Raw genomic sequence first — 144179 nt, 5'->3', positions numbered from 1 at the left:
AACACGGCCAAACAGGTGAAGAGAAAAGATCACTCCCGGCGAAAAACTAGAGGGAGCATTCGGCAACGTTCAATTGAACAATAAAGCACTCGATTTCACAGCTGATAACAACGGCTCAGGCGTCCTTTGAGTTCTTTTTTCTTTGTCTCCGTGTTGTCGTCTTCTCCGCTTTTAGAGGGGTGTGTACCACAAGGCGCACTCAGTACAAAGGCCTTCAAAGGGTGGAGTGAGTCCATAACTCTCACAGGATGATCCGCAGCAGGTACCCTCCGGACAGTCTGAGCAAGCCTGTCCAACCTTGCACACATCTTGGCTCCGCACATTACTACTGCAAAATGTACGAAGATATGTGCGAGACTATCAATTCAAACACCTCAAACGATTAGTTACCGCCTCACAGCCCAAAGGAGCCCTGTGACGGCACCGATGGTGGGAGCACCTCTCAATAATGAACAAAAATAGCAGCTATGCATCTTATATCATACGCAGCTGTTTGACTGCTACACAGCTGGTTAGGTCTAAAAAGACCTTGAATACAGTGGGCAGCTAACACTTAGTAAAACTTGGGGCGAATTATGGCTACATACAATTTTATTCAGCTGAAACTATCTTTCAATTTCGAAAAGTTTTTAATTTTATGGAAATATTCTATGGTCACTCCGAAGAAATTAGCCTGAAAATAAAAACCGAAGGACATTCGAGAACAATGCAGAAGCACAATGTGTATCTTTCAGCGATTTGTTCTGTACGTTTTTTTTTTGACAGACCTTTGTTTTTTAGCTTCAGTATAACGTGTACCAGTTATTATGAACCAACTCGTCCGATCTGAAGCAATTCAATGCAGTTCTTAAATTCTATCAATAAGAGCATTTGATCTTCAATGAATAATTTGGGGTAGTTGGTTTCTGGAGCTATAAAACATCGTAACGCAGCGCGAAAACGATCAGTCAAGAAGAGGACACACACAGGACGAGCACTCGACATCAATTGAATTTTTTAACACTAATAAAGAATACAAAGAAACAGCGCGCGCGCAAATACTGGCGAAGTAATCATAACTGGCGATGTTATCAGCATCTGGTGACATACCAAACGTTTTTTTTCATAGAATGGGCATGGTAGACCAAAAACTGGGAGTTAGTTTGCTTCCGGCAATCCAATAAATGAGGTCTCGTACGCATAAAGCGGTCATTTATTCATCGCAAAATAACCGGCAAACCTAATATAGCGTCTAAACTCGATGACGACACGTCACATGCGACAAAAAAGTTGGCTCAGAGGGTAAATGTTCTGTACTATGTCTGGACTTAATGCAAGCAAATCAACGGTGAAATGCAAACTGATAGCAATCCTCTAGTCACAGTGTCATTGAACCGTTGGACAGTTTCTGCAGCGTTATTAATACCGAAAGGCATGCGCACGTACCCAAGAATTTCTAAAATCACAATGATTCCAGTTGGGGAATATCCTTCGGTTTAACAGGAATCAGATGGTAGCGCCTAAAAAAATATTGCCACGGCATTGATGTGGGCTAGTTGGTTACGGTGGTGAAACATTTTTACTTAGCTCCCGAGAGAACAGGACAGAAGAAGAAAACAGGCTGTTACTTTTACCCAACTTCGTAATGCTGATGTTTCTCTATTCGAAAGGAGAATATAACTTACGTGCGTTATTCTGAAATATGTGCTATACTGAAATTCGTAGTTCTGAAATATGTTTACTTTGAAAATATAGGCAGTGTTGTTGGGATCTTTAAAATATTTGTAAATTTGAAAAATTCGTTTATATGCATGGGTTCGTAGTAACGAGATTTCGCTGTATCACATGGTAAGTTACCAGCTCGGCCATTTTTCAGCGGGTCAGCAATAGCAGTACAATGATGGGTGTCCTGTCTGACGGCAAGAGGAACTTTGCGGTCAAAGACAGGGTGGGAGCTCTTCGAGTGGGATGACTTCATCAAAGCTCTTGTGACCGCCGAGAGTAATTCCCTCGTAACTATATATATAATAAGCGCAGACAGGTCCGCTGTAGATTCGATTGGGGGCTTTCAGTTCCTAATGGCGCTAACCATACTTTCAGTTTTGTGTTTTTTTTTTTTCTGTTTTGTCGCCAGGCTCTTGCCGCGCCCGGCACTCTTGTCCGCTTTTGAAGCAAAGTGCGTGCTCCCTCCTCTTTCATTTGTTTGCCGCACAGGCTATCTTATTTGATCGAGAGTTTGTCGTCCTGTCGTCGCCAAACCAGAATGTTCACCTCTCATCTCCAGTGTTCTGAATATCATTTGACGGTTCTAGAAATTATCTCACGGAAATATAAGTGATCCCATGAATGCCCGCATAAAGGCATACGATTAGCCACCGCTGATCTGTGCAGGCTACTGTGTTGACCGATTCTTTGACGTCTGTGTATTCTTTCAGTTCTTAGCGGAGCACGACTTCGCTCTAATAATGTTTGTTTTTTGAAGAAACATGCGCCTTCTTTAGCTAGAGAAGAATATGAACTAACAACGTGTAGTAACGTAGAGAGTCTGTCCCTGAGACTGGGTAGGATGTATCAGCCAAAGAATATGTGCCGGGGGATTAATAATAATGAAAATACTACGGACTTCAAGGATGGTTGATTCAACCATATGCCTACAAGTCAACCGAAAGTCAATTCAAAGCACTTCCCACAGCAGGCTTCCTGTCGCACGGCGGCACCCTAGCGATGCGGTTCCCTAACCACTTCGTCTAAATCGCGCAGATTCTACGCGGCCTACCACTTCAATCCTGCACTGGAATCACCGTAATGCCGCTGCCTGAGAGCGACGACGAAAGAAATGCAACGACGAGCCACGTGTTCACGACTGCCGCACAGATCACCCGAGATTATCAACGCCAACAGCCATCGTCGATACGGACGGATCTCGGCGCATGCGTCCAGCCATGGTCGCGCCTCCGGGATGCAGCTAAAAGTTCGCCACTCACGGGCGCGGCGGCCACAGAGCACGGTGGCACCCTAGCGATGCCGTTCCTTAACCACTTCGTCTTCATCGCGCAGGGAAGGAAACGTTTTGGTAAATGTATCCGCTCAAGTGACCGCTGTTTCTTGGTGGTGCCGTGCCCCCGGCTGTGTGACTTGACGTATGACTGCGCATTGTTTATCAGCAGGCTGGTGTGGCTGGGAGGCGACGTGGAGACCAATCCCGGACCTGGAATTACTCAAATTATGAAACAACTGAAAGAAATTTCAACGGATATAAAGGAAATCAAGGAAAAGAGACTAGTCGATATCGACAACAAACTAGCTGCTCTAGGCGCACTCGAAGAAAAACTTATTTCCTGCCAAGACCACATTTTTTCCATGAGTAGCACAATCCAAACGCTTGAACAACGCATTGAGGAGCTTGAGAGCTTTTGTTCAAATAAAAGTGAATTTCATGCGCTGCTGAGTACGAGGTCGCGGGATCGATTCCCGGCCGCGGCGGCCGCTTTTCTGATGGAGGCATTGTCTTACCAAACTTGATCTCGACCTCGATTTTCCTGTGGATAGAATCCTGGCCTGAGTGCGCCGACGAAGAGCTTTTCGTGAAACTCGCAAAAAATGCCATAGAGCTTGCACTGATTTTCGCATTGATCAAGCCACAGGCCGCCCCCGATGTTGACACGCCACCTTCTGGAGCCTGGCCTACCTAACCTGTAAACATTTATGAATGAATTACGGTGAGTAAAAAAGATACCAACACAGATTCGTCGTTCTCCCGCGGGGCAACGAAAAAAAATTTGTCGGTGATAGTAACAACCAAATTGCGGTTTATTGACCAAGGGGCCGGTGTCTTTTCCGTGGTTTTCAGCACTTTATCTCACCCCACTGCAGTGATTCTGGCTAGTCAGTGATAGGTGACAGATAGGATGTTCAGAAAAAAAAATTGCACATATTGCTTTCGCAGCTCACTGAGATTAGTCTGTCTTAATTTTTGCCCAACCGGCCTAATCGATACCACTTACTGACTAGCCAGGATCACTGTAGGGTAGGGGGAGGGGGGTGGGGGGGGGGCAAGATTAAGTACAAAAGCCACTCCCCTCTTTGTCTTTGACCGCCTTTTGTTATGTTTACAAAAAGCACGTTCAGGGAATGACTATCGGTATTATCGAAAGCCTTTCTCACCGCAACGTCAAATGCACGGTGGCTCGCCCCGACAGATCGCTACTTGTCATTCTTAAGTTTTAGAAATTCCTCCCAATTTATTTTTCGGCGCAACCTATACCAGGTGTGTCGATTACGTGCACGCTAGACTTGCCTAAAATTGAAAGCCAGCCCTGTGGAAGGCCTTGTGAAAAATGTAGGCCTTGGCCCCTGCCGAGGGGAAGAAGAAGAAGAAAAAGACCCACATTTGGCGCAAAACGATTATAGGAGGACGAGCTGTGCAACTGTACCTTGGAAAGAACAACGTGGCTGAAGGCATGTCCAACAAGACAACGACGGTGGATCCGCGCTATGCTGGAAAGCGCTTCGATAGGGAATCCTCTAGTTCCGAGGACACTACAGCTGGTCCAAGGCAGGAAAGCTACACTCACACACGATCCGAGAGGTAAGCACCTCATCCCACTTCACTAAGGAAGGCACTTTACTAGCACAATAGGCCTTAAATTTTCACGTGCCTGCAGTGAAATGTTCCCTCACGGGAGTGCTGTCCAAAGTACTGCTTTGTGCGAATGATACCTCCTCTAAAATTGGGATTGATTGATTGAAGACACGTTTATTCCATTTTCTTGCGCTTGCGCGCTGCTATGGGTAGATGGATCGGTAGGGGATTGGTAGGGAAGCGGAAAGTGGGAAAGGATAATGCCGCCATTCACTGCGTCAGCGGCCTGGACGCAACACTATGGTCGCCTGGAGTCATAGCCACCGTACTGTCCTGCGCGTCGCCACAAAGCCGGTCGCCAACGACTGGTGCTGCGGGGTCCAACAGAAAAAGCAGCAGGGCGCGCCATAAGCTAGTAGCGTACCCAGCAGGAGCTTTTGGTGGCGGACAGGACCAGGACTTGAGAGACGTGGGCCAGGGTCCAAGTTGCACGTTGGTGAGGGCACGGTACCGAGGAATACTGTAGCGGGGGCAGTCCCACACTAGATGTTGTAGGTCTGCCCTGGTATGGCAAGTGCTGCAGGTGCTCGGGACACTGGGAGCGGCCCCACGGCGATGAAAACGGTGGAGCAAAAACGTGATCATCCGACGGATTCAGACGGCAACACTAAAATTGGGACCTTCCGATTTGGACACATGATTTACACCGTAGCGTGCGAAATCACAACTTTGTGCCACTCCTTGTGTAACATGTCCGCATTCCTAGAATGAGCTCGTTCAAAGGTGCATTCTGTACTTATTAAAATCTGTTCAGCCAGTTAAAAATTACTTCGAATCCGTGTGTCCTACTTTGGACACGCTGTTCATCGTCTCGCATAGAAAGATGCCTCCCACTGATTTCAGTGGAAGGCCACTGCGATTTCTAACCGGAATGTATTGGTGGCGACAGCGCCGCGCTCCTAGGGTGCATGCACCGCTGAGCGGCCCGGGAGAATGCACACTGTGGGCGTGCTTCCTTCCTTTTTCGCGCCGTCTGTGAGCATGAAAAGCACAGACAAGAGTGGTATGCTGTAGTTCGGTTCCTCAGCGTTCAATCTATTGCATGCAAGCGACAATAGGTTTTTATTACTACGCCGAAAAAGCGGCGACCCACCGGGAATATGAGAAAAGCCGAAATACGACAATAAGCTTGTACGCCGTGGCTCGTAGCGAACTCGATCTTTCCCGACAATGGCTCTGAGCCTTCAATAAACGCATAAATAGAAACAAATAGGGAAGCCTCGATCTCTGGAATTTAGTTTACAGCGACAATTTCAGTCGCTTTCATTGGTAGCATGACGTATTCTTGAATTTGTGGGGTGCCCTGAAACGGTAACACCACTTAACTGCCCCGACATTTTTTCTAAGAGCTTATGATGTTTTCGTGTGTTCGAAAGGCAACATAGAATTACTGAATTTTAACCAGCGCAGAGCTATAAATGCAACCGGATATTTTGCGCGCAGCTGTAGTTCAATCTAATTTTAGCGACTCTGAAGGCAGGTTTGATGAATAACGGTGTCGGGTCACTTTAAGGCTTTGATAGCAAGTGAACTTGCGAATTAAGTTGCTAACGCTCGCAGTACAATCAGCATCTCCTGTTTACTTGACTTTTGCGAGGTGACAAGCAGGTTCACAGTACGTGTGTGCACCAAGCTTTTGGGACCTCACAGGGAGCCCAGAATTTCGGTTATGGCTGCACTGTTGATCATTTGCGTTCCTTTTAAAATCTAACAGGTGCGCGAGATGTGTTTGCATTCTTGCGTAATGTCACTTACGAACCATAAAGATGGCAAATGAAGTTGCCCTTTTGCAGATGTAGTATTTCTGCTTACGACATAGTGCAACGGGTTCCCGGTGCCCGCTTTGTGTTGTAAACTGAACCTCGCTTTGGTCTTGGCATTTAATTCTTGAGGATTGGTTAAAAAAAGGCACGGATAAAAGTTTTGTGTGCTTTTCGTTTTTTTTTTTTCCTTTGTGAATGGGTTGGGGGTGCTGCCAACGTTCCGAACACGAACGCATATAACGCGAAAAGCCAAACGTTGGCTATCACTATTACTTGCAATTGAATGTACGCTAGGTGTCGTGTTCCGTGGCGGTGAAAAAGCAGTACTTCAACAGGTAGACACCAGTATTTTTAACCACCCTTTTGGCACGAGATTGTCCAGGAATTGTGGCTCGCCTTTTCCAAAATGGTATTTAAAGCGATCATCGCGGGGAAAAAAATCCCGCGAGTCGTAGCCCACACCTTCCACACATGTGGGCAACAACGTGGATTATATTACGCGATTTTTCCTTCTTTAAAACTTACGTCCACCTTAAGGGGTAAAGACCTGACCATAATAGGCATTTGATTATGCTGAGTGAAACACATTTTTGGACAAGGTGGCTCATGTTGTGATTTGAAAATGGAGTATTTAACAATGCAACACGAAATCCCACAGGACAGACCCAAACTCACAACTGCTTCATTTTACCCAGAAATCCCCCTGAAATACTCTTGCGAAATCACAGAAACGTATTTTAAATAATACATCCAGTTCACAACACAGTATTAGGAACGACTGTCAAAAAATGGTATTTTTTAAAAAAGTACGGGAAGAATTCCATCACGCAGGCGCTTGCGTGTGTGAAATACGTCCCTGTTAATGTATGGGCTATATAGCGCACGGGTCGTGTGCAGTGTAATTGTTTTTGTTTCTTTATTCTTGCTAAAAGGACAGAGCGCCATTTTACAAGGGTGCGGTAAATGTACGGGTATGCGTGCGTGTCGCTCTTATCCGTTTCATGTAGTAAACTTTTATCCTTTAAATAATCACCACGCCACCTTCCAAAAGCACCCTTGACTTTCCCGAAACGGCTAACGACTGCACTCATCAATAAGAAAAGTTCAATGTGTCGAAACAATGTTTATAACACGTTTCACGCTCAAGCAATGAGAAGGGCGACGATGTTTCGTGGAGCTAAACTATCGCGTTATCCGCCAACGGCTGCTGAATATTGCGTTTCTGGACAAAATCCGCAAGCAGAGGTAACTATGCCACTGCTTAGTGCAAACAAGTGCACATATTCATTATTTATCGTGTGCAGCACGCGTCTTGCACCGCGCGCAACGTGAACGAGCAGACTACGCGAGAGCGCCATCCCCACTAGGAGAGGTTCGTCCCACCGCCGCCAGGGGCCGACTCTGTTCGATCTCGGGGCGAATAGGGTCATACCAAGCAAAACAAGATCTCTCGGTTCATCGCACTCGACGCCAGACATGCCTACTTCTCTAGACTGTTGAGTTTCCCGCGGGAAGCAGTGGCGGGAAGCGCCATGCGCCTCGCGGCTCAACCACAGAAGAAGACGAAGAGGGCGGCAGCGGGGGCATGCGCGTGAGCACGCAGTAAAGAAAGAAGAGAACGACCAGGAGGTGTTCGATCTGGTAACGCGGGTGTCGGTCTCTTCGCTGTCGCAACATAGACTATACCTACAGAGGCTCAGTTTGCACAGTGGTTACTATGGATATTTGCTTATTAATATTGCATGAGGCATTTCGGCAAACTTTCGCCCGCCCTGATCATTTTAACGCGGCTCTGCAAACATATTGATTGATTTGATTGATTGATTGATTGATTGATTGATTGGTTGGTTGATTGATTGATTGATTGATTGATTGATTGATTGATTGATTGATTGATTGATTGATTGATTGATTGATTGATTGATTGATTGATTGATTGATTGATTGATTGATTGATTGATTGATTGTGGGCTCTTAACGTACCGACTCAACCCAGGCGATGAGGCACGCCGCAGTGCGGGGCTCCGAAATAATTTCACCACCTGGGGATCTTTAACGTGCGCCGAAACCTCGAACGCACTGGCGTTTTTGCTTTGCGCCAACTGCCGTTCCTTTGACGTGCTTGCGACCTCCGCAACTGCTTATACGTGTTCAAAATTGAATCCAGTGCGGGCTGCATACGGGAAGGAACGTAAATGGCGGTGAGAAAAAACCGATGCTGGTAGGCAACAAAACGAGCGACAGGCGGCCAAAGAGAGCATACGTGACCACCGATACGGTTAGACCGCTAAGCACGGCTTCAACCATGTACGAGGGACCGCCGAGAAACATTGCATTGCTTACTTCTTGCGCTCGGGCCGAGCCCTGGGATGCACCAATGCAACTTTTTAGTATTTTTATTTGCACGTGCGGTACGATACCATCCACTACCGTATTTGCACGATTCTAACGCGCCACCGATTGCGACGATCAGGTAAGTTTAGTTATAAAAATCCTGAAAAATAATTGGAAGCCGATAATCCCACACAGATGGAAAAGGCATGAAAACACTAACCTGGCAGAAGACTTTTTATTTGACGCACGCAACTGAGGCGCGATATCTATTCTGCTTAATGAACATGCTTACCCGGCACCTCGTGGCAGTAAAACTAAAGCGGTTAACATTGAAAGTCGATTTCGGTTTTGACCCCGATTGTAATGCTCAGGAAAATTTTCAAACTACTTTTAGGAAAAACTTGCGCGACAGAATCATGCAAAAACGCTATACTGGAACCATAAAACGCACTCGCCCAAAAAAAAAAAAACACATAAGCCCCCTTTTGGGGTTACAAGAGGTATTCAAAGTGTGCTTTGCTTCAATAACAAGATATAAACAACCGTGGTACATTTAATTTACTTATTCACATATCTCAACTATGCGTGAATCAGCGCTAGTGCCCGTTGATTCCCGGGTGGGACAAGATACAAATAGGGATGACACAATACCAATAGGTAATTGCACACAACTCGAAGTTTTCGCCTCCTGCCACTACGTGGGCTCCTGGCGGCATGTGGTTATAGAATAGGGGGGAAGAACAACTGGTGTGGGAGGGGCAAAAATGATAGGTAAAACACGGGCTCAAACTGGAAGCGTGTGGGTATATAAGAATCCGTGCTCTGTCCAAACAGATGACGTGCGAGCAACGCAAAGGCGAAAAAACTTAATTAAAGCAACCAAACCCTCGCGGTATTCACCGTGTCAGTTGCGGGATCGGAGGGCAAGAGCGTGACGGGCTAGAAGTGAGACGGAAAAGGTAATAAAGTTTACAAGAAAAGAGTAAATCGCGAAATAACAAACCCGTATTTTATTTCTTGTGCACGCTCTGTGACAGAGCATTAGGTCGCGGAGAAAAATTGGAGAAAAAAAATGGGCCTCGTATCTGCTCCTTCCTTAGCAAATGTCGACAAAAGACGATAATCTTTGTTGACATTTGCCAAGTAAATCCCTCACTTCCCTTCCCCGCTCACATCTCATGCTGTTCCTCTTCCGTCTCGCTCCTTCCAAGGTAAACACGCTAAAGGTTTGCTCAAGTAAATTTAAATTTACCGCGTTCCACTGCTCCAGGCCGGGTGCCTCTATGCTAGCGCCGCCATACGGCAGAGACGAGCGTCAATCGAGCCGCCCCACTTCAACTTTTAGAGAACCACGTTGTTCTACTCCACGTGCGTTTCAAGCAGAGCGTGGAACCTATATAGTGGAATCTCTCGTGACTGTTGCCGTTAGATTTCTCAAAATGCCACCAGAAGCTATAGTGGCGCGGGCGACAGCAGGCGACAGAGTGAATTGTTTTCTTCTGCAGGATGTAGTCTTTCATTTCGCAAAAATCAAGCATCTATGATTATTTTTTTACAAAGAAACGCTGCAAATATCCTTCATGTATTTTTTTTGTGCCTTATATTCGCGTAATGTCTTGTTCTTCGTCAACGATGTCGACAAGTATGAGCAATTAAAACCGGACTTAGACGTTTAGATTTGGCTGTGAGTATATAAAGCTTCATTTCACCTTGTTTCGTTTCACCTTGGCCGGCTGGCTGTATCGAGTCACAGAGAAACGGACGGACAGACAGACAGACAGACAGACAGACAGACAGACAGACAGACAGACAGACAGACAGACAGACAGACAGACAGACAGACAGACAGACAGACAGAGAGACAGGCAGACAGGCAGACCAAAATTTCTAGGTTTAAGTAGCCCAAGAAAGACTATCGTCTTTAGAAAACAGAAGAGATGGAATAGGCAGGAAGGAAAAGTAGCTACCTGGCCGGGATGGCTTCTATTTGGATGCTGTTTTGAGCGAATCAAGGAGATACACGGCCAACTGCTTTCCCTTTCCTTTTCTCTCGTAAAAAGAGCCTAACTGAGCTTCTTCGCCATAATGGGAATATACTCCCTCCTGAAATTTCAAGACTCTAGGTCCGATATGTTGTGCTGGTTGTTGATATCAGTCATTTTTCACTTTACTAAGGAAGCAATTTTGAAAATTCCACTCATAGATTTACTCTTTTGTTTGGACAGAATCCTGAAATTATTCTTTGGGTGTTTTTGTGGGTAAAACTTTAAAAGATCGAACACAATATGCATATATGAATGGGCTGTACACTAATTGAGAAATTCGTACGAACGTAATTTTCCCAAACCTAAATTAGCACTACTGAGGGTTGCTTAGGCAACATCCCTTAAAGCAGATGCTTAACATCCTAACAGGTTAGCCATACCAGCCGTAAGCTATTTTGATATCTCAACGTGCCTGTGACACAACGAGAAATTCGTAAAAAACTAGTTTAGCCCCTTCCTACTCCTTACGGTTTTATTTCTTTAGAAAATCCAGCCATACCGACTAAACGCATTACGTTGGTAACGTGCTCCCCAAATTTCGAGCCTCTATGTCTAGCAGTTGGCTAGGCGTGAATACCGCCTCTTCAGCCTCTTCAGGTGTGTAACTTCAAAATATTCGCCTCACCCCTTTAGTGGCATCTAACAAAGAACTCAATTTTTTTGGCTATTTGTATGAGCAACGCTCTTTGAAAAACCCATTTAATATATTGATAGCTTAAATATTGATTGAACTATGGGTAAAAACACGCAATACATCCCGGAACGCAGCTTCGGACAACACGAGTTCTTTAGGGCGAAACCCTGAAACAAACATTTGGACATTTTTGCTGCGTTCATCATTACTAAGACTAAGCAAGATGGCAAGTTGGGCTAGTTGGTGCAGATTAAGATTCATGGTGAAAAAACAGCGCAAGGAACACGGGGACAAAAAGAAGAGCGGACGACGCACAGCGCTGATCGTTCTGCGTCGTCCACTCAGCACTGTGCGTCGTCCAGTCTTCTTTTTGTCCCCGTGTTCCTTGCCCTGTTTTTTCACCGTGAATCTTACTATGACTACTTGCATATTTCAAATGCCGAGCGACATAACCGTAAATATGCAAAAATACATCCCCCATTTCCTGTATTTAATGAGGAATTTCCAAAAATCGTCCTATTTAGTGCACCCTGAGGCCATCCCGAAAACGTACTCACGAAATTTCAAGTGTCCAGGTGCAGCACTTTTCTTTGGGCTATGATAGATCAGTCGGTCGATCGGTCGGTCGGTTGGTCAGTGGGTAGGTGACTAATCTTTATAGGTATGAATCAGTTTATTTAGAGCTCTTTGCCCTTAGCTCACCTTGAGCGATGAAGAAATGATTATCATCATCAAACATACCAATTCTTTCGCTGGCTTCAGCACGCCATTACTCGCGCAAAACATGTCCGAAATAGCAGTTTTTAGCGTGCATTGAAGGTACCGGTTGTTCAACGCACCAATATAAGAGGCTCGTTTTATTCACATAGAGCAAAAAAGGCTATTTCTAGCAACTCCAAAATGCGGGACGTCACCTTCATCACATGTGCTGTCATAAACATTGCTTACTATGGTTTGTACCTGTTTGTGTACCTCACCTACAGTCTTTTTCCCTCCCATGTTTGTAATAACGAAAGACACTTACACGCATGGGGCTGAACAACACGCTTGCTTCGTTTGAAAGCGTAAGCTTTTCCATGCGGACTCCACGAGAAAACCCGTTTGTCATCCTGTAACGCTTAGTGTGTCACACTTTGTGGGTACAAGAAAATGCAATAATAAAAAGACCAAGGGACTTCATCTTTTCGCATAAGACCCTTGTATTACCTCTGCAAAAATGCCTCCACAGCAATGCTTTTGTGTAGAAAAACTGACACTAAAATAGGGCTAGATATTGCAACGAGAGAACGATTAAGCGAACAGTAGTACATTACCCTATGAGGCAGAAATTTGGAGACTTACTAAGAGGGTTGAACTTAAATTGAGGACGACTCAGCGAGAAATGGAACGGAAGATGATAGGTGTAACATCAAGGGACAAGAAGGAAGCGGAGTGGGTAAGGGAACAAATGCGTGTTAAGGACACATTATTAAAAATGAAGAAGAAATGGACGTGGACAGGACATGTAATGCGAAGGCAAGACAACCGTTGGTCATTAAGGGTAACAGAGTGGATTCCTACAGAAGGCAAGCGAGGCCGGGGACGGCAGAAAGTTAGATGGGCCGATCAGATCAAGAAGTTTGCGGGGATAAATTGGTCGTAGTTAGCACAGGAACAGGATAACTGGAGATAAATGGGGGAGGCCTTTTCCCTGCAGTGGGCGTAGATAGGCTGGTGATATTGATGATGATGATGATGGTGGTGGTGGTGGTACATGGCCCTGTGGTTCAATCCCCGATGACGACGAATCTGTGGGTGGGCGCAGCCTTCGCGGGTTCTCTCAGGGCCGCTTTGTAAACAATGTAAATATATCAGTCGTCACATTGAACCATGGTTCGCGTCATTTGGCCTGCCACCACGTAGCAATATGTAGGGGTCGAAATAATATACATGGAGTCTTTTCAACGTGCTTGATAAAAAAGGTCGTGAGGAAAATTACGCTAGGATTCCAGACTGCTTATATTGTCTTTAAGAAATTCTTTAACGGCAATGTACTGGATTTTACTGGTGCAGGTGACATTTAATGGCTTGGCGTATAGCGCTTCAAGGCTGCCCTTGGTGCAATGGAGGAATTTATTAAACGGGTCCTGGAGCCTCCCTACACTAGTTTCAAGCTATTTAAATTGCCCCTGGAGAAACGTCTTGCCAGCAACTTATTTGTATGTGATAGTGAAGACGACCTTGAACTGGACTGGTCTATAGCAGAGTGGCCTCCGCATATAGTTGACAGTTCCCACTTTGCAGTTTCTGCAGATTTTGAAATTATGGTGCTGCCAAGAAACGTTAGCCAACAATATTAGTGGCTTTCAATGCATTGCGGTTGTTTGACAGTTTTCTGGATAGACAATTATGTATTATTAACGTGATCACGATTTTGAACCTGGAGCTTCCCGCATAGAATATGCAAGCCATTTACAACAAGAAGCCCTTCGCGTTTCCCCCCATCGCAACGAGGAAAAACAAAAAAAACTGTATAACTTTCTTAAAAATCACGACTATTCAACTCATGTAAAACGGGCAGTCGTGATACTTATAGGAACAATGCCTTTTGCGCTGTTTTATACCTTATTTTGTGTTTACGTAATATACATGAAAGCGTGCGTTTCGCTATGCATTCATTGCTAACAACCCTGAGCCGTTCTGCATAGATGTTCACAATACCTATCCTAAACTAAGCGAGAACAAAGGAAGGGAACTGAAACTGACCGCCTAAGGAGCACCTGCACCTCATTGAAGCAGGCAGCAGTAAATTATTTCGAACTCATAGAACGCAACGTCGATCTTAACACAACTGAAGTCATGTAGGAGCACAGGTAACTCCTGGCGATAGCACACAAGTTCAGTGCGTGAGCGAGAGGCTGAGCCACATAAAAAAGCATATCGCGCATTGTCAAAGAAGCGCAAGGCTAAAAAAGCATTGCCAACTTTTTTATCGTTTGAGTGGAATTTTATTCAGGTCATTAAACATAACCGCGAGGGAACGACTTACTACTCTGCCACTAAGTACTGTGTTTTCTCGAAACTTTCAACAACCTCAAGTGTGGACGGATAAAGCGCGAATTTTAGACGAAGGGCGAAGGGGGGATAACAGGGACAAGCGCCCCCTCCCCCTTCGTCTTTAGTTGAAATTTTGCTGTTTACACGTCTACGATGGACTACCAACTTGTTGAGAAGTCCGCCTTAAACTCAACTCCACAGGTAGCTGAATAATATAACGCTACAATTGAGAAACAAGCAAACAGGTGCCCTTTCTGCTCTTCTTGCAGTATTCCCAAGGACATAAACTGCAAGAAAAAGCAAATGTCACTGTACCGGTCTCTCGAGACCGCCAGCCGCGCGCGGAGGAGCGCCAGAAGCCAGGGCCCCGAATGCAAGACCGGAAGGCCTTTGGCTCGGTGGCGAAAGAGACCCGTCAACGAGCTGGCTACAAAAGCAGCGTCCCTAACTTCTCGCTACCACACCGCTGACAATTACCTGCAGGACACAGACGAGTACTCGGTCCACAGACGAATGGACCTCAAGGCAACACAGCAAAGACCGATGTACGATGTGCCTACATTCGGATTGCCCAGCACTGAGAAACAATCCACTGCAAAGGGTGTCGAAGGTGGCCACCCTGACGTAACTCTAAAACCTTCACCCAATTTTTCCACCCTCAAGCCGGCCAGCAAAGGCAGCAGCTCCCAAATGCGTTACACTCAGAGCGTTGGTTTCTCGAGAGTGGAGGATGCCCGTACTGATCCTACTGACGATAGTGACCGGGTTGAACATGTTGCGACTCGGAAAGTTCCAAGACTTGCTACCCCTGGCTCCACGTTCAGTTTCACTCTTCCCGAATATGAGCTTTCTTCGCACACCTATTCTTCATCGGGGAGCATCATCATCACGGAGATAGGACAACAACCCGGCCAGACGAATCGGACTACTGTCGTACGCCGTGCACACGACAATTCACCAAAGCCTTCTCCCACGGGTATGCATGCCAGAATCCCGGCTTTGTCGCGAGGAAACGCTCAGGGGGGTGGATCCTCTAGAACTGATCATATCCTACAAACATCGCTCAAGTCACGTGAGAGCATATCAGAAACCTGTGACACTTGTCCAGAAAGTGATTCGTCTTGTTCGTCCTTATCAACGACCAGCTCTAGCCAATCCGAGAACCACCTGAAGTCTTTTCATCCGGTTAAGTCGGTTCCGCCAGCGACGATGCCGTCGCGGCAGACAACCGCTTCACGGATTACCGAGGCAGGGCCATCCAAGATCCGCTCAATGTTTTCCACAGGAAGCCAAACCAATGTTTTGAGCCCTCATCCGCAAGCGACAACCCAACAGCATTTCGCCAGGCGGTACCCCAAGCGGGATTTCAGTGAACCGAAGCGAATGCACAATCGAGGTAAGCAACTGGCCTTTTTTGTGAAATAATTGTATAGGGGGTTTATAGTGACCTAAACCAGCACCGTAAAAAATACGTCAGCCGCTTATAGCTTTTTTTGTAACTCCGAATGTTTAGCATCCTTTTTAACGGTTCTTGGGCCGTTCTAGCTTATCCCAAGTAATTCAGCACTAAGACAAGAGTGTTTGGTATAAATCCGTGTGCAAGCCGTGGAATGTTCTACCATTTGCAGAGCTTCATACAGGATGTTTAAACTTGTTCGACCAGTTTTAGGAGAAATACCCAGGGTCTAGTCTGTCCTGGACCGGGACGAATTTTTCTTCAACTGCGAATTTTTCGAGGAAGTTGTATAGCTTTGCTTTGTAGCCGTACGGATGCATTTCAGTTATGTGTTTAAACTTGAGTGTAAAATCTGCGCATTTAATTTTGCTACCTCTCGCGGCTTACGTTTGTTTAATTTTATTATCTCAGCAATAGAATACCTTTTGGATTCAAGTTGTGCGCGCTAAATTGATGCCTTATGGAAGATCCGAGATCCATTGTGTAAGCAGCAAAGAATGCATTAATCTCGACCACAATATGCAGCGTCGTACAAAGAGAAGGTTTCCGGAATGTTTGAACGGTTGCGAGCAGTACACGCAACTGACGCTGATTCTATCTACTACCCCTTAAATAAGGGAAAAATATAAATGAATAGCTGACACAGCCCTCTAGTCCTTCAAAATAGATGCTGTCTTTTTTTATTTGCGTTACACACATTGTTTCTCTCCTCTCCGCACTCAATCGACCTTGAGCGCTTCAGGCGTAACAGGTAAAACTTTCAAATATACTGCAACATGTCTACATTTTTTTATTGCGACTTCGTAAATCACGACGCGTTCAATCCAGTCACCCGCACTTGCTCACGACTCTGTAGGCTTGGTTGACCAGCGTCAGCACCTCATCTTTTTCATGTTTGTTCCGTTGTGTTTGAAGTACTGCATGTCCAGTCGCCGGAGAGTACTTTACACGCCAAGATTGATTGGTATCGCATCAACTGCTTGTCACGAAGCCACTTTCACTACGTTCTCGTGTTCTATTTTGTCTCGAAGGGTATCATATCCTTTCATGACCGGGATTTTGGGAACCTGTGGCTTTCCAGTGAGCATAAAGATGAAAGAGCAGTGTTGGTTGGGCATCGTTTAAACTGATGCTTTAAAACTCAACAGGAAGGCCAATATCTGTAGTTGTGGCATTATAAAGGTCCTAGAAGCGTAAAATACGAAACATTTTATGAAGCTACCGATTCAGTTACATATGTCTGCTTTTCCGAATAGGGAAAGGCAAGCACTCAAACGGCGAAGGATCCTTGCTCCTCAATATACTATGTCAACATGTAGTGAGCCAGTGCTACGATTACGCATTTCCATTTGTTGGATAAAAAAGCATACCGCTCAATACTTATCAGCAGAGAAACTTATTAAGTACTTATGACGCAAGCCAAACTTAACAGCGACCGTTTCTGCAAAATTTGGCAGCTACAGAGCGGAAATTTCCGGAGTTTTGCGGTTTTTCTCTTACAGATGGCACAAGACGTACATCCATCATTGACAACTATCGGCGGAATAGGCCGCCGTGGGTTTCGAAAATTGTTGGCATTCTCTAGAAGTTGATCATGGTCACCTCTGGCAATTATTTTTTTATTTATTCCCAGATTACACGGGGTATGATTGATCGCGCAACACGCAATCCACAATTTCTTCATTGTACTCAATATCTCTTGCTTGTTTTATGAAGGAAGATTTACTTGTCACATCAAGCGTGAAAAGGGACTGCATTTCTTTGTTATCGGCGTCAATACGAACGACAGCCAAATTGCCGCTGCTGTTAAGAGAAATAAATAAAGAAAGACGGAAATAAATAAATAAATAAATAAATAAATAAATAACCATAAATAAGTAAATAAATGAATAAATAAAAACAAATAAATAGATAGATAAATAACAACTAAATAAATAAATAAAACATTTGGGTTTGTGAGGCCTTAAACCCCGGTATGCATAGAAGACAAGGAGGTGTTTAGCCTTTCACATGGGTGGCGGGTTTCGATAGAATAGTCATTCGTTGTGTTCATGTATAGAAAGAAAATTATGGGTGTAAGTTAGAGGCTCAGATAGGCTGCAATACCCGTTGAGGGAGATGCATTATGAATTCCATAAAATAAAGACACGAAAGTTGTCGACTTAGCGCAGTTGTAACGCACTTATTGGAGAACAAATCCCCCACAAACCAAAACGTTTTTCATTTATTTATTTCATCTTTATAGTGGTGGCCATTCGTTTACCATGCGTGTTGACACACGTAAACCTCGAAGGTTCCAGGGAGGTGGGAGCCCGGTTAAGGAACAAAGTGGCGTCTTGTTGCTACCGACGAAATAAAGCAAAATCACGCACGTACACAGAGCAGTGGACCCTGTACAGTGCATGCGGGCCTGTGCATGTTAACCTCAAAGTTGGCATTTCCTGGTTTGAAGCCAAAACGCTACTTGGCTAGCTAAGCAAAAGACGCGACTATCTGCCGTCCACCAAAGGCGTCCACAAATGGCCAAAACTACCGCATAAGAAGTAGTCTATCAAAATTTTCTGTCATGCCGAAAGTGCATAGGCCGCAAGAAATTCAATGTACAAGCTGACGCGTACAGTGCGGCTGAAACGTTTCATGGCGGAAAGATAGAGAAAAGGCCTTTCTCTCTTATTGTCATAAAATAACTTGGTCACAGTTAAATGTTAAGTTTTTTGTTCGAATTATTTGATGTCTAGAAGCCTTTGGCTTGCCCTAGAAAAGACTGTAAATCATCTAACCAAGACTCATGGCAGAGAAATGAAACCGAAGGGCGGGAGTTGCAAGGCAAGTCACATAAGCGCTACTATACGCCGACACCACGCTGAGCACGGCTTTTATAGTTCTTCAGATATGAACAAAAAGGCGCAACGAAGATGCATTAAACACAATGTTGCAACGCTCCTATCGTGGCTCTATAGTAAATAGCGCCTGAAATTAAAACAGATAAACGCACTGGCTGCTAGTTTAAACCTGAGGTATAACAACATGGCGTAGTTGAGCGCTGCCTCGCCCTTGATTCCCTAGATGGCGCAAGCTGGTCTAAGGCGCGTAATTGGACTCTGATTTATAGCCCCGCCCCGAGTAATATGAGTGACGCTGCTATCAGTGCTATAAAGTCATCGCTCGAATTTAAATATCCCGCAGGCCTCCTCATTTTTTTTTTATTTTCACTTTCAACATGAGATACAAAAACTTCGAAATAAACAATTTTGGTCCCATAGCCTGGCTGGCTAATGTCGGGACCAATATTTACACATGAGCATAATTCAGCAAACGGTACCAACAGTGACAAACGGAACAGGTACAAATACATATACTGGATCACGCAATGCATTTTTGGGGACAAAGAAAAGCGCAAATTATTTATCAATCTACACCACTATCCCCTAAAATAAAACGCTGCATGCCCGCAGGAAAGTTGTGTGCTGCTTTCGCATCTGCCGATATAGCATTCCAAATAAGAGCACCATGAAATTCTATTAGCCGCCCAACGTATACATATTTTGCAACAGGTAAATTAAACCTATTGCTCGTCGCAGCTTTTGTTACGAGCTCCGGTAACTTAGATTGCTTAGTGGTGGAGGGTCATCATGTTTTACTCTTTCTGTTTATTATAACCGCAAAGCTTATTACGTGAACAGAGTCTAGCGGAACTCATGTGTTAGAACAGCGGTTTTCTGGATTTATGCCTATTTGAAAATGTAATAATTTTTATTGCCCTCTTTTGAGAGCGGCTGAAAGGTTTCAAGTATGCTTTGCCTGTGCTGCCCTACGATCCTATACATTAGCTCAGGTGGCTATACACAAATGTTAAATACGCAAATGTACGCATTTAAATGTACGCAAGGTGGCTGCGCTAAAACACTCACGGGCTTTTAGCAACGTGTGGAAGCCATACGCTACCTTCGAGCATGTCTTATCCATATGATATTTCCAGCTGATATCTGAATCAAAAAGGACACCTAACTATTCAAACGTGGTTACTCTCTGCAACAGCCTAGACTCTAACTTTAAATTAAAGCTACCAAAATCGTGATGAATCCTTTTGGAGTGGGAAACCATATATTGACTTTTGTCTGTAATATTATATCGGTGGTTTTGTTTAAGCAATAATTAAATCCATTTTGTTTAAACGCAACCTAACCTAACCCAACCATTGTATAAACCATTTTGTTTAAACCTAACCCAACCTAACGTAACCTAACCTAACCTAACCTAAACAGGGGTCCCACCTGCAGTGTTCTTCACTGTGGGACCCCTGCCTGTGTACTAATGCTGTTATTTCACCTATTCGTATAATAAACTGAAACTGAAACTGAACTATCTGAAGGTCCTAATTGATTTCGGATTCGATCGGATTTAGGCAGTCTCCAACAAAAACTAGTACCTGTGTCGCACGTACAGTAGGGCTTCCAAGTAAAAGTCATTGACATAGAGTGAAAAAGACTAGGTCCAATAACTGAGCCCTGTGATACTCCTGCGACCATTGACTCAGTAGAGGAAGCAAAACAATCTATCACCACTCGTTTATGTCGGTCGGAAAAGTAGCAGATAAGAAGCTGATGAATTCTCCCTCTAAACCTAATCATGAACGTTAGTTAACATTATGTTGTGGTTGACCGAATCGAAGGTGTTCTTTATGTCTACGAAAAGCAAGACGGCTAGCTTCTTATCGTTTAGAGGCTTATTAACTTGTTGGATTAATACCAGAACCGTAGAAGACGTGGATCTGTGCGACCGGAAACCATGCGGCATGGTTTCGGCAAATTACACTATGTTTGGAAGTCAATGATGTAATTTGCGCAGAGAGTATCTTTTCAGATATTGTATTAATCTAATTTAGCACAGATATTTGCCTGTAGTTTGATGGACTTGAACTGTCACCATCTTTGTATACAGGGATGACTTTGCCCAACTTAAGTTCATTTGGGTGCATGCCACAGTATTGCCAGGGGCGAAACGTATGTGCAGCAGGTGGACTGCCAAAATGTCATTATTATTTTTTATCGATTAAGTGCAATAGTGTCAAGCCCGGCCGTTTCACTACCATCGAAATTCCTCTCACTCATAACAGATGTTCCAGTTCATTTTCAAGCATACCAAAGCTATCGGAAACTCGACTAGAAGGGCGCCTGTGACGCGACGTGTCACGAAACTGGGCAGCCAAAGACCGCCCGACATCTGCAAAATACTTGTTAAAACTATCCACCGTGTCCTGTATTATGACATGACGTAACACGCGTTTATTGTAATCTAAACCAATTGCATCCTTGCCGATCTCCCAGGCTCTTTTAGCGTTGCCCTGAGCTACTTCGACGAGCTTAGTGAAGCATTCTTTTTTCCGCCGCTTCCTCATGATGGAAACTAACTTGAAGATTAAGTTGTTTTAGCTATTATTTATTGTATATACCTATGCTGCTTCCGTTTGTGGAACCACCAGTCGTTTTGTTTGGGTTTCTCCAAAATAGCTGGTGTCACCCAAGGGCAGAGTAGGTATATATATTTATTATTGGTTGTAGTAATGCTTAATCAGACAACATTTTTAGCGAGCGTATGAAATTCCCACACTCAGTATTACATAATCATTATACATAGCGCGGACATCGATTTGACTTATTTTGTCTTGTAATAACTTGTGATCGGTCTTTGCAGCAACTTCCCCCTGGATGGTTTAGCATTAGTGGTTCACTTTTAAACACAACGAAAATAGGCTTGTGGTCAGCTACCGGAAGAGGAAGCACGCTGCAAACAGATCATTGTCAACGTTGCAAAGGGCGGGGTCAATGAGGGGGCTTGACGTATTAGTGATACGCGTTGGCTTAGGTATTACATTACGCATATGAAACACTTTTAGGAGAACTGTCCCGGACAACTACTGTATGCTTGCAGTACACGCGGAAAGTTCCTATTAGCACAAACTCGTTCTTTCACAAACATTTTGACTGAAGAACCGGGCTGGCGATACACGACACCAATGGTTGGCCCTCTTTCAATCTTGATAAACAGTGTTTCTACATTTTCACTTGACACAGACGCGTCATACATAATAATACTGCACGCAATATCATCCCGCACAAACACGGCAACTCCGCCTCCCCCCCCCACCCCCCTCCGAGCACCCAAGTTCTGTGGTTGCGATAACAGCCTGAATCAGTGCATACTGACTGTTTCATTAGCTTTCAACCATGTTTCACTTACGGAAATAATGTACAAAACAGTCTATAAGAGGTACAGGCAACCAGACTTTAAATTCTTGCGCAAACTTCCCGGATTGCAAAGAAAAACGAAAAATGTGGCGCTGTTTTCTTTTTTGAAATCGGTAAGATTAAGCATATGGAGAAATAAGCTGTACTAGGTACGAGGGCTTACACAATTTTCTCGAGATAACATTCAGGCTGCATGTGCACAACCGTTGAGTTTTCCGCTTTCCGTATCACAATGCGGGGCTGGGATGTCCATGCGAATTTCCATTTTTTTGCTGCTTGCGCCTCACGAGCCTTGCTGAACATTATCTTTTTTTCTCCGCAGAGGTGTTCATTGACGTAGATTGGATGTGCGCCCATCAAAGACGGGTGACTCGTGTTTAGTCTTGTTTTTTAGCTTGAGACAGGAAACTATGACCGCATGTTCTGGTAGCGCATTCTACTACTACACTTGGCTTATTCTTGTCTATCGATGGGACACGATGAGCTACACCAATGTCCCCCTCATTCAACTCGAGTCCTAGACAATTGGCCCATTTACCCACTGTCTCCTTTAGGTTTTCACCTTCGGTGCTTGGTAATCCCAGCATTTCCACGTTCGTATTTCTTCCGTACTGCTTGAGTTCAATTGTCACCCTCTTTGCATCCGCCAGTTGCGTTGACATCTCTCGGTTTTGTCTCGCAAGCTCTTTGTTTTGGCCCTTCACCTCCGTTAGCTCCCGTCGAACTTACTGAGCACCTTTTTTAAACTCTTCAAAGGTCGCGCTCATGAACTCTACAGATTCGCACGGTTTACCGACCTCGGCTTTTATTTCTGAGATGGTCTCCTCAATCTTTCCAACCTGAACTTTAATGCCGACTGTGATTGTGTCGAGCTTAGTGGCTAGTTCAGATATGACCTTGACGACTTCCTTGATACTATTAGGAACCTTCTCGGCCAGCGCCTTCACTAAACCATTAACACTGCCAGGACGTGTGCCTGCCATGCCGTTAGCGAAGTCTGTATCTAACGTAGCAGCACAGTAATATACAGCGATGCAATACTTAGCAAAAAACAGTACACTGGCAAGCACTTCTTGTAGCGGCAATATCGGCAATTACATAATGGGCAACAAAAAGTAAAACAAACCTCAAAAACAGACGAGCGCCATTACTCCGTGCCCTTACGTTACCGCTGCCACTGCCAAAGTCCTTCGGGCACTCCGCTGCCTTTGGGCACTGCGCTTATTGTATGATGATCTCATTATAGTGTTCAGGTCTCCGCTAGCAGTGTAATTTCGGTTGTGGTACATATATGCGTCCGCAAAATAAATTGACCGTACCACCTACCGACTCTCCCTTCCGTATTCTCCCACACGATGTGCTATCTCTGTGTCCTTGTTCCCGTTCTGTGTCCTTGTTTCCAAGGGAACAAGGACACAGAGACAGGACAGGGCACGATTATGACCTAACTTTGACTCTAATACAGACGGTCGCGTTGTGGCATCTCATTGACGGCGCTTAACTTGCTGTGCACCGTTTATACGCAGATTATACCGAAAGACACAAGTCCAACAAGTCATTACGCACCAGCTCTCCGGCGCTCCTGGGAGGAAACAGATCTTCAACTGGGCTGGCTTGGGATGCCAGCGTCGAGGGGAGTCGAATGAATCAGCAAAGCCGTCAAAACCGGGCGTCCCGTCGCGCAAGTTCCTTACCCACGGTTACCAGGCAGAAACTTGAACAGGAGGCGTCTGCTGTCACGGTTACCCCAGCTGAAATGAACGGGACACCAAGTCCCCGCGCCCTGTCAAGGGAAGACACTAAACGCAAGGTCGGAAAAATTATAGACACCACCCAACGTCTAGACAAAACGATGTCTACAGAAGTTATCATCGTCAGGAGCAGCTCTGAAGTACGGTCATCCAACCCTCTGAACGAGCTGAACGATCACCGAAAGCCCACTCACTTGGTCTCCGTACGTTCCCTGCCTTCCCTGCTAATGCAAGATATTTATCATGCGTAGCACTGACATCCCAGTTTACAGCATCACATAACTGTTTAACCCTAAGGTCCACTACAAGCATTTCTTTAGTTTTCACTACTAAGAAAACGCTTTTATAAAGGACGTATTGGTTTTTGCAATCGGTATTATACCATGCTTGCGTGTGGGTAAATTAAATGCCGGCCTAACATGCCTAATATATATAAATATTAGCATATTAAATAACATAAAGCAGATGTGTGGCGCAGATATGTCGCAGAAGTATGATAGTCTCAGGCTATGGTAAACAATGAAATTCATGCACCTCGCTCCCTACAATTGATATCTTGGCCATGCACAAATGTAGTTGCCGAAAACGTATACAGCGGCAGTCAATGTCCCCCGCATAACAATAGCTGCGGCGTTTACACGAAGACTGCACTTTGGTGTCATCATCGGAGCTGTCTCTACACGCTCTTACGCCATCGAAGCTGCGGATGAATACCAACGTCGTAATACAGTCGCGCAAAAGTTTCCTCATTTCTTGCAAAATATTGGGAAGATAGGTGTCATGCTACAACCCTACAATAATTTAAACACCCAGTATGTGTGGCAAAAGCAGCTTACAACATTCGCAACCCTTTTCAGCATCACAATAAACACACGTATCTGCTTCAAGAACATCTTTTATCTCCAATAAATTAGAAAAAAACATAAACCGACGCATCAAGAAAACCACAGAGGAGCCGTAAAGGGGTGTGAACTCCTTACCACCCGCACAAAGCACTCGAGTACTCGCATGTTCAGCCTTTAATTGCTGGTTCCTTGTACTTCGTCGTGTACGGCAATTCGCTTTTTTATCTTCACGAGATGCGCCCTGCCCACTTTCACTTTATCCGAAGCTCATTTAGCTAACCTGCCCGACGTGGTGGCTCAGTGGCTAAGGCATTGAGCTGCTGATCACGAGGTGGCGGGTTCGATTCCCGGCCGCGGCGGCCGCTTTTCTGATGGAGGCGAAAAGCAAAAACGCCTGTTTGTACGAGATTTCGGCGCACATAAAAGATATCCAGGTGGTCAAAATTATTCCAGAGCCCTCCACTATGACGCGCCCCATCGCCTGCGTTGCGTCAGTGCGTTAAACCCTACAATCAATCAATCAATCATTTAGCTAACCTCAAGGCTTTCCTTCAGATTGTGACTCATGGTGAAAGATTAAACGGACCTTGCCTCACTGCCCATTCACCTGCACATTCTACAAGAAAACGGCTCATAGCTTCGTCGTCTTCGTGGTACACAGCTATGCCAAAGATGTTTGGAGGCGCTCGAGGCAAGAGTCACCATATTGTCGGGTCACATATCACATGTCACCGTCACATGTCACCGTATTGTCGGGTCTCATATTGGGTGCTTTTTAAGTGGTCCTGGTGGGCCATATATTGGGGCAGGGGGCAGCGGTATTGGCTTGTTTTCGGCTCAGTGGCGCGGCATCGGGCCTACGCAGTGCAAGTGCCTGAAGCGATTTTTGGTTTGGTTAACCTGTTTTAGTTTGGTTAACCTTCTTTTCCCATACGTCGCACCAATTAGATATGCAATTCTGACTGTCACTGAGGGTAATTTAGTTATCAGTTGAATCAACAGCTCTGTACACAAAATATTGGAAGCAAATAGACGAATGCCAACGCTTTCATGGACGCAAGAAGTTATGTCATTGATACATACCAGAAATAATAAGGGCTTCAGAACACTTTTTTGAGGAACCACGGAATTAACAGATTCAAGATCTAAAATGTGATCATCCACATTAACAAACACTTGCTATGTTCCCGATATGACGCAATCTACTTTATTAGTACATATAGAGCGTTGGGTTAATTCGGTTATAAAGAAGACCTGAATGGGATACCCTGTCAAACGCTTTGCTAAGAACAATGATTACGGCATCACCTTGGCCCGACTTGTCAAGAACTGAAGAAAAAGAATGCACAATAGAAACTGGTTGAGTGGCAGTAGATAGGCCCTTACGGAAACCATGCTGTACTGGTGCTAAAATAATCCGGGAATTTCAAAAGTCAACTGAGTAGTTTGAAACAATATGCTCCGTCAGTTTCCTGCGTGAGCAGAGAAGCGAAATTTGGCGATAGTTCGTAACTACGACCCGATCCCCAGCTCCAAAAATAGGCACTGTACGTAAAATACACCACTTAGCGGAGACAATACATTCAGACAACATTCGGCGAAATATAGAAACGAGAAATGTAGCTATGGATTCGGCGTACCAGTAGACAAATATCTTTGGATTCCTATAAGGACTTGGAGTAGATTTCGGATTAAGATTAAGTGACAACAAAGTAGTTCCCTCGTAACTGATGAAGTAATGATGAAGAAGAAACAAATTTAGTGGCAGTCACCTGCTTATCGGTTATGATTTGGTTACCTATTTTTATGCAATTGATGTCATGACTTCCTCTCGCATTCAGGTGACGCCAGAACTTTGAAGGATTAGTTTTACTAAAATTGGACAGGGTGGTGTAATAGAAAAATTGCTTAGTTACACGAATTTTATTCGCTAGTATTTCACTGAGTATTCTGAATAACGAATTGGTTACATTACGTTTTTTAGCCTTTTAAACTTGCGTATTAAAACATTAATACCGCCATTGATCCATGGGTTTGAGCGGCGCACATTTTTCGTTTTCACTGGAATGAAACAATTAACGCAGAAATGGCAAATGGCTTGAAACATATCCCATCGTTATTGGCTAAGTTGTCAAGTTCATCATCATCATCATCACCAGCCCATCTACGCCCACTGCAGGGCAGAGGTCTCTCCCATTAATCTCTAATTACCCCGGTCCTGTGCTAACTGCGATCAGTTTATCCCCGCAAACTTCTTGATCTCATCTGCCCATCTAACTTTCTACCGCCCCCTGAAACGCTTGCCTTCTCTAGGGATCCACTCTGTTACCCTTACTGACCAACGGTTATATTGCCTTCGCATTACATGTCCTGCCCACGTCCATTTCTTTGTCGTAATTGCTACTTAATTTTCTTAACAGGCGTTTATTCCCTGACCCACTCCGATTTCTTCTTGTCCCTTAATTTGACACCCATCATCTTCTGCTCCATTGTTCGCTGAGTCGTTCTCAATTTAAGTTGAACCCTCTTAGTGAGCCTCCAAGTTCTGCCCCGTAGGTGAGTACGGGTAAGATGCAGCTGTCATACACTTTCTTCTTCAGGGACAATGGTACGCGGCTATTCATTATCTGAGAATGTCTGCCGTATGCCCTCCACCCCATTCTTATCCTTCTGAGTATCTCTGCCTCATGGTTGGGATCCGGGGTCACAACTTGGCCTAAGTAGATATATTCGCTTACCACTTCCACTTCCTCGCCTTCTATCTCAAACCGCTGTGCTGTCCCTATCGAGGTTATTGATCACTGCGTTGGTTTTCTGCATAATAATTTTCAGGCCCACGGTTCTACTCTGTTTGTCCAGTGGGGAAAGCATGCTTTGCCATTCGTCCCCCGAGTTACTTAGCAAGGCAACGTCATCAGCAAATCTGAGGTCACTGAGGTATTCTCCATTAACCCTTACTCCCCCACCTGTTCAAATCCAATGTTCTGAATACTTCTTGTAAACATGCTGTGAATAACATTGGGGAGGTTGTTGCTCCTTGTCTGACGCCCTTCCTTATAAGTATTTTACTGCTCTCCTTATGGAGGATGATGGTAGCTGTGGACTCATTGTAGATATCATCTAGTATCCTTACATAATGCTCATCTACCCCCTGCTTCCGTAAGGACTGATTGACTGGTGAGGTTTCGACCGAGTCAAATGCTTTCTCATAATCTATGAAGGCAATATATTGTGGTTAGTATACTAGCGCACTTCCCTATCACCTAATTGGTCGTGTGAGTATGGTTCATTGTTGAAAAGCCTTTACGGAACCCTGCTTGTTCTTTATGTTGACTGAAATCTTAGGTTGCACAAATTCTGTTAGCGATTACCTTGGTAAGTACCTTGTAGACGACTGACAGTAAGCTGATCGGTCTGCAATTTTTCAAGCACTTCATGTCAGGATGAAGTTCGCGTTCTTCCAAGATTCCGGTACAATTGCGGTCATTAGTCGTTGCGTATACAGGTTTGCCAGTTTTTCAAGTACAATTTCTCCTCGCCATCCTTCAAGAGGTAAAGTTCATATTCTAAATAATCCCGAACACTTTCATCCTTAGCCGTACTAGAGTCGTTCACAGTTTTTCTTTCGGAATCAGACGCTAACCGTTTACACAATCGACACGTAAAAATAACAACTTTTACGACGGATAAACCGTCTTCCACTGCTACTTCTACATGAGGCGAAGTGGCACTCTAAACCACAAGGTATAGCATCGAGGAAAAAGTTACCTGGGTTCGCATAGGGATAATTGGTCGCAGTACATCGGGCCAGTGTAGTTTTTGGATCGCTGCAAATGAATGAAACATTTTATTTTGTCCTTGTAACCGACGTAGGAAAGTTGCCACCTACAAACTTTCCTAGATTTGATGCTATCGAGTAGATCTCTGACAGTGCAAGCTTTCTAGCAATGAACATTTCACTGTATATCAGCCACCATCGCTTCTATTTATGGCAATTGCATGACGGCATTCTCTAGTAGAGTTTGAACACTTTATTTCTTACGTCACCTAAATTTATTATCGACCCACGAACCCATCCCTCCATCAGGTAGTCGTCTCCTTCCAGTTACGGCTTCGTCTCTCAGTAGCATCTCTCTTATCTGTAGAGTCCCCCGTTAGTTCGCCTCATGAGAAGCCCAGACCAGCTCCAATCCCTCTTTTTGCATTTGCGCTCGGTGACCACTCTGTTAGGTTACTAATGCATGATCACTGTTTCTGTCCTGCTCCTTCCCAATGCACGTTCAGCTCATTTTTAAGTTACCCTAACAACGCAAGTTTCTGCCCCCTAGTCATTACCAAAGCACGAAACGGCTGTATTTTCTCAATTGACCGCCGTACCCTACTGTGCCTTGCCTACCGCTTGGTGATTACAAATCAGCCAGCAGCATTTGTACGAATGATATCCTTATTTGTGTTTGAACAGCACAGGCAAACTGTCCAAGAGGTATTTATCCACTCCTTTGAGTGTAATAAATAATTACGCTCAATTTAAAGATTTCTTGTATTCCTTTTCAACAATAATTTGGGTTTACCTTAACTTACACTTTACGATAGAAAGATTTGACTGAGGTTCATATTCCTATGATTGCAGGAGTTACTAGGCTTACCGAACAAGGCGGCTTAATCTGCGAACCTTTCATGCGTCACAGATATGGGCCAGCTCCTCGTACTCCGACGACTTCCAATTAAGCCTTTTTCGTACCCCTGCATACTGGCTCCAAATTAATTCGCGGATATTTCGCCGATGGTGTTGTGTTGGCTTAAGCCCTGTCTGGCCATTCCTGGTGAAGAGCTCACTCTTCTTACCAAAGACTGTTAAGCCCGCTCATTCGTCTTTATCTGTAGACGAAAAGCTTTGTTAAGTTCGTTTCCACTTCCGCAACTGTAAACACTTCTAAATCTTTGACCGGTCTCACTGAATCAGACGTTTTAGGAAAACAGCTGTTAATCCTGTTCAAAAGAAGTGCTTGTTCAACAAGAAACCACTTCACCTGACTTCAGACAAACGTTTTCTGGCTGTTAGTGGTTTCAATGTTCAGTGTCGAAAGGAAAAGCAAATCCTTTCTTTTTAGGGCACATGTTTATATCAAGTAGTAACTGCGATGGCTAACATGGTTAACCTAAACAGTACAGTTGGCAGTAAACGTGGACGGTCTTCGAAATTTGCTGTTTTAGTTCTATTCTCGTAAACAAACTCTATTGCTAACCCTGCTGTTTGTATTTTTAGCGAAGGTGAAAGCTCCCTTAAAAACAGTGGAACGTTCTGTTTTCTATAAAAATTAGCCAAGTTTTTTTCTCATTATTCGCACTAGTCAGCGGCCAATCAGGAATGCATGATCCTCGCTGGATCTCAACCAGCAAGAGACAAAAGTATAATAACGCTTATTGTCACACTTCTGCGTGAAAATCATCAGAATGAAATGAATTCCTTCAATTGATCAATGTAGGAATCAACACAATTGACGTGCCTTAGCCGCAGTGTTGAATTTAGAAGGCGCAACTTTTGGTCTTTGCTTGCTCTGATGTGTTTTCAGATAGCAGAAGCGTCCGCAAATCGGCAGCGATTACTCCTCAACGACGCTCAACCACGCCGACCATCACCTACTGAGTTAAAGACGATCCCGCCGCCAATGTCCTCTTCTACAGATGTAAGTGAAAGGAACACATGCATCAGTCGTTTAACTCTGCTGAAATGTACGGAAGCACGGCAATATGTACGGAAGTTAAACGAAGCATGTAATGCATTATTTGCCGGTGGAATGGCTTGGCACAAGGCACTTTTTTGTTTTTTCGTGTTTTCATCTCGGCTAGAAGGCCTTTTATTGAGAGGCTATCCACGTTCATTTTTGCTCCGTCGCGACAACCCGCCGCCCCTTCTGACGCTATGTTGAACAACTGCTTCCGAGCAAGTACATCCCTAAAGCTTGAGCCAACATCAAGCGACGCATGTCTCCTGCTTCTTGCGCTGTAATGCACCTTGATCAGAACAAGCCATCCTCGTGCGACCAACCGTGCGTAGCATGGAACAATGGGGAACCGGGCACAGGAGGAGCGGTCTTCGACATGCTGTCGAATTTCAATTTAGCATCGCGAGAGATCAGCCGTTTCTTTTTGCTGCGTTTGCCCAATACATCTAAGGCCAATTATTCTTCCACGGTTGCAGCTCTCTTCTTTTGTACATCGTTTAGTCACTCATAGAGCCGTCTTTGACACTGAATGCACTACTGCAACGACATTGAAGCTCCACTGAGGTGCCTGTACCCAATTGTGTGACGGTCTGGGGAATGCTGATGTGCATAAACTGCACGCCACGCTCAGTTTGGCATAAGGCCACTCCCTACACTTCAGGTGTAAGGAGTTCGAGAACTCTTGGTGACAATCACTGCCACCTGTGCCCAATCCTGATAAAAATAGGCATGGAGTTTTAATACCGCCCCATTGTGTTTTAGTGAGTTAATGGAAAGCCAACTAGAACCCCTATTTTACCGACTGTGGTGGTTAAGAAATCAATAAACTTTTAGTGGGTTTTTCTGCGTGCTAGTTCTAGCAACCTCACTGAAATTTGCTTCTTTGCTTTCTGCCAGATTCAAATTACGCACAAAAATATTCGTATTTCATGAGAGGGAAAACACACACACACTATCTTGAAATAGGCAGGTGTTGAAATTAGTCCAACTTAAGGGAAGGAGACTGCAGTGCGCGCTTTTTTTTTTGCGAAATTTATTTTATTGTGTCCCGACATGCTACAGATCAGTACAACGGGTGAAAAAGCAGGAGTTACCGTCGACTCTGCCACGACCATGAAAACTAACACATTGGCTGCGCCCAAAGGATATCCGTTTTTAAACAATCTCGGACAAGGCGTGAGCCTGTACTTTCACATCACCAGTAGATTTCACCTAGCAGCAGCAGGCTAGGTGAAAGCTACCCAATACAGGCGATGTGAAACCACGTAATCACTCGCGTGAAGTCAGTTCACCTGTTTCCTTACTCTCTAGTAGTGCTTTGTGTTTAACAGCTTGTCTTTTTGGGTGTGATCAAATGCCGGGATGTTTTTTTTTTCTAATTTGGCGGCTCATGTTATATTCGAACATGAGCTTCGTCAGGTACGACGAAAAAAGCTGATTACCACGGGGTGACCGGTAAATTTCCTCACTATTTTATAAAACTCTCCGCTTAGCAGTGTGAATATGTAGTCGGGTGCATAAGGGCATAATAATGAGTATTGAAGGGTGGCCGCGATACGAGGCATCTTCTTTTCGTGACGTGGCAGTTTTCTTCGTGCAACGAAATTGTTTTAAACAAGATGTCGCGTCCTAAGAAACTTGAGCATTGAACACATCCCCCGAACGTTTGTGGCACTTCTTTATTGCTTAACGAACCCTACGTTGCCTCCTGACAGTCACTCTTTGGAAATCTAAAATCCCAAACATCGCCATGTAAATATCTTAAAATACGAAGAACCGTATAGTCACACTAGGTCCAAAAATACAGCATGTCACAGGCTGTTATGGACCGGGAGTTAAAGCTAAACCATAAAATAATGGTGCGAATGAGTATTGTTATCCTCATTATCACTGCATACCGAGTCTTTATTCTGCGACTTAATGTCAGTAATGTGGTGTTCTGACTGTACGACACATCGCAAGTCCACAGCTAAAAAACCTGTGACCGCCTACAGAACCATTTAATTATAAATCTTTTACCCGACGAGACGGAATTTCGCTAAACCTTTGATTTCATATCGCCGAGTCACCCTATAGCATGAAACCGTTATCTTTCTTGGCGGGAGATTAGGTGCGCAAACTGGACACAAGAGAAACGGCGAGACGTAGAGTAAAGTAATTTATGTAGTGCCCTCGGGCCTTTAAGACTGCAAACAAATGTCATGAAATAAGTCGTTTTCGGAGTCACGTTGCTGTTGAAGATGCGTCACTCGCCTCACGGTCGGTAGCTGCAAACTTTCGGAATGGCAGCGGGCAGCGGAATCAGGTGTGCTTCTCAGGGAATGGGAGTGGGGGCCAAGAAATGTCGATACTGGTGTTCAGCAAAAGGAGTGACAGTCAAGAAACGCCGCTGCTAAAGCGAGCATAGGCGACCGCTGAGAGGGTTAAAGGCACGCTTGGGACGGTGAACTAGGAACATGCGAGGAACGCTGCGTTCTAAACTACTGAAGCCGGAGAAAGCCGTGAGGAGTGGTCCGACCGTCTAATTTGCGAAGGGGAAGAACGAGATTCTTGCTCATTATTAATGGTCCACAAATGGATCTTCATTTTTAGAGCGAAAGCTGTATACGCTACATCTTTCACTGTCATTCATCCCGTCACAATGACCTTGGGCCACCGTCGCGCACGCTGCGCCTACCTTTCTTATCGACTAGGCGAGGGTAAATTGGCTGCTTCGCCTACACCTTATACCGCAGCGGCTACTGGGTAATGTGTCGGTGCGGTTCAGGGCAAATGAACCGCCTGACTTGGTGACTGTACTGACTGATGCCACAGAGTTTCATACTAATATACGCTAGAGGGGACGCTGGCGCTAGTGTCTATGCGAGCTGCCTAATGGCGGCTTCAACCACCCAGGAAGCGGCCATTGCTAAAGGATGCGTGATTATTGAACTTGTCTTGACCCAGCCTTAATCTTGTCTTGACTCCAAATACTTTTTTTTTTCGAAACACAAAAGCTATAACTAATGTTTATTAGTGTATAATTTATTAATCGCGAAAACAAACTGTGAAAACGAACTGTTCTCCCTGTTAATTTTATATTGGGGTTTAGAAGAATTCTTCCATCAGACGGGAAGATATTTGTGAAGTGTTGACACGGCTGAGCTTAGCGGAGCTGACGATTAGGCCGACTAGGCGGCGAAGCGTTTTTTTTTTGCGTACAAGTCGGCGATGGCGTGTGGTTGAAGCAGGGCGGCTGTACTGTATTCCACAAGTTCGCAGGGTCACGGGTGGTGACAGCGATTGTGCGTGCGCCTTGTTCACGCCAATAATTATGGGCAGCTGCTTACCGGCAGAAAAGGACAGCCTAGAAGATGATGGTTGCATTGGCGGAATCTTTCTGTGCATGCGACCTACCCTCGCTTGTTGCGCCGCTTTCTACCGTGATAAGGTGCTGACCACGATTACCTTGGTGGCGACCGACCTGCCGGACGAAGCTCCCGCGATATAGTTTTGTGATGAGAAATTAGACGGCTGTACAGATATACTTACTCTTGGTAAAGTTATTTTTTATTTGGCTTATCCGCTATCGCGCTCGTGTTGTTCTACGAGCGTCGTCATGACCTGGACTAGAATAGAACAGCGTGCCCCAACCGCCTACCTTGTGCAGTATCTCGAATTCGCGTCCGCTTTGAGAGATGCCGTAGAGCATGACTAGTTCTAGTGTAGGGTCTACGCGGCGATGCTACTGCTTTCCGCAGCAACTTCATTCCAGCCGAGCAGTATATGATAATTGCAGCCACTGGAATCGGGGGCTAACAGCAAATCTGCCCCGGAACGAGCCCTCAACGCTTTCGACGCCGAAACCGAAACTAATGGCGCACAAAAATCCGATGCCAAGTGCTCATAACAATAGCCAAGCCTCTTAAGCCAAGTTCGAAAACCACGAGTACACAATCAGCCCCACGATGGTTGAACGACTGCCGCGCCAGTGTCCCCTCTAGCGCATATTAGTATGAAACTCTGTGACTGACACATGAAACCGCTTTGCTGACTGAGTTTACAACTACGAAGACAAGAGACACACACGATTTACCATCACTAAAGCGCGCTGCTTTTCAGGCTGCTTTGACAGTGCTTGATCCCTGAGTCTTACCATCGATGGCGCGCCCGCTAGGCTGTCTGTGAGTGCCCTTGAGCACATGCCAAAGGTTGAATGCCATAATTTAGTAGTAAACAATAGCTAGACGGCAGGCTTCGAAATCTCATGCTGATGCAAACGTTCACGAAAAAAAAAACTAGCAGTGGCTTAGCTCGGCTATGCCAGGTTATACGTAGGCGTGAGCTAAGGTTCAGCTGGTTATTCTTATCTTTCCTGGTTGTTTAGGATTAGCGGATTATCATCTGCTAAAACGATTTCCAATCCAATCCAACTCAGTCCAGTCCCATCCAGTGCACTCGTGGCTGCGGCGGCTCCGGCGCGCCAGCTGTGCGCTGTGAGACGTCACTGCTCCTCCCGCATGCGCAGCACGGCTCTCCAGGAGCCACGCGAAACTGCTCAACCTCGGCCAGTGTAGCTCACACTACAAAATGTGTGCTTATAGTTTTAGCTTTCGCTCGTTTTAGGTAGAGTATAAAACGTAAGCCATTTTTCAAGAGAAAACAGTTAAGTGCCCCATTGCGGAAAAAGCGCAGCGTTGTTTTTGTTGTCGTTAAGTACAAAAATTGCGCAAAAATTTGCATTGAAATTGAACTCAGGTCTCCGAAGTAAGCGGGAGTGCGTAACCTACACGCCGCCTCACCACGTGTCCACCAGTGAAACAATAGTTAGCCCAAGGCGTGCCACACTAAAGCCACATCCCGTTACAGGCGAAACGTTATGACACGTGAGTAGAGCACACCACTACCGGGGATGACTGTGAATCTGGGGAGTCTGGGGCGGGAAGCGCTACCAGTCTGCCCGTTGTTGCAACGTTGTCATCCTACCGCTGACAACCTGTTGCTGCGTACGTGAAGGCCGACCCGAGCCGAGCTCCGTCGCCTCCGACATACGTGTGGTAGCATGGTGTGATGCGAGCGGCCAGCCGGTGTTGCAGCCGTGAAGATGTTCAGAAGCCGTAGGCAAAAGGTAACTTGTTTACTTCGTAGCGAGAGATGAGCCGAAGCCAAATAACAATGCCCCGACGGGCGAGGTTACAGTACAGAACTCGGACAGAGTGACAGCATTGATTCACTGCTCAAACAGGAATGAACTATAGTGCTTGGGGGCGGTCGTATGTATACCCAAAGCGATAACGGTCGAAACAAGCGTTCTCTCTAGATTGTGCACCCGACACGAACGGCAGAGTTCGTGTCGGAGTTCGTGAGCAGTCGGTAGTAGCGGCACACACTGAGTTCGAGAGAGGAGAGAGAGAAGGTCTCTACAGCGGACGCGGGGCTTGTGTCCTTGGGGCAGGTCTCTACGTGTTGCGTCGGCACGCCATCGAAGGTTGATCGCGCCGATAGATAGGCGCCAGGGATCCAGACAAGTTGAGACGCGCAAGCGTGAGTCACCTACAGGGGGTGGGGGGGGGGGGGGGGGGCTGCTTGAAAGGCACACGTAGTGGAGGCTTCGCCGCACAGCCGAGGAGTGTTGAAACAAAGCCCAGCGGCGGACTCATTCGTAACACTGTCGAAGTTTTTGCGACAAATGTGACGAAACAAAAGCGAAAAAACGCTAACACGGTCTGCCAGCAGGGAAGGCTCTAATAGGAGTCGCCAAGAGGAGCCGCAATTCTTTCGCCTTAGAAACACGTAAGCACATTTCGGCTACTCGTTGAATTTTTGTTTGGATGGTTCCTATGCGCCGCTGTTCCCCTAATGCTTCGAAACACTGCCTCCTATGGAGCAGGTCACCTCTTTCGGGGCGACGCCCGGAAGATCAAGTGAAGGGGTACAAGGTTGGCAAGCGAGTGACAGGGAATATGTACGGCGCCACCCACTTAGCAAACGTATGCTGCATCCTACTCCAGATCCAAGGCTCTGGCTCAATGGCCACTCGGACTTCGGGGATGCAAATGATATAGTCTACTCTGTACCCGCTGTCTGCCATGGTCAGTGGTGCAACCGAACGTTGGATTTGTATTGAGACTACAATTTCATTTAGCATAAAATGCAACAAATTCCCTTTCTCTGCATAGTAGCGCTAACGGTAGCCACTCCCGGCCCTTTGTGCAGAGGGAGATTCCGATAGAGCACTGGCGGGGTGCGAGGAATTCACGGTTTGGGACAGAGGAGGCCATGATGTTCGCGACAACAATGCGCGCTTAAGTTTGTGCGTGCGAAAAAAGACAGAGTCTCTCTACGGAGGCAGGCATTGATCGTATTCAGTGAATAAATGTTTTTCCGCAGGTTATCCTTTCCCCGAACCTGCCAACGGAAGACAGTCGCGGAGTGTCCTTCTCCACAGTTGCCGAGTGCCCGGGACGGCAAGAAAGGCATGGACCCCTGTGGTCTGCTGCTAACGACAACTGGCCGGTGAGTTATCCTTTTCTCATTACTTACTTCTGCTTCAGAAGCAGTCTGCTGCGTGTGAAAAAGTTTCCGAGCGTACTGTTCACAGTTTTAAAAAGGCCAGGAACACATCGACATTCATGAATCAGTCGGAAAATAACCATTACGGAATACCAAATACTTCACGTTCAGCTCTAGCTGCATTGACATATGTGTTGAATACTTATCAACTACAGCTACGGGATGGCGGTAGTTGAATTAAAATTGAAATTTGTTTATTGCGAAGATTCCACAAGTACAAAATACAAACAACGACGTCTGGGACCTTAGCCTTCGGCTACCTGGCCCCTTCAAAGCTCTTCTCGCTCTCGTTGATTTTTTCACCCTAAAATATAATTTTCTAAGCCTAATTTGGCAACCATACTTTGCTCGTCTTCTCAGTACTCACTGAAGAACACACTGAAATCCACAAATCAACAAAACTGTTCCTCAAGCCCTTGTATCTCTGACTTCTCTACAGAAAGTTTTAAACCCTGTACACAGGAGGCAGAAATGTTTGGGACTGACCTTGTCTCCTTGCCGCTCGCCATTCTTGAAGAACTTTTTTTTTTCCTTTTAAAGAATTACGCGCCCCATCAATTCTTTTGTTCGGTCTGCACAAGCCACCTATACGTTTTTCTATATATTCACTGACCTCTCGGTGCTACTTGTAACCCAACGGTGTCACAAAATCAAGTCCTTGTTGTGTCAATGAGCACCCTGTAAACAGGGTTTTATTCTATAACTTCTCTGTATTACATAGTTTATCGCAGGGATGTAATTTATCCTTTTTAATCCTTCGGGGCAATTAGCTCTTATCTCCAAACTCATATGTAAGCGGTGTTGCTTAGACGGTTACCTATTACATTGGTCAGCCATGCGGTGCGTAGAGTATGTGCAGCAGATGTAATACACGCAGGAATACGTTTTTGATGCATTCCGGCATTCTGAATGAACTTAAACTTATTGATATTTGAAGCACACGAATACAATAATACGCGCGTTTGCTTTCCTCCGGCTGATTTTTGGCACATTTTAATGTCTCCCCATTGGGGGTTTCTGTACTGTTTTTATTCAGAGGGAACACTGCCGCCGCGGCTGCCAAGTGGCGCCAACCGTTCATTTTGAAACGGCCGTGCATGAGGCACGAAGGAATTCCTCGAAAGAATGCACTTTTATTTTGCGCTCTTTCAACTTGTGTAAGGCTAAGTATACATGTGAGAACAAAAACGCTTCACTTGAATATCTTCTGCAGCATTATTGATAAAATAAGGATCCTAAATTCTAGTCGACGTTTCACAAACACAGCACGAACTGCAGGAGCCGCCGCTGGCCGAGACGGTCACCGGTGCCCTGGCAAGTCGCCTCTGGCAGCCTTGGACTCTGTGTTCAGCCGCAGGCTTCATGATTCTCATTCCTCTGGCATTTGCTGTAATACCCACGCTTGGGATCAGCTTTGGCGGCGGGAACCAATCCTCCCGCGAGTGGCAAGACTACAAGGCCACGCCAAATGGTGAACGTGTCGTCTCAGCCATGAAGAGGTTCGGGCTGCAGGCAAGTCTTCATGCAGAACCCGAAAACATTCCTCCTTTCGTGAGACAGCACCCTTCCGGGAAAAGGCAATTCCCGGAAAAAGACTGCCTGGCGAGTCATCAAGTTGAATAACAGCTCCCGCTCCAGCCCCCCCCCCCCCCCTTTCCCTATCGGTATTTCCGCGGTTTATGAGATCCGGGCTGCATGGTTTCTGGTACCGTGCGTTCGTCGTACGAAGATTATAGGCTACTTGTGAGAATGCTGCACGGATACCAGAAAAGAAAAGAACATGGTTCCTCATACACCGCAAATGATACTCACGTTCCATGCTTGATTTTAGCACACGTTTTAAGCCCAAATGTTGCCAAAATTCTTATGCCCCTAACCAAACACTCGATCTACCCTGTTACTTTCCAGAAACTCTGCTATTTACAAATATATTGGGCGATCTAAGCGTTCGTGGCCCAAAACCACCTCTCCTGTCCAGGCCATTTTGCCAACTCGCAACCTTTCAAGACACAACTAAGGTCCCGAAGTCACAACCTTTTTGTAGCGGCACCTACGGAGGCCCCGGGCGAACGCTAACTTTTTATGATGAGCGCCCTCCATGTAATGAATGAACGTTGGTACCGGAATCTCGGACTAATTTGGCGAAATTCCTTCTTGGCTCACCATAAGAGAAAGATTATTCTCACCTTCAGATTGATGGGTACGCCATGCCCTCGACGCCCAGGAAAGAAACTCCCGTTGGCCAGCTAATACGCGCAGCCAGCGACTAATACTGGCTGGAGATTTCAACTTGCCACAAATAAATTGGGCATCACTTGCCTCACTTAGCATTAGTTCCTACCAACGGGCAGATAGCGAACTTCTTCTCGATTTGGCTTTCTGTCATGACCTAACGCAAATCGTAAAAGACAACACATGGGTAACAGAAGTTGCACAATCTGAACTAGATTTAGTATTTCTTGACGGCCGATTCGCGGGTTATGATGTTGTACTAGAAAACGGAGTGTCTGACCATAAACTTGTCTCTGTTCTACTGAAGACTGATGTACAACAACCAAAAGTTAAAAAAACTGTTGCATATGTTCCGGACTTTCAAAATGCAGATTACACGAGTATTATTGATTACCTAGCCTTTCACATGGATAGTTTTTGTTCGGGGGATGACGTCGACACTTTATGGTCAAGGTTAAAAAATATAGCGTTGCACTGCGTCAGGGCGTTTGTGCCTTTACGGAAGAAAGTAAGAAACAAACAAAACCCATGGATTATTCGTCAGCTCATACAACTTAAGCGTAAAATAAGGCGTCTAAGAAGAAAACTACTAAGGAGTCGTCAAAAGATAACTGAGCTTTCTTCGTTACTACAAACCCAACTTAAAGAAGCTAAACAAAAATATTATGAAAACACCCTAACAAATTTTATGAAATCTTGTCCTCAACAGTTTTGGCATTATCAATCACAGACTGACAAAGCACAGAAAAATATTGTTGCTAACAACGAGGTAATATCTGACTATGCGACAATGGCGTCTTGTTACAAAAAAATACTTCCAATCTGTGTACTCACAAGAATCGAAGCTCAACGGCTGCGCATCCACATTAAGCTTTTCATGTATGTCAGACATACCTGAGGTCGAGATAAGCTACGAAGTTATCGTATCACTTCTACTAAACATCAATAATAAAAAGTCTTGGGCTGGATGGCATACCCAACTGCATTCTTGCAGAGATATGCAGAGTGGGTTGCTCGGTATCTCGAAATCGTTTTTTCCGCATCGCTTTCCCAATCTTCGGTGCCGAATCTTCGGTCCCAATCTTCGGTGTCAAGTGATCGCCACAAAATTGAAAACTATAGGCCAATTTCACTAACCTGCGTGTGTTGTAAGCTTTTTGAACATATAATATCAAAATCCATTGCTACGTATCTCGAAAACACTGGTGCGTTGTTCCAACATCAACATGGCTTCCGTCCAAAGCTTTCGACGATCACACGACTTACCGAGGTAATAAATTACTTTTCTCTAGGCCTAAATATTAAAAAGCAAATTGATGCAACACTTTTAGATATGTCAAAAGCATTTTACAGAGTACCCGATGATCGCCTAATCCACAAATTAATAGAATAGAATAGAATTAAAATAGAACTGCGTTGTAGTAAAGTGGATAACCACTTATCTTTCAGGAAGGACTCAATTTGTACAGGTACATGGCATCAAGTCTCGCGAGCTAGAAGTTACCTCTGGGGTCCCGCAGGGGTCAGTTCTGGGTCCCATTCTTTTTCTAGCGTATATAAATGATATTGCTTCTGACATAGTTGAGACAATTACTGTACGTCTTTTTGCAGACTGTCTAATATACCGGGAAATTAATTATAGCAACGACCACGCGCAACCTAGCAAAGGTCTAGCATCGATTGAAAAGTGGTGTGAACGTTGGAAAATGAAACTAAACAAAAAAAACGGTTGCTTTACGTGTTACTAACAAAAACACAAATGTCCATAATTTCCCCTATACACTAAAAACTGGCGAGATAAGCATAGTCAACGCAGTGAAATATTTGGGTGTGACTATTAACAATAACCTAAGTTGGGCTTCTAATATAGCTAATGTTTGTTCAGCTGCCGAAAAAAAGCTTTGGTTTCTGCGTAGAAAACTCAAAATGGCACCCGCATCGGTGAAGCTATCTGCCTATCTAACCATTGTAAGGCCAACATTAAAATACGCTTGCATCATCTTTGATCCGCATCATAAAGGTTTAATTGATAAGCTTGAAAAAGTGCAAAAAAAGGCGGCTCGGTTTATATTATCACGTTACTCACGCACTGACTCTGTCTCAGATATGCTTGAAATTCTTAACTTGCCAACACCAGCAGATCGCCGCACTCATGAGCACCTCAAGTTTTTGTTTCAACTTACCCAGAATTCCTTTAAAATACAAACAACCCAATACCTAATTCCGAGACAAGGTAGAGACATGCGAAATACAAATAGCCGCGCTTTCAGGGTACCAAAACTCCGCATCAACACGTACGCATATCCTTTTCCACGTACAATACGTCACTGGAACGCATTACGAGAATCTTTCGTTCTATCGCGGACTGCTTCGGAATATGAGAACCACCTTTTTGCGGGCCCAAGTACCAAGTACAAATGAACCTAACCTACGTTGTTAGCAGTGCTGAATGAATGTTTGCACACGTATGTGTGTATATGTATATGTATAGATTTCTTTATTGTACTCATCAGCTTGTCTGTATTTTAGTGCGTTTGTTTGGCATTATTTGTTTCCGTTGTCTGTGCAATTATATAGGCATGCACGATTATGCGTATCCTTTTGTGCGTGCTTATGCACGCTTATATGTTATTACAAGAATTTTGTAACCCCACCCTGTATCGGCCTCACCGGCCAACAGTATGAGTAAATAAATAAGTATGGACTTTTTTCGCAATCACTAATTGTACCATGCGGCAGTTCTAAGATGTGATGGAACTCTAAACAGACTGCCGCGCACCAAATACACTGTAGCTGATAGTACGGCACTGGCAACGCTGGCTGCTCCAGTTAGTACAGAAATTATATTACCCAGTGCTCAGCTCCAAAGTCGCAGGCCGAAACGTGCAAAAAGGGGTAAAAATAAGCCGGCACTTTGTAAAACTCCGCGATTATTTTTTTTGGCAATCAGATCGAAAAAGTTGAACTTTTTAGCAGCACTTAGGCTGGTCAGTACTGGCATTATTTAGCATTAACTTTTATTTTGCACAAACGGAACCATTTCTTATATTATTGCGGAGCATCTCGTCCTTTCAGCAGAAGCTATTTTTGTGTGGCACCTGCGATTCAATAAACCATTGCGAACATCAAGCCTAGACAGACCACAACTTAGCCACACGCGTCCACTCGTCACCCAGGTAACCAGATAGATGAAGAACTCCCACGTCACACTCTTCTTCCCTCTGCAGGACGTGTACGTAGAAGACGCCGAAGTTGCCACAACCTGCAACAGAACATCTCTCAAGCCGGCCGACAACACATCTGCGCTTAGGGAAGTTAGTGTTTACGGCGCACTTTACAAGACTGAAGTTGAACCCAGGCCACAATTCCGACCAATTTTCTGCGTTTTTGACACGGAGTGAGTCACGTCATGAACTGTTTTCTGTGCTGTTCTGTGTTGTTTAATTACGAACAATGCATTGATATCAATCATTAATGGCTTAGATTTATCCTACAGTGCGTTTAAAATAAATCAAATGCGCTTATATAAATCAGTAGTCATGGTGAAGGGGAGTTAAAGACCGTCAAAGGAAAGGGAGAAGTTTTTTTTTTAACTCATAAACCGACAAAAATTCCGATGATGCTCAGGGACAACGATGAAGGCCTCTTTGTGCCTGACAGCACAAGCTCTGTAACAAGCAGCTGCTACGCGAGGTCACAGAATCCGCAGAGAAAGAAAATATCAGGCCACGGTCGTCTTAATCGTAAGGAGACTCTTAGCGGAAACATTCGTTCAAGTGCGCCAATTCAATGGGAAAGTTTACAATTTGTTCCTAACTGATATTTTGGGCGCTTTTGCATTCCCGAATATAAACCAATAGACACTAGCTCCTAGCAGTTCTGGGCATTCCTTTTTCACTGTTTGGCATATACTAGAACTCTCTACTTTCATGCTGCAACATTTTATAGCTACTATGTATTGATCTCGATTAATACTCGGAATTCACCAGGTAGGTTGTGTAATATAAATATATCTCTCGGCAAAAACACAGCCGATGCGCTGCCGCTTAGGTTACTATTGTAATGCTATTCTATAGGATATTATTGTGCAGACGTTTTTGATCACTGAGGCGTACCGTTCATGCAGTTAGCGTGTTTATATTCAAATATCACTAAGGCTAAAAATTATTCCCCCAATCGTGCTTTTTTTTTGCGTTACACTTGTTTTTATGTAATGGTGCTACTTTACTGAAAGGGAATGTACGTTTTACGTGTTGCTGTCATTGGAGTTGACTAGGATGCGTCTGTACAGTAGTCAGGTCTTATATTTCGCAACATTACACAATAAACCCTATTGCGCTCATAAATATGTGCCCAAAATATTTTGACGAATGTTCGTCCTGAATAGGTCACCTGGTCTCGCTAAATATTTACACATAGTCAATTTTTTACCCTATTTTTTACACTATTTTTCACCCTATTTCTTTACCCTAATTTTTTACCCTATTACTCAATTTTTCTTCCAGTCCGCTTTTTTTTCGTTAGTGACAAAAGCTTTCCCGTTATAGGAAGACACATTTTGTACCAGCACAATAACTGCACCGATAGCAATCACTTTCCGAGGTAAATAACAACGCTCGTTTATTGCAAACCGAACGGATGTTCCCTCAAGCTAGCTGTAACAAACGCACGTTATCGAGTGCAATGCATCAATACAGCGCTATCCACAATAGACGAGATCATTCCTGAAGATAATATGGTAGAACGTACGGCGCACACAAAAACAGCATTACTGCCATTAACATATCTCAAAACTTGACATCTACGCCTTCGGGCACGCTACCTCTTACTTCTCTGAATCTCAACGACAAGTTCCGCTTGGCGTTGTCTTCAAATGCAGTCGTGGGAGGGGACAACTTCACTTTCTTAATGCTATCAATCTTCTCCAGGTACCTTCACCCGGGACGACCCTATACACCTTTCCATATCGCGACTTCCTTCTGTTCAGCCATCCTCTTCAACAGCCTCTCACTAGATCGATTTATTCCGAACGGTAACGGTATGAAAGGCGGCTTTCGAAAGCCCCTTGACGCCGAGTTCTTCGAGAACATATCAGCCTCTCGTCTCAACAGAAGACTCAACCACCGAGGTCGGCAAATTCCGTTGTACGTGACGTTCGGGGGCCGTCGAAGTGACAGTGCAGACTTCGTACGCATGTTCCGAGACACTGCGTGGCGAAAATCCATGGTCGAAGGAATCGCCAACGACACCATCGCAATCCAGAGACCAAAGTATGACGTAAGTAGGCTTTGTAAAGGTGTGGCTCGCGACTTTCAAACAAGCGTAAGAACTGCTTATGCTTGAGTTCATCAGCATACGGTGCCTCCGGAACTCTATAGATAAACTCTATAGACTTCAGCCAACTACAGGCTGAATAATTAAATGCCTTGCGGCTTTCGGCTTAGAAGTATGTGCTTGAGAAGTGTACCAAAGGTTGCACTTATAATATATGGGCACGCTCATTACTGAGTGAGCGCGTTTACGCTAATAGCGTTTATTTGGCGCTAACAAGGACTACGAAGAAAAGAGAGAAGGAAAAGACGCGAGCAACATCGCAGGCGCTCTTTGCACTTAGAACACCCACAAGTTTACATCACCGCAGTCATTACGACAACAAAATTGTACGAAAGACGAATACCCCCTGATGGCGAGAACATTATTCAAGTTTAATATATCACGATAAGTTATCGGGTGGTTTAATGCGCCGAAGCTGCGCCTGGGCTTTGAGGCGCGCCGTGGTGGTGGGCTCTGGAATAATTCGGCCACCTGGATGTAAGTTTAACGTGCGGCGAAACCTCGACACACAGCCGTACTTCAGTTCGCCTCCGTCGAAAAAGCAGCCACCGCGGCAGGAATCGAACCCGAGGATAACATAATCATGACAGACCTAGCATAACACAACAAGAATTGCTTGGCTTGAAATAAAATGCAATGCTTTCGCATTCACACACGTAATCCCTCTTATGCGTCCCTCAGAATGTTTCTTCTTCTCGCAGCATTTCACTGTCATGTGCAATCAGGTGGGGCGTTGGAGTTATGTCAGGTGGACGTAGGAGCGTCAAAGGTGTTTACTGCAATCACATTTCAACGTTTTCGTTATATAAGTTCTGACCCGCGGAGAACAAAGAGAAAAGCCCTCGTGGTGTTTTTGGGTACGCAATCAATAGTTATCATTGATTGAATTTATTTATTTATTTAAATACCGTAAGAGCCCAGAAGGCATTACATAAGGGGGGATACATACAGGAGGTTACAACATCATCAGTAAAACAGCATGTCACATACTGATACTAGTAATCAAAATGGCCAATAGCACAAGCAACATTACTAATAACACCGTAAGTAATAAACACTAAGCAGTCCGCCATAACAGGAAACAGACTGCAAGAGATAGCAATAAACATTCACTACGCATACATTACAGATTAAATGTCGATGGTGGCTACAAATTGTTGTCGACTTTAGGGTAAGTTAGTAATCAAGATTGAAAAAGCGAGGCTTCTGCAATAGCGACGATGTTTGAGGGTAGTGCGTTCCACTCGTTTATGGATAACAAAAGTGGTGAAAATTGATATTTCTTAGTACGTGAGTGTATGGGATCCACCTTATGCGCATTATCGACGCGAGCAGAAACATAGGCAGCCGGCTTAATGAATGTTCGAAAAAATGACGAGTCACTTTGATATAAACTGTGGAAAAAAATGAATGAATGAATGAATGAATGAATGAATGAATGAATGAATGAATGAATCAATCAATTAATCAATCAACGAATCAATCAATGATTCAATCAATCAATCAATCAAAAACTCTCCAAACCTCTAAACGCTTCTTTCTGGCGCCCCTCCATTCTTGCAAAAGCATTAATTTTCCCCTATGAACCGTAGGATGTTTGATAACGCACGCAACTCAATCCCGTGCACGTGGTGCCTGCAGGGAGTGAACCTGGACTGGAACCACCCTGGTGACAGTTGCGACCTCCTTCAGCAGCCGCACATGCTGCACGTGCTCGTCGAGAGCCTCAGCACGAGCCGGGTGAAGGTGATGCTCACCGTGCCCCCACTGAAACGCTACGCCGCCCTGTACGACCTCGAGCCGCTCCTCGACAGCGTCTCGCACGTGATCGTGGCCACGCACAAACTGCGCCTTCGAGGAGCGCTGGGCTGCAGCGGCGCCAGAGCGTACGCTTCGCCGGCCTTTCGGGAGATTCGGGCGTCCTACGATGCCGCGCACAGACGGAAGTTCGCCTACAGCATGTCGGTAAACTGTGGTGAATTTTGTTGAAGTAAAAATTGACGAATACCACGCATGTGCGGGAACCGATGTGAAGCGAAGCTGCAAGTGCATGCTGTTCAGAATTGGTCCCTCACAATGATTTTCCTTCGAAATACCGTCCATCCAGCTTATAAAGGACACATCGGGATATGGAAATCAGTGCTTTATATCTGTTTTTCGTTCTATCTGCACATAAGATATGGCCTGTATTCAATAGCGAGGCGCGCATGCAGGCAACCATGTGAATACGCCGTCACTGGTTACGTCGGGCTCCGCGAGATGGTGGTACTTACCCGTGTCCGTGCTAAGCGCATGATATGCGTTGGACATTCCAAGCTTTAGCCCGCCGAACGTAAATTAATGCCTCTACTCAAATGTGAGTGCGATAAACAACAACTCTGTTGGCACCAACGTTTAGAATCGGGTTTTAACAGAATAGACGACGCACGCCGGTGTTATTTTTGTTCTTTGGCGTGCGGCCGCAGTGGCATAAGCCGCGCCATGTTTGTGGCGCTTCGGCCATGTCCGTGGCCATTTCCGTGTTGCCAAATGAAGAAATTGACAGCCAAACTTTTCAATGAATACCGGCTATACGTATACAAATGGTAACGGGAAACGAAGTATTTTTGTGCGTTTTAGCCGGGATTTTGTTAAAACAGGGTTCGCTATAAGGGGGCTATACTGTATTTCTCTACACATACAAACGAGACCTGCTGCGGTCGCAAGGCCTCGAGAGGTTGTTTGAATCGGCCGGCAGCCGAAGCACCGTCGATGGTGCTTCCGTCGGCACCGCAAAACCGCATAAGGCACTTTGACACTGGCTGAGTTCGAAGATTAGAAGGGCACTACCAGCTGTATCCTGGGTTGGTGCCTGGAGCTTGCGGGGACCAGGGTTCTTACAGCGGCCTAGCTCGATCCTCGAGATTCGGCCGCACGGTTAGCTCCGCTGAACACCGCCACGGACCGCCAACTTGGCGTAGCAGCAGCGAACAACAAAAAACACGCACAAGACACGGCAATTGCCAACCCCGACGTTTATTGCACTGCGATAAGTCACGTCGGGCGCGTCGCTCTACACCGCGAAGACCACCTTAGCCAGGACGGGAGAACAGGTGCGAGGGCGGACAAAGGGAGGCCAAAAAGGAGCAACACGTGCTTACGGCCGCTCCCGATGATGGCCGGTATAAGCTAAGGAACGATCGCCGGAGGGCGCTGCACTCTCCCCTCCGTGGGAGTACGCGGGGGCTGCCGCCGCTTTGGCACGTGCTTTTTTCGCTGCGCGCGTGCTGCATTTCTCGCGCTACGATGAGGTCCGGGCAAAATTTTCTTGTGACTTATGAAAGCAAGCATGTTAGCACGTGTCCAGCAAGTTCGGTTTACACGTAGAGTAGCTACTGGTTCCATTTTTGCTAGCGCTTGCCTTGTCGTCTGCTAGAGACGCGTCGTCTGCTACGCGCCGCTCGAACGGCCGAGTGCCCCGGCGGTTTCGCGGAATGAAACGTGCTCTTGGGTGGTCGTCGGCTGCCGTCCTTTTGTGATCTAGGCGATCGCTTTACAACTTGTCAGAGCGCATTTTTCTCTTGTTTGCTACTTTCTTCACGTGTGGCGACTTTGAACATCCAGATTTTATGGACGGCAGAAACATTGAGTCTTACAAGAATTCCAGTAATGTAACGTATGTAGGAAAAAAAACAAAAAAAAACGCACGAACAGCAATCACCTTGCCTTGATCTCCTCCAGAACACCAGCCACAATAGCAAGCATTAACACAGGTAATACAGCAAGGCAAATATATATATATATATATATATATATATATATATATATATACAGTGTGTTGCGACGATAACTGGAACACTTTAAAAATTTTTCCTGAGCGATCGGCCGCTCTGTTCGCGCTCAAACTTCACACAAAGGTCGCATTTTGTGGTCTATTTTGTTTGACACCGGGAGCAACAACGGTACTTACCTGTTTATTCTGAAAATAAATAAAAACTATTTTCGCCTATGGGAAAATGGCGGCGATTTGGACGTGCGAGCCCGAAAACCGGGTTTTCTGATCGTCTGTTAGCTCATTTCTAGGTGCATTTTCTGATCGTCTGCTGCACCATTTGGCTCCGTACGTGAATCCCAAACATGCGTTTCACTCTGCAGGGGGTTCCGTCGTTCCAACATCAACTTGCGCTGGCTCGCACGTCCAAATCAGCGGCCATTTTCCCATAGGCGAAAATCGTTTTTATTTATTTTCAGAATAAACAGGTAAGTACCGTTGTTGTTCCCGGTGTCAAACAAAATAGACCACAAAATGCGACCTTTGTGTGAAGTTTGAGCGCGAACAGATCGGCGGATCGCTCAGGGAAAATTTTTAAAGTGTTCCAGTTATCGCCGCAACACCCTGTATATATATATATATATATATATGTATATATATAAGGTTAGTAGAGACAGAGACAAACGAGAAAGACGTAGAAAATAAAAAAGAGTTTACTGACGTTTCAGGGGGAGGAGTCATATATATATATATATATATATATATATATATATATATATATATATATATATATATATATATATATATATACATATACTAGCGGTAGTACCCGGCGGTGCCCGGGTGGGCCATTATATTAAGGACAGCAATTGGTATCTGTTAGTCGCCACATTAGGCTACTTCATTGGGAAGTGGTACACACTCGGGAGCGCCTGCCTGCTGTCAGTACACAGGCTCCTACTGCAGGCGCGTCGTGGAAATGTGAAACGACTGGTACTCGTGTTTTACTCCAACTCTCGCTAAACAAATTGCACCAAGATGGCGCGTTTGAGCGAATGAGTCAGTGAGTGAAAAGGTTTTATTGAGCCGGCGAATAGGGAGTGGTTCCCAATTTCAGAAAGCCATGTGATGAGTGGATAGCCTTTGCTCTGGAGGAAGTATTGTCTGGACATCCAGATCGCTGTTAGTCATCAGGTTCTCCCACAGCTCAAGGTTTGGAAAAGTGGATGGAAGAAAGAGCAGCTTGGTTTACTTGCACTCTTAATATGATATGAAGAAGAGTGCCAGGTTGCAACCACAACTTGAATTCGGCAGGAGATTGCGCTGGGAACACATGATGGAGGCCGGCTGCGTGAGGGGTATTCTTCCTCGTAGGAAGTGCTATCTCAGAAGATATGAACGATGCTCATTGGTACAGTTTTGTCATAAGTAACATGGGCTGCCTACGGGAGGCACAAGGTTGCAGGAAGACCCAGCAGATGACAAGGGGACCCGCCGCGGTGGCTCAGTGGCTAAGGCGTTGCGCTGCTGAGCATGAAGTCGCGGGTTCGATTCCCAGCCGCGGCGGCCGCTTTTCTGATGGAGGCGAAAAGCAAAAACGCCCGTGTGCACGAGATTTCGGCGCACGTTAAAGATCCCCAGGTGGTCAAAATTAATCCGGAGCACTCCACTACGGCGCGCCTCATCGTCTGCGTTGCGTCGGCGCGTTAAACCCTACAATCAATCAATCAGCAGATGACAAGGGCTAACCTTTGCGCTTTTTACTGGTACATCTTCTCTTTTACTTTTATGATATATGACACCTGCTCCTACGGGAGACGCGTAGTTGCCGAAGGTGTCAACACATAGCGACCGCTAAGCGAACGCGGAAAAACTCAACTGAATTTTACGTCCAAAAGGATGCAGAATAAAAAATCTCGCTGGCCTTCTTATCCGCATGTTAGGACAAAATCCTTAAAGTGGTTTTTGGGCAATTAAATTGGCAGCATTTTCAAGAAAAAACGAATGGGAGATATCAACTGGCTGGGTGGTTATTTACGAAAGTGTAAAAACACAGTGTTTTCCCGAAATCCCGCTTGCCTCTATTGGGAGGGTGTCATTGAAAAATGTTGTATAACAGTGTTGAGATACGTGAGTAAGTTGCCTATCTCAACAAAAACCTGTTTGAAATCTCAGATGGCGGGCGGTGAAAAAATTAATATGTGAAAAACTATTTTACCACTTTTCACTCTCTCCATGGTGGAATTTATAAAATTTTAAGAAATATTGACCTCCAACACCGTAATCAGAATGTGCCCTTGCAATCTGTAGCTGCTTGAAAGAGCAGTTTGGCTAGACTTGTACATAACCTGTCAGGCCTTTTTGGTTCATCAGCCGTGTCATTTGTAAAAAATCAATTTGACCCTTTTAGCGGCGTCGCAGGGCGAAATCCTTAAAAACGGTTCTGTGCATATGTATGAGTAACATATTCTAGAAAACATCAGTTAGATTACTGGATCGGTGAAAGATTTTTTTGAGAATCTTTAGGAACACCGTTTTAGTTCCGGAATGCGGAATCACCTCGCTGGTGTAGGTTAGGGCGAAATCCAAAAACCACGTTTTAGATATCATTAAGGGCTACTTATATCAGCAAAAAGCGCTTCGGTGTGTGAAGGGGTGACCAAGAAAATCACGAATTCGCCAAACCACAATTTCGCCCTTTTCTTCGGTAAGGAGGGCAATTTATGAAAAACCCGCCTTAGTGAGCACCTACTCAATGACGCGAATAAACTCTTGAAATTTCAAGTCTCTAGGTCTAGCAGTTTTGGCTGGGCGTTGATGAGTCAGTCAGTCAGTCAGTCAGTCGGGCACTTCTTTTTACAGGTACACGCCTCGAGCTTCGCGATCGCTGCGCCGGCTGCCGCCGCTTCTCCGCGGCGTTGACGGGATTTGCGCTGCGTGGCTGATAGGGGCCCGTGTAGTGTTTTGGTTCTGTTTCACTTCTTTTCGCCTTTCCGCGCCCTAAAAAAACTTCTTATGATGACGTCTATAGGCAAAGAGTACGTTTAGGTCACGTAAAAAGCAGCTTCGTCTTCGTCGAGTACGCGATCGCCTGCAAGAGCTACCCGGGGACGCGGTTCTGCACGCTTCGTCGCCGCTCTTCCGGGCGTCGGCGACGGCAGCAACATATCGCCCATGTCACCTCCAAAACATCAGGCACAAATGAATTCTACTGTCGCTTGGTTTAGACCTGATACTGGCACAATCAGAGGTTGGCTTCATTTTGCCGCGCGGACAACGAATGCGACTTCGTTTCGAATACATACGTTGCAGAAAAATATATTTCGGGGATGTGATTACCCAATCCCGGACAATAACTTATGCCTTTTATAAGAATATAAACCATGCGAAAATGTTAACTATATTCCAAGGCTGCGCGTCGTTAATTATGTGCCCGCACATGCCATATAACAAGAACCAAGGCAAGTTATTGAACCCACGGAAAAATAAATGCTGTGCAAGTGCGCAATTAAGAAACATAATAGCTCTAACGGAAATGAAAAAAAAAACAGTGCAGCTTCTGACATGCTAAAGACGTTCGTCTAAACTTAAGCCAGGTAGGTTTCACTAGACCAACTATACGGGAAATGCACTACTATTTTGCGAGAAATCGGTGGGGGGGCGGGGAGGGGGACGCCGTGTACAAATGCGGAGCGGAATCAAGCAATGAACGTTTTAATCCCACACATAAATCTCGCGTTCACTTTCCTTTTGTTTTTCTACTTCAACGAAGAGCTGATCGTACGGCGGACGCATTTTTGGAAGTATACAGGGTAGGCTGTTCAACAGGAGATGAAATGTGTCTTTGGAAGAGTGTGGTATGTGATAAGGCCCTCTGATTTCAGTTTCTGGTTTAATCTGCAGGCTCCCTGTGCCATATGACGATATTTCGAAGAAGCATTTAGTCGCGGACGCGGATTATATTGTAAGCCCGTCTCCGCGCTGCTCGCAGAGGATATATGTAGCAAATGAAGGTCTGCGGGCGCGCACCTCACGACAAGACGACTCTGTCGTGTGCTGATCACCGAGTATAATTATGTATTGTCCATCGTACTTTTGATGAATATTCCCGAAATTAACACAGACTGGCTTGTAAATGGTGGTGATCAATATCTGAGGTATAATATTGGCAAACGTAACTGGTGTGCTGTCAGTATGAGTGCTCAGCTGATTATGTAAGCGCACAAAACCGATTTAAATCGTAGTGTATAGCCGCAGCATGAACATCTGAGGAACCGGTGGTTACGGAGACACGGCTAGTAAATTCAGATCAGTTGAACTACAATCGGCTCCATCATACGCCTGTTACGCTACGCTGGCCTATGACACACACCTGGCGCTTATACAGACCGAAAATACCACACTAACATCGCGTCGGAAACATTTACACTCTCGTAAACACACCCCATTTGCGAACAGAGTGACTGCTCCACACAAACATGAATTTCAAACGCCCACAAACGGTAAATCTCAGTCGTGAACGTGCCGCAAAAGCAGCGGTGGCACTGGGGAGCGGGGCGCGGACTCCCGCGCCTGCTTTCGAAACGGGCCGCTAGGGGGATTTCAGTGGCGCCCCTACAGGCCGCGCTCGAGGCGTATAGATATAGCGAATCAGAATAGGAAATGAGGAGCTCGTAGAAATACCACAGAAATAAGGGTTGGTAGTCAAGAAAATCTCGGAAAGCAAAGGGGAGGTTGTGGTAGGTCATTGAAACAGATAAAAGGATTTGGAAAGAAAGAAAGAAAGTGGAGAAAAAATGCCCGACAGGTGGGATCCGAACCCACGACCTCCAGAATACCGGTCTGGTGCGATAACCACTACGCTACCAGCGGGGCGATTTTCCCCTCCACTTTCTGGGGTATTTATGTTCAGGTATTTTTGTTTCCTGTGCTTGGGGGTGGTAGCCAGCGCCACTCGGACTACTCAGGGTGAAGGGGACCTTCTTTTTAACACCCGGGCCGTGACTCTAGTATCTATGGCATGTCGAGACTGATCGACCAGCGTTGAACCCTCTTAAGCTTCCTATGGCACCAAGGCTGCCATAACAGAGGCCCTCGCTATGCGTGTAGCGAATCAGAATGGGAAATGAGGGGCTCGTTGAAACTAAGAAAGAAATAAGAGTTGGCAGTCAAGAAAACCTCGGAAAGCAAAGGGGAGGATGTGGTAGGTCATTGATACAGGTAAAGAATTTCGAAAGAAAACAAGAAAGTGGAGAAAAAACGTTTAAAATGAAGTTCGCAGACGTTAAATTTCAGGGCAGTTGGCCTTTAAGGAAAAGATGGCTAAAAATTAAGTGATGCTTTCTCAGTGCAAACTGAGTTAGATCAAAGTCCACAATCCCCCTCCTCAAGTGCAAAATCCAAACTGCCGAAGCCCGAAGCCACTCAGCCAATGTCCAAACCCGACACCCGCGTTACGAGCCCAAAGGAAAGGCTGTGTTCCCCGAATGCAGTGATAGCGCAATTGGATAAACGCCGGTATAACAACTAGGGGAGCCATGAATATTTCAACAAAATTGTTTGGGATACCGATTGTTGGCAACCAGTTTTCGGTGCATTGTCATCATCACCATCATCGTCATCATCATCATCATCATTTATTATACCTTTAAGGGACCCTTGCGGGGTATTACATGAGGGGGGAGCAAGTACAGAAATCCCACAGCAGGTGATGGTCGATGGTACAGGCGTAGAAGTGAGGCAGATTCATAAAGAAATGGCAGCAACACAGCAAATATATATACATATGTACCTAAAGGAACTGTAACAATAAAAATAAGGAGCGGAGACCCCTTTCAAAATAATTAATATGAGCCATTGATTGCCCACATGAACCAATCAATCCCACACATGTCCCCACCCGTGGTCACGTCACCCAACACTCACTCTCATGCACTCCTAGCACTCATAGACATAGAGTCACTGACTGCGCGGAGTGGTCCAACCATTTCACCAGGCGGGCAATATAACCCGAAAAATATATCAGGATTTATGTGACGTAGGCATCCCGAGCTGCGGTATAGAACGAAATACAGTAATGTTCCAGGATGAGACGGGTTAGAACGAGTGGCGCGAATGGAAGTGTTACCTGGAGTAAAGTCTTTTATTTACATTGCACACGGGTACACTTTGAGTGGCAACTTGGATGAATGACAGGGGGCTCTCAGTGCCACGGGGAACAGACTCTTCCATTTGCAAACCCGGAACTGTGGAGCATGTCTTTCTTCATTGTTGGGGATCAGTGTTCCGTGCGGATGTCCTGCAAAGGGCACTTGGGAAGGATTTTCCACTCAGCCCACACGGTATACGCTTTTTGTGCATGGATAGAGAAGACAGGGTGCCATTTGACAGTGTCATGTTGTTGGGCGTTCACACTACGCTTGCGAAATTTCAAAAGACAACGCCGGCCCTTGATGTCATGGGGGCATTACTGTTGATTTTTCTTTTTCATTGCACCAAGTGTCTTGTGCTACTGTCGAAGCATAGCAATAAAGAGCAAAAGAAGCGGTGGTAGCGCAATGGATAGGCGACGGTTTCACAACGCGGGGGACCTAGGTTCGATTTTAAGAACGAGAAGCGTTTTTCTTCTGTTTTTTTCTCTTTTGTTTTATGCGGCGGCGGTCTCTTAATTGTTCTTCGTTGTGCTTAATTTGTGGGAGAAGGTTATCGCTTTTTTTAATCTTTTATTGTTACTTTCCAACCTTCCGAACCCATTCGTTATGAGGCTGCCTGGGAAGGCTGGAAGCAATAACTTTTACACGCTATGCGCTCCTAAAGTTGTTATTAGGTTTATCTTTTTCGCTTTAATATTACTACGTGAATTCCAATCTGTCTTTTTGCCTTGTAAGTGTTGCGCACTGCTTTCAAACACATTTTTTTTTTCAATTCGCGGCACATGTGATTGTTCCCCGCCGCTGCCAGCCCATTACCCCTCAGGCCTTTGGGGTGGCCCAGTGGTGAGGTATCCGGTTTCATGGCGTAAAGGTCCCGGGTTCGATTCCCGGGTCCTCCTTAACATTTCTTCTTTGAAGAGCGCGTTCCCAACACCTGCTCGTGCGCTTCCTGCCTCCTTGGCTCACACTTATTGGCTTAGCATTTTCACCCTCTCCCCTTCACCGATGGTGGTTGCTTTCTGTTGCGCAAGAACGTTGCTTAAGCTTAATTATACAGCGCCGCTGTTAAAAATGAATGAAGACCACTTAGACAGGCTTCAAATTTCATGGATGGGACCAGCCCGAACGAAACGAAAATCGAGGATGGAACACAGGGACGGCATCTGGTATAACAACTACTGTTTAATTTTAAGAAGGATGAATATAAACGTGAAACATGAGGCAATGAAAGTCACTCCACATGGTCGAGAAAAGGTTGACAAACAGCAAGGTGAGGAGGCGACTTGTTAGAAGCGAGCTTAAAATCAAGGACCACGCGTCATGTCATTGGGCAATTTCTTTGTGTTGCTTCGTCAGTCTTCAATTCGTTCCCGCTGGTTACATTCAAAAAAGTCTCCCCATGTAGCCCAGCTAGCAACGCTTGAATTTCCAGCGTTCAAAAAAAATCATTGCACAGGAAACTTCACACTTTCACACATTCTTGTATTAACATTTATTGGTTTGGTCAATATGCAGGTTCACCGATTCTCTGTTGTCCATAGTTCTCCCGGCGAACACAGCGTCACATCAGCGGTACTTTTCATCGCTCCCCACCCCATCGCTTCACTAATCGCTTCACCGCTCCCCACGGGCGCACGTGGGGCGCAGTACGCATGGAGCCGTGGCGTCCCATTAAGCGCACATTGGCTGGATTCTGTCGAGCTACACGCGTTCAATGACAACCACTATAATCCAGCCACACAGTCCTCATATAGTTGCACCAGCGGAAGTACAGGAGGGATAGTGCAAACGGGACGACCATCAGCGGAACGGCAGCCACCTGAAAGAGAACGGCTAACACCGCCGTTCCCAAAATAGGTCGTCGTTACTACTCTTACAAAAATGGTCAGGCATTCCCTAATGGAATACTAACAAGCTACTTGTCCCAGTATACACTAGGTACTTAGTAACTGGAGGTAGTATATTAACACTAGTCAGGGTTACTAACTGAAGCAGGCAGTAAAGAAATTAATCAGGCCCATCGACTTGCCAGATGCAAGCTCTTGCCGCCCTTCAAAGGATTGAGCAGGGAGCAGGCGGTCATCTATAGGCAACTCTAAACAAAGACGGTCCCGAGCCCCTACCTAAAGCACAAGATGTACCCGGAGACATACCCTGATGCCACCTGTCGGGTGTGTCGCAAAGCTCCAGCAAGACTCGAGCACATAACCTGGGATTGCCTCGCATACCCGGACGAATCAAACACAAGAACGATGCCACCTGCCTTCGAGGAGGCGGTGCGGACTGATGACCAAAATCTTGAACTCCAGGCTGTCCAGTGAGTCATCGTGGCGCTGGCCAGGCAGGAGGACCCCGGTGACCCGGTGACGGGGAGCGGAGGACCCCTAGCCGAGTTGGCTACATCTGCGGGGGCGACTCCAGCCAAGTCATCAAGACCTAGCAATAGGACTTCATTCGCAGGCCCCAAAGAAGTTTTTCCAATCAAACCAATTATAAGTACCCCTACCTCCACTAGTAAAGTCGTAGCGATAACACTCTTCTGAGCTACATGCGTTTACTAACTGGCCATGCATAACCTATAGTCATAAGCACCACCTTAATCTAGTGCATACTACTTCCTACACTCAGTTAATTTTCTAACCATGCAGTTGCTAGTGACACACCCAACATACAAAACCGCGGGTAGGTTCGTAAGGAGTTAGTAAATGCGGCAGTTACTACCTTTTTACAATTTTTTTATATAAAGAGTGCGTAGTATCACGTGCGCCGCTTGTTACGAGTGGGGACAGTGTCGTTCAATCGTCCATGTGTTACAATTTGTCAATGCACAAATACATCAGCAAAACAAAACTTGTCTGGCGACTTTTGACAGGTCGGCGCCGACACATTCGTGACCAGAAGCGTGGTGCTTGGTGCTCCGACCGCCTCGTCGCCGCCTCTCTCGGGCCTGGTGCTACGGCCGAATAAAACGAGCTTCGAGAGCGTCTGCAACGTCAAGCGGGTCGTCGTGAGCCCGACGGACAAAGAGTGCGTCGTAACGATAATGCACACAGAGAAGTCTGACAGCGCTGGAACACTCTATCACGTGAGCAAACGTTACCTGTCCCAGTGCGCGCTCTACCTTTCTTCGTGCGAAACTTTCTTCCCCTTCCTTTTTTAAATGGGGCACCGCTTTTTGTTCATTTCCTCTCGCGCGTACATTTTATTCCACGCGTCACGGTTACACATGGAAAGAAACCAATATCCCGCTCTACTCTACACACTCTGCACTCGGAAAAGTTGTATTATTTTTGCAGACATGCCTCTGGCTTTTTTTTTTATTTCTGCAGACTTGATTAATGAACAGATTTGATGGTTTTCCTCCTTTTTAACTTAATCACTGTTATGATAAGCAGAAGTAGACACTAGCGCATAGCTGCAGGGGAATTATCCCCGACGACGACGAAACAGTAAATGGCTCGCACTTATTGCTCGAGCCGTTTGTAAATGAATCGCATCGCTCTGTGGCGGCATCATGTCAATACAACGCTTCATTCGTCTCATTTGTCCTGCCGCAACGTAACAACGCATTACACATTTACGCAAACTAAAGTGCAATCTTCAGATTTATGGAGCTCCATCTTCCACCTCTTAGCCTTTCTTTCTTTTCCTGGTTGATTCTAGGGTTTGACGCGCCGACGCAACGCAGGCGACGAGGTGCGCCGTAGTTGAGGGCTCCGGATTATTTTGACGACCTTGAGATCTTTAACGTGCGCCGAAATCTCGTACCCTGTCGGAAAGTACACCAGACCGGGTCTGATGTGTTTGAAATGGTAACATCTGAGCGGAAATTCAGACCCGGGTCTGGCGTGTCGGGTTCTGATGTGTCCGGGTCTAAAATGTCCGGGTCTGACGGGTCCGGGTCTGACATGACCAAGTATGAGCTCAAATCTGACGTGTACAAGGGCACCTTCTTAACATGACGTCACTTCACAACTTCAGGGGGAAAGCCTCGGTGAAATTCAAACTGCATATTTGTACCCATTCTGCAAACTTCCCAGGCGTACAGCATGCCGCATAACAACTTTAGACCCCTGCAACTTGCACTTCAGAGTCATGTGGAATGCTACCGGCTTGAAGAGCACTTTGTCAGTCATTGGGCAACAATGGGCACTGCATGAGCAAGTTTTTGACACTTCTTCCCTGCAAAAGAAAATGGTTAGGTTAATATTGGCACTGAAACTTCAAGAAACCTGCCATCGTGTCGTTCTCGTGAGCTTAAGGGTAAAGGTTCGATATTGGTCGTGGTGACTGCTTTTCAGATGGAGATATGAAAAGCGAAAACAGCTGTCGAAATTTTGGTGCCCGTTAAGGTCCTCAGGTGGGCAAAATAATTGAGGAGCCCTCCACCACAGCTCGATATAATTTATAGCCCAGGTGTAGCTTGAAACCATTAAACACCAGAAGTTTGAAGAAATATGTATGTCCACCTTCATTCAAAACTGCAGCTTCAAGTTACGCCTACTTTTTATTTCTGTGTTGCCTCCTGGGTTTCGTCCACTGCCTCTTCTTCTTCGGTGTTCTTCTTGGTTGGTGCTTCTTCTTGGTCTTGCTGCTATGGCCTCCTGTGCCGCAACTCTGATGTCTTCTGAGACAGCCAGATTCTAATATTTTTTGTCGCCTTCTTGATCTCCTCCTCGTCTCATCGTCGACGTTCTGCATAGTGCCTGAAAAATACTGAGAAGAATGCACTCATAAGCCATATACAAAAATTTGAACCACTGACCAAATTTTTCACAGAGTAATGGAGCTATTTACTCTTGCATTGCTAATAACTGCTTGAAAAAAAGAAATTAAGTTGTAGATTCCCCGAGTTCCTTTGGCAGGGAAAACAAAAACAACTCACAAACTGAAACTTTAAATTTATGGCCTTTCAACTTCAGCTTCGATTTTAAAACTTCAAGAGGTCGTGAAGAGATTTTGTAAAAACTGTCGTGTGGGTATTTATAAATACAAAACCTTGTTCTACAAACTACGCATATCTGTTTTGTTGCACAATATTTTGAAATGGGTACAAATATGCAGTTGGAATTTCACCAAGGCTTTCCTCCTGAGGTTGTGAAGTGACGTCCTGTTAAGAAGGTAGTCTAGCCAATTATAGCTCCCCCTTGGTCTGCACAATATGTCCGCATAACTCTTTGCGTTTGTGGTCAAGATAACATATCCGACTCCAATGCAGCCGGGAGAGCAGTCGGAAGTTCAAATCACATGCGGGGCTGCTTTCTTTTTTTCTTGAGTGCATTCAGCAAAAGGACGTCAACTTTATCAGGGAAATAAAGTACAAACAGCCGGTAGGTTCAAGTTCCTTTACATGGTTGCCAGGCAAATAAAGACATAAAAGCCGTAAGTATTCGAAGCAATGCTTGGACTACAGCTATGCTTACCATGCGAGAGAGTGAAACAAATAATAAAAAAATACAGCTCCAGCACGCTCCTACAAGGCTTTTGTACATAGGCATTGAATGACACCACGAAGAGTGACCAATTATACCATATTTACTAAAATCTAGGCTGGCCCCAATTCTGAGAGCACCCCCAAAAGGCCAGAAAATGGCAAAATTATCGAAACTATCGTCGAACGTAAGGCAATTGAAACAGCCCCAAAATAAAAATGACAATTACTTACAACGAATCTGCCTCAGTTTACGCAACAGTGTTGTCGTCGCACCTTTGTCCACTGCGTAGCACTCACCTTCACGAAGTATGTGCGCTCTCAGGATGCTGCGCGTTTTTAATGAGCCTGCGGTAAGCACACAAGGACATAATCCCAGGCTTATCTCGATACCTCTGCCATCATAAGCACTTCTTTCATTAATGGCAAGTTGCTGCCTGGCACGGAGTTTCAACAAGTTGTCGACAACCAGCACAACTTTCCACCCACAGGCTGTACTATGTAATAACATAACTATTATTCTAATAGCACATAGCAGACAAAGTTCTAATGACAAGCTGATACAAAACATTGAGCAAGCATGTTCGAAATGGCCTGCCCGTTGCACTTTGGTTAGCTATGGTCATAAATAGGAGTGGCTGCAATACTAGTCTATACCAGAGTCGCCAGACAGTGCAACTGCATGTTAGTTTTCATGCTTGATTTGTTTTATTTTCCCACTTCAGCCAGTTTCAGGATACTCTTTGGGTTCGATGAGTACTCATCGCTTTTAAATCTACATCCTCAAATCTAATCCCGATATGGCAAAGTATCAGATGGGGCTCCAGCCTTAGGGCACTACCGCCTGTATAAACATTGCCTAACGCGTCGCCCGCTTTCCAATGGGAGCGACAGGGACGCTTAGTTCAGGCACTCATCCGGTATGTGGCGCACGCCATCAGACGTCCCGCCTTATGTCACTGCTCGCGAGTCGCGAACACTGCACCCCCCACTTCTACAGCGTGTGTCTGCCAGCTTGCCTCGAAGGCGTCAGAGCGCCACCTGGGGAACGGTAGAGAAACTGTCAACTATTTTGCATAGTTTCCGAGAAGCGCCGCTGGCTGGCAGACATGAAAGCACGTACGAAGGCTACAGAGCGGGAAAGGGTGGAGAGAGCAACAGGAGAGTGGCTGTTTGGCCATTTTTCGCTCACGCATTAGGCAACGAGTATACGGGCGGCGTTGCTTAGGGCCATGGGGATAATTGACCCCTCAGCAAGTAGCCAACTGCGCTTCTGAAGAGACTGTTGGAAATACTTCAGACTATTTTTTTATTTTAATTTACATTTGTACAATCAAGACTTCTGACATGTATACAGCACATATAGAATTCAATCTTACTGATCTTAAAAACAGGACTTTTAATATGTGCTGCTTAAAAAAGCACTGCACTTACTCTTGAGAGCCTAAACTTAATGAGGGGTGAGTTGCCGTTGGGGTGTCACCCCTTTCATTTCAGCCATGGTCCTGTTTGACAATGTGCCGGTGACGGACCGTCCCGCCAGCACTTCTGTTGACCAAATGGCCGACGCAGACCTCTTCACGAAGTGCGAGTCTTTCGGCACTGCCATCAGGTGGTCGTAAACATCAGCTTTGATTAGCACACCATTGGCCAGGTGCAGCTGCATGCAGGAGAAATATCGCATTTTGACAAGAACAGTCATAAAATTTTCATAATCACAAAAAGCTGACAAAGGGCGTTCGTGTGCTGCATAAAAGTTCTTCAGCTTGTGGTGAGGCTTGTGGTTGCCCTTGATCCCACACATAACCCCTCATCCTTCTCATCCAGCCAATCTTCACCTAGCAAACTCCTCGTTTGCTACAGCCAGTTTCGTGATAAATATTTTCAGGGCAATTATGCAAGTTTTCCCATTTTTAAATTAAGAGAAATCTTTCAGTGAGCAACAATGGGAGGTCTACAATAGATGCCATTGTCAACTAGTGCAGCAAAGTCCCAATATAATGTTCTGAGATATTGTTATCCAAAATTTTCCGTGGCAAAAGCAGTTCCATCAACTCGTTGAGTTGGTACATGTTCACAAAATACACTTCATTGTATAATAACTTTTATTATGTTATGTTTTTTATTGTGTTTTTTATTTTTGTTATGTTTTTATTATGTTTTTATTTTTATTATGTGGGCGTCCGGATTATTGACCTCAGCTGTGACAAGCACAGCTGAGGTCAATAATCCGGACGCCCACATGCACAAACTGCTTCGTACCGCTGAACGCCTTACCAAAAGGCTTAGAGAACGCGGTAAACGTCACCATGACCTTATGAAACTAAAATGCCATTACAAAACGATAAACGAATATCAAAAAGTCCTCCAATCTGAACACTGGCATAATCTCTGCGAACGACTTGGGCAAGAACGCTGTCTCTCACATCTGTGGAGCCTCTTTCGGGGTCTGAGTGTACGGGCGAAAATAAAACTGCCCATTCTAGAAGAAATGTGCCTCCATACTAACTACTCTCAAGTGGAAGATACTCTTGTGAGGACCCTCTTCCCACACGCCACGGCTGACATTTCGACCCTCTCACCTCTGCCTGAAATCGATATACGTGCACCGCTCGCTGAGCTCGACTCTCCGTTCACCGAAAGCGAGCTGCATATAGCCATCTCCCAAGGAAAGCCGAAATCTACACCGGGCCACGACCAAATAAAAAGGCACGACCTTCGAAATCTTCCCACATCGGGTCAAGCGGCCCTCTTCACTCTCATCAATCGATCCTGGGATACTGGGCAAGTTCCTGACCACTTGAAAATGACAATCATCCACCCCATCCCAAAACCTGGCAAAGATTCCCGAAAACCCGAAAGCCTCCGACCTATCGCATTAACTCCTGTTATTTGCAAGTTGACAGAACGTCTCATAAACAACACGCTTCAACACCACCTGGAACACACAGGATGGTTCCACCCGGCTCTCACGGGATTTCGCCCCAATTTAGGCACACATGATTACCTCTGGCTCCTTCGTCAATTCATAAACCGGACATCCCGCAGAAGCCTACCCGACTACGTCCTGGCCCTTGATATGCACAAGGCGTTCGATAACGTCAGTCAAGAAGGCATCCTGCAAGAACTAGCCGCTGCCTTCCTCAGTCAGAAGGCTCAGAGGTGGATTCGCGGCTTCCTAGCGCACAGACCCATTCGCCTTAACCCAAAGCAAGCAACGCCGACTACCTACTACCTTGACAGATGAGTTCCCCAAGGTTCAATTCTCCGACCTCTACTCTTCAATCTGACCATGAATCGTGTAGCCCGCACCCTTGAAATGGACTCAGCGGCCCGTTTCGCCTTCTATGCTGATGATATTGTTGTGTGGACCGAGGCTACTGATTATGGCTCAAAAGAATCTATGCAGGCTGAACTCCAGGCTGCTGTTTTTAGCTTGGAGCGCAGCCCCTCCCGATTCCAGCTGAAATTATCTCGGAACAAGACCGAATTTCTCAGCGTCGACGGCAAGCGTTCGACCAACCCTGACCAAGTCCTCCACCTCAATATCGCTAATACGATTCTTGAATCAAAAAATGGTACCATCAAATTACTTGGCCTCCAGATTAGCAGCTGGAATAGCCCCACTACATGGATCCGTCATCTTCGAACAACATGGCGCTCCACCTTGCACCTCATTACGCGTCTATCCAATAAATACGGTGGCTCACACCAAGACGCCTGTCTCAAGCTTGCGCGCGCCGTTGCGCACGGCCGACTGTCTTACGGATTTCCCGTATATGAATTCCGCCCCCGGCATCTCAGTGAACTTACCATATTAAACAGACACCTCATTCGTACCATAACAGGCCTACCACGCCACACTAGGACGGACGTGCTGGAACAAGCAGTGCCACTTCCTCCGATCACCAATATAAGCGAAGAAGTCAAGCTGCGATTCCAGAAGCACCTCGAATACATGCCGCAGGGACGAGCTATTTTTAAATGGGACACCTTGAACAGCAATTTCGACCCTGCAGTCTTTTCTAAATCCATCCCACCTTGGGAGAGACCTGCAATCGGTCCTATCCGACGACGACCAATTCCCCGACGTCAACGAGCAGCTAGGGAACAGTGCGTCCGCACCCTGGCCAACGGCAAAGCTCACGATGAAGTCGATGTATTCACCGATGCCGCTATACAAGACATAACAGCCGCTGTTGCTTGGACTTGCCCCGAGGTTCCACAACTCGGTGGTTCTCGCAATATTACGAACACCTACGGCCTCTCAGATGAAGTGGAACTCTTTGGAATTCTGGGCGCAGTTCAAAACATCCAGACCCATTGTTCAAACATCCACGCAAAGAAGTTCCGCATCATCACTGACTCGCACGTTACCCTCCGGGAACTGAATAGGACCTTCACGCCTACCTCTATGACCACGAACATCCTCTACTTAGTACGATACCTGGCTCATGAAGGAATCACGATATGCGTGGTCTGGACACGTGCGCACACGTCTGGAGCAGACGGCAACCGAACGGCGCACAACGCTGGAGTGGCTACTAAATCCCCCCACGGTTCTCGACACCACTTCAGCACATTCTGACCCACCGAACAGATCTGAAAAACACTGGCAACAAAAACTTCGTTAAGCTAGAGCCCTAAGCCGGCACCGGCTAGCCAAGGCCTCACCACCTGGTTTCCTCGCATCACTAAAGACCCTTCCCAAAACAGGAGAGGTCTTCGCCAACAAAGTTTATGCCAACTCGGCCTATACCCCTGATGTGATTTCGAAGTGGACAAACCCAAGGCGTCCCTCCTTACCCAGGTGCCGCCACTGTGGCAGCAACGAAACACCCAACTTGTTCCACCTTATTCGGTCATGTGCAGCCTTCTCAGACGGTCGTGCGCAGTTGGTCACAAGCGCCACGGTTCCGACGTCGGCGTCAGAGCTGGTCGAATATGTTTGGGACAACCCCGAAATCTTAGAAAAAATCAGACTTTGCCCTAAAAAATGGTCTCTATAAGATGGTTTAATGGCTGACCGACTACCTGTCGAAGTTCACCAGTGACAAGTGAACACCGGTGCGCATCCATCTTGCCCCACCAACCGTAATGTGCCATCAAGAACTATGCCGGTCAGCCCCTCCCCTCAGGGGAAGGCCAGTGTGTGTGCTTTGCTTCAACCGGACCTTGAGAGACAGCTACAGTGATAGCTGCAGTGAAGCTTGAACATTACTTAGATGTACTACAACAATTTAGTGTTGCCTTTCCCAATTCTCTTTTCCATTTCCTACCCACAGGGCTTTATAGCCTCCTCTCTGCAATAAAGTCATTCATTCATTTATCAGTCATTCATTATGTAGTCCTATAATAACTGTTTAAACCATGTGCTCTGTACCGGTGGCAGAAGCGTACGTCGAACGTTTTCCACCATCGGCCTTCTTTTTTCTCATGTTCAGCTATGAATAGCAAGGCTTCAAACTGAACCCAAACTCAGAAAGGGAATAGTTCCAAGCACAGATGCACTTACTTTTCCATCCTCTGTCCGCGTGCACACTAGATACGTTGCCAGCCCCTGAGCGGATGAGCCCGCAACTGCTTTGTCAGCAAGCTCAGCACCTGCAGTATGCTGGGATGCTGGCACAAGGCATGCAGGTTGCACGTGCTCTGCCGCCGGCGCAAGCACAGCAGCAGGAACTGGTGCAGCTCCCGGGTTGGGCCCACCACAACCAAACGGTGCAGTTGCAGGCTTGGGCACCGCTGGAACAGGTGCAGCTGGAGGCTTGCGCACAGCTGCAGGAACAGCTGCAGGCACCAGTGAAGCTGCAGGCACCGGTGAAGCTGCAGGCACAGGTGCCGCTGCAGGCACAGGCTGAGCTTTGGTTCCACTTCTTGCAACAAAAGCAGCTGCTGGACCATTAAAAAAAGGCAGAGGGTACGGGATGAAATGAAGTATTATTTGTGTGAAAGGATGAGCTAACCCGCATGAATTAGAGTTGCTCTTTAATAGTCTTTAGGAATATGACTGCAACCAAGTGACTCTGTCACTCAAAAGAAAAATCTACAACCAGTGCGTACGGCCGGGGGTGACATACGGAGCTGAAGCTTGGCACCTTACTAAGCAACTAGAAAACAAACTTGCTCTGTGAAACACATAAAATTTCCTCAACACAACAAACAGGCATGTATCAAATTCTTTTATAATGTTTTGCAGCAAAAGGTCAGAACTTTTAATGGGCACTTCACAGGCCAACAGATACCTTGAAATCCTGGAAGATTTGAGTCTTCCTCAGCACCTGAAATCCATAAGGAACAGCCCGGTTCCTCCAACGATGTCCCACTGGAGGAAGCCCCGGACCGACCCTGCGTGGCTATGAAAAGTGCTTTGTGAAACGACCAATTTTTCTTTATGATGTTTAACGAGAATGTCCATGTATTAACTGTGGAATAAGATAATGACTGGTAATTCTGATTACCTGGTTTCGTCATGTAGTGCAGGAGTTGTTCCTGCAGTGCCATATTTAGTGCACGCAGCTGCTGGTTTTCCGATTTTACCTCGAACATTTCTTTCTTGAGATTTTCCATCTCTTTTGACAAGGCAAGGTCACTGAGGACCTTTCCTGCCCCAGCATCCTTCGCCATCAAGCGACACCGCTTCAATGTTTTGGGGGCCTGAAATTGAAATTCAGTGCCATTATTTGTTGGCCTGCAGATAGCGACAATTGAAGCGTTTAACTAAGACACCATACACAACATCAGATTAACTCAAATGCAGTTTTTCTTTGACAACACGAATCTGTTGAAACATCTTCTGATGCTTCGAGTACCACTTTTAAAGATACTTCATCATACAAATGAAGAAACGGGGAACCCTGACTTGTCTGCTTCTTTCCAAATCTGGCTCTGATACTGATGTTTTTTGTTTATGCCCAGGAAGTATGCTGTCCAACGGAAAGTGAAAGTTATTATTACTGCGCAATGGAAAGTTATTACTATGAACCGAAAGTTTTGTTCGTTGCGTAATATTTTGCTTTACATTTTCTGAATTGATTGTCCTGTCCAGATACAGCCGAGCACCAATTTTTGAGGGCTAAGAAAATCGGAGTTTCTAACTCATTAGTTTTTCTCAGTGCCCGGTCAATGGCACCATGTGTGAAAAGTGGCACCAAACTGCATAGACCAGAATTTTTAGTGCCAGCTGTAATCAGCGGGTTGTTTGGGGTTTGAGTACGTGGTCGAAAATGGCCAAGTGCAATAAAGGAGGTTGCATAAGAAGGATATACACATTTTTTGTGTAGTGTCCACAGATAGATTATTCAACAGCTGCAGTAACATTCATTCCTTTTTTTATTTTATGGATACTACATATGTCAAAATTCCAAACTCTTGGTAAGTAGCTTGCATCAAATGCTCGCTCTGCAGCCAGAACGCAGTACTTACTGGCTATGCATCGAGCATCATCTGCCAAAGTGTATGAGTAAACGCTCTAGCACCATTTAGTAAAATTTTCTGCTACATTTATTACCACTGCATTGGAAATATTGCAACTTACTGTGGCAGGAATTAATACTGGTCAGCCTAAATTTTAACTGGGTACACAGACAATGACAAGAAACGAAGCACAAGCGCTGACACTACCAACTGAATTTTATTACGCCTCCCCTTGCACATCTATGCCCTCTAGCCCCGTGGTTCCGGAGCAACATTGCGCAGAAATAGTTTTTCTTTATTGGTTAGCGAAACCGACGCAGTACTGATAGAATCGTCGGCGCCCTCTTCAATTTCCATAGCTTCGATGATCTCACGCGCCAGCCTATCGTTGTTTTTATGCATGGTAATGACACCATTGAAGTCAGCTTCACACTTGGGGCAATCTTGGAGGTGCGTGGCCAAATGTCCTGACGGGACACTTTTTGTTGACGCCTTGGCCTTGTGTTCTCGAACTCGGTCGTTGATACAACGGCCGGTTTGGCCAATGTAGCTTTTCCCGCACGATAACGGTAGCCTGTACACAACCCCCTGCACACATGTTGCGTACTTGGGTTGTGCACTGGCTCGCTCTCATTGGCTGGTTGACGCGGCGGCACATGGCATACCCTTTGTTTGGGGCTGAACACACAACCATCTTTCCATGAGTGAAACTTAAGCGCAAAAATTTAACTTCTCAAGGAGAGGGGGTAGAGGATGAGGGAAAGGAGAAGAGAAACGAGAAGGGAATGGGGCGGTTCTCTTGTACGGCCGTACGCATGTGCGAAGGGCACACGTGCTGGGTTGTTCGGTCTGGGGGTGGTATAAATGTGTATTCGTTTTCATTAAAACTTTCAGTTGATAGTAAGCGCCTGTGTCGTTCCCTTTCTCGTCCCTGTGTTAAATTTTTGCGCTTAAGTTTCACTCATGAAAATGGCGAACCAACTAGCTCGTCTCTCCATTTTGCGACACAACCATCACCCCTTCTCTGGCCGCTATCTTCTTAATGTTGTGTGTTACTCCATGCAGATATGGCACAACCGCAAGCTTGCTCCTGTCAATGGCCTCTCTCGGACTTTCGGGGACTTTTCCTTTTTTATTATTAAGCAGTGACTCGCAGATCGACACCAGGAGCGCATTTGGGTAGCCTGCATTGCGCAGCCTCGAGATTTGGCCCGTGAAGCTCCTCTCCAATTCGTGGCAGCATGACCGGCTTAAAGCCGAGTTCAAGGCACTGCACGCCAAACCGCGCTTTACATTCTTCGAATGTGCTGAGTCAAAGGGCAGAAAAACCTTCCTTTCTCGCGGTGCGTATCTCCAGCACGTGAGATCGGTCCTGAAGTGCAGTATTAGGTCTAGAAACCTTATTCTTCCTTCGACTGCCATCTCGTGAATGAAAGTGAGTGCTGGGCATGCACCATTGAATGCGTCCAAAACCCTTTCGACCGATTCTTCTTGGACCGCTGCTGGGCTCTGGTTGCACAAAACTAAAAAGTCGTCAACATAAAGGTAGATCACGAGCGCTCTCTCTTCACCAAGCATATCGGTGACCTGCCTTCCGAAGAAGGCCAGAAAAATGTCGCACAAATACGGCGCAACTCGTGAGCCAATGCAGATTCCACGGCGTTGCGTGTAGTAATCTTCGAACGACACAATTGTGGCTCCAAGGTATGCAGCTAGAAGCTCAAGGAAGGTGTCGACAGACACACCGGCTGAATTTTGGAATGCCACGGCTTCGTCCTCTCCAATTGCACTCCTCAAAATAGGTAGCAGTTCATCATGCGGTATGGAGTAATACATGTCCTTAATGTCTATTGAGAACCCTGACGTAACGCTTGATCCATGATGCTCCAGAAACTGGCATACAGGCGCTGAGTTCGGTATCTTGAATGGGTCCTGCGGCTTCACTCTTGCAAGCTGTCTTGCTAGGAAGCTTGACACTTGCAGTTGCCAAGTATGCCGTTCTTATTTAATAGCCCTGAACGGTACGTCGGGTTTATGCGTTTTGGCGCTGAAGAAAACCGAGAGGCAATTCTCTTTGATGGCCTTTACCCTGCTGAACAATGTTTCCAGGTTGGCTTTCTCCAGGAACTTCCTTTTTATTGCTGTGACCCGCTTCGAAGAAATGTACTCGTCCACTTCCTCCTTAGACTCTGTAAGAAAGGACAAAAACCACTTGAATGGCCAGAATGTTCACATGTGAATGTGCTTGAGAGAAAGTTCGGATTACTTGATCAATTGCTAAGCATCGTTAATTTATCACTATGACAAACGCATAAGATCATCCCTCTGCTCCCTTACCCATTTGTGGCCAGTAACTGTTTATACCACTATTATGGCGCAGTGGTCTATCACCGGCATAAAAAGTTGGTAATGTAGTGGACCCTTCATAATTAGTTGCTTGATTGAAATTTTCGGTTAAATCAAAGTGATGTTCTTCCTGGCAACTTTACATGCAATAGAATGGTAGATATTGCTTGATAATTTGAAGCTGCAACCTGACTCATCAGTAATGTGGTAGTTATACTGGACAAAAAGCACACATAACCATAAATTCTCGATAAATATAAAATTTTCCAGCCCAAGATTGGCACCACGTTTTGAACTGATGCTGGTGACATCGCAACTGGGGCAGTGCACAGAAGATAAAGGTGCAGGCCAGTTGAGACTTGGCCCAGCGTATGCATCTCTCTCTTTTGTGGCTAAAAACACTTTTTTGTTGTTGCTGCATATAGCCCTGTATTAGCAGCTTGTGTGGTGGACGCTTCATACTACAATTTCAGCAATATATGTCTTAATTATGATGGAAACCCTTGTCAAATGCTCGACTTGGCAATGAAAGTCAAGGTTTTGAACAGTCAAAATTTTGAGCAGAATCATGATTGGAGACATGTACTATAATAAGAATGGCGCTCTTGAGCTTTTTGTTTAATTGGAAGTTAGGTTTACTTGAGGTGTGTTGCAGTCCCCGTGAACTTCGTATTAACAAGAGTCAACTGTGCCTCTAAGATTGGAATACTGCTCAAATAGTCCCAACTGCTCTGCGGCATTGCTACAGTACTCAGTTGAAATGCAGTAAAACCCAAGTCCTAAAATCAAGAAAAAAAACTACAATTACGTAATGGTTACTGTTAGCAGGAAATCGAATCCTATAGTGTACACGTTGGAAGTTACAAATATTTATAAACGTGTTTTTATATTTAAATGTTTTTAACTTGCTGTAGGCTGCAGCCTATCGAACCTTCACCAATATGCTTAGTGACTAAAACACATGTAACAGCAGTGTTATGCACGTCGTTTCGACAGCGCCCTAATATCCAACACGACACTAGCCTGTTTAAATACTGCGTATAAAAATTCTATGACCATGCCGAAAAAGCAAAAAAAAAACTTAAAAAAGCTATGCAAAACATCTCTATACTACAACTTAAAAAAATACTGCGCAGTAATATCATAAATTGAGCGACAGCTTTAAAGATGTAGCCACTAAAAAAATCCCACAGAACTTGGATTTGATAAAGCGCACAGAACAGAACTACGGGCTGCAACGCGATGGCGGTACTGCGACATCATGAAGCCAACAAGTTTCGTTCTAACTTTTTTTCTTTATTGCCGATTTCGTTCTCAGAACGAATACACAATATGTGCGGTCGAGCTTGCACTTTTTTTGGGGGGGGGCATAATGGTGCACAATGGCAAATAACCAAGGAACCTCTCTCTCTCCCGCTCGTCACAAAAATCAGCACACACTTTGATTCGAGGGTTCTGCAACACCAATTAAAAAACAATCAACCACTCCTCCGTCCAAGGACGGCGATTGCGGTAAATGAACGCGAAGCTTTCTCGCAAAAAATTTCTTAGTTGTCGCCCGAGTCAGCGCTTTGACTCGAGGACAGTTTGGACGTTAGACTTTGACTAGCATTGACTTTAACTCGCACGCAAGTTTAGACTTCTGATCGCACCTGCTTTCACCCTTCGCCACTTGATTTCGCACGAGGGATTCGCTGGTTTAACTTTCAACCATCGCCGTCGAGACGGAAGTGTGCGTGATTTTTTCCTTCTTTGACAGCACGTAATGTTCGGGCTAATGTTAGTTTGGGCGGCAGTATTTATTTGTTTGTTTATTCCTTTAGTTATTTTTGAACGTCCACTCATTTCTAGCTCTCCAAATCACAGCCGTACCGACGGTGTTGAACTGGCTCAATCGGATAGACATCAGGCAGCATCGGCTTCGTAACGCGAGCGACCGCGGTTCGATCCCTCGCAGAGGGAGCATTTTTTGTCTATCACGTCTGCGCACTTCATCAATGAAAGCTTCGGCCTGGGCGTTCTTACCTGTCATGTGCAGCAGCTCGGCCTCGTAGTAGTCGCCCTTTGTTGTCGCATTCGCCTCCCAGTACACACTGTGCATGTCACCCGCCGTGAAGTCCAACACACTGTCTGGGCGGAACGCTTTGACGTTTGTTGATGTTGTGATCTTCCGAACATTGTCGAACAAAAATCGTACGTAAACAATGTAAGGCATATCAGAACAATCAAGAAGGACAAGCGATGGATGAATCACAAAGCAAATACCGATCGAGTCTAGCGGTCTAGCCACAAAACAGGGAGGCTAGCTCGAAAACCCGTAACATAACGTGTAAATAGGTGGCGCTACTTGAGATACCGTTAGAGCAAATGTTTTTCTTGGAAATCATGTGTCTTTGCTTTCTAGACCCTTTGCGTTACTCTTAGTTGTCCCACCCAATTGAGCAAGAGGCTTATGCCAGTGTTAATTAGTACACACTCATTTAACACGCCTTAGGCTGACCTTCCAGCGTCCCGGGAGTCCCTATCAGTAACAAACCAAACTTCTTTGAAATGTTACCAATAAACATCTTTTGTGTTTTGAATGGTTATATCTTGTTAGTAATTACTAATTGGACATTTTATCTTGCTATTATTCTGCTGCCAAATCTCGAAAGTGGAAGTCATTGACGAGCCTGAGTGGCTGAGAGGCCGCGCCCGAGGCCCAAGGGCAAGGGCTATTGTTGTGCCGAAAATTCCTTTACGCCGCTCGTTTTGCTCGCGCCCGTGCATCGCTGCTTCCCGCGTTTCTGTTTCTAGCTTTTCTTGCATTCTATTATTGATTTTTGATCGCGTGTACCTCAGCGGACGTAATAGGGAATTATTTAGCTTTTTATTAATATTAAGAGGATCCCGTTGCGGTCAGTCGGCGAGTGACGACTTCTCCAAGGTCACGGCTGAGCTCACAGCATTCTCTGCTTCTCTGTGCGAAGTGGGGATGCCACCTAAACGATGCTACCGCTCTTATTTAGAGCCTGGATCGTCTTCAGCGAAAGTGCCGCGACAAACCATATGGAGTCGACGACAGAGGAAATCGGCTGCAACTGATGAATCTGTAAGTACTTCTCGATTCCAAAACGAACACCATTATATGTGGTGTTCACTTTTAATACGGAGCCGACTAATCTGGCTGAGACAGCTTTTATGTTACTCTGGCAGCTTTTACGTACACCGGCGAGACATGACTTAGCGAATTTGTGATTGAGAGAAACGTAAGCGCGCCCACGGCGCGGCGATGCGCCATTGTCACGAGCATATCATCTGCTAGGCTGTTCCTTTGCGTCACCACAACCTCTCCACACACTTTATCCGCACAGTAAACCAGAGCAAAGAGTGTCTTTACAGCGACTTAATTTTTATTTTAAATTAAATACATTATTTTAAATTTTATTTTAATATGAGCAGTGCTCTGATCTGCATAACAATGAGAAAGCCCGCGTTCTCCCGGAAAGAGGGAAAACGATCTTTTAGCTGCCAGTGCTTGTGTTTTAAAAACATTGCGAAAAGAATAAATAAACCGTGCTGTTAAAAATAACACTGCTTGAATGGCAGCTTAATGGCGCGGGCACTATGCGAGTATTTTCTGGGGGGTCAGGAGTAAATAGTAAGGTGGCGGGCAGGGGAAGCGGAGGGGGTACGCCGGTAAAAAGGAACAGCCTAGTAGCTCACGCGAGAATTGATTTGGTTGAGTCACACGAGCACGCATGCACACAGAATTTTAAATGCAGAGCATTTCAATAACTCACGATGTCACCCGCGTTGACGTCCGTAGTCGTAGTCCGCACCCCTCCCCCTACACTTATAAAAAAAATACTATCCGGCGCCTGGTTTCGATCCCTCGACCCTGCGGGCGGAACGCAATGTACATGGTGCTCTACCCACTGCGCCACAAAGCCGACACAGAATGGGAGGCTACGAACGCGCCTTATATCCTTGACTCATTCAAACTACGTCAAGAAGCTGTTGATGCAACGCATTCACTACCACCAACTCCCCAAACACTAAACGTTAACGCAATACACCCACCCCCTATGCGACGCATTTACTCGAGTCCCCCTCGCGGGGAGATGGGCCCAATATTTTTGTTTGAAGCTTGTTATCAAACCGACATTCAGCACTTTATTCTTTTTTTTCGCGAGTGCAAAAATAGCAAATCATTTATTTCGTATGTGCGAGTAGAAAAATAACAAAAAAATCATTTTCTGGTCTAAATAAATTTTTTTTCCTTTTTTCCAAGTAAAAATGGAACATGCAATGGACCTAAAGAGCAGTCCCTTCCCCTTTTTTGTATTTTATTGATTCTTACATGGAGAAACCTGTATCTGAATGCAGTACTATAAAAGTGTGTTCTAGCCAACTGTGGACTTGATTTCTGGCTGTAAGATTTTTTTTTGTTTTACATCAGAGCACTCAAATTATAGGACAGCAAAAATTATTTCATTTCACTTGTTGCAGTGAAACATTTAAAAATATGCCATGTTACTATGGCTTCTAAAGAAAAAAATTGAAGAAAATTAATCTGATGTCAGGGTAATTGGTTTAACCAAGAAGCGGATGTAAGCACATGTGCTGGAAACACAAGGTAATCATTCCACCTTCTCACTTAACCGTGTCTGCTCAGATGTACAAACAATTTGAACCACTTGCAGATATCGCTGTAATTGTAGTTGTGAGATTGTTTCATTAAAAATAAGAGTAATTGTGGGATTGAAATATTGTATAAGCATTGTCTGCGTGCATGGTAGTTTGCCTCTGAGCACAAACCTGTGTTTAAGCGAGTCTCTCTCTCTCTCTCTCTTTTTTCAGCCGAGTGCTGTGGGTGAGCCTGAGGACGACGTTTTTGGTGACAGTGGTACTTCTGAAGCCGACGCAAGTCAGCATGCTAGCAGTACCACCGCTGGCCGCGGGATGTACATTGAGTGCAATGAAGTGGTAGCGACTGACCATTCTTTGGAGGCCGAAAACCCTGATGCTGACTTTCTCGGCTGTATGACTGCAGGCAGCGAGACATACGAAGAGTTCGATGAAGCTGACAGTGAAGCTGAAAATCCCGGCGATGACTTCTTGGAGTACGTCAGGATTAATTCTAAGATCAAACTTCCGCACCAAACCACCACCCGTCTACAGGCCATGCTGGTAATTCTTACATTTGTTGTAGCACCTGGCCTTAAAGGGACCCTGCAACACTTGCCATCGACTACGAGTAATGTATTTTGGGATAAAGTCTTTTGTCCCAGAAATCTCCTCCCGCAAGAATTATGAAAATCCGTTCACAATTAACGAAACTACGCGCGATGAGAAATCGCGCATAATCGTTCCCTCTCAACTCGACCGCGGGCAACGCAACGAAAGCTGCGCGCTCTCTCCCGGAGAGGGGGGCGGCTCGCGGCGTTCTCTTCGGCGGCCTCGATATATCAAATGCCGGGTAGTTTTCTCCTTTTCTCCGCAACGCGGAGGGGCTTATTTCCGGTCTGGTGCCACAAAAAAGCAGGCATGGGTGCCTGCTCGCAAGTGCGCGCTCGGGCTCGTAGGGCGTTTTTGAAGCAATAAACGTTTGTAGTCGAGTGGTCCCGTTGAAAGGGAAGTATTGACCTCATCACTCAAACTCCGCGCGCACTCAAAACACAAAAGAAACGGACAAACTGTGCCTACAAGTTCAGGCATAGAGAGGTTCGTACACAGCGATGACGACGACGGAAATGGGAGAATCTACCCGCGAAGTTGACCAGTGACAGCCGATCGGGCAGCCATGGCCTATATGACGTCCCTCAGGCAATGCATAATGAGGACAACTGAGGAGAGAGCGGTTTGTTTTTCCGCGTCTTTCACATCGATTTGCGCGCTCACCGCTTCACGTGCACGTGTAATATTTGGCTCAGGTATTCCTGGCAGTGTAATCTAAACGTTGCGCAGGTTTACTTGCACTGCTCAGAGAGTGTTGCAGGGTCCCTTTAACTGGACACAAGCTGCTTAATACGCTGTTGGGGAAGCAAGTTTTTCCACCGTCAAAATATGGCTTCAGGGAATTATGGGACCTCCAACGCAGGAAAACTGTCGAAGTTCACCCTTACTGCTCAACTTGCCAGTTCTTGACTACAAGCTGTGGTAAAAATCAGCGTTGCGACATTTGTGGAAAAACAAAAACCCTTGCGTGGCTTTTGAAACAAGGAAGCTTTTTTTAACGATGGATGCGAAGCACAAGCTGCTTTGCTTGCTAAAAAGAACTAAGGAGCTAGTTAGCAAGAAATTAAAAGAGCTTGGTGCTTCACCTTGGGGTGGTTTTTATGCTGGTGTAACAGATGACTTGGTCTATAGAAAAGCGTGCAATGAGCAGAAGATGAGGTGGAGTGATTCGACTGTCACAATCAATAGTGATGGGTCACCGGTGTTCAAGTCAAGCAAACACTCACTTTGGCCTATTCAAGTTTCCCTGAATGAACTTCCCCCACCACATTGCTGGAGAAACCTCATTGTTGGAGCAATCTGGTTCCAAAAAGAACATCCACCTCCTCATCTCTTCTTGAAAACCTTTGTTGACCAATTCCGGAAGATTGCCACACTCACGTGGTCTTTTTCTGAACAAACAGTGCGATCTGCAGTCAACGTTGTGTGCTGTTGTGTCGACTCACCGACACGAGCTGCTCTACTGAATGCGAAGAAGTACAACGGATATTATGGGTGCTCCTGGTGCTATCCTAAAGGAAAGCCTGTTGAGGGTGAGGCTCTATTGAAACCTTATAGGTCATGCAATTTTTGTTTTTATTACGTTTTAAAGGCTCATAATTTGCCATTCATCTCAACAAACCAAGCATTGGGAGTAGTGTTGCCCCAGAACGAACAAAAAATATTCTAGAAGTTGCAGCTACTGAAAAGGAGACAAAATATCTGCAATGTGCATGAACCAACAGCTTACGTATGTAGGCTTGCTATGCTCACTTTGTTGATAGGTTTTGCTTCCAAGACACAGCTTTCTGTTTTCCTATTTCTTGATATTTGTGCAATGCATTTATATTTTGATTAGAAATATTGAGCCATTGCGATAATTCAAGCCACTTGGAGTAACAAATATCGAAGTGATAGCATTTTATCACATTTCAGTGGCCCCATGTCATTAGGTGCTTCTAAATTTTACCTTGGGCCTGCAGTGTTTCACACGATGTGGAATGATGAAATTGCGAAATGGCCGACTACTTTTTCAAAGTTTGTCAGCAATTTTTTTGGCCAGAGCTAAAAATCGTTCTTTTTTGTAGACACGTATTACTGCATTTCAGCGTACGTCAGCGGGTTAATAACCAAAAAATTAAGCAGCAACTAAAAATCTGTGGAACACTTGCAGTACTTGCAGATATGGCATGCTTAAATTTGTCTTTTCCTGACCAAATAATGTTGAAAGGTCTTTGAAAAAATTAGGGATTATTTCTAGATTGTTCTTTTTTTTCTTTTCAGCAACAGTGAAGTACATTTTCGAAGGGGATGAGATGTTGTAGAGGTCCCATGAAATGCTCGTCAATGCAATGAAGCTTGCTGTTCAACGAGGCTGTTTCGTGGATGGTGTTAAAGGCCCATCAGCAATTGTTGAACTACCCGCACTTGACCTGGTATGGGGCTCGCCCCCTGACTATTTACATTGTGTTCTTGAGGGAGCTGTGTCACAACTTATGGACCTTTGGCTGTCTTTATAGAAATTAACCCATAAAAATAAGGGCAAAGTTGATGAAATTGACGACCGTCTGATGAACATTCGCCCCCCAATATTTTTTACAACGTTGCCTAGATTACTTTCGGAGAAGACATTCTGGAAAGCCACTGAGTGGAAATTTTGGCTTCTATATTATGGTATGCCTTGCCTTGAAGGTATTTTACCATCAAAATACGTTGATTATCCTTTCTTTTACAAAGTGTATTTATGTTGTTGAAGAGTAAAATTGAAGAGTGAAGTTTTTCTTGGGGGTGAAATGCTCAAGAAGTTTGTTGAAGGTGTGCCTACTCTGTACAATGGTGCTGCACTCACATTTAATGTGCACCAGTTGGTTCACCTTGCCAAGTCTGTGAGGATGACTGGACCGATGTGGGTGACGTCAACGTTTCCTTTTGAAGGGGGTAACGGTGGTCTCTTAAAGCTGGTGTCAGCAGCCAACGAAGTGCCTCAGCAGATAGCTAAGCGCTGTGTTATGAGAGAGTCACTGCAATCACTAAAACGACTGGTGCCCCTTCCACCATTTTTAAGAGGCCAGCAACGAGCGATTGCAGGGAAAAAAACTGGACAAGAGCAGTCCGGTGTGCTGGGTGCACCCTTGCCACCATTTCCTGTAGAAGACGGTGTTGAGCAGCTTATAAGTGCAGTGGTTGGTCCTGTCACAGCAGTTGGCGAGTTCTTGAGGGTCCGCATAAATGGAGTCGTCATGCACAGTGCCAAATATGAAAGGCCGGAGCGCACTTGTTCAGACTATTTTGAGTCAACTGATGGGAAACTGTGTCGGGTTTTAGTCATTTTCAGAGTCAATGGTGAAGTGTTGCTTCTTTGCCAAGAGCTTATTTCAGAACGGAGCTTCACACCTTTTATTTTTCAAGTAGAACACCCACCTAGGAATGTAGGTCTTTGTGTGCTGTTGCAAGAAAACTTTCTCTCACCTTGTGTGTACATAGATGTAAAGAGCAAAGCATTTATGGCCAGAATACCAAATCTTTATGAGCGGGATTAGCCGCGGCTGCATAATCGCTGTGTAGACCATAAACTAGGTAAATTTTTTAGCTCTAAAAATGCCAAAAACAGTTTCTTTTTTTTCTTATATAGCAGTCATGGTCAGAATGTTTGTTTGATTGTAAGGTTTAATGCGCCAACGCAACGCAGGCGATGTGGCGTGCTGTAGTGGAGGGCTCCGGATTAATTTCGACCGCCTGGGGATTTTTAACGTGCGCCGAAATCTCGTACACGGGCGTTTTTGCTTTTCCTCTCCATCAGAAAAGTGGCACCCGCGGCCAGGAATCAAACCCGCATCCTCAGACTCAGTAGCACAACGCCTTAGCCACTGAGCCAACCCGGCGGCTCATTGTTAGAATGTGAGTTTGCCACTCAACCATTAGATGGCTAGCATGTTACTATTGCTCTTGTTACTGGCCACACCTGCATTCTGACTGTATTATCTTCACCCCCATTTTTCGTTCCTTGTTTAGCTGCAATTCATGGTATTCTTTGGTGTTTTGTACTGTGTCAATGCTCCGAAAAGAGTGCTGGAGTTCGGGAGTCCACCACATTAAAAAGAGAAGCAATAAGAGTGGGCCAAAAACAACAGCCAAGTTCCCATTTGGTGTGTCTAAAGAAATGTTTGATACTCATAGAACTAGATGTTTTAAGTTGTCGTGCCACCATCAGAAGAAATAATTTTGCAGATAGCGCGATGTGACCTCAAGATAAACCATACAGTGCTGAACTTTGTTCATGAGGCTAGCATAAAGTCTGTACTGCTGACTAGCACATCCGCTGCGAAGCAAGCTTGCGTGGTAAAGACAGGTAAAATAATTGAAAGGTTCTAGGCCTCTTGAAGGGCTGTTTTGGTGAATCGTGGGCGTTTTGCCTTTTTACAAAAGTTCTATTAGGTCGGATGACTGACTTGAGCAGATGGGAGTTGTTGACAGACACGGTGCCGATATAAGATGACATTATGTGAGCTTTTATGCTGGATGCTTTACAGTGAATCTGTTTTCATCTAGTGTTTCATGAATTTTATATGTCTGTCAGTAAATCTGTGGTGGCACAAATTCTTGCACTGAAATTTTGTGCGAAAGTATGAGGTGTTCATTAGCACTTTGTAGTGTATGTGCATTTGTTTATCTGTTTTGTTTGTTTGTCTGTTTGTTGGTTTACATGCTTGCGTGTTTTTATTTGGCTCTGAACTTAATTTAACCTCTTTTGTTGCCAAAAAGTGCATGGGACTTGCGAAGACTCTGCCTAAAGGTGTTGTTCCCCAATCTTCCACCATTAACGGATAAGTGTATTCCCCGATACTAGGCCATATACTGAGATTGAATAATCCTGAAAAACGGCAAGTTGGAGCGCAACTTCTGTCAAGAGTTGAAACCTTTATTCCTTCTCAGCTTCACTGGTGATTCACATGAATGGCTCACAATTTTGTCAGTTCCTTTCATGTCAGGTTGAGGAAGCAACTTATGCAGTGTAAACCTATATACAATATGTCGTTATTGTAATAAGAGCCTTACGTGGAAGTTGCTTGAATTGAAGTGGTTGTGAAGTGAGATAAAGCCATTTTTTATGTTTCAGTTGAAGTCGCTTGTTCTAAACTAACATTGAGGAATGAGAACTACTGTAGTAAAGGGTCACAAATTAGTAACACCACATGTGGCTTTTTAAGATCTTCTATTATTGATGGGGATCTTTGTATTGCATCTTCTTCAGAAAAACAAAACCTGTGTGACTAGTGATGGTGAGGTCATTCTGATATCAATTTTCACTCATCATCCAAATTTTTTGAGTTCTATTTTGTATCTTACTGTGTTTAGCATATTCATTCTGATTGCACATATTGCTGCTACATTATGCATTAAGTCTGATACATACTTGCATTCTGATGGTTTCTTTGTTCCTGCCTTTGTCTTGTTTGGGTATGTACTTAAAACCAGGTTCTTTCCTTAACACCTCAGTGTACAGTGTATTTAGTTCAATCTAAGCTTAGTAGTGTTCCCGAGAGTGCACGTTATGATCTATCATATGTATATAAATGTATCTTTGTGCACGCATCTGCCTTATGATGTGAATAAGCATGTTTATGATATGGTTCTAAATAAATGCTTAGATTCAAATGTAATGCTGGTGTTTCTGTAGGTTTTATTGAATTGAAAGCCACACAACTGTAGATGCACCTTCGCTAAATAAAATACCAAAAATGAGAAAGCTTAAAATTTGTCTTGAAAGTAGGTACAAATATCCATTCGAAGAAATGAAAAGTATACACTGTTGTGTGCATGGCAAAGAGGCAATCAATCCCGAGATTACCTCGTCAAGGCAAACAATGCTGACCTGATTGGTGCAAGTTCAGACCGCATAACCCTGCCTGATGTTCCCACCAGAACACACTAAGCTGCCCCGACGTGCACAATGAACCCACCAGACCGGCCTGATGTACACACCAAAACACACCGTGCTTTCCTGATGTGCCCGCCCGAACCCACTAGACCGGTCTGGTGTGACCACCACAACACACCAGACCGCCCTGACGTGCACTAAGAACCCACCAGACCTGCCTGATGTGTACGCCATGCCATCCTGGCGTACACATCAGAACCCATTACACCGGTCTGGCGTGTACGCCAGGACACACCAAAGAAACCTGATGTTTACACCAGGATACGCCAGAACACACCAGACACGGCCTGGTGTATTTTTTGATAGGGGTACACACGGGCGTTCTTGCTTTTCACCTCCATCAGAAAAGCGGCCGCCGCGGCCGGGAATCGGACCCCCGACCTCGTGCTCAGCAGCGTCATCTCGTAGCGGGCGTTATCTCGTATCCCGTAGCGCCCAGGGGCGACGCGCTACGAGATAACGCCTCAGTAGCGTGCGCCATCGTTCATTCGCCGATGACGTGATCCCTTTTTGAAACGAAGGAAATGCTGCACGGGCAAAGGCTCCGTTCCCCCGTCACCACGGGCGGTATTCGCGTGTTTTTTCCGTTTTGTGCCCGCTTCAAAAGTGTCCGTTTTGAGCAAGCCCTGATTGGCTAAAAGCGAACACCCGGATGTGGCGCCATGCAAGCACGGCGGAACTATGAGCCGTGGCTTCTCGGAGCAAGCGATTGGGAGCAGACGATTTCTCGTCACCTTGTTCTTGGTTCGCTACCGGAGCAATGAACGCATAACAGACAGTTTTGAAGTATATTTAGTAGGGGTGTACGAATATCGAATTTTTCGAATACGAATCGAATACGAATATCTAGCTTCGAATATCGAATCGATTATTGAATAATTAAGGGGGACGTGGCTTTCGAAATCAACTTCTTGATGTTCTGAGAATTTCGATATAAATTAGCAGTGCAACTGGAAATGCTTCTGCGATAACACCATACAAATTTCAAAGTGATATTTTAAGAACTTTGCTATTTATAAAATTTTCTTTCTGTTCACCTTGTACTGAGTTTGAGTAGCCTACAAACATAATATAAAACTTGTCCAGAGTGCTTTGCATTCCCAAATGAATGGGCGAGGTCGCGACAGCCTTAGATTTTTTTTGTTATAATTTTAGTTTTCAGTTTTTTAGAAGTGAATGCACAACAGGCATATAGACCAAGAACGACAATTTGTATAAAAATTCATAAAAAGTAAACCAGAAAAACCAAGAGTGTTATGACCTCAAATGTTTATCAAGGAAAGTAACGCAAAAACGGAATCAAAAATAGACCTAGCGGTCGCGAAGAAACCACTGTAACAAGAGACGTAGGTGGCAAAAAAGAACTTTTCAGAAACCGTTTGTGCGTGGTTCTTTTTCTGCCGTTCGTGCGTTTGTGAATAAACGAAGGTAAAATAGGCGGCCAGAATCGGAAAGAGGATCGCTCGGCCGATCCAATGGTGCCAAAATGGCCGCGCCCGGTGGCATCGTTGCGGAGATACAGCGCTCCGAAAATTGCCGTTTTTTTTTCTCGTTCTTTTAAGCTGACATTTTGTCACCGCAGCTGCGCAAGTATTTTTTATCCCACTCTGCGAGAGTTTTCGGCGGTAACATAAGCAGAAGAAGTGGACACTGGCGCATAGCTCCAGGGGAATTATCCCCGACGTCGACGAAACAGTAAATGGCTCGCACTTATTGCTCGAGCCGCTTGTAAATGGATCGCATCGCTCTGTGGCGGGATCATGTCAATACAACGCTTCACCATAAACCAAAATACATATTTACGCAAACTAAAGTGCAATCTTCAGATTTATGGAGCTCCATTTTCCACATCATAGCCTTTCTTTCTTTTCCTGGTTGATTGTAGGGTTTGACGTGCCGACGCAACGCAGGCGACGAGGCGCGCCGTAGTGAAGGGCTCCGGAGTAATTTTGGCCACCTGGAGATCTTTAACGTGCGCCGAAATCTCGTACACACGGGCGTTCTTGCTTTTCGCCTCCATCAGAAAAGCGGCCGCCGCGGCCGGGAATCGAACCCGCGTCTTCGGGCTCAGCAGCGCAACGCCTTAGCCACTGAGCCACCATAACGGGTTCCTTTCTTTTCCTGCATGACTCTCTTTTCCCACATGATAAATTCGTTCAGCGCGGTCGTACCTTTCTGGCAGCTCGGCTGTGCTGAAGCCAGTAATTTGAGTGTCCTTTTCTAAATCGGAGAGAATGCGGGGGTCGGAACAGCCGAAACGCAAAATATGCCCAGGAAGAAATAAAGAAACTAGGCGAAATTAGTAATGCCGGTGGTTCAAATATCTCAAAAGAATAACAAGACAAAGCTACTGTACGAATAGCGGCATTTTCGTACAGCGCGCTTGAAGACCAGCTTGGAGGGGGGGTAAGGAAAACAGTGCCATAAGTGTTTTTCCTCAGCTGCTTGCATCTCGTTCTCCCAAGCTTGTTAGGGATCGGTATCCTCTCACACATTTACTCGGCCGCCCGGTAGCGACGCATTACATTTATTTGTTGTTTTTGTATCTCGTAAATGTTGCGGGTAATTAAGCTTCACATTTCGTCCGAAGTGCGGTCTCCGCGATCTAGCTTGAATCATCCATTTCAAGGTACGTTCCCCCTTGCGAAGCCAACACGCCACGCGATGTTCGCGACTTCGCAGCCGGTCCCTCTCGGGCCGATTCTCGTTTTCGCACCCTGCCATCGCGAACCAGTTAGCCACCAAATCCGCAGACTCGGCTGACGTAGCGCATTAAACGGAAACTTCACGTTCGCTTACTTCCGGCATTGCAAATGGCGGCCGGCCTCCACCTGCTATAAGCATCCTGCCATACACTTTCGACGGGATCCATCTTGTATGGTATCAGTGAGCAGCGTGGGACTAATAATTAGTGTGCCGAACCATGCTGCATTGTAGCAGCAACCGATCTTCGTGGTCTAGACGAATGGCGAGAGGGTAGACTGACTTCTGTTGCGTAGTTCGATCGGCGCACATCCATTTAGCGCTGTAAATGCCGTGGAACTCAACGGAGCCACAAACTTATGCGTCCGTGAATCTAAGACACCTTGATTGATTGTAGGGTTTTAACGCGCCGACGCAACGCACGCGAGGAGACGCGCCGTAGTGGAGGGCTCCGGATTAATTTTGACCACCTGCGCATCTTTAACGTGCGTCGAAATCTCGTGCACACGGGCGTTCTTGCCTTTCCCCTCCATCAGAAAAGCGTCCGCCGCGGCCAGGAATCGGAACCCACGACCCCGTGCTCAGCAGCACTCGAAGACACCTTTAGCGGCTTGTCAAGCTAGTCTTGTGTCATAAAAATAAACGCGTGTCTTACTGCGTGACACATGATCAATTTAGCTGGCCAGTGATTCCACTTATTTTCGTCTCCTTATCCAGCAACACTTACGATACGGTTGCAGGCCAGTAGCACGCTTTTTCCATGGATTTCTACCTGTTCTTGTCGCGAAAGAATTATATACTTTTTTTCTTTGAGAGGAAGGGTTTGTTAGCAGCACGAAAATATTAGACGGTAGTCGTATGCACAGAAGGAAACAAGCCTCCTACACGCAGTCACATCATCCAGGTTCGCAAATGTGAGCACCGCCTCATGGCGCTACGTCCTCGAGTCACAAGTGCGAACGTACACATATTTCCCACACTACTAATCTGGACCAAACGCAGGACAGGCAGTTATTTGCACGACAAATATTTATCTCGGCAACAGTGCGCATACGAGGGCACAATAGCTATAAAATGTTAAAACCACCAAAGCAAGGCCATCAGCGTTGTTGAAACGCTGTCAGCTAAACTGATGGATGATTATAGGTATACTGTGACAAATGCGCGCCGGGGAACATCTTCAACGCATCCGTCATTTCTAGCTGACTGTGATTTCGGAAAGGAAAAAAAATGGTCGCCATCCAGCCCTGCGAAAGTGAATGTCCAGTGAAGCTGTTTTAAACCACTAGAAGTGCTGATGGGGAAGGGTATGAAATTTTCCTCGTTGTCTCGGCGGGCGTGTCGCTCGCATTCGACTTTTCTGGCGGCAAATTCTGGGTCGCGCCCAGCCTAACGCATGCGCTCGGCGTCTTGGGCAAGAATTGCTCTGTTTAGTGACACTAGTCCTGCCTAGCCTTCAAGCATAATCTGCAAATATAATCTTTACCATGAACACATGGGGGGGGAGGGGGGACCATCCATAATGCCGGTCAGATGCTTGTTTTCTGGATTTTTTAACAATGAATACTGAGCCTTATGCTGCCTGACGCATATGATCTGCCTCTTAGGCGAGAACTGCTGGGTACTGCCATGGGTTTTTTGTTCACGACCCGGAATTTTCCGACCAACGAGAGGCTATCAGTTTCACAATTGGCTGACGATTACGATACTCCCTAACGTGAAAACTGATCGCATTACGAACTGCAGTCTCCTCGGCGACGGCGCGTAGGTGCTGCGTCTAAGAAATGGCTCGCGAACGCACGACGGCGCGCTACACTCTGCCGTGATCTCGTAGCACGTCGCGACCGGGGAGCATGTCTCCCGCGGCGTCGGCATATCACCCTCTCACTCACACTTGCCTCCTGCGCTTTTCTGTTCGCTCTATCTTGGGAGTCCTCTTCCTTGTCTCATTTACGACGAGGCCGACGGCCAGGGACGACGCGAAACCGCAGGAGCGGTCGCTGAAGAGCTGCCCTGTAAAAGGGCGTACGTTCCACGTGCACCTGCGGCCGTCCACGCTGTTCACAACGCCTGCTACGAATACCCACAACCTTTCAAGGACTGTTCAGTCTGCAAATGCATTTAAACCGCTCCCCCCCCCTCCCCCCCCATTCCGCGGCAGGTGAATGCTCTACACCGCGCAAGGGCTGCGCAATTACTTTCACGTGGATTTCACTTGAGCTATGCAATTTTTCCGGTGCACGATATCCTGAGTGTAAGGCCGTCACGGGACGCCCTGGACTTTTACAACAAAAAGAAGAAGCCGACGTGCTGTGTGGACGCAGAACATAGCTAAAACTACGCAGCGTTGCGGTCCAATCAGCTACGGCACCTCTGTGTGACAGAACCCCGATATACATGGACTCGACTAGGGAGGGCAGAGTCTACCGGCGGATTCAGCTTACCCCGACCCCTTCCGCGTTTATATGAAGTCCATCCAAGGGATCGAGGTGAGGGGAGCGGAGGGGTTCCCAGAAAGAGCTATTAAGCTCCTCATGGCCCGCCGACTCAGCCCGACGAGTGAGTAAACCCCTACCTGCGGGTCGGACTCGCGGCAACGGCTTTTCGTCTCACGCCGTCCGCTTATACATGGATGGGTCGTCTCCCTCGTCGATCCTGGAACCACTATATAAGCTACGCTTAAGAGTAACGACACTGGCGCATGGCGGCAGCGAATTTGGTGCCTGATGCCAGGGTGGCCAGCTTTATGCGCCATATTGCGGCCGACACTGACGTGCGTAACCGGTCCGCCGCCACTTGCCAACCATGACAGCTGTGTTTACTTTTTGAGTATTTCGAGACAGCGCGCCGATGCCACGGGGCAAAACTCGTTCACGTAAGCGTAGCCACTATATACGATACGCTTTTCTAGTGGCTGTAGGTTACGCTAGTCCACCGTCGCTATTTCCCAGCGGGAAGTGAAGCCAGCGTTTTCCACCTTCCAGCCAGTTGAAACAGCCCAGTACAGAGCAGCACAGAATTGCTACTCTTCCCGGGGCGTAAAAGCGCATTCTGAAAGTGTCATACAGCCCCACTGCGTAACGAAGATCATGATTTATCGAAGAACGCCCGCACGCGGCAACTCAGCGGCACCAAAATCTCAGCGCCCATGGAACTACTGGACGAAACAAATGTCACGTGACCCGGTTCGACAAATGGCCACTGTCGGCGGCGTACAACAATGAGAGAAAAGAGTGCCGATGCCCTGAAACCTGATCTAGTGGCTCTAGTCCAGCCTATCTATACGGGCCTTATATGAACTCCATCCAGTTATTCCCGGGGATAGTAGGTGAGGCGTGGACCTGTGGGTTTCGCGGAAGAGGGCCTATTCTGCCCCTCAGAGCTCGCCAACTCAACCTGACGCGCCAGTCAAACCTCTGCTCCCTGCCGGTTGAAACGACTCGCCTCGACGGTTTTTGGTCTCGCCCCTTGCGCTACTTATACATGGGTGGAGTGGATCACCCCCTCGTATGGTCCATGTATCGGAAGCCCATGCATACGGGGTACAGTGCCTGGGAGGTGAGCACCGCAGGCTAGATGTTCCCGCAGAGTTCAGGGAATGACGGTGACAAGCGAGAGGTGGCAACAATTATCGCCTCGGAACATCACTGCACTGCCACTTTCGCGCGACCGTTCCCTTTGTGGGGCAAGTGAGCCCTGCCCGGAAACAGAACGTTTTATTATAGCGCAGCTGTGAAGCATCCTCTCCTGTGGTTTCGGGGTGTCCCTAGCCATCGTCCTCATTGTAACCGAGAGAGCGGCGGGGACAGTGGAGGAGGAGAGTGTGGCGAAAGCGTTAGAAAGAGAGAGGTATGCCGAGTGTGCCGCGCGAGACGGGCTTCCCAGGGGTGGGCGTCATCTCGTAGCGGGCGTTATCTCGTAGCACCCAGGGGCGACGCGCTACGAGATAACGCCTCAGTAGCGTGAACCATCGTTCATTCGCCGATGACGGGATCCCTTTTTGAAACGAAGGAAATGCTGCACGGGCAAAGGCTCCGTTCCCCCGTCACCACGGGTGGTATTGGCGTGTTTTTTCGGTTTTGTGCCCGTTTCAAAAGTGTCCATTTTGAGCCAGCCCTGACTGGCTAAAAGCGAACACCCGGATGTGACGCCATGCAAGCACGGCGGAGCTATGAGCCGCGGCTTCTCGGAGCAAGCGATTGGGAGCAGACGATTTTTTGCCACCTTGTTGTTGGTTCGCTGGCGGAGCAATGAACGCATAAAAGATAGTTTGAAGTATATTTTAAAATGTGTTTACAAGAACAGTTGCGCAAAATTCAACCCAGATCCCGTCTACATCTGGAAGTACGTCACAATAAAACGCACGCAAAACGGATCTTTTCAAAACGGACTAACTCGAGAATACCGCCCCAGATTCAAGAGATGCGCGCCGCCGAAGTAGCAGCTTTGCGCCGTCGCCGAGAGGACTCTGCAGTTCGCGCTGCGCTAAAATTTCGCATTAGGGACTATTCTGATCGTCAGCCAATTTTTTTTTTAGTGTCATCTTTTTACTCATAACGTGAATGGTTGCTATTCGCTTCCCGTCTGAGTTCACGCGCGTTCTCGCCGCGGCATGTGACGTACATTCTGCCGGTACACTGGGGCGGCTCATTGATCGGCAGGTGACTATAAGCTACAGCTGCCCCTGGGGCCTTTGAGCCCTTCCCTATACATGTAAAAAAGCAGGAGGCTCTCCAAAGGTAGTATGAAAGAGATGCCTAGGTTCCTAAATCAGAACATCGGCTAAAAAGAGCGTTATTGATTGATTGATTGTAGGGTTTAACGCGCCGACGCAACGCAGGCGATGAGGCGCGCCGTAGTGGAGGGCTCCGGATTAATTTTGACCACCTGGGGATCTTTAAAGGGGTCCTGAAATACCTTCTGCCGATGCATGGATGTACATGTACCCAAATAAAGCAATGTATTTGCAATCTCCTCCCGCAAGAATTTTGTTAAAGCGATGAGTATTAGCTGAGAAATCGTAAATCAAAAACCGCGCATTATCGTCGCTCCGCGTTTCCTCCTCCTTTCGACTTACTCTCCGCTGTTGACGGCGCGCGAGCTTTGCCTCCCATGATGCTGCGCTCCGCAGCGGTGACGTACTTCCGCTATTGCGCTGATACTGTCGTCTGCTACGGGCAAGCTTTGTTGACACCATGAATCCCGCACTTCGCTCAAGGCTGGAAAACCGAACGAAAAATCTGGCCGCATGTGTGCGGTGGCCTGGCCTTGCCCTTTCGCGGTGTTCGTTGGTGCAGTTGCTATCGGTGGCACGTGACTTTTTATCGGCGGCGAACTCGCAGCCGTACGGGGAAGATCGTGCGCTCGTTCCCTTTGATGCACCGACACTGTTTATCCAAAAAGTGCCGTATCAGATGTGGCCCCGCTGGTGCCGGGTCTTATTTTGCGGCGGTCGTAATTCCTGCCGGCGGCATGTGAAAAAGACATTTTAAATCGATACAGAACCCGTGCACAAAACCCTTCAATCATGTGACCAGTTCAGCTTGGGGCGACGCGTGGTGGAGAGCGGCAACGTTGGCAAAGCATGCTCACGGCCGGACTGGAGCAGCGGCGAGCGCGCACTTTCATACGGCCTGCGCACCCAAGAAGGAACCAATACAGCAGATTCTTTACAGTGGGGGCGCTTCGAACCAACCCTCTGCCCTTCCAACCCGCCTTTCTGTTAGTCGACGCATCGCCTCTGGCCGAGCGCAGCTGTGTGTTTTTGACAGTGCGCTTCGCTGCCGGCGGGCCGCTCAGCCCGACCGGAGCGTGAATAGCAGAATCACGTTTAGCGAAGCGATAATCCTATCTCCCTCGACGGGAAATCATTTGCGTCACTGGTCGTGCCCTGTGCGTGTGCAAACCAAGACATCATCCGAAAGGAAAAATAAAAAAAATAAGAAATGATATTTCAGTCACGGAAAGTGCCGTGTTTATTTGCCTGTCTCACCATTTTCATATAATACAGTCGCTGATAAGATATGAAGACCTCGCATATTTTTCGTCATGCGCCCCGCGTTGAAATGTTTCTTTCAAATGTTTGATTCGGCGCTTCCGAATGATAATGTCAGGCTGTTTGACCCTAATAGACCGAAAATTCAGAAGGGGGTAAGGAATGAACTATTTTAAGAACGCCCATGTAAATTAACACTGGCAGGTATCACCTGTAGCCACGGCAGGGCTAAGGCAGCGGCAAATCCGCGCGCACCGCTCCTCTACCCCGCCCGTGCTGTGGGTCAACTGGCGAGGGTTGGTCCGAAGCGCCACAAACTAGCGGCGGTGAAAGGTGGGAACTATACCCGAAGCGCAGGCCGTATGAAACTGCGCGCCCGCCGCTCCTCCAGCCCGGCCGTGGCATGCTCCACCGCGGCTCTGAGCTTTCTAGCGCTGGAGCGAGCGCCACTTTGAGAATCTCAAACATCGGTTGCCTTGACAACAAGGCACAAACCACTGTAGAACTCAGTTACGGTTGCGTGTTCCCGGTTCAGCTCGGGGCCCCACCTCGCGACATGTGGGCACTGCAGGCGTACCACCCACTCCCATTGGGAAGTGCGAGATGCGTTTGACATTACAGGAGGCGATGGTGTGTGTGTGTTGTGGACGTCTTTGTTTCGCGATGCAATGCGACGTTGTGCTTCTGCGGGTGGATAGTGCTTCCCATGGTCTGGGTTATCTTTCTCGAGCGACGTACGACTCAACTTCGCATGGGGTATGTGCAGTGTGCGCGGCTAAAAGCCATCTCGGCTTGTGCGCCGGAGTTAAGTGACTTGCTGTTCGTCCCCGCAAACCGCGCGCGAGGTGAGTGCCGAATTTACGACTGGCAGGAGGAGGCAACCCATCGTCTTTCAATCGCGGTTCAGTCTTGCAACGCATGTTGTGACGTTGTGTTCGTTCGAAACCCATCTCTGGATTGTTTTGAAGTAGAATAAAATGTATGCGTCAAACCCGGGCATTCGGTTCAGGGCGTTCTCTGCGATTGCACGAAAGAAGTGCCACGGGGCTTCAACGCTTTCTTTACGGAACGTACTCAGGTAAGGGAATATACATGTCGTGTTATGGCCGTGCTGCATTTAAAACAAACGGTTAAACGTTTGTTTACACTTGTTTCGTTTGTCGTAAAATGTCCAAGCACTCCGGCACTCCGCCGGCAGATCAGCCGGCGAGCCGACGCTGAGCAGACGACTCATCTCTTTGTCGGAAGTGCGTGAAAAAGCCGCCCAATAGCAGGATGTCTAGCTCATGACGAACATCTGGGAATCGATGATGTAGACATGTGAAGATGGCGGCGTCCAAAAACACGAAGGAAAGGGTGAGAAAAAAGCGACAAACTTTGCAACAAAAGTTTGAGCTTTCCGCTGCGCGTAAAAGAGTAATACTTGGCACAGCTGACATTGACGACCCAATCTAACGATTGCGCTAGTTCATTTAGTGTGCTCAAAACGCCTTTCAGGGCCCCTTTAACGTGCGCCGAAATCTCGTACACACGGGCGTTTTTGCTTTTCGCCTCCATCAGAAAAGCGGCCGCCGCGGCCGGGAATCGAACCCGCGACCTCGTGCTCAGCAGCGCAATAAAAAGAGCGTTATCTCTTGGCAGATCTTGGAGAGACGTGCTGTCTCGTCCGATGTAGCATGGTGGATGTATGGGCCCCCGTAGCTAGCTGTTGACTGCGAGTTCGCTTCCGAAGTTACAGGTGCGATTGCGTACCGAGAAGCTAGATGGATACAGCGGCGGGAACAGAGTCCCCGTACGTACAATTGGAGCACGCGAAAGTTAGAATCAAAGTTTTAGGCGCACCTCTCGCTACAGATTGCAGCTTGAATTTGCCCGTTGGTTACTGATGTACTCAGTAATTTTAATAGTTGCATAAGGCCCTCATTTCATTTGATAGTACCAACCACATCTCGATCAACCACTCGCTCTGCTTCTGCCAAATTAACCGGAGCTCTGGTGGTTGGGTTCCTGATCGCCACCAGACTTCGAGAAAACGAATCACATTCATCTTTACAATACGCATTTATAGAAATTTCTCCACGGCCGAGCGAGGTTCAACGGCCTTACGGCAGATGAACCACAACACGTATCCAAGCTGCATTCTATGATCGCACTCGTTAGTCGGATGCCCATGCGTAGGGAGTGATCAAGTCTACTTAAACATATTAAAGGGACACTGGAGAGATTCGTGAACATTGTGGGAATATTTGCGCAAGCTGTGTTTAGACCCTAGGACACGCTTTGACCACTCTGGCTGAGTTTAGCGACTTCAGTAGAAATATCAATTTGAAAGCGCTGTCCAGTTCTCTGCATCCTCCTTGCCGATTTCATGTCACATTTAGTGTGGCGCTTACGCTAGCAGGCTTGGCTCGACTGCGCAGCTCACCGATCCCCCGACAAAGTCAGACAGCCGGCCACAGGCGCGTCGTCGCAAATCGTTCGCTCACTCAGAACCAAGAAACAAGGTTTCTGCCCAGAAGATTGGGGCTTCACACTGTTAGTTTGCAGTGTCTCAAGCTTAGTAAATTAGGCGATGAATTCAAACTCGCCCAGCGCAAGCGCACATGCGTTACTGTGCTAACTCGCTTCACTGGAGCTGTTAGCTGCAAATCCCTGTGCGACTGGCGCGTCAGTAGAAAACAAAGGCCCATTTAAAGTCAGGAGAAGATTGAGCGAAATTGATATAGGCTATAAGAAATTAAAATGAACTGAAAATTGTATTGTAAATTGTGACACCAAAGAACGGGAAGCACGTATTTCGCAGTGAAAACTCGCGCAACAGTCAGCAGCACGAACACACATTTGCCATCGTCTTTCCGGTCTAAGGGACACAGTCACTATGATATTCGTGGAGATTAGAGGGACGCTTACTGCACAAGCGTTATTCAAGAACTACTCATTTAAGCTGCTGGGAATGCTGAAGCTAGATAAAGAAACCGCCTTTGAGATATATATATTTCGTATTTCACCCCCGGCATGCCTGGAGTTATGGACGAGTAGTCTGAAGTACTGGATCCAGTGAGCCGCAATGAGCAGGATCGCATTCCCGATTGCACTCTTTATTTAAAATGTTTTCTATACTGCAGTAACACTTTAGCGCTGCAACGTTCATTGCTCCACGAGCGAGTTCACAGAATGCTTGCCGACTGTCACTGACGCGCTGGCGAGTTCTCTTTGGCGTGGAGCTGCCATAAGCACCGACTGCTTGCGGGCACAGTTCCAAATCAGCGAATCGTTGGCTTATTGCGGACGCGCCTCTTGCGGTACAGGCACGGGCCAGGCAAGCTCCGAAGGTGGGGACAAATCACCTCGCTGTTGAGCATCTCCGACGACACGGAGGACGTTCAGCCGCTGCGTACGCCTTTGCTAGTGAACGTTTCAATTATAAGTGGTGCTGGGAGGCTTATCTCACCCCTTCTGCATCCGGAAACGTAGAAGAAGTGCCGTATGACGATTCCTGAGATATCGATAGTGCCCAATCAACGATAAAATGGGATGCCGTGGATGCTGCACGGAACCGAAACCGAAACTGTCTGGAACTTCAATCTTCTACAGTGCCCAGTCATATTGCATGACTAATGCGCGTCACTGCTGTAGTTGCTGCGACAGCCGCAAACGGTGCATGGCAGTTCTTATTTTAGGCTTTATAAGTTAAATGCTGCATTATCGACAGTATAAACGATGAGACATGGGTTTATTTAAGCCAGTATATGCGTCCAAACAAGGACGGAAGTTTGAGAAATTCAGTTACGTGTCCCTTTAAGGAATTCACTGTTAATGAGCTATTCATAAAGAAATTCAAGGCCTAGCGGTTTTATGAAATGGTGGTAGCAATAAATGGCAGCAAATTTTGTTTTCTGATAGGCCTAATTATTAGGACACGGGTTTACCATGACTTTAGAAAAGATGCTTCGCAAGACGACGTTTCAGACAGCCGTTTATGTTGCCAAGTGTTTCCTTGAATACAGAACCTTTGCGGTTCCAGTTACCAAAAGATTTTCTGGCAGCCTGATGAGGTGCTAGGCTACTTTATGATTTTCTTGGATGAAACCAGCGGGAACTTAAACAAAGACGAAGGAAGTGCAACTCAAGGACAGCTGCTGGATTTTTCAAGATATCCACGGTCACTCTAAGACTGGAAGATTCCTCAAAAATAACCAGGTAGTCATCCACGTAACGGTAAACTTTAGTGGCCATACCATTCAGGTATCTCTCAAGAGAGCGATCAACTTTGGGGAGAGAAATGTCGCTTAGAATTGGAGCCACTCGCGAGCCGATGCATACGCCCGACTTCTGCGTGGTCACTACACCATCCCGGCACGACACACCGTCCGGGTGTGTTGCACTTACTTCGTCTTTGTATAATTCGCGCTGGTTTCATCCAAGCATATCTTTCCAACTGGACCAGCCTGCAGCCTTCCTTCTTTATGACGGCAACATAATATCGCAGCATTTAGTGTGCACTAGTTTTTAATATTTTCGTTCGAAATTCTCCGGTTTCAATCCACTTCGTGTTCCTAATACTTACGTTCAATCTATTGAAATATTCATCCCTCCTCTCGCAATGTCGTACATAAAACTTTTCACTTTATTGTATGGTGCAATGCCCAGCTGCGCACGCGAATTTTCTGACGACCTGAATTCTTGCGGTGCCGTTGTTGCTGACTCATAAAAATTGCGTGGTGCTGCGGCCACCAGGTTGCCGCGTACGCAGGGCCGAAGGAACTTCGAGAGCGAATGCACCACGCGTACTTCGACGACATGGGCGACGTTCCGGTTGTGGTGTTCGACGCCTACCTGGACGACTTCGGGGGGCTTTGTCCCGGTGACGGCTCCCGCATGTCGCCTCAGATTGCTGCTATCGCCGAAGGCACCCGGCGTGACTTGTTATAACCCGCGTGCAAACTTATTCTCAAACACTTATTACTTTCAGAATGCGCACTATGCGTCGAACTGCCGTGCTGTAGAATATTCTGGCTTCAGTTTTGGAATAAAGTATTTCCGAAGAAAATAGCTGTTTGTTCGCTCCTTTTTTTTAGGCATTAAAGGGGCCCAGATGGATTTCAAAGTGTTTTTGTTTGTGTCAGAAAACTACTCTATAGTTCTTGGAGAAACAAGTCCACAAATAGTAAGCATATTCGCTCACGCTTACAAAAGTTATTACCCCGACGAGACAGAACTATTTGTTGGCTCGGCGGCTTGCGATGACGACATAGTCCGACCTCGTCTGAGGCGAAGCACTCATTTCATGGTTGGCCGCCTGAAAGTCCGCGATTTTTGACGGCGGCGGTCGTTGGTTTACAGCGTCGTCGTTACCATGGTTACTTCAGCGAGTGGGTTGCGCATGAGACGACGACGCCCTTTTTTTTGAAGCTACCTTTTCAGTCTTTACGGACTTTGAGCAGGAGGTACTGGTGATTGCGGAAGTCCACCTTCCATGCGGGAGAGTTTCCGTGAACGGTAACTTATTTTTACCGTCGCTACATAACGATACAGCGGCTAGAAGTTCTAGCAACTGTAACAGCGAGCTCCCTGCGCGGGCGAAATGTACGCTCGCGTCTCGATTAGATTACCGTAAAGTTCCCAGAGAACGCCCTTCCCCGAAACATCGCCCACCTCCTTTTACGGGTGAGATATTCAATTTATTGAAAGACGCGCACACGCCTTAAAATCGATGGCTTTAGCGCCGATGAGTGCACAAAACAAACCCGAATCATCTCTTCATGTGTAAATGCGGTCATTTATTCCCGCGCTTGACCCGGAAGTTCGCCAGTCTCGAATTTTTTCTTGACATCTCCGCAGTTTTGGTTGGCGGTGCGGCCACCTTTTCGTAGCTTTTCGCGCCTGACCTGAAAGGTCGCCCATCTCGTATTTTTCATTTGATATCACTGTATTTAAATTTGGGTGGGCGTTCTTCCGGAACTTTACGGCACAGCAAATGCGCTGCGGTCGTCACTTCATGCAAGAAATCTTAGTTGATGTTGTTTACTGCATTCTTGCTAAATGATGATCAGGGGCACGATATTTTTTTCAGAATGAGCGAGCAAAATCTCCGCCCCTACTCCAGCCTCCCACGCTTCCAATGGTTCAGATGCCTTTATGAACTAGCATAGCTCTTTTATGCTTTTAAAATCGTGTTGGGCAAGGTAATATAGGTAACTGCGGAATCATTACAATATATCTTACTCATTTTATATCGAAATATTTCGCGGAGGCGTGAATTCTTGTTAATGCAATACTTGGTCCTAATTGTTCCCACTAGATGGCGGCGTCAACGTCATGTTTTCTATTTTTTAAGCTCTACAGCAGAAGTATACGGCTCTTAAAAGAAAATTATTGTATTGTAAAAGTTCAATCTGAAACGTCCAAGATTCCAGCTATTTCAAGCGTAAGCAAACAGCTCTGGGCCACTCTGGACAACAAACTTTTGTGTCATTTGCTTTGAGACAAATTCGCCAGATGTCGCTACTTGGCAGAGCCCGGAATGCAGAAACCGCAGAGTGCAATCCTTTCGTTTGCAGCGGCAAACGGCTACCTTTGCTTCATTTAACACGGTAAACGGTAAAGCGCGCTAAGGACACTAGGCAACAGGTTCATTCAGAAGGCCGGTGTAGCAAACCACACTTTCCTGCGATCATGACTTGATGGGAAGCATGCATGAAATGAAACTCTTTGGCAGAAGTTGTCGTTACGGGATGCGCATGCTCTTCCCCTTGTCGCGACCGGCGCAGAGAATCAGCTGCGACAGCGTTTGGGCTTGAACTGATTTATTCAGCCCGCGTGAGCGCACTTGAGCGTGCGCCTCGGGATCACGAGCAGTGCCCGGCGTCGTCCAAGCGCTGCGTGCAGAGCTCCGCGTCCGTCGTCGGCGCGGCGCTCCCTTGGCGCGCCGTTCGTTACCACCTCATAACTAAAACAACGTCGAGGCTACGCTCGAAACAGAGATGGTGCAAAGAATCCTTTACGGTGCAGCGTCCAAGAAAGCAAATGCAAAGAAAACTGATGATACTCTTACACCAGACAGAGCGCTGAGCGATCACGCTGCAAGCGTCGTTGCTCCTGCGCTCACTGTATCCTTCCGCCGAGAACGGATGAGCGTCAAGCCCGGTTTGGCCCGGTGTGAAAGTGCTTTACACTCCGGTATAAAACAAATATGTGCGACTGTGTAAACGCACGCACAAACAAAAGATGGTTTTTGTAGCTTTCTGATGTTTTTACGCTCGTAAAAAAAATGAATAAATCAAGAGCGCACTAACACGTCACGATTAGTTCAAGAAATAGCCGTTGTGCTCCGATACCATCGACCCCCCCCCCCCCCCCCCCCCAAAAAAAAAAAAAAAACCCATCTCAGGGGCCCTTTAAGCGTGATTGTTTTACAGATGTGTATTCGGCCAGGGTAGTTGTATTTGTTGGGTTGCCGCACTGTTCCCACCGCTGAGTTAGCAGGCAGCCTGTTGCCAAGGTAAGCGCAATTTCAGTATTAGAAAATTGTGCACAGGAGACCTTCTAGACTGCGGCCGATACCCACGGATACTCAACGAACGGAAGTGTGATGCAGGCCAAATCTGCCCAAGAAAACTTTTTTTTTTCTGCCTGGCGAAGAAACTTCTAGGCTGCAAGTGCCATGACAGCCGGGTGCAGAAACGGAAAGCGGCCTAGCATGAAACACCTTCTTGTGTAAAGAGGAACTTTACCATATCTTTCATCTCTGTATCTGCCTAATTTAATGCAATTACTGTCATGAGCCTGATTCAGAAGAATTCTTTCTTCTCAATCAGGCGTTTGTATAAGCACCGACGTGACCTAAGAAAATACCAACACGGTTATGTAACATTTCGGGAGCAATGGCAGGACGCAACAGCCACGAAATTCGGAAAAAAAAGATTGGCAAAATGTTGGTTCCGGCGAATCGAATAACTTTGACGAATAAAATTTGGAGTACAGCTCATAAAGGCCGCTTCGCTTAATGCGAGGCGGCCTTTGCGACCTCTGCTTTAAAGTCAGAAAGCCAGGAAAGCATATAAGCGTGTTTCGAAGAGAGTGGTGCCTAGAAAGTGCACGTAGAGTTTCAAGGGTTTGTTGCCCTCCCCCCGTCCCCCTTGTATATGCGTTGATCTAAAACTACATGCCTATTCAATGTCTCCCTCCACCCCCATCTCCACAACCGAACAACGTTCAGTTTTAGCGACAGAGAACAACAATGCGTTCAACAGGGATGCAGATAAAAATAGTGCTAGTTTTGGTCAAAATATATATCTATATGCTACAGCACTCTTTATTTGTACTACATTGAAAAACGAGCGCTCCCATCGTACAAAGTGCATGGCATTTGGAGAGAACGCATAGGAGAAATATTTAAAGCGCACGGGAAGCGAGCGCCGACAGACTGTGACCTATTCAAGAACAACGCAAGGTTCTCCTACGATAGTAATTCCTGCGGAGCTAGTTCCTCCAGACCAAAACCTCGAAGGAACAGTTATAGTGGCGTGCATAGTCGACCAGGGGCGGAGCCAGTGGGTGGGAAGCGGGGGGGCGGTGTCAGAACACCTCCCAATATTTCCTGAGCGGTGCACCACCTACTCCAACCCCCTACTTCCGGTCTCTTTTTCGTTACACATGCTATGCCGCCTCCATATATTGAAATAAAAAAAAACGAAAATAAAAAAAATACTTGGTTTCTTGCCAGAAATGGTTCTTCCTCTGAAATACCGATGGCATCACTAAGTTGGTGCTATCGTTGCATGTCGGTTTGCATATAGTGAACTAATGATGCGTGTATACCATGATGCATTTCCGCAAAACACTCTCATTTACCTACGGAAGCGTTGGGACACAGACAGCTAGTAACAACGCCTCCGGGGGAGCAATTCTCTAATAAAGGGTCACCATTTTAAAACGACGACCTCTCGTTTTAGAGAATTGATCCCCAGATCATCATCGCATGGGGTACCTTAGTGGGCAGCACTTATCCACCCGCAACTGCGGTTTGACGGCATTGCCGGCCTCGTCACCGAGCAAGCGAAGGAGACACCGAAGACAGAAGGAAAATGGAGGAGGAAAGTGTGGCCAAAGTGTGAGGGGGAGGGCGGTACGCCGAGACCGCGCGAGAAATTCTATCCGTAGGCGACGCGATACGAGATAATAGACAACAAAGAGGCCACGGAAGATGGGCCCGCAGGAAAGCGAAGGATGAAAGTATGGCGAAAGTGTGCGAGGGAGGACAGTATGCCGACGCCGCGCCACAGAAGTCCAGTACCCGCTACGTGCTGTACGTACACCCACGATCAAAAGTTTGCGCACCAGCAATTTTGGGTTTTTTCTCTACCGCGCGGCAGCCCGGGGCACTACGTACCGTATTTTTTATTACTTCAGTAACTACAGGATATTTCACATGTACACGGCAGTTTGTTGGGTTGCTACTGGAAGAGAAATAACCTAAAATTTCTATTTTCCTGGTCCGTAAACTTTTGATCGTAGCTGTACATCGGCCCGTCGTCCTTTTCTTCGTTACGTGGCTGATCCGAACCCCGCGACATTTGCTCGAGAGCTTCAACAACAATTCGCAACAACATGCTCGGCGGCGGCGACGCGCAGCAAGATAACGGCTGTGTAGCGCGCCGCCGTGCTCTCGCCGATCATGTGATCACTTCCCGAGACGCATAAGCTATGCGCCGTGACCGAGACGACTGCAGTTAGCGTTACACGCAAATTTCGCATTAGGGGGTATCGCAATCAGCAGCCAGTTTTTGTACCTTTGCTCAGCATTATGCGGTGCCATTTCATTGCAGTATTTAGATGTGCCTTCAATCTCGGGCTTGTAGTGTGAGTGTGTAGGCCCGTACGTTGGCGCTTAAACATGAGCTCAGAAAAAGGAGCCAAGTTGATACTAGACAATTGTTTTCCGGAAAAGGATTATTACAATTATTTTATTATTAACAGCTAATTAGTGGACCCCGAAAATATCTGCGCTGTAGTAGATATTTTGCGGTACAAACACCGCGGCCTGGACCATTTTTCTTCGAGCGCCGTCGTTTTCAGAAATATCAAATCAGCTTGGGATAGCGATAGTTAGCAAAATTAAATTAATGTCAGCCAAAAGCTAGTCAAAATCGATACTTAGGTGTCGCCTTCCGGTATGAGTAACAAACAATTAGTACAAGTCCCGCACTTCTGGCGCGATGCAGAACGTTAAACGCGTTGATGTGGTGCGCCCCGTCCATAAACCGGATACCAAACCACGCCCCTTTACAGAAATAAAACGTAGAAGTTCGCAATTAAGAAAACGTTTTACACTGAAAACCAAAAGCCTGACAAGTTTAGTTGATGGGAAAAACTGCAGGCCTATTTTACGGCGGCGGCTCGCTCGTGAGCAAAGGCTGCTCGAACATAGATTCATACGCCCTCTTTCTGACGAATCTTAGTGAGATGCCACTGACTCACCTGGGGTTTTTACACACTCGCCCAGTGACGTGCCTCACCACAGTGGCCAATGATTTCGTGCTAAGGCAACACGCAAACCTCCGACTTTACTGATGCCGGCAAAAGCAAGCTGAAATTAGAGTGCATTCGGGTTTCTAAAGAAATTCTTGCTTAGATTGACAATTGATGTCTATTTTGCGATAGGCAGAAAGTGATGGTTGCACTGGCAACACTTGCAGAGCAAACAATGTTATTCTGTAATTTGAGACGACAAACTGGGGAGGCCCTGACATCACTCTCGGTAATTCGAGCCCACCGCGATTTTTTTTTTTACTTTCCTACGCTACTCCACGTACCCTTTTGGTACCGATTTCGTCCCGACAGCTGCTGATAATTTTGCATTCACGGCGCGTGAACCCTGCACTTTCTTATATAAATACGCCGAAAAAAAAAACGGACGCGTATCTGCTCCTTTTGTTGCAAATGTCGACGAAAGACGATAGTCGACAGGCGCCCGTGCCAAGGAAATGCCTTCCATCTCTTTCCCGCTCACCTCTCATGCTGTTCCTTTCCCGTCTCGTTCCTCCCAAGACAACCCGATAGAAATTTGCTCGAGTCCATCTAAATTTGCCGCGTTCCGCTGCTCCAAGTCTGGTGCCTCGATTCCAGCGCTGTCATATAGCGGAGAAGCGCGTGATTCAAGGCAGCCTATATACTACAACGTTTATACAACCACGTTGGCCTGCTCCACGTGCATTCCAAGCGGAAAGTCGTATACCTACCTATTGGAACCTTTCGTTACTGTTGCCCTTTGGTTTCTTAAATTTCCGCCAGAACCTATAGTGGCGCGGGCAACAACAGACGAATATTTTCTGCACTTTATGTAGTATTTCATTTGCTATCGGAAAAATCAATGTTTCATAATTTTTAAATAAAGGAACATTGCAAATATCAGTTATGTATTGATTTTCTGCCTCACTTATGCGTAATGTTTTGTTCTTGTTCAAAAATGTCGACAAGTATGAAGATTTGGACGTTTTAATTTGGGTGTGGGTACACAGGAATAATGCGCAGATTCATATTCACTTTGTCCGGGTGGCTGAATCTAGTCAAAGACAGACATACAAAAAGACCAAAATTTCTGCGTTTAAGTACCACAAAAAGACCATCGTCTTTTAAAAAACCTGCGCTAATGGTGTAATGTAAAGAGTATGCAAAAACAGGTGTAATGGAAAGAGTACACATTTTCAACGACTTCATCGCTGGCCCAGTTTATAACGTTTTGATGTGTAAAAATACGTCAAATGCTGCAAAAACGCAGCGAGAAACGTTTTGTCTAGTGATCGGAAATAAAAATGCCCAGCAGAAATATAGAAATGAAATATTGTGGACTTTTCACTGTTTCTTTTCAACAAAGACAAAGATCTTGTGAGCATTTTTCATCCGTGGTTCTGCCGGAACAAGACGCTGTTGTTATTGAGGATGTTGATTACCGAGAAAACCCAGGTACTAATTCCCAGCATTTCTCTTTAGCTTTCAAAGGAATCAATTAACAGCATAACGCGCAATGTTTTATAGTTACCCACGATTGAGCACTTGCCTTTAGGTCTACTCAGGTATAGAGACACGTCATCGGAACATCGGTTGAGTTATTTGAACGCCTTCACAACTTGTCGTGTCATACCTGAAAAATGCGCTGTTAAGAAATAACAGCGAAACTACAAAATAGGACCGGCATTTCTTGAACAGCCAGGATTAAATTAAATGTGTAGATGCTCTCCCCACAACCAACGCCGGAATATTAAAAAAAAAAAGATGGCTTAGACTGTAAAGGAACACTTTATTCGGAATATTCATCCCATTGCTTATTACACATTCAGCATTCATGTTCCGTCTGCTAGTCCTATGTGCTTTTCTTTAACCAGATATACCACGCGCGCCTTGCGCGGTGCAGCGTTCATCAGCGCCATGTGGGCAAGCCGTAGTCAGGAACATACAGCTCGGAATTCGTCGGTTGGCGCACTTCTCTGAACAGGTTTGCGTAAAACCTTGCGTAGTCTTCGTCGTGCGTGTTCGGGCCGGCTGTCTCTCTCACGTCGCTAGAAACGCTGCCACTCCTGGGGGCGACTGCAGAACTTGGCGCCTGCTTTCGCTTCAAGGCATTCGGGTCGCTCTGTGGACGCCGGAAACCCGCCGGCCGCAGCACGACGTGTCGTGCCGGTTGCTGGACGCTTGAAACGCTCTTTGACGTGATTGAATCCTGCGAGCGCCTTGTCGAGTCCTCGGGGCCTTTGGGTGACTTGCTCGTAGGGGCAGTGAGCGTAGCAAGCCTTTCCCTGAGGTGAGAGGCAAGCCTAGCGCTCTTCTCACGCTTCGCAAGGCCGTGACGCCGCTGTTCCTTAAAAGCACCGTAGATCAGTTTCGTTCGGTCTATGAGGGTGTTCAAAGCAGCGATCTGCTTTGAAGTGAACAGGCGTTCGCTCGCCCGGGCAGGTGCTCGCGCACCCTGTCTTCTCGGCACCATCCAGTTCCTCCGGAGGGAATCGAACGCGTTCCTAAACCGCTCGTAGGAAGTGACGTTCCTCAGGGCTTGAATGGCACCGCTGCGCTGGACCAGAGCTGTCAAGTTTTTCATCACTGACCGACCGTGGTTAATTAAATCGGGCTGAAAAAAGCCATCCTCGTTAAGTCTAGCGATGGTTTTCAAGACTCCCGAGCTGTTGGTGACCCTGTGGAGGCCAGCGGTTATCATGTTCGAGGCTGCCAGGACTGTCAAAGGCATGGGCTGTGTTTCGGCAAGAAGCTTCTGAATCGAGGCGGTCTCTCCTTCGGTGAGGTTTCTGCCCGTGTGTACGTACGACATGATGAAATTGGCCGCCGCGCGGTCTAAAGCTTGCATTGTGCCGTTAGGTGACAACAGGTCGGACATAATCTGATTGCCTTGATCCGAAAAGGAAGTCATGTTGATCAGCTCTTGATCAGTGACGATAGTCTTGTGTTTGGCGGTTGCAGGAAATTGGCAAGGCGAGACTTTGGAAAATTCGACGCACGTCATCTTCAGCGGGTCAAAACGCTTCAGCTCTGGGCAGTCGAAAATGTGCTTGAGCGTCATCCTTTCTCCAACATTCAAGCATACGTAATACTGGCGGCACTGAGACTCAACGACGGGGAAATAGCCAAAGTTGGACGGGCAGCCGGCTTCTGTCGTTGCTTGTTCCCCTTTTCTTCCAGGGTATTTCTTTAAATTTTCGATGTAGAGGGATGACTTACCGGCTTTTGCCTTTGGGTTGTGCTTCGATGGAGTATCGGTGGTTTTAGGCTCTGTAGGTTGTATTGACGCCGGTTTTTCTTGGCCATCAGCACCGTGTTCGCATGGCCCCTTCTTCAACCAGCATAGACCCTTGTCACTGTCAAACGCTGTGCCTGGAGGGCACGCCAGGTTTCGGTGTCGCCAGCTTCCGTCTTCCATCTTCGCGCAGTGGTGGTAACGCTGACAGCGCGAGGTCACATCGGCGTGGTAGCCATCCTTGGCGTGTTCGCAGCTGAAGTCACCCGCCGGTGTTGGATCAGTTTCTGTAGTCCTCTGCAAAGACCAATACATCAAGTCTTTACAGTCATGCAACACTCCCGAAAAAAATGCTCTGTTACGAATTCTGCTGAAAAATTATATTTCACGTCCCGTCAAAAGCTTTTAAAGCCGTACAATGCAGAACAAAATGAAGCGTTTGACCAAGCGAGCGTACGATGAATCGGGCATCTTTTAACAAATGGTGCCTGTTCATCACCCTGCAGCAAGCTTAATTATATCATGGGAAGATTATGTGCCAGGACCACGTGGTCAGTCAAGCGTGACCATCCTCTCTCTTACCCCTACGCATTACCTAACTAAGCAGGTCACCTCAGTAAAAAGGCTCAACTTATTCTAGGTCAATCATGCCGAGTGTTTACCAGTGCAGAACAGTTTTCTTTATTCATACGCTGTGTCGGCAGTGTCATCCGACGTCGCTTTGAGCACTCCACTAAAGTAACGCCCGGTGGCGTTATCTTCCGTAACACAGCACCTGGCACTCCCACGTATTTTCAGACTGGCTAATCAAAAAACCCTTAACTATCCTTGACGTAACCTGTCCTGTAAATTTACCTAACCAACAGAACCGATCGTTCACCTATTTTATGTTTGTATTTAAAATGCCACAGGCACAGAGGGAGTTTGAGCGAGAGGGGTAACAATAGGAACATGCAAAACAGAGCAAGCTGCTTTAGTAAGGCACCACAGATATATAAATAGATAGAAGCTTCAATACATGCAAACGGAATACTTCATATGCACACGGCAGGTAATACACGCAAGAACAGTATAAGGCTCATTACAAACTAAATTAATGAAGAGATACAATGGTTGTGGTAGCGTTTCGCGAGAGAAGATGTAACAAAAATAAAATTTTCGGGGTAAGCAGTGAACAGGTAACACACACAAGGAAACAACTGATACATGCCAAAAACTTGGAGATCAATGAAAAGGGTCGCCAACAGTTAGAAATTTCTTGCCTAGTAGAACAGAAGATGACGCAGTTAATTATACTTGGCACTCTGAAAGACGCTCGTGTGCGAGATAACGAAAATTTTAAAGAGAAGCTTTAGTGTCCTCACTGACGTCGTTGTACGCTAATACGCCCTGCAGAAAAGCCAACTTTCTCTGGCGATGATGATGAATGATCGTGGGTGAAGTGAAAGAAAAAACGCTTCCCGTTTCCGGAATCGAACATGAGTCCCTCGCGTTATGAAGCCGGCGTCTGTCCGATTGCTCACTTTCGACATGGTCGAAGCGGTTTAGAAACCTCAGACGACGACCAAGAACCCGCAACAAGAAGAACGGCATTGCTCTGCGTGCCGTAAGGCTGTTAGCCACAAGTCGTTAGGCCTAACTTCACATTTCGAGGTTTAGGCCATGAGGCCCACGTACGATGTTGGGGTTTAACACCTCAAAACGGCACCCGCTCAAAACACTGCTCACTGAATGCCAAGCAGCAGGTACCGATCCGCGCCGTACACCCCCAAACTCAAAAGTTAGGCCTACGGAGTGCACACCGGAGAGTTGCTGTGAGTATCCTAAAAAAGTGGTTCGTACAGGTGCCGCCAGAAGTAACTGGAGCACGGGAGCTGTGGCCGAAACGCATAGGCGAGCCGTGTAGCTACACCGGCGGTAAAATAAAGGATCCAGAACACGCATGCGCGCCTGCCGATGGTGACAGCCCGTCTATACTTATCAACCCATTTCTTTTATAAGGCGGCTTCGAGCATTATGGCGCTGATAGCTGAGGCGGTATCTGGCAGCGTTGCTCCCACACTTTCAGCCCACGCAAGCTGCTGGAGAAACGTCGCAATCCCAGGGATCTGAAGTGACAATTTTTCTTTACTAATATTTTTAGAAGGGTCTGCTATCAGCGCCATCACCGAGACCGGTATGCTGCGAATAATGCTCGCAGCCGCGTGAAAAAAGGGGGTTTGAAAAGTATAGATGGGCTATCACCATCGGCAAGCGCGCATGCGTGTTCTGCTCCTTTAGTTTGCCGGCGGCGCAGCTACACGGCGGCGGCCGTGGAAAACGCACAGACATACGCAGTTTAGATGAGGGGAGTGAGGCGGCGTGTCCCACTGCGATATGTTGCCCTGTCCTCGCTCGCCTGCTTGCCTTGTCTCCATGCCGCCAGAGCGCTGAAAACAATTGTTAGCGATGCGGCGCGAGATAGTATCTGCGGTGACTGTGTGCTCGGCTCACACGAGGGCCTGCTACCCGTGTGTGCTGGCGTCACATTGCCGATATACCTTTGCATGTGGAAGGCAGTAACTTGGTCAAATAACGATGGACACCTGGATCACGCACAAACCATGCTCAGTAATGCCCGCTCCGCAGAGTTCTACAAGCAGTGAGGTGCCTGCCAAAAAAAACAAAAAAAAATCCGGCAGCCAAAATTGATGTGCAAGGGCAACTGTCCTATACAATGGTGGGACCTGCATATCTTCTTAATTTTTATGAATGTTAGAATTCTGCCAGCGATTTTCCCAGTCCACACAATGCTTGCAGTTAATGTATATAATTGGAGACCAATTCTGGTGGTATAGCTATGTGCTACAAGCACTGAATCCGCCAAGTGACTCAGCCATGACTCCGTCGAACAAAGGCGCATTCTTGTTGGCGGCCAGCTCACTGTTCGATTCCAGAGCCGCTGCACCACGAACGCAAAACAATCCAGTGCAATCAGAAGTTAGGCGGCATGCATTTATTTTTGTCTCCATTTATGTGCGCTGTTTTTCTTCAAGAAAGCATGATGAGCTCAACAGTATGCCTTGCGAGAGCGTGCACGCGTTTCCCGCGCAAGCACTGGCCGCAGACACAACCCATTACGCGCCGCATTGCTCTCAACGCGACCAACACCCCCAGCTGCAGCGGCGGTAGTACTTCCAGCGCTTGCAGTGCTTGCAGCGCTCTTGCGGCATGGCGACAAGGCAAGCATGCGACTGAGGAGAGGGCAACATATCGGACACGCAGCGTCGCTCCCGTCATCTCAACTGCGCATGTCCGTGCGTTTTCTACGACCGCTGCCAGGTGACGGCACCAGTGTCTTCGGCCGTGCGCTCCGCGGTTCCTATTTGAATTGTCCATGACTGTACCTTCGGAGCGGCACGTGCGCGAAGCTTGGAACTGACCAACCAAAGAATCCCTCACAAAAAAGCTTCGAGTTCAACCATCGTCGTCCTTAGACGGAAGGATGCATGATTTTCTCGATTACTTTCGGAAGTAACGCTATCAGGAAGGCTATTTCTACAAGCCAATGGTCATAAAGTTAAACGCTTGTGTGGAACCATACATGCACGAAAAACGTATTGGTTATGGAATCTCCTTGACATGTTTGAGGCTATTTTAATAGGCAATGCGGAACACGTTATGTTGTAGACGGTTTTCAGATCTGATCTCGGCCATGTTGTAAGACGTGATATTCGCCATAGCTGGCATTCTAGAACCCGTTTCTCCTCGTGGCCTTCGCTCGTGCCCGCGCATGCGCGTCGGTGAGCACCGGTTCGACGGGATGGCAAGTTTAACTATTTCTTTCGAGCGTTGCTGTGAATGGGGACCTGGCATCCGACTAGGTAGTGTGTGCCAACTTTCAAAAGTTACTTACTCATGAAAAGTCGCGTATAAAGATTGTTTGAGCGCCCTCTTGATTGACTTCTGTCGCCTAGTTTTCTAGAGAAGTCGCCCACATTAAAGTGACTGAGGTACGGCTTCAATTTTTTTAGATGCAGAGCATCTGATTCACTCGCCTTGTCCCTCCGGCGTCGTCGTCGTTGTCGTCGTCGTCGGCGTTGTCCACCCCTCCCCCATTCTCCTCGCCGCGCCAGCTGCGCTCTCCGCCGCTCACCCCCTCTCCTCTCGGATAGCGAACACTCTCTCGCAAGGGGCATTGGATTGGATTCGATTAGATTGGCTTGGCTTGGCTTGGATTAGATTCGATTGGAATTGGATTGGATCGGATTAAAGTGGATTGTGTTGGATTGTGTTGCGTCATAGCCCGCGGCAGACGCGCTGGGACCGGCGCATGTGCAGTACTCTCTCTTCCGCGGTTTCCTCTCCTTCGGGCGCGCTGCGCATATAACCGGTGTGCCGTTCTCCGGCGAAGCAACATCCACGCTTGGCTCAAACACCTAGAGTCCACGCCACTTTACAAGTACGCCAACGTCGTCATCGACTGGGACCGGCTTACGCAGTCCCCTCAACGTTATGCTCGCTATAAAACGCGGTCCCTTCGCCGCTCCGCCTATGCGTCGCATCTACTCAGGGGTTCCCGCGAGGGGAGGTGGGAGTTTTAAAGACGATAGTCTTTCTTGGGCTACTTAAACCCAGAAATTTTGGTCTGTCTGTATGTCTGTATGTCTGTCTGTCTGTCCGTCTGTCTGTCTGTGACCCGATTCAGCCACCCGGCCAAAGCAAAACAATGCCTGCGCAATAGTCTTATATAGTCACAGCTAAATCCACCCGTCTATGTCCGGTGTAACGTTCAAACTTGTCAACATTGTTGAAGAAGAACAAGACATAACGCAAATATGAGACAACAAATCAATACATAAGTGATATTTGTGGTGTTCCTTTATAAAAAAATCAAACATGCTTGTATTTGCGAAATTAAATACTTTATCAACTGCAGAAAAATAATTCACTCCGCCGTCGCCTGCTGTCGCCCGCGCCACTATAGCTTCTGGCGCCATTTTAAGAAATCAACCGGCAACACTTACGCAAGGTTCCACTAGATAGGTTCCACGTTCTGCTTGCAACGCACGTGGAGTAGGAAACGCGGTTCTATAAACGCTGAAGTAGGGCGTCTCGATTAACGCGCGTCTTCGCCGTACGACAGCGTTCGCATCGAGACACCCGGTTTGGAGCAGTGGAACGCGGGAAATTTAAAATGATTTAAGCAAACCTTTGGCGTCTTTACCTTGGGAGGAGCGCGACGCAAGAGGAACAACATGAGATGTGAGCGGGAAAGCGAAGGCAGGCATTTACTTCGCAAAAGCCGATAAAGACTATCGCCTTTTGACGGCATTTGCAACGAAAGGAGCAGATACGCGGCCAATTTTTTTATCTTTCACGTATTTTGTTACAAATTCTATGCCGAACGGGTCTGATCTCATGGAATGCGACACCACTGCGTCTGAAATATTTCCAGCATACGCCAAAATAGTAGGCTCTGGGCGCCCGATTTTAGGAATATCAGAGGCAGTAATAGCCCCGCTGAGGCGTGGAGGTCGTATGTTTCCCGTGACCGCTTCATGTTTCGAAGTGTGATGAAAGAGCTGCTCCACTGCGTTTTATTTACCAGCTGGCTTCGCGGACAGTCTCGAATACTATCTGCTCCACGTTATCAGCTGCCGCCTGTTCGGTGTGCGGTAACTTGCGGCTATACAGGGTGATCAAAGTTAAGTCGGTAGTTTTTTTTTAATTAAGCGTTCAGATTTACATGAATACCACCTCTACAGTGAGGTTCTGTCCCCAGTGGGACACAGAATGACGTAGTAATTATTGATGTCGGTGCCCTAATTAACTAACATTTATTAATTAACTTTTTAGCGGCTGCAGTAAGCAGGCGTGTTTGTATTGAAAAGTTGGACGCAATCGTGTTTCCACGCAGTTTCGTTTATCAGAATTCCTCTACCGCATCCGAGAGAGAGAGAGAAAATTCTTTAATGAGACCGAAGAGGTCAGCCCTGCAAAATGCTGGGCTTGCTACTTCAGATGGTTGGTGAACATGTGATAAGGGTTCTATGCTTAGATGAATAATACAAATAAGAAAAAGAAAAAAAACGAAAGAAACTTCACCAGACAGTCACATGAACACACATAAAAAAAAAAACTCCCACCTCCCCTCGCGGGAACCCATGTGTAGATGCGACGCATAGGCGGAGCGGGGAAGGGACCGCGTTTTATAGCGCGCATAACGTTGAGGGGACTGCGTAAGCCGGTCCCAGTCGATGACGACGTTGGCGTACTTGTAAAGCGGCGCGGACTCTCAGGGTTTGAGCCAAGCGTGGATGTTGCTTCGCCGGAGAACGGCACACCGGTTATATGCGCAGCGCGCCCGAAGGAGAGGAAACCGCGGAAGAGAGAGTACTGCACATGCGCTGGCCCCAGCGCGTCTGCCGCGGCAATGACGCAACGTGCCGCGGCTATGACGCAACACAATCCAACACAATCCACTTTAATCCAATCCAAATCCAATACAATCCAATCCAAGCCAAGCCAATCCAATCCAATCGAATGCCCCTCGCGAGAGAGTGTTCACTATCGGAGAGGAGAGGGGGTCAGCGGCGGACAGCGCAGCTGGCGCGGCGAGGAGAATGGGGGAGGGGTGGACAACGCCGACGACGACGACGACGACGACAACGACGATGACGCCGGAGGGACAAGGCGAGTGAATCAGATGCTCTGCATCTAAAAAGTCACAGGCAGTCACAGGCTGGAGTCACGGTGTCAAGTGCCACGAGAGCGCAAGAGCTTTAAAACCCCGCACCGCCCTGTCTTCGCTGTTCCAGGGGCCGAAAAAGTCCTCCATGCTGACAGTTCTCGCCCGTAATAAACTTCGCGCTGCCGTTCGCACCGAGTTAAAACGTGGACAAACGCAGACGTACTCCGAGATATCGAACTGTGAAGTTTTATTTACATTTTCATCCATTTTCATGGTTACCCATGCAAGACAGTGAAGACCGGGGCAAAGCTCCTCCCTTCTTTTCTGTGTTTCGATAGCGGTTCCGAGCACTGCAGATTGCGATAACGCCAGCCAAGACTGAAAGGGTGCCAGTTATCACTTTTTCCTATGCGTCCACCCCGTTGTCAAACTAAGCCCCGTACACAGCAGGCACGTCACAAAAGGGGGGAGCTTTGCGCTCGTCTTCTTTGTCTTGCATGCGTAACTATGCAAATGGCAAATAAAGGAGCACTGACACAAAAATTTTATGTTACACTTTTATTGCTTTTATCGATGCTTAATTGTCTGGCGAACCTGAAACAGCACTTCAAATACTTCAGCGCGCGATAGTTAATTACATTGAACGGCCTGAAAACCGTCTGTTTAAAATTCCCGCGCTTTCATCCCGAACGGCGCATATGACAGAATCCCGGTCTGGCCTCACGGCTTTGTGCGGACGTCACCGGCGCCCACTAAAGAGGGTGTTGCGCCCGCTCGCCGCTCGTGTATGCTCGTGGGGCCGCGCGCGGGAAGGGACGTCACGAGTTTTTAACGAGCGCTGTCGCGTCACTTCTTTTGGCTTCACGGGGTGATGTCACGCTCATGTCCGTTTGCTGAGTGCCGCTCCGCTCGCTGCTCTGTCGGCGCGATAAATGAGATCCAATTGAACTACAGTCTAGTCCACTTATAACAATATCTAAGTGCCAAGGAAATCCCATCGTTATAACAGATAATTGTTATAAGCGGATTGCGAAATAAAAAGACGGAACAGAGCTCAAAACAGTTTATTCGCATGCCAGCAAGGTGGTACCACTACTAATTTGCGGAAAAGAAGCCACAGTCCATCACCTTTGATTGCCGCGTGTGAAGCTAGCGCAAATCTTTTCCAAGAGCATCTGCAGGTGCTTCACCTAGCTGAGGTAAATGTCCTTGGCGAAAACAAAGTCCCCGAGGGACTGTGTCACACATTGGGCCTCCTGCGAAGACTACCTGAGTAGGCTGCGCAACCGCGTCATTAGAGTCGTCACTGTTGCAAATTTGGTGCACAATATTACCGTATTCAATCGTTATATCCGATATCGTGGCACTGGAGCATTGTAATAAGCGGTTTATTTTACCATACAAAGGATACAAAAGTTGACGGTGCCATAGATGCTCATCGTTATATCCGATATATTGTTATAAACGGTATCGTTATAAGTGGACACGTCTGTATGTTCTTCGCGTCGTTGCCGCTCATATTTCAGCCAGGGTATTCTGTCGAGTGAAGGAAGCGAACTGTGCAGTAATATTAACGCCGAAAATTGGTGTCAGTGCTCCTTTAAACTTCGCAGTTCGATATCTCGGTGTACGAATGTCGTAGAAGAATTCTGGTAAATGAAACTTCGAGGAAACACGATTGCGTGAAACTTTTCAATAAAAACATGCCTGCTCACTGCAGTCACTAAAACATTAATTGTTAAATCGAGTTAATTAAGCCACCGACATGTAAAATTACCACGTCATTCTGTGTCCCCCTGGACGCATAACCTCACTGTAGAGGTGGTATTCATGTAAATCTAAGCGCCTAATTTTGAAAAACCTGTCGACTTAACGTTGATTACCCTGTATATAAATATACATATGCTGAAACTGCCATATGTGGCAAGGAGTTGTGTATTGAAATTCGAATATGCCATGATCGCGCTCGTGCTCATATAGCAAAATAATACTTACCGGCAAAGTGAACATAGCTTTTAAACACTCAAATCTAGTGTTCAAACGTTGTTAGCACATGAAAATGTTCTGACCTGGCAAATAATGCTGTCGACGCGAGTATTTTCTTGCATTTTTCTATTATGCAATACCGAATTGGCTCGCCAGCAAACGTGACATAATAATTTTGGTCTTCCTTACTTTTACTTTTTAAGTGCGAATGCACTTCTTAAGCGACCCTGAATCACGCGTCCACCGCCGTCCGTCCGTCCGCACCACATACCCACTTAGGGCGATTGGCCAAGAAGAGTTCCTAATTTCTTTAGCACATACCCACTTAGGGCGATTGGCCAAGAAGAATTCTTTCGCATCACCCGTGCATTCCCACTTACCCATCGACGACTGCTGCTTCGCCAGGAGCGGAAGTCGGGGCGAGTACTGCGGCGTCTACCTCGTCGGTCACGTCTACGCGAACCTCGTGTCGCACGCCGTGTCCACCTCGCCGGTCAGGGACGAGTCGCCGTACAGTGCCGTCTACACCGACGCGTACTCGGGCGACGGAATCGTGGTCGTCACCCTCTACCTCGCGCCAAACATCTCGCGCGTCGACGTCGTCGAATACGTGGACGCGGCGATGGAGAGTGTGGCCAGGCGCGTAAAGCCCTCGGACCCGGTCGTGGTTGTTGGGGACTTTAACGTGGACGTGCGAAAGGGCGGCGAGTGGTTGATGGAATACATGCTCGCCAACCACTCCATGACGTGTCTACCGCTAGAGGCTCCCACCACCATCAACGGCAGCTACATCGACCTGGCCTTTGCGAGGAACTGTCTGATACGCGCGGTCTTGCAACAACTCTTGACCGTACATTTCAGTGACCACAAGGCGGTCATAATGACCGTCAACTACAACGACAACACCAACAAGTGCTGAATAAAGAATACTGTCGTTTCACTTTACTTGCGTGTGTGTGTGATCTCCTCGAACATACACTTTAATTCACCAAGATTTCCAGAGAACGACTAACGGGGTGTGTGAATCCCCACTTGATCACGCGGGGGTGTTAAATGCAACTAACGGGCGAATGCCAACACAGTTCAACATAACTCCCCCTCATAGCATCACCCGTGCATTCGCACTTCCCCATGCTCCCCTTCAGGGAAATGCGGGTGTTTTTATTGATATCTTCGTGTAGCTTCCTTGTCAGATTATCTGCAATAAACTTCATTTATCAACAGTGAAGCTGTTTAACAAATCATAGCGAGAGAGAGAGAGAAGGCTCTTTATTAAAGGAGAAAGCCAAGATGTTTGCCGGAATTTCGACATGCTACTCGGCGGGGGAAGGGGGAAAGAAAAGGCCCGATAGATAACAGGGCAGAAGAAGTTGCCAAGAAATCGCCGACCGCGCGCACGTGGGCGCAGGCCTCGAGATACCGCCCGGCTGTTAACAAAACCAAAAAAATGCCGAGCACTCCTGTGTGCGTGCCTCGCGACGACCGCCCAGCGTCCCCGGCGCATGCTTGTCAATCCAAGCATACCCACTCTGGGAGATTGACGAAGATTGGCAAATAAAAAAAGAACTCCAGCGTTCGCCGTAATCGTGGCAACAATTGCTCAGAACGAAAAAGACACGTCAAAGCGCACGCATCTCCAAGGTGCTGCCCAATGATTATCACTTCCAAAGAAATGAAAGAAACTAACACTTATGCCAACAATGATGGAATAAAGGTTGTTTCGGCAGCGAATAATAGCAAATCGGCTGCAATCGTCGACTTAAACCGTCGTAATGGCCGTGAAGGTTGCGTACAACTTCGCTGCCTTCTAGTCTTACGGGTTAGTGTGAGCTCCCTTTATTTTCTTTGGTTTATGGCCTATAACTCCGATAAGCATTCATGTTTAAGCTACAAACTCCACTTTCGCGGCTGCCTTTTAGTTGTGGCACTGCGCCGGTTTACGCTAAAGATGATACGGTTAATCCGCTTCAACGTTAACAAGACTTGCACAACGAATTGCATCGCTCAATATTTTACAGATGCTGGTGTCCTCCAGGGTGGCTTTGACAAAGTATAGGTCATACTCGTAGAGGGCGCCAACTGAAAACACACCTACGTTCGGAACCGCGGTTATAATCGATAAATGCAAACTTTTTTTCCTGCTTTTCCACAATTTGTCCGGTCTAACTGTCGTGGTTGCCGAAACACGCCGGGCATGCGGAGGGAATATAATCTGGGGTGTGATTGATGGAATCATGCTAGTGGTTACGGCGTGCCGGTCCGTCGCATGTTTTCGGACATTGTAGAACTTCCGAAAACGTTCTATTCGGCGTCACGGCGACCAACATTACTTCCGACTGCATCTACAACATTAAATTGCGGCTTATTCTGGCTCCTTCTATATTTTGCTAATGACGCACTTCACTGCGAGCCCTGGCTGTTTACGGCGGAAACCGAAACGGCAAGTACGCTAAGACATCTGGTTTACAAACTGCTGGGGCGAACTGCTCGCTGTGAACTGTCTATAGATGTACTTATAAAGAAAATTATAAGAGGGCGGTGTGACGGCGAAGAACTGAAGGCTGGAAGGAATGATCACGCTGGACTTGTGTTACACTAGGATAGGGATTTGCAACGATTAAAAACTAAATGTCAACACATATCCAGGAATTGGGTATAAAAAACAAATATACGAAAACGAAAACCGTGCGTCAGCACCAAAATAGAACATCGGCCCTTTCGATCACTAGCCTAAAACAACAGCTACACACCAAGAAAGGTACCTGCACCGTGTGGGAACCACGCGTCTCCCCACATCTAGCTTAGAGCCAGTAGGCCGGCGCCGCCTATGGGGCCACCGCCGTCAGCCTGCAAGGAGCGCGCTGTCTCGCCGGCTCTCGCGCAAGACGTGACACGCCCTCCCCAGCCGGCCGGCCTGCCCTGTCAGCCTCCAAGCGCCCTCCTTCGCCCTGGGAAGACCCTTTTCTCCCTCAGAGGCACAAGACGGCGCGCGGGGGCTTCCCCGGGGCGTTTTTTCCGCGCGGCAAGGCGAATCTCCCCTCAGGAGACGAGCCAAGCCGGCGGTTTATTTATTTATTTATTTATTTATTTCAAGTACCCTCAATCGCACAAGCATTGAAGAGGGGAGTGGGTTTTCGGGAAAAAAAATACAAATACGTAGCAAGTAACAAGGCGGCAAGAATGTAAGCTCGTGGGGACTCCGCCCAAGCTCGGGACAGCCGCTCCCTTTGTACATAGTGTACATTCGGCCTACTGCGGAGTAACGCGCACTTCATCGACTTCGCCTGCCTCTGAGCTCGTCATTGGCACCCTCGGCGGTGAGTGGATAGGTCCCTCAGCGGCGTCCACGTGGCGCCACACCGTCGATGCCGGCTCTGGTTCTCGTGTCCTAGCTTTATATAGCCGGGCAATACGGTCCCTCTATAGCCAGGAGCTCCACATTCGCGAACCCCAAGTGGTGCTCGCCGGGGCAGTGACGCGCCCAAACCGTGCAGAGGCACAGACGATGTGCTGGCGTTCCAAATGGCCCCGTCTGAAACCTGAGTAGCGTTAGCGGAAGGCTAGGGCAGCTGCGGCTTGCACGGGCGTTGACGCGGCAAACCGTACTGCAGCGAGGCCGATGTGATGGCGGCACGAAAGGATTCCCGTTAAAACCGAAATAGGGTTATCGGATGGGTAGGGCAGCTGCAGCAGGTGACGGGAGCGCGGAGCGTGCCGTGCGTCAGGGGAGCTCACGCTACTGTGGTGAGAAGGCCGTGGCGTGCGCGGAGGGGTGGCGGTACGGATTGCAGTGGGCTCAAACATACCGAAACAGCCTGTAGCTTCAACGACGCCTGGCCACATTCCCTGGAAGACGCCGACAACTCGGTCCTCGAGATTAATCTGGGCCATTTACACGCAATTGTCAATCCTGGTTGGGCGTTAGAATGTATGGTTCGCGGCTATAAAGAGACCCTAGTACCCGGCTATAGAAAGCTAGAACACGAGAACCAGAGCCGCAGTCGACTACGTGGCATCACGTGGACGGCGCTCGGGGTCGTATCGACTCACCGGAAGGTGCCAATGACGAGCTCAGACGCAGGTGAAGTCGATGAAGTGCGCTTTACTCCGCAGTAGGTCGAATGTACACTATGTACAAAGGGGAGCGGCTGTCCTAAGCTTGGGCGGAGTACCCACGAGCTCGCTATGCCGTCTTCAACCGCCGGCTTGGTTCGTCTTCAGAGGGGAGACTCGTCTTGCCTCGTGGTCGAGGAACGGAACGTCTCTTGTGCTACCGGGAGATTCGACCATACGCGGAGAAAACGCCCCAGGGAAGCCCCCGCGCGCACTCTTATGCCTTTGTTGGAGAGAAGGGTGTCCCCAGGGCGAAGGAGGGTGCTCGCAGGCTTATAGGGCAGGCCGGACGGCCGGGGAAGGCGCGTTACGTCGGCGGCGCCTGCCTACTATGTCCAAGCATGACATAGGGACAGACATGGTCCCCACATCCCTTATGGCCGACATTCCCCACCGCACCATCCCAGAGTAAAAAATGCGCCTCACATCGGACGGAACCATGGAGGAAAGAAAAGGTTAGGAGAGGCCCTGACGTCACATTTGTGAAGCCGCGCCGGCCATGACATGAGCCCACTGATCCCAGCACTCTTCCCCATTCTCCTCTGCTGTTTCCGGTTTGATAACAGGTTCGCTGTACGGGCGGCTCGCGAAAGCGAACGCAGACGATGGTAGCAGGGTTTGGGTCCGTACAGCACGGTGGTGTGAGCTACGTCTCAGCTGCGAAGAATTTCGCTTCCCTTCACAATGAAGAAACCCACAGTAAACAAAGCACCGACTGTGGCTCTCGCCAACGCAGAGCGGGGAGGCTTTTGCCGGCAGCAGCCGGCGACGGCGGCTGCTCGCTACGCCGATCTCGAGGTGACACCAGCGCCGCTGCAGCCGTGATACTAGTTGGGGCCGCTTCCGACGACGAAGTTTTCAAACTGACCTAATCTAAAAACGTTTGCCGTAGCGACTGCGCTGTGTTTCAAGCGTAGCGAGGCAGCTAGAGACAAAGCGCCGTAACAAATTGTCCGTGGCATTTGGTCAGATTTAGCCGCAGCAGCCGTAAAAGACTAGGCAACGCTGTCTATGGGCTCCAAAAAATGACGTCAGTTCCTCCACACTTTTAGCAATGCGTTGAGATGCTAGGAGCCTCTCCTGAGTATTATTTCATCCATGGGCGGAACTCTAGCCATGTCTGCAACGTGAAGCTATAGCGTAGTCGGAAGGCACTCTAACGACACTCCGTTGTTTATGTCAGATGAACGTCTAAAACTTGATGTCAACGTTGGACTTGGCTGATCGCGTCAATGGGCATGAATGGCATTTGTCTGTTTTTTCTCCTTCGTGTTTTCTGCCACACTCCAAGCAAGCGATCGCTTGTTGCCATCATGTGATGCCGTTTCATGGGGGTTCTCTATCATGACAAGTTATATTTTGGAATTAACGATACCATTGCCGTCCTCTCGTTGATGTCTCCTTTATGACCACATTGTCACAGCAGGCTTTTGGCGTCTACCCTGTAATCTCGGGAGGAGAGAGTATTGCGGGGCACGCGTCGAAGCTTTTCTTTGTACGCTGCACTGTGGCGACAGCAATTTCCTTCGTGAGATAGCTCCACTGTTTAAAAAGTCGCCCTTCATCAAAACAAAAAAAATTGGCCGCGTATCTGCTCCTTTCGTTGCAAATGTCGTCAAAATACGATAGTCTTTATCGACTTTTGCCAAGTAAATGCCTCCTTTCGCTTTACCGCTCACCTCTCATGTTTTTCCTCTTGCGTCGCGCTCCTCCCAAGGTAAAAGGTTTGCTTAAATCATTTTAAATTTCCCGCGTTCCACTGCTCTAAACCGGGTGTCTTGATGCCAACGCTGCCGTACGGCGAAGACGCGCGTGAATCGAGGCACCCTACTTCAACGTTTATAGAACCGCGTTTCTCTACTCCACGTGCATTGCAAGCAGAACGTAGAACCTATCTAGTGGAACCTTTCGTAGCTGTTGCCGGTTGATTTCTTAAAATGGTGCTAGAAGCTATAGTGGCACGGGCGACAGCAGGCGACGGCGAGGTTAATTTTTTTCTGCAGTTTATGAAGTATTTCATTTCGCAAAAGTCAAGCATGTATGATTTTTTTATAAAGGAACACTGCAAATATCACTTCTGTGCTAATTTGTTGTCTTATATTTGCCTAGTGTCTTGTTCTTCTTCAACAATGTTCACAAGTATGAACATTACACCGGACTTAGACGGGTAGATTTAGCTGTGACTATATAAGACTATTGCGCAGTAAGAATTTTACTTTGGCCGGGTGGCTGAATCGAGTCACAGACAGACAGACAGACGTACAGACAGACAGACATACATACAGACCGACCAAAATTTCTGGGTTTAAGGAGCCCAAGAAAGACTATCGTCTTTAATAATTTCTAGTTGCTTGCCTTTTTCCCAACAAGGCCTCACTGAGCGTGCATTGCTCACCTTGAACGCGGGCTTCTGAACAAGGGAGGGCCTCAGTGGTTCCGACACGATGTCCCGGTCAGCGGGGCCAGTGGCAGCTGCTGAAAAGCAAATAAAACAGAATTCGGTTACTATCGTCACTAGAATATTGCTCACCTTTAGCTGTATAGCATATGTTAAGGGTTCATCTACTCACAAGAAATAATTGTTTGGCCGTATTTGCGGGAATTTCATATACAACGTACTTAATCACTGTTGCGTGTCGCTGCTGTGCCGCGTTGTTGCCCTTAAAGAATAATAATGATCAAATTATTTTGCTACTTCAATGTGTTCTTTATTTTCGCTGTTTCACCGGAGTACGATACCCACACACCGGTCTTATATTCCCCCTCCGCTCTGATTTGATTGATTGTGGGGTTTAACGCGCCGACGCAACGCAGGCGATGAGGCGCACCGTAGTGGAGGGCTCCGGATTAATTTTGACCACCTGGGGATCTTTATCGTGCCCCGAAATCTCGTACACACGGGCGTTTTTGCTTTTCGCCTCCATCAGAAAAGTGGCCGCCGCGGCCGGGAATCGAACCCGCGACCTCCCCTCCGCTCTCCCTTTCCGAACTAAACGTTCTGCAACACCGACGAAATCATGCTTAACGTGTTTTAATGCAACGGATATTATATTTGCAACAACTTTGATGTGAGTGTGCACTCTTATTCAAATTACTGAAAGGTATCTTGGTGGGTCCTTAACGCGTGCACACCTAATCATCCTCCTACGTAAACTTGAGCCTCAAAGTGATGCTTAAGAATCCCCCAAAACAGTGCTCCCCGCACGCCTCTCTCACACCGTGTTTTAAAACACGTTCTAGCAGTTACCACTGTAATCACGCTTGCGCGTTTTAGCACCGGCAGTAGCTGTCGCTCCTTTTGTTGTTCACCAGTATCGGCATTTCGTCGTCGTCGAATGCGGGCCGACTGGGGCCTGCTCTCACTGCACACTCAATTACAACAGACGTACAAGCCATACAGGCCGTGCCGAGACGCCGTGTGGCAGGCGCGTCGTTGTCTGAAGCCAATGACTCCAGCAGAGACGCGGCATGTTGTCGCCAGGTCAGCGACGGATCAGTTAATCACGTACCACTATGCGTTACCGCCTCTCTCACCGTCGATACCCTCCTGCCCACGCTGAGCTAACCAACCATCAGGAGCGCTTATGGCAACTCCTGCAGACAAACTCTTTGGCCTGCCGAGCACTACTGCATCGCATTCACCCCTCGCAATTCCCATCGCCAAATTGTCCACTCTGTGGGGAACCAGCCACGTTGGTCCACTCTATGGGGGCCTGTCCTCAAGACCCATTTCCCTCCATAGTTAATGAAGAGCAGTGGGAGGGAGCGCTGGGCAGCTTTGTCCCAGAGGTACGGGTACTTCTGGTAACCCGCGCTGACGATGTCGCCGCCGGCCTCAAACAGACGGCCACACCACTCCCACAAACCTCCTTAAAGGAGCCATGAAGAGAAAACAAAAGTTTGTTTTATTCGAAAGATTAGGTGTTTCATAGTACCCTAAGCCCTTTCCCGGCAGCAAATGATGCCTTATTCACTGAGAAATAAGGCAATTTAAGCCAAAATTTTAAATCTCCCGCTAAATTGCACATTTCGTGACGTGAACAATGGCGTCATAGCGCCGGTCCATGAAACAGATACTTAGTATGTCGACTCCATATAGCACCCACACGCGGGAATCAAACAGGAATCGGAACTCGTGCCGAAACCGAGACGGCGGCCCTTTTAAAAAATTCCCCGCATTTCCCCGAGGGGAAGAATGTGAAAGTGCGAATGCACGAGTTGAATTTGCGCGGTTCGGTAATGTTCGCAAAAGAGAGATCACACACACACACACAACTACAAAGAAAGAAAGATGCATTTATTCACAGACACCTATTTGTGTTGTCGTTGTACTTCATTGCTAGAGCGGATCTCAGCTTTAAAATTTCGTGTCAGTACTCCTTTAAGCGTGTGCATTAGCCCTTCTCACGCCCGATTCCTGGCCAATCCCCCACGTGGGTATGTGCCATGTCAGCGGCCAGGCAGCGCACGCCCATCTCCCCCCATTGCCAAGGAAGACGAGGAGATTCCTGGCCAATCCCCCACGTGGGTATGCTATGCGGACATCGCCGGTGGACGCAGGTTCAGGGTCGCTTAAGAAGTGCATTCCCACTTAAAATACTAGTAAAACCTAGTGCACCCGCAGCCCAAGTCATGGAATCGCCTGATCCGGAGAACAAAACTCTCGCCGAGAAGCTCGGGCTTGCATTTAACAACCTCACACCACTTGAACACTCAATGCTTCTAAGTGCACGAGCGGCAGGAGTTGTGGGATACGCGGATGGACCGGAAAAGGGGTATTCACACGAGAGAGAAATCCGCCGTTTCGCTCCTAGGAGTGCGCGCCACGTGACCCCTACGTCACGGTTTCTCTCCGGTGCACCGCCTCCGATGGGAGATCGGAGCTTCTGTTCGCGAGCTACAAACCCTCCGACGCTCCGCGGCGGAGGCGGCGGGATTTCGTCTGCTCGTCGGGCAGCTGGCCGCGACTGAAGTTCTAGAGCGGTTGCAGGCACTTTATTTTTATCGCTTCTTAATACATTGGACGTGAAAATGCGTGGCGCACATGACAGGCGCACTGAGGGAGCCGCGTATACCACCAGCACGGGCGCTTCTTGTCGAGCGGCGGCCGCGGCTGCGAAGTGGCAGGCCGGCGCCGGTAGCTCGAGCGACAGCTTGTTATTGCTCCCCAAGGCGCAAACAAAGCTGCGTATACGAGAAATGGGGTAATGATGTGATGGAAAGTTGCTTTAAAAATCGTCACCTGAGCCGCTTGCCAGAGCGGCGATCGAATATTCGCCGCAGTGTTAAGCCTATGCGGGCCTGTAGGTGGGCCGGCCGGCTGCTACTACGTCGCGCGCCGTTCTCTCCGCGCGGCAGCACCTGCATCGCGTCGACGACCAATTTTTGGTCGGTTGACAAGATCAGTACGTATGCGCTTAACAGAAATTGCCGCTGTCGCGGAATCGGCGGTGCTACGGCAGCTATGCTTTCGAGATAGGCGGCTGCAAACAGGGATGTCTGTCCGAAAGTCGCATCCTCCGTGTGAGCGAAGGAGCTAGCCGAGCGGAGGTCCGCCTGCGGTGACGTCACGACCTCCCTCGGATTTCTCCGCTGAAACGCTCCGTCGTGTGAATACCCCTAAAGCGACCATTCCGCGATAGCCACAACAGACGAACGCCCAGCCGTTGGCACCGCTGCCTCGTCAGCCCCGTCGCGACGGACGAATACAGACTGGTACGTATGTGCCGTATTTTTATTACGGTTAATAATAGTTAAATTTCAGTAGCAGTATCGCTTATGCCAGTCGGCCGGTGTCGTGTATGGAAAGCCGTTCGCGCGAGCTCTCTGCTCCGACCAGAAAGATACGAGCGTCAGTGCGCAGTGTGTACGGCATTATTTCCCCCAAGGTCAGAGCGCTTTGACGGCGATTTGACGAAGTCGGCGACGAGCGCCAGCATGTCACAGGAGGGAGCTAACGTAAGGGTCCCTGCCGTAATCACTTCCTCGGAAATGAAGCGAGCACACTCGTACTTCCTCTAGCTCTCTTTCTCCTCCGTTTGCAAAGTTCACAAAACGTAGCCGCTTGCTTCGCCGAGGTTCGTCGTTGGGCAGTACCTGAAAGGAGATCTCACCGGCGGGGATGTCGCACTCCCTCGACGATTTGCCCGTATTACATGGGCATTTCAAAACGCAGCAACGAAATTTCATTGTAAAGTACTCGAACAAACTGAAGTTTTCAGTGGTTGTAAACTGGAAACGAGCTCCTAACAGCTGCAAGCCAACACCATTCCGAAACTCTTGCGACGACTGTCACTATCTTGTCGCTGCTTGCTGTTCCTTACTCTCTTCGTTTCTATTTTTACCTTTGCTCTTTGGCGATATGACGGCCAACCTCCTGTGAAGGGATTACGATACAAAGCCAGGTCGCGGCTGGCTGTGCGTGCTGGGATGGTTCGTTGGCCCCGAAGAGCCTCGAACCCGAAAATTCGTCTGCGCGACGGTGGCGACGGCGAGATGTCGAGTTCGGCTGGCGGTAGTTTCGTACGCATTGGCATACACTCTTGCGTGTTTATTCGGAACTTCAACCGTTTATTCCACCGTTCTTAGTGTCATAAAAGGAATGTGCAGTATGTTTAACGGGCATATAGCTCACTATGCAAACTTGTAAGCCCTGCCTAACTTGCGTTTGCTTTTGCCGGCCTCCGCCAATCGCAGAGCATTCTCGTGTGACATCATAGGTTCTGTTGCGGGAAATGAGCTGGTGGGTCGCATGGTCATTCCCTTTTTTCCTAATTATGTAGCTTATTTGAGCGAAGTTTGTGTTAAAAGTGGTGTCAGTATGGTTCTAACGAGGCAATCTTTCCAATGAACCAAACTTGTGTTTTCTCTTCATGGCTCCTTTAAGCCTCAATAAAGTGATGTCTCTCTCTCCTACACGATTGCAGTGAAACCATTTCGGGCGGTCGTCTGGAGAACTGCGTCTGCGTTGCGGTAATGAGAGTAGACTAATTGGCGCGTGTTCCGGTGATGGTGGGAGGTCGAGCGACCGCGCACAATGGGCGACCTGGCAAGTTCCTGGTTCACCACCGCTTTTATGGGCAGTACAGTTGAGCCGCTCGAATCCATAACGCGCTGCAATAAGGCGTGCTGTGCTATCGCTTCCAGTAGTCGTCTCAGATGATCGGGGCCGATTGTTCCTGCACCTGGACCAGCACGTCTGTGACAGACGATCTAGCATCCAGCTGTGTTGAGGAGGTGCGTAAAGTTTTGGGATATCGGATACTTTGGGTCTGCTCGAAGCGTCGTCATTCATCAATGAGTGCGTCTACGGTTGCGTAGTTCTTAAAGCTAGCAAGTTCAAAACATCGTAGGCGACACGTTATAGGATATACCCCACTTTGTCTGACGATCCTGCTTTAGGCAGAGAGCTAGCACCTCTTGAATATTCGAAACGTACATTCAAGCTTAATTTGTACCTCGTAACAGCATTAGGGCCAAAATTCAGCTCGCTCAAACCTTTACGCAACAACACAAGCGAGCGAATAATCTAATTTAACCTCATCTGCCAGTGCTTGGTTCTTGGTTTTGAACCATGAGTGAGCCGCTGTCCTTTGTGTGCTTCCAAAAGTACTGAGGAACCCCTCAATCAAATGTTTTGATTTGCATACTGCAATGTTGCCCAGAACCTCACCTTAGATAAATACACAAAGTGAGAGGAATACGCGCTGTATGCGAGCAGCGCTCGTCCTGTTCGCTTTCTTGTCCTTGTTCCCCGTCACGTTGTCATTTATTTCAATGCACGACCTACCGACAAGCCCAACAGTACACTTTGCTGTATGTAGAAAAGACTGTTGCGAGCCTTTTCGGTGAGTGCTAACGCTTGCCGTTGCGCAAGTTGGGTACGCATATTTAGCACTTCAAAAACAGCGCCGAGACTACGGAAGAAGTGCCAAACTAGAGCGCTGACGAGCAACTGGAGAACGATTCATTGCAAGACACTAAAGGCTAACTGCACTCGAAATTTGGACCTCTTGAAAACCCTATTTCCCTATAATCTGCTTAAAAAGAAAGCAACATGCAAAATACAACAGCTGAAATACGCGCGTGGACGACGCAAGCGGTAAGCAAAAATCGGCGGTTTTGAAACCGAAACCGAGGAGAGCCCGGCCATTGCAGTGACGTTGAAGCCGTCCAGAGAGCGGCCGGACAGTCAGCCGCTCGGGAGAAAGTCTGCGCGCAAGCTCTACGCCTGACACGGGGCAGCAAAAGAATGAAGCGCGCGCAGCCGAGCTCGACCGATTCTCCAGATGCGTGGCTGGCCAGACGAATAAGACCCCGTCGGCTGGAACGTCACAGGCGCGTCCACGGCCGGACTCAAGAACGGCACCACCTCATGTAGTGTATCACTCCGCCAAAGCGCCGGACCCGTGACGTCAGTGCGCGTGCGTTTTGAAAGGGGTTTGCTATGAATGCGTGATATCGTCTGCCTTGTGTCACGCAGTTTGTTTGTTGTCACTGGAGTCGTTTATAAGCATATTAAGTCCAAAAAATCACGGGAACGGCTCACGCCATGTTCAAAATATTTCCAGTACCGCCCTACTTGCGCCGCGCGGAGAAACATCCGGCTACGGAGAAAAGGCACAGCGGTAACTTCCGGTGTCGTTCTTAAGTTGTCACCGAGTATAGACTCTCCTCCCGTGCTGGGGGAGGAGCGCGGGAGGAGGAGAGTCGAGTCCGGCCGTGGCGCGTCATGGCTGTTTACACGATCCGCCGGCAGGTGCAGCGTGGTCTGCGGTGGAGCTTCTTTAAACGCTTCTGACTGTTTAAGCGGGATTCACACGACGGGGGAGGAGACGCGCGGAGGCGGACGGATATGTGACGTCAACAACACGTGACCGGATTCTCCGGCTTGGCGGCGCATCCACACGTGCGGAGCTACGCGGAGTGACTAGCAGATGACAGCGCGGAGGAAGCGAGGGGATTCTCGGTGAGGCACCCTGCGGGACCGTTTTTTTTTTTTTTTGCATTCCTTTCGTTCGCCCATTGCGCCCCTAAACGCCAAGGCACTCTTCTCCCTGTTTTCCCGACAACAGCACCTGCAGTAATAGCGATATTCCAAGCGGTGCCCGCAGCTGTCACCTCACCGCGTGTCGACCACACCACGTTGAAAAAGCCGCCCTTCCACCCGCTTCAACATAAAACCACGTCACCACAATGACCACGCCCTGCCAGACTCAATGCCATCCTCTGTGAGAAAAACAGGGATGGGCCGCTCCCCGCGTAGGGCCGCCGCCGCCAAGCGAAAACATGCGGAGGCATTTTCTTTCCCGGAGCATCCGCGGGCGATCCCCACCGAGGGGCGGAGCCTAAAACTGTTCACGTGAGCGGGCCCCGCGGGCCAGAAAGAGAGGGTTTCTCCGTCGTGTGAGTCCCGCTTTAACGAGGCGTATCACGGGGATATCACTCGTGTACCAGCTGATTTGGGGGTACTTACTACGCCTTAATAATAAACTTGGTCGAGGTAAAATTTCACCGCAGTTGGCCTTTGAATACACGAAAAAACACAGGACGCAAGCATGCGTCCGGTCAAGGATAAGATATCACCTCAGGAATGCGATGGAAGCTTACATCAGTGATAAAAACTACCAAACGGAAAGTGTCAAGGCTGCTGTCGATAGACAGCACTATAGGGCAAATATCAAATTGCAATTTGCACTATAGTGCAAATCAGATTCAACAGGGTATATATGCGTGAGCACTCCCTTGATTGCACTTCTTTCTCCTTTATTTTTGTTAGACAGCTCTAAGAGCGAGCCGACATGCTTCGCGGTATCCCACAAAGGATACAGATTCAAACAGTTGGCTCGGTGCAGCTGTTATGCGAACTTTCGTTTTAGAACGAGAGGTCGAATATTTAACCTGTTGAATCTGATTTGTACTAGAGAGCATCCTTTCTACTTCCCCTTGGCTAGATTTTTATCATTGACGTAAGCTCCCATTGATTTTCGTAAGGTTAGGCAAAAAGGGGACAATTGGGAGAGAGCTTCGCGGCGGCCTTCAATGATCCCTGAAACGCCCCCACGACCCTATTGAGCACTGTGAACTCTACTTGAAGTATTACTGACACCAAATTTTCAGGTTTCATTTTGATAGCTTTGATTGATGCTTAAAGGGGCACTGACACAAACATTTTACATCTTGGATTTTCTCTTGCGATAAATAGCTAATGACCTGCTGATCACGTGTGGAAACCTCATTTCCTTCAGTGCGCGACGGTTGTTTGATTACAGACGTTTTAATTGCGGCCAGTCGCAGTTTCGGTTTCAGCGGGTGCCGCGAAGTGCGAGTTTTGTGTAAACAAAGCTGTCCACGTGACCGCCGGAGGAATATACACAGCCGAGCTGCCGTCGCACTGTCGAATCCGTGTCACCGGCAGTTTCTGTGAGTGCCCCTATGTGCTGACCTCGTCAGCCGCTGAACTAAAAAGTTGGCCGCGTATCTGCTCCTTTCGTTGCAAATGCCGTCAAAAGACGATTGTCTTTGTAAACATTTGCCAAGGAAATGCCCCCCTTTGCTTTCCCACTCACCTCTAATGCTGTTCCTGTTCTGTCGCGCTCATCCCAAGGTAAACACACTAAAGGTTCGCTCAAGGCGATTTGAATTTACCGCGTTCCACTGCTACAGTCCGGTTTCCACGATGCCAGCGCTGCAGTACGGCGGGGACGCGCGTGAATCGAGGCGGCCGACTTCAAGGTTTATAGAACCGCGTTGCCGTGCTCCATAGAGTTTCTCCTAGTAATATTGAGAAACTCTATGGCCGTGCTCCACGTGCGTTCCAAGCAGAACGTGGAACCCAGCTAGTGGAACCTTTCGTTGCTGTTGCCGCGTTATTTCTCATATGCCGCCAGGAGGTGGCGCATGCAACAGCAGGCGGCGGTTTCCTGCAGTAGATGTAGATTATCAATTGCTATCGAAAAAGCATGCATCTATAATTCCTTTTTAAATGCAGAGCATTTCAGTAACTCACGATGTCACCCGCGTTGACTTCCGTAGTCGTTGTCCGCACCCCTCCACTACACTACATAAAAGAAAATACTATCCGGCGCCAGGTTTCGATCCCTCGACCCTGCGGGCGGAACGCAATGTACATGGCGCTCTACCCACTGCGCCACAAAGCCGACACAGAATGGGAGGCTACGAACGCGCCTTATATCCTTGACTCATTCAAACTACGTCAAGAAGCTGCTGATACAACGCATTCACTACCACCAACTCCCCAAACACTAAACGTTAACGCAATACACCCACCCCCTATGCGACGCATTTACTCGAGTCCCCCTCGCGGGGAGATGGGCCCAATTTCGAACTAGTGGCCGTTAAATAAAGAAACACTGTAAATATCCCTTGTGTATTATTTTCGGTCCTATATTTGCGTAATGTCTTGTTCATATTCAGCAAAGTTGACAAGTATGAACATATAAACCGGGCTTAGACGCTCACATTTGGCTGTGAGTATATGAGACTATTGCGCAGTACGCACTCTACTTTGGCCGGGTGACTGAATCGAGTCCCAGACAGCCAGACGAACAGACAGACAGAGAGACAGATAGACAGACCAAAATTTCTGGGTTTAAGTCCCAAGAAAGACTATCGTCTTTAAAAGCGACCGTGGACGCGACGCAGATGCTATGAGTGCAAATTGCTGCCGCGGATAAAGAACGACGCGCGACGCTCGAGACAGTGGGTGGGGAGACGTGCGCTGGGAGCAGCCAGCCAGTCTGCCTACAGGTCCGCCTACAGATGCGTTCAGCCTAACACTGCGGCGGATATTGGTTTGCCTCTATAGTAAGCGGTGCAGATCACAATTTTTAATGCAACCCGCCATCGCATCCTTAACTCCTCTCTCATACTCGCTACCTTATTATTTCTTTCACGCCAACGTGCGGGTGCTCCTCTCGCACCTTCATGTAGACGTTCGAAACTGTATGCTGAACGTGGCGAAAAAGAACAATGCCGCTGCAGTTCTTCCTGTAGAGGTGCTTCGGTGTTGATGGGCTCTTTGGGGGTGGTGAAGTCGCCCCAGACCGCAAACGCGACGAAGAATCTGGAGTCGAAGAAACAGTAACAAATGCGGCTGCAGGTGGCACTGCGTAGTCATGCATGCTACGCCAAAAAATCGACCTCGTACGAGACGTCCATGTTGGAGAATGAGACGGTGGAAAATGTGGGGACAAAAATACAATGCGCGAAGCAAAAAGGCCACTATACGCTAATACTTCGTAATTTCAAAGCTAGTGGATAATGCATACGTGTGTAAAATACAACACATAAGCTATAAAATGAAAACTGAACTGTGTTATTTTGTCTTAATAAGGTTCTGTTTTGTCATTTTTGCACCAGGTTTTGACTGGGAATAGCGATGTTTTTATGATATTTTTACGTTTTGATACACGTTAGTTGTGGTAATGTATCTCACATTGAAATTTTAAAATCGCAAGAACATTAAGTTTACTTGTTTTGTTTTGGGGGGTTCTTTTATTTCGTGCTTCCTAAAATATTCGCAGTAACGCACTCTTTGCGCCGAGCGGAGGAACAGCCGGTTGCGGTGATGAGGGGCAAGGACAACTTCCGGTGCCGTTCTTAAGTTGTAACCGAGTATATTACTACTATTCGCCCCAAGGTAGAACACAGTCTGCCCCTGGCGGCGGAGGGACGAACTGCTCCTAATGTGGATGCCGCTCCTGCGTCGGCTGCTCATTCACGTTGCGCACGGCGCAAGGTGCGTTGCGCACGATAAAAAAAAAAAAAACGAGTATGCTCACTTGTCCGGCTGTAATCAATGGCACAGTTACCTCTGTTTGAGGATTTAATTTAGGAACGCAATAATCAGCGGCCGTCGTGGGGTAATGCACTCGTTCAGTTCCACAAACATCGTCGCCGTGCTCCCCGCCTGAGCGTGAAACGTGTTAAAAACAGTGCTTCGACAGTTTGCACTTTTCTAACCGATGAGTGCAGTCGCCTGCCGTTTGGGAACGTCAAATGGTGCATTGTTGAAGGTGGCGTGGTGGGTATTTAAATGACAAAAGTTAACTCACATTAAACGTGCAGGAGACCCCAGCATATCCGCGCATTTGCCACACCATTGTGAAATGGCGTTGTGTCCTTTCAGAAAGAGGAAAGAAAAAATATTTCTCCTACACACCACCCGGGAGCCCATACAATAACGGGGGCGTATTTTACGCACGCTCAGCGCTTATGTCGGGGTATTGTGTCGGTTCCTTTTATAAATTAAATACCATTTTCGGTCAGTCGTTGCTGATTCTGTACCACATTCTTGCTAATTTTGACGTATATTTTGAAGTATACTTTTGTGGATGTGCGTTTCCGTTTTTCCTGTTGCTTGCGCTGCTGAGCACGAGGTCGCGGGTTCGATTCCCGGCCGCGGCGGCCGCTTTTCTGATGGAGGCTAAAAGCAAAAACGCCCGTGTGTACGAGATTTCGGCGCACGACAAAGATCCCCAGGTGGTCAAAATTAAACCGGAGCCCTCCACTACGGCGCGCCTCATCGCCTGCGCTGCGTCGGCGCGTTAAACCCTACAATCAAATCAATTTTCCTGTTGCATTTCGTGTATCATTTTCATCTATCCCATTTTCAAATGACATGACGTCATTTGAAGAAGCCCAAAAACATGTTTTTCTCAGTATAACCGAATCGATAGCATCTTAACCCCTTAAAGTGGACCTACGCTTATAGAATTAGTAAATATGGCATGAGTTTCTGCAGCATATACACGTTGTCGCCCGCTTGTAGGAAGGGTGTGTCCCATGTGCCAATTAATTTTTTTTTTACTTTCAGCGCTCGCTTTAAAGGGACACTGAAGTGAATTTGTCAAGCTCCTGTTTTTGCTTGTAGCGTAGACTGGCTCATATAAACACACTTTGTCATCGTTTATCCGGGCAATAAGGATGTATTTATTTATAAAGCCTGAAACAAGAAAAACTGCCATGCGCGGTTTGGAGCGGCCGCACCAGCTAACAGCAGTGCCATCAATGCAAGGTGCTACGTGATTGGACGATGTCCCAGATTGGAATTCAGATCACTTTCGTTTTCATTTCTGTGAAACAACGAGCTTTGCAACAACGATGAGCTTTGTAATGAGCTTTGTGATGAGCTTTGCAACAAAACAATGAGCTTTGTGAAACAACGAGCTTTATCGCTGGCTGGGCATTCTCTATATCTCTTTACTCGGCATACCGCGCTTCTGCCAAGTTGTCGACTATAAAATGCGTCAGATAAGCCTACCAGCACGGTTTGGAATCGTAACAATCACTAGCCGAGGCGTACGCAGTGGATGAACGCCCTCCGCATCGCCCGAAACGTACAATTGCGATGCGCTTCGTCCCCACCTTCGTAGCTTGCCTGGCTCGTGCCTGTATCGTAAAAGGCGTGTTCGCACCTGGACAAGGGTCTGATTCGGGGCTGTGCCCGCAAGCAGTCGGTGCTGATGGCAGCCCCACGCCAACGAGAACTCGCCAGCGGGTGAGTGTCACCCTGCGCGCGTTCTACAAATTAGCTAGTGGAGCAATGCACGTTGCAGCGCAAAAACAGTGAATTCGGTAGAGAAAACATTGCCCAAGCAAAAAAAAAAACAAATATTTCAAAATCAAAAAACAAAACAAAACAAAAAAGCATGCACAACGGGGATTAGAAGGACTTGTTGGGTGAGTTGGTGCATTTTCTCAGAAGGGGTAAACTGCGCAAAGGAAGACGCTACACAGAGAGAGGTACACAAAGACAGGCACAAAGCGGCGCCTGACTTTGTGTACCTCTCTCTGTGTAGCGTCTTCTTGAGCGCAGTTTACCCCTTCTGACAATATCGGGGATTCAAACTTGCGACTTACAAAACAATATACCGAGTGCTCGAAACCACTTGGCAACAGGGGCTGCAATGTATGAATTACAAAGCCAGTTTACATTTTACTACATTTTAGCATTTCAAGCAGGTTAGATGACTATTCCTTGTATAGCACTTGTGCAGTAAGCGTCACCCAAATTCACACAATATCTCATGTCTAGCGACTCCATTCCTTAGACGGAAAAGCGTTCGCTTTTTTTTCGTTATTGTCTGCTTGACGACAACACAAAACGCACTGTACAGTACCAGGAAAAGCGTACGCAGATGTGTTGATTGATTGATTGTAGGGTTTAACGCGCCGACGCAACGCAGGCGTTTAGGCGCGCCGTAGTGGAGGGCTCCGGATAAATTTGGACCACCTGGGGATCTTTAACGTGCGCCAAAATCTCGTACACACGGGCGTTTTTGCTTTTCGCCTCCATCATAAAAGCGTCCGCCGCGGCCGGGAATCGAACCCGCGACCTCGTGCTCAGCAGCGCAACGCCTTAGCCACTGAGCCACCACGGCGGGTGTACGCAGATGTGTGGTCGGGCTGTTGACCGCTGTGCTAGTTCACCCAGCGCAAAAAAAAAAAGTGCCACTTTAATTTTATGCAGTACGATAGAAGTTTCGGTTGATTTTAATTCTTTAGTGCGTACATTAACTTCGCTGACTCTTCTCCCGCCTTCAATCGGCCTCGGATTTTTCGACTAGCGTACCAGTCAGCGAAGCGTTGCATTTGCGCTTATATGAAGTGACTTGGACTTACAGCTTCATACCGTCTAAAAACCAGGGGGGCTATTCCAGAAGGCCCGAGTTTGAGCGAAACTTGGGCAAGGCGGAGCTGTGGTGATAATAATAAGCTCATGATAATATTTCAGTGCAGGATTAAAACGCATTAAAATGCGATTCATGCTATTTTCTGATTATTGAGGTGACGTAATCGGTCCAGGGCAGCGCGCACTAAGGATGCCCCACTAGGGCGTGAGGCATCTTTCAGTGCTTTCTCTCGCTCCGCTCATGCACTGGTGGCTATAGGGGGCACGCTAATCCAACTACATTTTATTGTACTTTCACTTTATTAATCTGTATTTCACTACAAAGTTCATTTCATTTTTCATTCCATGCGTTCATATGAGCTTTTTGTTTGGAATTTTTTGTCCTAAGAAGTAGTTTCTTCCGTTGGTGGCAGACAGTGAAATCACGCGACTATGGCCGACTGGCAAAAAAAAGAAGAAGAGGGTGATGAAAGCGCACAACATTCAAAACAGTTGCTGCTCGTATTACGTTATCGAAACCCTGCGATTTTCGACACAAAATTTCCTCGGCGCGGTCCAGTCTGCTTACGTGCTTTTAAGGCGAAACCCTGGTGAGACGTATTAGCAACTTCTTATTTATTTTTATTGTACTTGCGCCTTTTTCCTCACTTGCGTTTCTTTTTCTTTTATTGCGGGTTACTTTAACGGGCTTTTTTTCTGCTGTTGCGTGCTTGCGTCAGTTTCTTCTCTTTCATTTGTTCGTCTTAGTGTGCAAGCAGACTGGAACACGCCACAGCCTCCCTAGAACCGGGGTTCAGCGAGGGTGGTGTGCACCTGTCCTACTCCCGTGACATCACGTTCAGGCTTCACGCTGCACGCACTACCCTACAAGTGTTATTGTTCGCATCCACAGTGTTACGAATTTTGCGAACCGGGCACGTCAGTTCCTCAAAAGGTCCAAAGTCCGGGCCCATCCCCCAAGTGGTCATGTGTTACGAAGGAAGGAATAGCAACAAGGACAACAACTTTTCAGATTTCTTTGCCTTATTTCATTTTGCGCTTCACCGCTCTTTTCGAAGAAGCTCTCCAAAGTCGTTTTTTTTCATACAGTTCAATCCCCTCACAACCCTCTCTTTCTTCGCGCCCTTCCCACTCCCGATTACCCTCCCTCTGGCGTCACGCGGTTGCTCTAACTCTTAGCTCCCCCGTTTACTCGCTTTCCATGCCCTGCTTCCTACCATACGACGGTGACGCTGAACAAAACCCGTTGAAATGTGTAAAGATCGCCTCTCACACTAGGCACACGACGTTGATTGTATTGTAGAGAGGATAATAAAAAGATGCAACAGGCCATCAAGCTATCGGGGTATCCGCCGTACCAGCATCAATCATGTGGACGAGGAAGGCAGGATTATGTCCAATGCAGACACGGGGATATGCGCCAAAGACGTGCCAGGGGAAGAAGATGAACCCCATAACGTGCATGCGCGAAAAACGAGCTGGGTTATCTCAACGCTCGGACCTGCGTTCCTATCGCCTTCACCCCTGCGAATAGACCACCTCAACCGACTATCGGTGCGTCGACTGTCTCCTTGACAGCATATGTAATACGTATAAGCTATCCTGTCAGTAACGTTTTCACAAGAAATGCGCGCTACGCAACCCCTCGAAGCAGTCTGTCCGCCGAGCTGATGATAAACAAAACGCACGGTCATGCAACGCTTCGTTAGAAACTTCTTTGCGAGCAGGCGATAACTGAAGCGCACGCTCCGGCTCCAAACGGATAGACGCGCGGTAGGAACCTGCGGAAGCCATGTCCGTCAAACCAACTAAAAGTAAGGCGATGTCTGCAAAACACGTCTCCACTGAGTATATTGCGCACACACCCGCTGACAGTCGACTGGTGGCGGTCTATGGTGCGGTCGCCACCAACGCTTCTGTAAAAGCTGCCCGTCGCGTAAAACAGCAGAGCACACTACACTTGCTCCCCGACGGTCATGGAGCGAAAGCCGCCTCTAAGTCATCGCAAACGGGGGTCTGTCGCCAAATGAGTGCACAAGAATTGCAAAGCACTTTTTGAGAGAAAAAAACGGGCTCGCAATTCCTATTTCGTTTAAAAGACCTGTCGGGGTAGAAATATGCGTGCTACGGGGGCCATAAATATAAACCACGCCGCAGCAGCGGCCACCACCAACTCGGCCGTGCAAAACCATGCCCAGTTTCCTTCGAGTTCTAATGTCAGTCAAACACATCCAGCCCCTTCGGAGGCGCGGCGTAACAACCGAAGCCACACCCATCCATGCCGTCCATTTTGTGGGGGTGTAGCGTTGTAGTCAATAAGTCCTCACTTAATGCTTCCTAGCTGCGACGAGAACTTAGCACAAAGCAAAAATGAAGTCCCCAGGCCACCGTCAGCCAATGGTGCCACAGTCGCGGGGCTGTTCGGTCCGAACTGGAGTTCACTATTGTACACGCCGACAGGAGAGGCAAAAACGACACGATTTTCCCATGGAAGCCTTCTTCATACACCGTGAAAGCGTAGTCGATGACTAATGACACAACTTCAACGTCTAAAACGCACTCGCCAATGCTCAAACACGCTCTTCAATTGACACGAGATGATTTCTGATAAGCGACCGCCGTGCACCCTCAAGCAAGCTGTAAAGAAGGCCATATTTCATGGTCGGGGGCAGGGCGCGTTCCATTCGTTACAGTGGACCCGTTTGATTACTTGGTTTGCGCTTGCGCCGAGCTGCACTGGGGCTGCCCTCAGGCCACGTTGTAAACACAATTCAGTGGAAGAACATAACACAGAAAAACGGACCGCCCCTCACCGGGCGGGGCCAACAGCCACGCTGGGGATTTCAAACTAGCAGTGGGGTTATCTAGTTTGTGCCAGGGAATGAGTATTGCAGAGTGATTACAGAGGGTGCTGCATGCGGAAGATAGCACACGCCGTACTTTATCAACGTAAGCTGCCCCAATACAGCGCGCGGAACATGCCAGGCCTACTGCGCACGATTCCGGCGGTTTTGCTCGAGGTGTATCGAATGCTCCACTATAAGCAGCCGTAAACTCGGCAGTAGGCGAAACTCGGGCCTTCTGGAATAGCGCCCCAGCAAACTAAAGGTACATTCCTCCTGGCACAAAGCTGTCGTGGCTTGGTTTCAACTGAGCGAAAGGATTGCGACGACCCGCCGGCCACCAGCCGAATATACGCTGGACCGACTGATTCTGCCGGAGGGTCGGCGAGCCGTGCAGTAGTGCATTCAAGTCATCTTATTTTGACGACATACGAAACGTCATAGGAAGTCGACAAGGAGGATGCAGAGGGGAGGACAGCATTTTCGAATTGATTTTTTTTTCTGAATAAAGTCGCGTAAACGCAGCAACCGGCGTTGAAACACGGCCTACAGACTCCACAGTATACGATTTGCGCTAGTAGACCCGCAATGTTTACAAATAATTTCAGTGTCATTTAAATACCATTTTGAAAAAGGCGAGACACCATTCCTGGACAATCGCGTGGTAAAAGAGCTGATCAGTTTGTGATATACTGATGCTGGCTTATTGAAGCACTGCTTTCTTCACCGTTACGGAACACAAGGGTACCTCCAGGGTACCTCTAGGGTACCTCCAACTGCAAGTAATACTGATCGCCAACGTTTGGTTTTTCGCGTTACATGAGTTATCTTTGCGATTAATTTGTAATGTTGGCAGGAACAGGGAAGAGAAAAACATAAAACTTTTATCTGTGTTTTTTTTAACGAACCTCAACAATTGAATGGCAATACAAACACCCTTTGTCAAAATTTTGTTGGCCAATCCTAAGCCTTCTCGACCACAAAGAATTTAAAGAATCGGCTTTATATTTAAATGTCACAAAAATATTTTAAGGCAGTAAGAAAGAAAGGTGTTTTCTCTAGCTTTCCTGCATAAAAACATTCAGCCTCGCTCGGTACATTGAATTTTTTGCAGCCTGTGCGTTCCGGCTTGGCCCACAAAATTTTGACAAAGCCTGTACAGTGGTCAGCCCAGCCCAGTTACCGATAACACGTTGCGTTATTTTGTAACGGAAAAAATGAAGAGGAACGTTTTACCAGAACTGTAACTGGGCAACTTCAATTGCCATTTTTATGGTTTTGCAACTGATTGTTCTTTAACGGCCTTCGTGGCGACATTACGCAAGATTGCAAACATATCTCGCCATTGAAGCACCTGTTATATTTTAAAAAGAACGCAAATGGCAAACAGCGCAGCCGTAACAGAAAATTTGTGCTCATTGTAAGGTCCAAGAAGCTTCGTTTACCCACTGTAACTCTGCTGGTCACCTCGTAAAAATGTAGCTAAACATGAGATGCTGATTGTACTGCGAGCGTTAGCAAAGTAATCCGCAATTTCACTTCCGATGAAAGCCTTAAGTTACTGCCTTAAATTCATCAAACCTGCCTTCAAAGTCACTAAAACTTGACCTAAATAAAGCTGCACGTAAAGCCCTTTCGAACGTTCGCATTTATATCTCTGTGTTGGTTAAAATTGAGAAATTATATGTTGCCTTCCCAATTAAAAGAAATATATCCAGCTCTTACAAAAATGTTGGAGTAGTGAAGGGCTATGTACCGTTTCACGGCATCCCACCAATGCAATTATGCGTCATGTTACCAATGACAGCGACTGAAACTGCTGTCGTCCACTGAATTGCCGAGATCGGGGTTTCCTGATTTGCCCTATTTCTGTGTTTGTTCGATGTTAAAAGTCCTACTCAGGAAAGGTCGAGCTTGCTACGAACCACGGCCTACAGGTTCGTTGTGGTTATTTCGGCCGTCTAGTTATTCGCGGTGGGCCACCGCTTTTTCGGCTGAGTAACCGAAGTTTATTGCGACTTTCATGTCATACATTAATCGTTCAGTAACCGAACTACAGCATACCACTCTTGTGCGCGTCTTTCATCAGTACATACGGTGCGAAAAAGGCACGAAGCGTGCCCACAAGCGTGCATTCACCCGCTACCCTCAGTGGAGCATTCACAATGGCATCGCGACGCTGTCGCAACTTCTAGGCCGATCTCGTTGCGAATAGTTTCGAACGCGCCAGCGCCTCGTCGCTGCTCGCCGCGCCACGGGTCTGAAGTGACGTCACGAGTTCCCCCACGTCGCAGGCCACTGATGTTGGAGCCGGAGTATATTTCGTTAAGTAGAGGAAGCTACCTGTGTAACAATACTAACCCCCTAAAATTGTGTCAGAACAATTTTAAGGAGCACTGCAGCAGGTTATTGTAATCCCTGCGGGTAAGACCATATCCAGTTGAATTTGGCGCCTTTCCGCGAAACACCGCCGCCCAGTATAAATCTGGTATGCTCCGTAAATCGGCAATGCTGGCGGTGCAATGTGCCTTTTTGGCTTCTATACTCACCAAGGGCCATGACAGCGAGGAAACAGGTGAGCTTCATATTTATCTTCATCTGCAAAAACAAGGAAGGAAAGAGACTCAGTTTAGTGCACAGAAATTTTGACTAATACGTGTGCCTTCTGGGGAGCTGGACAACGCTATAACGACTACTGTTGGAGTGAGGCAGCTGCAACCTCATAGCGGTCATTTAATGAGTTTGCTCTTTTCAGGCCTAACAGCACAAGGGCGGGAATGAAAGGCTTGCGCGCAAGGCTGTGCAGAGCGCTTGACAACCTTTGATTATCCAGCACTAATCTTGCAAGCAGATAGATCAACACCCCGGCACCCTCTCGACAATATCTCGAAATCTTAATCAACCCCTTCGAAGAATTCGGCCCCCTAATATTTAAAGTTCACGACCACAAACCTATCACAGCGCGGGCGTTTTTTGTCCCAGCCAGGAGAAGGCGCCATGCGCCCCCCCCCCCAGACCCAACCTTACCGAATTCTCACGTGTTTTATAGATAAGGACACTTGTGTTGGGGCTGCGTAGCGAAGACGACGAGGAAGAGGAATAAAATCGTCGTCATCGGATCGCGCGCTGGTGGCTGAAACTCGCCGCTCGAGCGCGTTTTCACCCTTCACCGCCGCAGACCACCACTAAAATCCAAGGTTACCCGGAGAGAGTGTTTGCTGTACGGTACAATATGGAGTCAGTTTGGAAGCAAGCAAAGAATAAATTCAAGGCGCCCAAAAGATTTAATGGGGCGGATATAAAGTACGCCAATCACAATTTAAAGTGTAGGTTTCCACTTTGTCGGAATATTAGGGGGGAAGCGCCTTAGGGGCTCGGGCTGTCGGCGTCTCATGTCGTCGTCGTAACCATCGTCTCGTGTAGTCACAGTACTAAAACACCGGGGAACTGGTTTACCCCTCGCGCTAGACACCGGGACACTGATATACGGCTACCGACAGAGAGCCTCGTGCTTCAAAGACAAGAGACCTTTACAGCAAAGCTGCATACCTCTACCCAACAATGGTTTCATTTCATCGGCAATAGCGCCAAGGCGAGAAGAACACATTCATACACTGTTTACTTTGCCCCTCCCCACGTTGGGGAGGGGCGAAGTTAGTGGAAATGGCCCGGAATTTTTTTTATGAAAACATTGCACGTACTTCATGATGTCCAATAGATATACTCTTGTCATATAGACATTCAGATCTTTTTAGCGGTCGCTAAAGCTGTAGTTATTTCCTTCAGATTCGGGAAGGGGGGCGGTTAACGCCGAAGCCACACGCTTGAAAAAAAGGTCGGCGCACTTACTAACAGAACACTAACCAGTTACTTCTCCCAGTATTTACTAGGTACTTAGTTGCTTTTACTAACTGGTCATGCATCCTAATAAAAAGCTACGCTTAACAATGACGATCTGCTGAGTACGCAGCGTGACATGGACACATTAATCACACACATAACACACGTGGGCACTCAACCAATCAATTGAGCAAGAAAGCCACCGGGATGCACGAGGAGAGCGAGTATTACTTAGTTACCTTAGAAATATATCTGCTCTTCTTGCTTTTATAGCTAGCAGCGGAAAGTCCCCTGAGAGGGTCGGTGGGCTTGTCGCAAAAATCAAATATTTTAGCGATAATTTTAGAATTATGCATTTTAATGTTAGCATATAGAAGACAGCATGTGGATTTGCAAAAAAACGTTTTAATCGTGATTTGGTGTGAAAAAAGAGCTGTAGTTATTATGTTCAATATTCCATAGAATTTGTTACTTCAGCGAATGTTAGTATCAAACCAGCAGCAGTTACTAAGTGCACGGTCTCGGTTCCACACTTAGTGGCAGGACCTACGTAGCGTTCTGGGGGGTAGTAAACTCCGTAAGGAGTTAGTAAATACAGCCATTACTACCCTTTTACGAGCTTTTTTGTTAATAGTGCATGTGGTGCATCGTAGCGGATAGGGTTCCGGATTACTATCGACCACCTGGGGATATCTTTAACGGGCGCCGAAATGTCGCCGAAATGAAAAGCAGCCACAGCGGCAGGGATCGAACCCCCGTCCTTGGGCTCAGCAGCCATCGCGGCTGGTCGTGGCTGTTGTCTAGTGCGCCCGCTGTGGTAACGACCGTCCCACAGTAATACAGCGGTTACAGGCCATGCCCGACGTTTCGTATCTGTCTTTAGTATCTTACGTAATTTGTGAAAAAACCAATGTGAAGGGTGCGCAAAAATTTGCGGCTCCCTTTTCGAGCAAAGCGCGCCAGACCTGTCCATCCGTCGTTGGCAACATGCGGGACCTTTCTTGATTGCTTGAAGAGATGCCACATTGTGGTGCACCCACTGCAGTCCCATTCCCCTCCCAGCATCGATAAGAGAACTCTCCAAATAAGCCATATAAACTCTCCGCAGCCATAAAATGAGTGAGGATGCTTAGTAACATTTCAATGCATAACTCAAAATCGTACCGTATAGGCAGGCAGGACAAGAAATAAACTTTTGTAGCGGAATGTGTAGCTATGCAGGACATTGATTACATTGATTTCATGCGTCTGTTACGTAATACTGGTGCTACGAAGATTCACCGTTCCCCTGTGACATGTTTGCTTTGACTGACAGTTTACACAAATAAATCAGTCAGGTCGCCCGTGTTCAATGTTTGAGCACACTTCTTGGTGCATTGGAATTTTGTTGGGCTCTTAAAACAACAGTAGCGACCGCTTTGACGTATTAATTTGCTACCAAAAAACATGCGATCACTGAAACCCTCCAGTGTAACGGGCCGATTTCGACCCCACCGATACTGCGTGCGGTGCTCTCAGTGCAATTTTATATTTCGTGCGTGTTGTAAGCACTCTCGCAAGGTTAATGAAATTTTAATGTAGCTCACTACATTAGTAACCATTCCGCTTTTGAAAGCTCGATGACTATAAAGCTCATTAAAATGCACCTCACACGCACGGTTACAACTTAGTGATTTCGTAATAATAATTCGGAGGAATACATCTTTTCTTAGAAGGCAAAAATAAGGCTTTTCGCTTTCCTCCTGTAGATGCTCAGGTATTGGCAGGTAGCGGAAATTCTGTAAAGTTTACAACTTCACCATGAAGAAAGAAATTATAAAAACTAAATGAAATTCCGGTCTACACTGACCTAGTTCTCCTCGTTCAGAAGCGCGAATTCATTGTTAAATCAAAAGTTATTTAGAACTCCTGCGATCTGGCTCTGACTGACTCCATGAGGGTTTTTTGTTTTCACGAGTTTCCTGCTTTCTCTTTTGAGCTTCAGCCTTAGCTTGCACCTACCCGTCCTATGGTCGCTGCACCTCTACGTGTTGCGCGACACCTGCACTTAAAAGGAAGTCAATTTCGTTTTTTTTTTTTTGTTGTACCATCGTTCCATGTCCAATAACTATGATTTCGTTTGTAGAAGAATGTGTTCATCAACCACACGTTCTCTGCAAATCCCACCAGTGCATCTCCTCGACTGTTGCGATTATCTATTCCGAAGTTTTTCACGGACCTTTCTCCCATTTGCTTCTTACCGACCTTTGCGTTAAAGTCTCCAATCATAATCGTGAACTGCGTTGTTGCCTTCTATATAGCTAATTCTACATCCTCGTAAAAGCTGTCTACGGCCTCGTCATCATAGCTGGTTGCTGGCGCATAGGCATGTACTATCTCCAACCTGTATCGCTTGCTTAGCTTGATCATAACAGCCGCGACTCTCTCGCTGATGCTGACAAACTCTACCACGTTTCCTCCTATCTCTTTGTGTATTTCCAACCTGCATCGCTTGCTTAGCTTGATCATAACAGCCGCGACTCTCTCGCTGATGCTGACAAACTCTACCACGTTTCCTCCTATCTCTTTGTGTATTTCCAACCTGCATCGCTTGCTTAGCTTGATCATAGCAGCCGCGACCCTATCGCTAATGCTGACAAAGTCTACCACGTTTTCTGCTACCTCTTTGGGGAATAAAAATCCCACCCCGTGTTTTTTCTTCTCTTGGGGTCTTCTGTAGCATAGGATATGCCCGCTAGTCCGCCTCATGAAGCCTTCTCCTGTCCTTCTACCTTCGCTTAATTAACCCTATCATATCCCAATTAAAGTTATCCTGCAACACTTTTTCAACTTTTTTTTTTGAAATATTAAAGGCTTGCAGAACGTAGTCACCCAACACACGCAGTACTTAGATTAAGGGGTCGCAAAGTACGTTAGCCAAAAATTACGGCTCTACGCCCATCATATAACTTGTAAACTCGCTCACAACATTTTGCCCTCTTTCCCGGTCTTGACGTTCTTCTACGGATCGAGTTACGTTACTAAGGCCATGTAGCGGCTGTTGCCCGGTTTTCCTTCAGTTGCAGCAATGAACGCTTTTCGATAGCACCTTTTAAAAGAGCCACAAAACAAATCAGAAATGGAAGGGGTATCTGGTGAGACGAGCAAATACCGCAGTGCCACTCGTGCTGGCGATAGCTATAGCTTTCGCAGTGCTTCCAGACGCGAAGCAAAGTGTGACGGCGCTTATTGAAAGGGTTGCAGGGTCCTTTTAATAACCGAGATCTCCTAAAGTTCCATAAGGTTCCACAAGGTTCCATTTGGGACCATTGCTGTTTTCAATCTATACCTATAAAGAGAAGTGCCCGACTGACTGACTGACTGACTCATCAACGCCCAGCCAAAACTGTTAGACCTAGAGACTTGAAATTTCACGAGTTTATTTGCGCCATTGAATAGGTGCTCACTAAGGCGGGTTTTTCAGAAATTGCCTTCCTAACCGAAGAAAAGGGCGGAATTGTGGTTCCGCGAATTCGCGATTTTCTCGGTCACCCATTCACATATCAAAGCGCTTTTTGCTGATATAAGTAGCCCTAAAGAATACCTAAAAAGTAGTTTTTGGATTTCACCCTAACCTACACCAGCGAGGTGATTCCGCATTCCGGAACTAAAACGGTGTTCCTAAAGATTCTCAAATAAATTTTTCACCGATTCATTAATCCAACTGATTTTTGCTAGAATATGTTACTCATACAAATACACAGAACCGTTTTTAAGGATGTCGCTCGGCGACGCCGCTAAAAGGGTGAAATTGTTTTTTACAAAGACACGGCTGATGAGCCAAAAAGGCCTGACAGGTTATGTACACGTCTAGCCAAACTGCTCTTTCAAATGGCTACACATTGCAAGGGCACATTCTGATTACGGTGTTGGAGTTCAGCATTTCTTAAATTTTTAAAAATTCCACCATGGAGAGAGTGAAGAGCGGTAAAATAGTTTTTCAGATACTAATTTTTTTACCACCCGCCATCTGAGATATCGAACTGATTTTTGTTGGGATAGGCAACTTACTCACGTATCTCAACAATGTTATACAAGACTTTTCAATGACACCCTCCCAATAGAGGCCAGCGGGATTTCGGGAAAACACTGTGTTTTTACACTTTCGTAAATAACCACCCAGCCAGATGATATCTCCCATTCGTTTTTTTCTTTAAAATGCTTCCCATTTAATTGTCCAAAAACCACTTTCAGGATTTTGTCCTAACATGCGGATAAGAAGGCCAGCGAGATTTTTTAATCTGCATTCTTTTGGACGTAGAATTCAGTTGAGGTTTCCCGCGTTCGCTTAGCAGCCGCCATCTGTTGACACTTTCAGCAACTATGCGACTCCCGTAGGAGCAGGTGTCATCTATACCTATAAAGAGAAGTGCCCGACTGACTGACTGACTGACTCATCAACGCCTAGCCAAAACTGTTAGACCTAGAGACTTGAAATTTCACGAGTTTATTTGCGCCATTGAATAGGTGCTCACTAAGGCGGGTTTTTCAGAAATTGCCTTCCTAACCGAAGAAAAGGGCGGAATTGTGGTTCCGCGAATTCGCGATTTTCTCGGTCACCCATTCACATATCAAAGCGCTTTTTGCTGATATAAGTAGCCCTAAAGAATACCTAAAAAGTAGTTTTTGGATTTCACCCTAACCTACACCAGCGAGGTGATTCTGCATTCCGGAACTAAAACGGTGTTCCTAAAGATTCTCAAATAAATTTTTCACCGATTCATTATTCCAACTGATTTTTGCTAGAATATGTTACTCATACAAATACACAGAACCGTTTTTAAGGATGTCGCTCGGCGACGCCGCTAAAAGGGTGAAATTGTTTTTTACAAAGACACGGCTGATGAGCCAAAAAGGCCTGACAGGTTATGTACACGTCTAGCCAAACTGCTCTTTCAAACGGCTACACATTGCAAGGGCACATTCTGATTACGGTGTTGGAGGTCAACATTTCTTAAATTTTTAAAAATTCCACCATGGAGAGAGTGAAGAGCGGTAAAATAGTTTTTCAGATATTAATTTTTTTACCACCCGCCATCTGAGATATCGAACTGATTTTTGTTGGGATAGGCAACTTACTCACGTATCTCAACAATGTTATACAAGACTTTTCAATGACACCCTCCCAATAGAGGCCAGCGGTATTTCGGGAAAACACTGTGTTTTTACACTTTCGTAAATAACCACACAGGCAGATGATATCTCCCATTCGTTTTTTCTTTAAAATGCTTCCCATTTAATTGTCCAAAAACCACTTTCAGGATTTTGTCCTAACATGCGGATAAGAAGGCCAGCGAGATTTTTTAATCTGCATTCTTTTGGACGTAGAATTCAGTTGAGGTTTCCCGCGTTCGCTTAGCAGCCGCCATCTGTTGACACTTTCAGCAACTATGCGACTCCCGTAGGAGCAGGTGTCATCTATACCTATAAAGAGAAGTGCCCGACTGACTGACTGACTGACTCATCAACGCCTAGCCAAAACTGTTAGACCTAGAGACTTGAAATTTCACGAGCTTATTTGCGTCATTGAATAGGTGCTCACTAAGGCGGGTTTTTCAGATATTGCCTTCCTAACAGAAGAAAAGGGCAGAATTGTGTTTTCGCGAATTCGCGATTTTCTCGGTCACCCATTCACATATCAAAGCGCTTTTTGCTGATATAAGTAGCCCTTAAGAATACCTAAAAAGTAGTTTTTGGATTTCACCCTAACCTACACCAGCGAGGTGATTCCGCATTCCGGAACTAAAACGGTGTTCCTGAAGATTCAGTAATCCAACT

At 46.9% G+C, this 144179-nt stretch overlaps 2 protein-coding genes across 3 annotated transcripts; one reads left to right on the top strand and one right to left on the bottom strand.

Moving 5' to 3' along the window:
• Positions 1-46326: 46326 nt before the first annotated feature.
• On the top strand, positions 46327-94440 carry LOC144180696 (uncharacterized). Its single transcript, XM_077708987.1, has 3 exons — positions 46327-46542; positions 57353-57565; positions 94246-94440. The coding sequence occupies exons 1-3, from the start codon at positions 46327-46329 to the stop codon at positions 94438-94440; spliced, it is 624 nt and encodes a 207-aa protein (XP_077565113.1).
• Positions 94441-101859: 7419 nt separating this feature from the next.
• LOC144180695 (uncharacterized) lies at positions 101860-137121 on the bottom strand. Of its 2 annotated transcripts, none has more exons than XM_077708985.1 (3): positions 137072-137121; positions 118420-118499; positions 101860-103549 (listed from the first exon to the last, which is right to left on the bottom strand). In XM_077708985.1, the coding sequence occupies exons 1-3, from the start codon at positions 137118-137120 to the stop codon at positions 101927-101929; spliced, it is 1752 nt and encodes a 583-aa protein (XP_077565111.1). In that variant the 5' UTR covers position 137121; the 3' UTR covers positions 101860-101926. The 2 variants fall into 2 exon arrangements, with proteins under 2 accessions (XP_077565111.1, XP_077565112.1); XM_077708986.1 differs by lacking the exon at positions 137072-137121 and adding an exon at positions 134244-134375.
• Positions 137122-144179: the final 7058 nt, after the last annotated feature.

The sequence above is a fragment of the Haemaphysalis longicornis genome, unplaced genomic scaffold (assembly GCF_048455015.1).
Source record: "Haemaphysalis longicornis isolate Haplotype H1 unplaced genomic scaffold, Haemaphysalis longicornis Haplotype H1 scaffold_4, whole genome shotgun sequence".
Classification (NCBI taxonomy): domain Eukaryota; kingdom Metazoa; phylum Arthropoda; class Arachnida; order Ixodida; family Ixodidae; genus Haemaphysalis; species Haemaphysalis longicornis.
The sequence above is the reverse complement of the archived record's forward strand: the minus strand, read 5'-3'. Positions and strand labels throughout refer to the sequence as shown.

Bases quoted from the DNA above. Each gene is read 5' to 3' on its own strand.
- LOC144180696 (XM_077708987.1), top strand. From the start codon at position 46,327: ATGCTCACCGTGCCCCCACTGAAACGCTACGCCGCCCTGTACGACCTC. The intron at 46,543-57,352 runs GTAAACTGTGGT...GACTTTTGACAG, and splicing joins AGTTCGCCTACAGCATGTCG to GTCGGCGCCGACACATTCGT. The intron at 57,566-94,245 runs GTGAGCAAACGT...TGCGGCCACCAG, and splicing joins GCGCTGGAACACTCTATCAC to GTTGCCGCGTACGCAGGGCC.
- LOC144180695 (XM_077708985.1), bottom strand. From the start codon at position 137,120: ATGAAGATAAATATGAAGCTCACCTGTTTCCTCGCTGTCATGGCCCTT. The intron at 118,500-137,071 runs GTGAGTATAGAA...TTTGCTTTTCAG, and splicing joins CCTCGCTGTCATGGCCCTTG to CAGCTGCCACTGGCCCCGCT. The intron at 103,550-118,419 runs GTGAGCAATGCA...TGGTCTTTGCAG, and splicing joins TTCAGAAGCCCGCGTTCAAG to AGGACTACAGAAACTGATCC.